Source organism: Budorcas taxicolor, chromosome 20, assembly GCF_023091745.1.
Source record: "Budorcas taxicolor isolate Tak-1 chromosome 20, Takin1.1, whole genome shotgun sequence".
Classification (NCBI taxonomy): domain Eukaryota; kingdom Metazoa; phylum Chordata; class Mammalia; order Artiodactyla; family Bovidae; genus Budorcas; species Budorcas taxicolor.
Genome location: NC_068929.1, coordinates 34,593,996 through 34,727,821, shown reverse-complemented (window position 1 = coordinate 34,727,821; position 133,826 = coordinate 34,593,996). Strand labels below are relative to the sequence as shown.

The following is a 133,826-nucleotide window of genomic DNA, read 5'->3' as shown; positions in this document are numbered from 1 at the left end:
CGCGGGGGAAGGGAGGAGGAACAGAATCGAAATACGCCTCCCACCCCCGCTCCTCTCAGTTCACTGTAGGTGTTTATCACAGTAGGTCACAGTGTGACCAAGCTTTACTCTCGTCTCTGTTTTCTTACCCTCCAGAAATTTTAAGAAAATACACTACCCTTCAATGAAATGCCTCATTTTCATCTTCTGCCAGTGCTGTCTAATCAAAATATGAGAGCCACAAATGCAAGCCACTTACATAATTATAAATTTTTTAGAATGCACCTTACGCGAGTGAAAAAAAACAGGTGAAATTAATTTACATAACATCATTTACTTAAACAAGTAGACCCCAAATGGTATCATTCCAACATGTAATTAATGAAGATATTGAGATTTTTTTGCATACTAATCAAAATCCAATGTGTATTCTAGGCTTCTGGCATATCTCACTTAGGATGAAGCCGTTTGAAGTGCTCAGTAGTCCTCTGAGGCTAGTTGCTACTGCACTGCACAACAAATTTCTATTCATTATTTATGTGTAAATTATTGTTTTTTTAAAACCAGCTTTGATGGTGCTAAAGCCAAATGAGGGGAAAATGTAAGTAATAAAAAGGAGAAAAAAATGATTTTTTCACTATGAAATTGAAACATCTTCACAAATTGATTGTAGCCCTGTATTTTAAGCAAGGCTTAATGTTTTTCAATTTTGTCATTTGAGAATCATTTGTTAGGAAAAAAGAAACCTCCCGTTAACAATTTCTTCGTCTTGCTAACAAAGAAAACAATGACATCTGCACCTAAATGAAGGAGGAAAATAGCTTTGATGAAGGTGTGCATTCTCAGTCCTGTCCACTCTGTGCAACCTCATGGACTATAGCCCGCCAGGCTCCTCTGTCCATGGGATTCTCCAGGGAAGAACACTGGAGTGGGTTGCCATTTCCTCTGCCAGGGGATTTTCCCAACCCAGGGATGACACCCACATCTCCATCTCCTGCATTGGCAGGCGGATTCTTTATCATGGTGCCACCTGTAAAGCCCTAATGAAGGCAATCACGAATAAATGATTAACACTGTTGAGTGTTGGCAAAAATAAGTCAGGGATGGAAGCCAGCAAAAAGTGCGGTTCCTCGGTGCTGAGAAAGAATGTAGGGTTCAAAGTAGGCCAGAAGTTTGGTTTGGATCCTGGTTTAGACCCTTAATGCCTGGGTGGTCTTGGGTAAGTAAGGGATTTAGCGTCTCTGAGCCTCAGTTTCCTCAGCTATGAAATAAAAAGTATCCTGTAGCACTAAGTATATATCACAAAGACAAGATTACAATTTCAAAATTAGATGAGATAATGCCAATAACATAAAAATTCATTCTTTTAGGCTTGCCTGGACTTTTCTATTGTGTAGGAAAGCCCCACAAACTGTATGCTCAACGACAGAGTTATCCTGTATGTTCCTCCAAAGTAGCTGATCCAATCCTGTCCCAGACTTTTGTTTGCATTCACCCCTCTTTTCTCCCCTTAGAACTTGATGGCTAGCTCCTTTTCCGTATCTAAGACTTTCTTATCTGAGAATGAGGCTCTTCTGCACCCGTGGTGAAATCAGGTTATCTTTATAGCCCCTTTTGTTAGATAAGTTAGATAATTTAGATGTTGCTCTTTCAGTTCAGTTTAGTCGCACAGTCATGTCTGACCCTGCAACTCCATGGACTGCAGCACACCACGCCTCCCTGTCCATCACCAACTCCTGGAGCTTGCTCAGACTCACGTCCCTTGAGTTGGTGATGCCATCCAACCATCTTGTCCTCTGTTGTCCCCTTCTCCTCCTGCCTTCAATCTTTCCCAGTATCAGGGTCTTTTTCCAATGAGTCTCTTCTTGGCATCAAGTGGCCAAAGTATTGGAGTTTCAGCTTCAGCATCAGTCCTTCCAATGAATATTCAGGACCGATATTTTTTTAAGATTGACTGGTTTGATCTCCTTGCAGTCCAAGGGACTCTCAAGAATCTTCTCCAATGCCACAGCTCAAAAGCATCAATTCTTCAGTGCTCAGCTTTCTTTATAGTCCAACTCTCACATCTATGCATGACTACTGGAAAAACCATAGCTTTGGCTAGACGGACCTTTGTTGGCAAAGTAATGTCTCTGCTTTTTAATATGCTGTCTAGGTGTGTCACAGCTTTTCTTCCAAGGAGTAAGCATCTTTTAATTTCCTGGCTGCAGTCACCATCTGCAGTGATTTTGGAGCCTAAAAAAATAAAGTCTGTTACTGTCTCCATTGTTTCCCCATCCATTTGCCATGAAGTGATGGGACTGGATGCCTTGATCTTCATTTTCTGAATGGTGAGTTTTAACCCAACTTTTCACTCTCCTCTTTCACTTTCATCAAGAGGCTCTTTAGTTCTTTCTTTCTCTCTGCCATAAGGGTGGTGTCGTCTGCATTTCTGAGGTTATTGATATTTTTCCAGGTAATCTTGATTCCAGCTTGTGCTCCATCCAGCCTGGAGCACATGGAGCATGATGGACTCTGCATATAAGTTAAATAAGCAGGGTGACAACATACAGCCTTGACGTACTCCTTTCCTCATTTGGAACCAGTCTGTTGTTCCATGTCCAGGTCTAACTGTTGCTTCTTGACCTGCATACAGATTTCTCAGCAGACAGGTCAGGTGGTCTGGTATTCCCATCTCTTTAAGAATTTCCCATAGTTTGTTGTGATCCACACAGTCAAAGGGTTTGGCATTGTCTTTTGCCTTCTGCCTATTTACTGTTATGTAACTTTAGCCCTGTTATGGTATAGGAAAAGTGGACCTGGGGACAAACATGAATGAATTTTCTACATAGCTGTTGCTCTGATTCTTAGTCCTTCAGACTTGGGCTGGAATTATACTACTAACTTTCCTTGGTTTCCAGCTTGCGGACAGTAAAACATGAGACTCCTTAGCCTCCATAATCACATAAGCCAATTCACATTATAAATTGTAGCCGTCTCTATATCTATCTTCTGTAGTTATATTTCTCTGAAAAGCCCTGAGACAGAAATTGATGCTGAGAAGTGTGGAGCAGCTGTAACAAATACCAAAAAAATGTGGTAGTGGCTTGTGAACTGGTTAATGGGTAGAGGCTGCTTGTGATTTTTTTTTCTTTTCTTTTTTTTCGCTGCATGAAATGTGTGGGATCTTAGTTCCCAGAACAAGGAACTTGCCCCCTGCAATGGTAGCATGGAGTCTTAATCACTGGACTGCCAGGGAAGTCCCTGGTAGTGATTTTATAAAAGCTAGAAAAAGTCGATATTGCCATGAAGGGACTGTTAAAGGTAATTCTGATGACAGCTCAGAAAGGAAAGAGGAGCACTGTAGAGAAAGCTTCCATCTTCTTAGTGAATACAAATAATCACATACAGAGTGTTGGTAGAAATATGGATACTAAAGATGATTCCAGTGATGTCTCAGAGAGAAGTAAAGATGTCATCGGACAATGGCAGAAAGGCGTTCCGTATTACAAAGTGGCAAAGATCCTCTCCAGCTGTGAACCTGTGAAACCAGCTCAGTGATGTTTCCACCTAGTCTATGGTATTTTGTTAAAGCAGCCCAAATTAAGCCTTTACCCAGAGAAATGAAGATTTATGTCCACACAAAAACAGGTACCCAAGCTTTTATAATAGCTCATAATAGTCCCACACTGGGAATAATATAAATCCTTTAACAGATGAATGGCTGAACTGTGGTATTCATACCATAAAATATTATTCAACAAGAAAAAGGAAAACCCCCTGATAAATAGAACTTTGATGGCTCTTGAGGGATTATGCTGAGTTTAAAAAAGAAAGTAATCTTCAAAGGTTATTGTATGATTCCATTTGTACAACTTCTCGCAGTGAGGCAGCAGTGAGCGGTGACTAGAAGTGAGACCTTAATTCTCTGCCCAGGAACTGAACGTGGGCAACCTGTGTGAAAGCCAGGAATTCTAGCCACCAGATCAGCAAGGGCTAGTGGCTAGAAACTAATTTCCCTGGGATCTTTGTGCCCCAGTGAAAAATGCATTTATCACGGAGGCAGAAAATGTAAATGCAGGTACGAAGCTTATTATTAGAGACATAGCACAGCAACAAGTGGGAGAGCACAGAGAGAAATGGTTTGTTTAATTAAGACAGAAGCAAGGAGAGAGACACACCCGGGGAGAAAGGCTGTGGGTGTCCCCCCTCGTGAGATGGAGCACAGTAAGGAGACAGTTAAATCACTTATATAGGGCAGTTCTTCTGGGTCTTTGTCTTGCTTCAGGTTAATTATCTGGTCTCTTTTTTCATACCTGACCTATCCTAGGACATGCACCTGAGTGCACATGCACCCCTCAGCCAAGGTGGATCTTGAAACGAAGGCTTCTAGAAGGAGCAAGGCTTATTATGGCCTGGCATTATTCCTTGACTTCTGACCCACAAGGGGACTTTCTGCCCATGTGTAGTATCCCTCTTCCCAAAAGAAGGGGGAGCTGAGATCCCTTAATCCTTTACTCAGAAAGAGTTTTGCCCCTCTTTGTCCTTGCCATGACTGTTACCTTGACTATTGCCATGACTATTACCCTAAGGTGTTTATAAGGACGAACACTGACTATTTACCCTCTTTCTGTTGTTACTTCCATTTTGGAGGGCAAACAGGAGGGCGAGTGTAAATGCCTTCACTGGAGGCCACCTGTCTCTTGTCTCAAGAAATGGTAACAGTTATTAAGTACCCAACCTGAAGCCCACTTCTTCATGACCCATGAAATAAAAACAGGAGGCCAGTTGTAAATGTCTAACCTGGAGGCCATCTATCTCCTACATCACAACTCTGAAATGACAATATTATCAAATCTCTTACTATTATATAGTAGAAGTGACAAATAGATTCAAGGGATTAGATCTGATAGAGAGCCTGAAGAGCTATGGAAGGAGGTTCATGACACTGTGCAGGAGGCAGTGACCAAAACCATCCCAGAGAAAAAGGAACGCAAGAAGGCAAACTGGTTGTCTGAGGAGGCCTGACAAATAGCTGAGAAAAGAAGAGAAGCGAAAGGAAAAGGAGAAAAGGAAAGATATGCCTATCTGAATGCAGATTTACAAAGAAGAGCAAAGAGAGATAAGAAAGCCTTCTCAAGTGAATAGTGCAAAGAAATAGAGGAAAATGATAGAATGGGAAAGACTATAGATCTCTTCAAGAAAACTAGAGATACCAAGGGAACTTTTCATGCAAAGGTGGGCACAAGGACAGAAACAGCAAGGACCTAATAGAAGCATAAGAGATTAAGAGGTGGCAAGAATACACAGAAGAACAGTACAAAAAAAGATATTAATGACCCAGATAACCATGATGGTGTAGTCACTCACCTAGAGTCAGACATCCTGGAGTGTGAAGTCAAGTGGCCCTGAGGAAGCATCACTATTAACAAAGCTAGTGGAGGTGATGGACTTCCAGCTGAACTATTTCAAGTCCTAAAAGATGATGCTGTTAAAATGCTGCACTAAATATGCCAGAAATTTGGAAAATTCAGCAATGGCTACAGAGCTGGAAAAGATCAGCTTTCATTCCAATAAAGAAGGGTAGTGCCAAAAATTGTTCAAACTATCGCACAATTGCACTCATCTCACATGCAAGCAAGGTAATGCTCAAAATTCTCCAAGTGAGGCTTCAAAAGTACGTGAACCAAGATCTTCTAGATGTATAAGTTACATTTGGAAAAGGCAGAGGAACTAGAGATCAAATTGCCAAAATCCGCTAGATTATAGAAAAAGCAAGAGAATTCCAGAAAAACATCTGCTTCACTGATTATGCTAAAACCTTTGACTGTATGGATTACAACAAACTGGCAAATTCTTAAAGAGATGGGAATAACAGACTACCTTACCTGCCTCCTGAGAAATCTGTATGCAGGTCAAGAAGCAACAGTTAGAACCGGACATGGAAAAACAGACTGGCTCCAAATTGGGAAAGGAGTACATCAAGGCTGTATACTGTCACCCTTCTTATTTAACTTATATACAAAGTACATCATGCGAAATGCCAGGCTGGATGAAGCACAAGCTGGAATTGATATTGCCGGAAGAAATATCAACAACCTCAGATATGCAGTTCATACCAGTCTAATGGCAGAATGTGAAGATAAAGCCTCTTGATGAGGGTGAAAGAGGAGAGTGAAAAATCTGGCTTAAAATTCAACATTCAAAAAACTAAGAGCATGGCATCCGGGCCCATTACTTCATGGCAGATAGATGGGGAAACAATGAAAACAGTGACAGATTTTATTTTCTTGGACTCCAAAATCACTGCAGATCATGCCTCATGAAATTAAAAGACGCTTGCTCCTTGGAAGAAATGCTATGAACAACCTAGGCAGCATATTAAAAAGCAGAGACATCACTTTGCTGACAAAGTAAAAGCTTTGCCATATAGTCAAAGCTATAGTTTTTCCAGTAGTCAGGTATTGATGTGAGAGCTGGACCACAAAGAAAGCTGAGCACTGAAGAATTGATGCTTTTGAAGTGAGGTGTTGGAGAAAACTCTTGAGAGTCCCTTGGACTGCAAGGAGATCAAACCAGTCCATCCTAAAGGAGACCAACCCTAAATATCCATTGGAAAGACTGATGTTCCAGCTGAAGCTCCAACACTTTGGCCACCTGATGCCAAGAAGAGACTCCTTGGAAAAGACCCTGATTCTGGGAAAGATTGAAGGCAGGAGGAGAGGGGGACGACAGAGGACAAGATGGTTGGATGGCATCACCAACTCAAGGGACATGAGTCTGAGCAAGCTCCAGGAGTTGGTGATAGACAGGGAGGCGTGGTGTGCTGCAGTCCATGGGATCGCAAAGAGTCAGATAGGACTGAGCAACTGAACAACAACAGCAACTATGTTCAGAGGATGACCAAAGTAGAAGTTTAGTGACTGAACAACGACAATAAAGATGGAGAATGGCTCAGTGATTGCCAGGGGTTAAGTGGGGGATGGCATTTGGAGAGAAGTAGGTGTGGTTATTAAAAAGGTGACGCATGTAATTAAATTGCATAAAACATGGACTGTAGCCCACCAGCTTCCTCTGTTCATGGGATTCTCCAGGGAAGAGTACTGAAGTGGTTAGCCATTCCCTTCTGCAGGGAATCTTCCCGAACCAAGGAACAGATCTGGGTCTCTGGCATTGCAGGCAGATTCTTTATTGTCTGAGCCATCAAGGAAGCCCACTTAAGTGTGACAATTAAAAAGGTGACATGTGATTAAATTGCATAGAATTAAATACATGTGCACACACACACACACAGAGATGAATGCATGTAAAACTAAGGTAAGTGGATTATTACAGTTTCATGGATGTGATACTGTATTATTTGTTGTTGTTTTAGTCACCACATTGAGTCCGACTCCTCCTGCAGTCCTTTGCAGCCTCAAGGACTGTAGCCCACCAGGTTCTTCTGTCCATGGGATTCTCCAGGATTCTACTGGAGTGGGTTGCCATTTCCGATCCAGGGATCGAACGTACGTCTCCTGCATTGACAGGTGAATTCTTTACCAACGAGCCACCTGGGAAGCCCTTCATTATTATAGTTCTGCATATTTATGCATGATATCACTATCAGGGGAAATTGAATAAAGGAGAAATAAAATCTCTTATTTCTCACAACTGTATGTATCTACAATTATGTCTAAGTAAAAGGTTTAAAAAACTGAAGACAAATAAATCTTGTTTCATTTTGTTCCATCACTCCCAACTCTTTCCTATCTAATTCTGTTCACTCTTTCCTGCCCAAATCATCATGACAAGTTATATATCATGGCAACATTATAAATTATTGGGGGTCTCATCAACAGAAAGAAGCATTAGCTGATGTGTTGATTCTCTTGGGTCTCATTTCTGTAAATTTTCTTCCTCTCCTAGTCTCTTGCGCCATCTATGAGATGTAGCTCCAGCCAGGCAGCACTCGACTCCAATCTGGATCAGGGCTCCAATCCATCTTCAAGAGTCAGAATGCTGTCTGGAATCTCCCCCAACATTTAGTGTAGTCACTTGTTTAAGTGAAGTGAAGTCGCTCAGTCGTGTCTGACTCTTTGCAACTCCATGGACTGTAGCCTACCAGGCTCCTCTGTCCATGAGATTTTCCAGGCAATAGTACTAGAGTGGATTGCCATTTCCTTCTCCAAGGGATCTTCCCAACCCAGGGATCGAACCTGGGTCTCCTGCATGGTAGACAGATGCTTTACCGTCTGAGCCACCAGGGAAGTCACCAGTCACTTGTTTAATGATGATCTATTAGCTGGACTGTAAATTCCATGAGGATAGGAATTCACTCATTTATTTGTTCATTCATTCAGTAAATATTGCATGTCTACTAAGTGCCAGGTTGTTCTAGGTGCTGAGGGTACTCAGAGGTGTGAGATTAGTGGGTATGATGTGTATGAGACTAGTAGCAGGAAGACCAGTTGGGTGGGAGCAGCAGAAACCCTGGTGAGAAATGATAGTGGCTACTAAGATAGTGGCTGTGGGGTTGAAGAGAGGAGCCAAATGCAAGAGATGCTAGGAAGAAGCTGGCAGGTGCACGTAAGGCATTAAGGAAAAACGAGAGATAAATATGACTCCAGGATTCCAACTTTGGTGCCTTAGTCCCTAAGAGTGAGAATACCAGACAGAAGCAGACTTTCACTGAACAGTGGCCTCTCACTAATTCCATTTTGGAAATTTCATTTGGCACCTGGAGTGTCGAAGTAGAATTGTTAATTCAACAGTTAAGTCATGAACTTGGAGTTCAAAGGAATGTTGCCTAGAGTTATATATCTGATAGCTGAAGTCATAGGAAGAAATGACATTACTTAAGCAAAGTGCTGTTGTGGTTCAGTCACTAAGTTGTGTCTGACTTGTGACTTCATGGGCTGTAACACGCCAGGCTCCTCTGTCCTCCACTCCCAGAGTTTGCTCAAATTCATGTCCTTTGAGTCAATGATGCTACCTAGTGATGGGTAGGTAGCATCACTTAAGGAAAGCATTGAATACATAGAGACAGGAAAGAGAAGCACTAAGTTGAATGGCAAGGTTGAAGAAGAGGATTCTGTTTACTCTATTTGCGTGCATTCTCAAGTCACTTCAGTCGTGTTTGACTCTGTGACTCCATGGATTGTAGCCTGCCAGTTTCCTCCGACCATGGGAATTTCCTGGCAAGGATACTGGAGTGGGTTTCCATGCCCTCCTTCAGGGGATCATCTGGACCCAGGGATCGAACCTGCCTCTCTTAAGTCTCCTGCAACGCAGGTAAATTATTTTCTGTGGAGCCACAAGAGAAGCCTGTTTACTCTGCTTCAGTTCAGTTCAGTTCAGTCGCTCAGTCGTGTCCGACTCTTTGCGACCCCATGAACTGCAGCACGCCAGGCCTCCCTGTCCATCACCAACTCCTGGAGTTCACTCAGATTCACGTCCATCGAGTCAGTGATGCCATCCAGCCATCTCATGCTCGGTCGTCCCCTTCTCTTGCCCCCAGTCCCTCCCAGCATCAGGGTCTTTTCCAATGAGTCAACTCTTCGCATGAGGTGGCCAAAGTACTTGAGTTTCAGCTTTAGCATCATCCTTCCAAAGAAATCCCAGGGCTGATCTCCTTCAGAATGCCTGGTTGGATCTCCTTGCAGTCCAAGGGATTCTCAAGAGTCTTCTCCAACACCACAGTTCAAAAGCATCAATTCTTTGGTGCTCAACCTTCTTCACAGTCCAACTCTCACATCCATACATGACCACTGGAAAAACCATAGCCCTGACTAGACGGAACTTAGTCGGCAAAGTAATGTCTCCACTTTTGAATATACTATCTAGGTTGGTCATAACTTTTCTTCCAAGGAGTAAGCATCTTTTAATTTCATGGCTGCAGTCACCATCTGCAGTGATTTTGGAGCCCCCCAAAATAAAGTCTGACACTGTTTCCACTGTTTCCCCATCTATTTCCCATGAAGTGATGGGACCAGATGCCATGATCTTTGTTTTCTGAATGTTGAGCTTTAAGCCAACTTTTCCACCCTCCTCTTTCACTTTCATCAAGAGGCTTTTTAGTTCCTCTTCACTTTCTGCCATAAGGGTGGTGTCATCTGCATATCTGAGGTTATTGATATTTCTCCCGGCAATCTTGATTCCAGCTTGTTTACTCTGCTGACGTAGAACTAAAACTGAGAATGTCAAATTGTGCCAGAATGTCAAGTAAAAGTAGGATTCCTAAGAATCCAGGAAAGCACACCCATTCCCTGAACTTGCGTACCTCTTCACAGGTGGCTGTGTGCTTATCTGAGGTCATTTACACAGCTGAATGAACAACCGCCTGTGGGAACCATGCCCTTCTTCCCCAAGAGATCTTCTGATTATAATTTGACTTTCTAGCTAAATTTGCATTTGGAGAAGAACAATAGCAACAATAATAACTAATATTTAGCAACTGCTCTGTTCCAGGTAAACACTTTACATGTATTATTCATTTAAATTATTCATCTTCTAAATCCTATGAGGTAGGTACTATGATTGATATTTACCCCACTTTATAGATAAGAACACTAAGATTCAGAGATGTTAATTTGCCTAAGATCACATAGTTAATGAGTAACTCAGTTTTATTAAGTCCAGAGTCCACATACTGAGCCAGTAGGCTATACTTTATCCCCAGAATAAGTGGATGACACTGATGCAAACATTCTGTTTTGCTTGGGTTATATTTCTCACTGTAAATGAACAAATAGACATTCCAGTGATATTCTCCATGGGAATAATAAAGATTTGTGAGTTATTTGGGTGCAAGCAGTTGTCAAGATTAGGAAGTACAGACAGATCTAAACCTGACTATGAAATAAACGAGAGAGATATAGAAAGTTTGCAAGGCAAGTGTATTAAAGACATTTTTGTTGCTTTTATTTTTCTTTTAAAGATGGGAGAAAGATTAGTTTGTTAGCTAAAAATCATGAGGTAAGGGAACACACTAAGGAAAGGGGGAAAATTGAAAGATTAAAGGACCAGAAGAGATAGCAGGTCACAAACTCAAAGTACAGTTCAGTTTAGTCACTCAGCTGTGTCCGGCTCTTTGCGACCCCATGAATCGCAGCATGCCAGGCCTCCCTGTCCATCAGCAACTCCAGGAGTTCACTCAAACTCATGTCCATCGAGTCGGTGATGTCATCCAGCCATCTCATCCTCCGTTGTCCCCTTCTCCTCCTGCCCTCAATCCCTCCCAGCATCAGAGTCTTTTCCAATGAGTCAACTCTTCGCATGAGGTGGCCAAAGTATTGGAGTTTCAGCTTTAGCATCAGTCTTTCCAATGAACACCCAGGACTGACCTCCTTTAGGATGGACTGGTTGGATCTTCTTGCAGTCCAAGGGACTCTCAAGAGTCTTCTCCAACACCACAGTTCAAAAGCATCAATTCTTCGGCACTCAGCTTTCTTCACAGTCCAACTCTCACATCCATACTTGACCACTGGAAAAGCAAGGAGAGATAAGAAAGACTCCTCAGAGATCAATGCAAGGAAATAGAGGAAAACAACAGAATGGGAAAGACTAGAGATCTCTTCAAGAAAATTAGAGATACCAAGGGAACATTTCATGCAAAGATGGGCTCAATAAAGGACAGAAATGGTCTGGACCTAACACAAGCAGAAGATATTAAGAAGAGGTGGCAAGAATACACGGAAGAACTGTACAAAAAAGAGCTTCACAACCTGGATAATCACGATGGTGTGATCACTCACCTAGAGCCAGACATCCTGGAATGGGAAGTCAAGTGGGCCTTAGAAAGCATCACTACGAACAAAGCTATTGGAGGTGATGGAATTCCAGTTGAGCCGTTTCAAATCCTGAAAGATGATGTTGTGAAAGTGCTGCACTCAGTATGCCAACAAATTTGGAAAACTCAGCAGTGGCCACAGGACTGGAAAAGGTCAATTTTCATTCCAATCCCAAAGAAAGGCAATGCCAAAGAATGCTCAAACTACTGCACAACTGCACTCATCTCACATGCTAGTAAAGTAATGCTCAAAATTCTCCAAGCCAGGCTTCAGCAGTACATGAACTGTGAATTGCCAGATGTTCAAGCTGATTTTAGAAAAGGCAGAGGAAGCAGACATCAAATTGCCAACATCAACTGGATCATGGAAAAAGCAAGAGAGTTCCAGAAAAACATCTATTTCTGCTTTATTGACTATGCCAAAGCCTTTGACTGTGTGGATCACAATAAGCTGTGGAAAATTCTGAGAGAGATGGGAATACCAGACCACCTAACCTGCCTCTTGAGAAATCTATATGCAGGTCAGGAAGCAACAGTTAGAACTGGACATGGAACAACAGATTGGTTCCAAATAGGAAAAGGAGTACGTCAAGGCTGTATATTGTCACCCTGCTTATATAACTTCTATGCAGAGTACATCATGAGAAACGCTGGGCTGGAAGAAGCACAAGCTGGAATCAAGATTGCTGGGAGAAATATCAATCACCTTAGATATGCAGATGACACCACCCTTATGGCAGAAAGTGAAGAGGAACTCAAAAGCCTCTTGATGAAAGTGAAAGAGGAGAGTGAAAAAGTTGGCTTAAAGCTCAACATTCAGAAAACGAAGATCACGGCATCCAGTCCCATCACTTCATGGGAAATAGATGGGGAAACAGTGGAAACAATGTCAAACTTTATATTTTGGGGCTCCAAAATCACTGCAGATGGTGATTGCAGTCATGAAATTAAAAGACCCTTACTTCTTGGAAGGAAAGTTATGACCAAAGTACAGACAACAGGAATATTAATAACTTTGGATGGGAGAAAAGCTATGTCAGTAAGAAATGGAACCAGGTGCCGATGAATTACAGAAAAAGGGAGGGTCTGGAAACTTCAAATGATCTCTATGTTCTCAGTAAAAGAGGGGGAAATGTCTTTACTGAGAATGGGAGACTTAAAAGTAGGGCTTAAGAAGGGTGGCGACAGTTGCAAAAGCTGCTGTGGGAGAAGAAGCTGAAGAGGAAGCGGTCATGCTCACAGGAGGGCTGCTGGGTGGTTCAGAAAATCCAGCTGAGATTGAAGACCAGGGACTTGTAAGGACAATACTGAAAAATTTTATAATTTTTCTCGAGCAACTCTTCCTATCCTGATCTGAGATCTGAGAAACCTGTTAGTGGGAGTCTAATTTTGTTAAGGCAGTTAAGGCAGTAGGGTAAAGACAGAAGGGGCTGTTCATGGTTTAAGCTAGCTAGAGGAAGGATTGAAAATAAAAGACAGGTGATAGATGGAAAGGGAAAGGGGGGTCAAAAGAAAGAAATGAGGGGAGTTGGAAAGAAAGAAAGTGGTTGTCCGAGCATGAGATGTGAGAGTTAAAAATTTTAGAGGAAGTTCTGGCAGACAGTTGTAACATACAATATTGTACTAACTGCATGATTCAACTAATTGAACTGAAGTGCTTGCTGGCCAGCAGCAAGGTAATATAATAACTGGAGGTGCTATTTTCAGAATTTAAATTTGGCATTCAAAAGACCGTTTGGAACATCAATTTTTTTTTAAGGAACACCAATGTTTATAAATGTAACATAAGAGGCATGTTCTGCTTCCCTGGTATTCACTGCCCTCTCTGTCGGCATGAGTTCAAAAGCCAGTGTGTTCTTTCTGTTTCAACTCCTAGAGGATGCTAACCCAGTTTTCTTTTTACGTATGGCTGCGTCAAGTCTTAGTTGTAGCAGGCGGGATCTCTGTTGTGGGCAGTTGGGGTCCAGAGTGTGTGGGCTCTGTAGTTGTAACATGTGGACTCAGTAGTTGTGGCGTGCAAACTTAGTTGCCCCGTGGCATATGGGATTAGTTCCCCAATCAGGGATCAAACCCGCATCCCCTGCATTGGGAGGGGGATTCTTAACCACTGGACCACCAGGAAAGTCCCAAGGTTTTCTTTCTTTTGACCAATATTTGTTGCCTGCCTAATAAAGCCAGACAGTCTGTTAGGTGTTGATGACTCATCAACAAGTAAGATGAAATATCCATCCTCAAGAAGTTTAAATGCAGCAATCAATAGGCAAAAATAATGCAGAATGATAAACACTATGATTATGTTAAAAGTTGGGTGTCAATGAGAGGCCACCTAACTCAACCTTGAGTAGTCCAAAGAGGCTTCTGTGAGAAGGTGTCATCTAAAATGAAATAAAGGAGTAGTAGGTATAATCCCAGAGAAGGCCATGACACTCCACTCCAGTACTCTTGCCAGGAAAATCCCATGGATGGAGGAGCCTGGTGGGCTGCAGTCCATGGGGTCTCGAAGAGTTGCACACGACTGAGTGACTTCACTTTCACTTTTCAGTTTCATGCATTGGAGAAGGAAATGGCAACCCACTCCAGTGTTCTTGCCTGGACAATCCCAGGGATGGGGGAGCCTAGTGGGCTGCCGTCTATGGGGTTGCACAGAGTCGGACAGAACTGAAGCGACTTAGCAGCAGCAGCAGCAGCAGCAGCAGCAGCAGCAGCAGGTATAATCCAGGCAGATGAATGGGGAGGGGGAAATAAGAGGGACTCAATGTTCACAGAGACATCTCTGTCTCTGAAGGAGCCTCTGGGTTCCTTGCATCTCTTGGTATCTTCATTCTTACAGGCCAATTATCTTAACATCCCCATACCTAGGGGATACTTCTACTAGGAATCATTGAACCAGAAGATTTATATTTAACTGTCAGTAATATTTCTTATTTATGTGTCTTTAGATATGTCAGCTGATCTCAAGTCAGTTTCTTCATCTTAAAACAGGAATAACAATACCTACTCCAAGAGTCGGGCACGACTGAGCGACTTCACTTTCACTTTCACTTCAGAGTTATTAAGATGATCAAATGAAGTGATACATGTGAAAGCACTATGTAAACTGTTAAATGTTACATAGATCTTAACTGTTCTTAGTGTCCTAAGATGTCATGCCCTATGCTTTTATATTCATTATGGGGATTAAGAAACCAAAAGTCCTGTGTCATTGCTATAGATTTACTGGTTCTTTTGAGGTCTGCCAAGTTTAAGCTCTGAAATAAATTGTTCTCTGAAGCTACTTAAAATGTTTGAGTTAATGCCATAAATTATTATCATTGGTCCTCTACTCAAAAGCCACTGCAGAGAAGATATGGCAGCTAAAGTATCATTTAGCAGTAGAGTGAGCAAGGCCATCCTTAGAGTACATGGGCCGCTCTATGGTAAAAAAGATCAATAGAGAGGAAAATCTGAAAATTAACAGGCCTAATAAATATTGCAGAATAAAGGTGAGATGGTGTGGTGGGAGGATGGAAAAGATCTTTACCTCCAAATTTAGGATGGCCTCTTGAACCATCAACATCTGCGTCACTCTACTTCAGAAAAGCCCCTCTAATGAAAAATCATTTCACAGAATTGGTTTCTTGTTTGGTGGGCAAATTCATTTGACAAACTCATGCCACTGGGGTGGAACAAGTGAATCTCTGCAACTTTTATATTAATTTTTCCCCTAATTTTACTAAGAAAAATTTAAAAAATACATACAGCTAATTTGAGAAAATTTTACATACTCATCTATGTGTGCTGTGTGCTTAGTCACTCAGTTGTGTCTGACTCTTTGCACCCTCATGGGCTGTAGCCCACCAGGTTCCTCTGTTCATGGGATTTTCCAGGCAAGAATATTGGAGTGGGTTGCCATTTCTTACACCAGGGGATCTTCCCAACCCAGGAAGCAAACCCACTTCCCTTGTGTCTCCTGCATTGGTGGGCAGATTCTTTATCATTCTGCCACCTGGGAAGCCCCTACCTGAGTACCTACCACCTATTAATCAATTCTGTCATTAACATTTTAATACACCTGCCAGGATAATTCTTTAGGTTGAATATTTTATTTTGAGATAATTGTTGATGTACATGCAATTGTAAAGAATAATACAAAGAGAATATTTGTTCTTTACCCAGTTTTTCTCAGTGGTAACATCTTGCAAAACTATAGTCCAATGGCACAACCAGGATACTGACGTTGATACAGTCAAGATTCAGAACATTTTCATCATCTTAAGGATTCCTTCCTGTTGCCCTTGTATAGTCACATCCACTCTCACCTCTTCCTTAACTCTAGAAATTACTAATCTGTTCTCCATTTCCATAATTTTGTTATTTCAAGAATGTGTGGCATCATTCAGAATATAATCTTTTGGGACTGGCCTTTTTCTCTCAGCATAATTCTCTGTTGATTCATCCAAGCTGCTGTGTGTATCAATACTTTATTCTTTTTCATTGCTGAAAAGCATTCCACTGTAAGAATGTACAACAGTCTGTTCAACCATTCACCTGTTGAAGAACATCTGGGTTGTTTCCAGTCTTGGATTATTATGAATAAGGCTACTATAAACATTGGTGTACAGGTTTTTATTTTTTATTTTTGCCACACTGTGTGGCTTATGGGATCTTAGGTCCTCAATCAGAGATTGAACCTGGGCCCTTGGCAGTGAGAGCATCAAGTTTGAACCACTGGACCGCCAGGAGATTACCAGTGTACAGGTTTTTGCAGAAACATAAAATTTTATTTCTCTGGGATAGATGTCCAGGACTGTAAACACGGTAGTTACAAGTTTAGTCTTTTAAAAAAATTTTATTTATTTTTAATTGAAGGATAATTGCTTTATAATATTGCTTTGGTTTCTTTCTGGAGGTTTCTGTTGTCGTTTAGAAGTTGCTCTGTAGGAGCTGTTCCATGTTCTAATGAGTTTTTGATGTATTTGTAGGGAGGCAGGTGATCTCCTTGTCTTACTCCTCTGCCATCTTCTTTTGTTCACAAGTTTAGTTTTTAAAGAAATCACCAAACTTTTTCCACTGACGGGTACCATTTTACATCATCATTAGTAATATGTGAGTGATCTAGCCTCTCCCCTTCATTGCCAGCATTGGGTATTGTCACTATTTTTTTATATTAGACATTCATAGAGATGTGTAGTGATGTCTCATTGTGGTTTTAATTTTCATTTCCTTAATGGCTATTGACATTGATTATATTTTCATATGCTTATATTGCTCTTTGGTGAAATATCTTTTTATGCATTTTGCCCATTTTCTATTTGGATTTTTTTAATTGTTGAGTTTTGGAAGTTCTTGTATTTTCTAGATACAAGTCCTTTGTAGAGCAGGAGGGAATTTTCTCAAGTCAAGTTTAAGACATCTGTGGATATCCCAGTGGAAATGGCCAGCTTGCGGTTGGCTGCATGTGTCTGGAGGTTAGGAGAGAGACTGGAGCAGAACATTAAGCTTTGAGAGTTGTGATAGCACAATTGACATTACACTGGAGGGAAGACAACATTAGAGATGAAGGGAAAGACGGTCAAGAGAACATTTGTACATTTAAATGGTGTAAGAACTGAGAACAAATGGTTAAAGAGATAGGAGGAGGTAGGAGAGTGGTGAGATGAAAACCAGAACCTGGTTTTTGCTTTACTGTAATGGGTATCACCTGGAATTAAAAAAAAAAAAATCTACAAAGAGATGATACTCACAAAACTGCTTAAAAAGCAAGCAAACTAGAGTTTTCATCAAATGCAATATTTAAAAGTTAAGTAGAAACATGTTAACTGCTATTATGGAGTTTCGCAATAATGTAGTTGGATAATAGTAGCTATGTAGTATATAGTTATATATATTTTTAATAAAATGAAGGAAAAATTCAATTAGGTTGAGTATTATAAAAGTAAACAAGTGTATGGAAAATTCTTTTAATTATTAATACAAAACAACTTTTACCTGGATTTCCCCCAAATAGTTTGAACTTTCACCTGAAACTCAGGAACTGGTGAATCTACCCATGTTAAAAACAATACGACTTTACTTTGTAGTAGCCTTAAACATACAGACTGTTCCTGTAGTGGGTTGAACAGTGTCTCCCCAAAATTTGTGATCACACTTATTTGATACGGTCTTTGCAGATTTAATTTTAGTTAAGGATCTTGAGATGAATTCAGGATTTAGGGAGGACCTTAAATCTACTGGTTGATGTCTTCATAAGGGAAAGGAGAGGGAGATGTGGGCACAGAGAGACACATAGAAGGGGTAGAAGTGCGAAGAGGAAGCAGAGATTGGAATAATATGTCTACAAGCCAAAGAACACCAGCGACTGCTGACAACTAGAAGTGACTGCCGATAACCAGAAGCTTTCTCTACGTGCTAGGAGAGAGGTATGGGACATATTCTCCCTCAGAGCCCCCAGAGGAATCAACCCTGCTGACACTCTGATTTCAGACTTTTCGCCTCCAGAACTGTGCGTGAGTACATTTCTGTAATTTTAAGCTACCTAGGTTGCAGTAATTTGTTACAGCAGCCTTAGGATACTAATGCAGCTCCTCAGTTCAGTTTAGTCATTCAGTCGTGTCCGACTCTTTGTGACCCCATGGACTGTAGCACTCCAGGCTTCCCTGTCCATCACCAACTCCTGGAGTTTGCTAAAACTCATGTCCATCGAGTCAGTGACAGCATCCAACCATCTCACCCTCTGTCATCCCCTTCTCCTCCTGCCTTCAATTTTTCCCAGCATCAGTGAGTAAGTTTTCCAATGAGTCAGTTCTTCGCATCAGGTGGCCAAAGTATTGGAGCTTCAGCTTCAGCATCAGTCCTTCCGATGAATATTCAGGACTGATTTCCTTTAGAGTTGACTGGTTTGATCTCCTTGTAGTACAACGGACTCTCAAGTCTTCTCCAACACCACAGTTCAAAAGTATCAATTCTTCAGCACTCAACTTTTTTTATGGTCCAGCTCGCACATCCATACATGACTGCTGGAAAAACCATAGCTTTGACTAGACAGACCTTTGTTGGTAAAGTAATGTCTCTGCTTTTTAGTATGCTATCTAGGTTGGTCATAGCTTTTCTTGCAAGGAGCAAGCATCTTTTAATTTTCTGGCTGCAGTCACCATCTGCAGTGATTTTGGAGCCCAGGAAAATAAAGTCTGCCACTGTTTCTATTGTTTCCCCATCTATCTCCCATGAGGTGATGGGGCCAGATGCTATGATTTTCATTTTTCGAATGTTGAGTTTTAAGCCAACTTCTTCACTCTCCTCTTTCACTCTTATCAGCTCCTATCCCTCACCATTTTCTCAGGCCCCCAAAGATACCACTACAGATTTTTTGTTATTCATTAAAAAAAGCATAGATTTCTTTCATTGGCACTTACTGCATAGAGACAACAAAAGTATGCTTAGAGCTGGTGTTTTATTTTATTTATTTTTGACTGTGCTGGGTCTTTGTTGATACGCACAGGCTCCCTCTAGTTGCGGTGAGCATGAGCTACTCTTTGTTGTGGTGCATGGGCTTCTTATTTCAGTGGCCTCTCTTGTTGTGGTGCACAGGTTCTAGGCACATGGGCTTCAGTAGTTGCAGCATGCGGGCTCAGTAGTTGTGGTATGTGTGCTCAGTAGTTGCAACCCCTGGAGTCTAGAGCATGGACTTGGTAATAGTGGCTCATGGGTTTAGTTGCTCTGGGGTACTTGGGATCCTCCTGGACCAGTGATAGAACACATGTCCCCTGTGTTGGCAGACAGATTTTTATCCACTGTGAAGTGAAGTGAAAGTTGCTCAGTTGTGTCCGACTCTTTGCGACTCCATGGACTGCAGAGTCCATGGAATTCTCCAGGCCAAAATACTGGAGTTGGTAGCCTTTCCCTTCTCCAGGGGATTCTCTCAACCCAGGGATCGAACCCAGTAATATAAGGGAAGTCCTAGTTGGTGTTTTTGATGCTTATAAAACTAATGGCCAATTATTTAACTTTGTGCTCTCTGTTTAAAGTCAGCTTGCCTGTATCCTCTTCCAATTAATGCTGATTAGTATAAATTCATTTAGCTGGTTATTATTTGCTTCCTACAATCAAACACACTCTGTTTTTTTTTTGGCTGCTGACGTTAGTTAGTGTGTTAGTTAGTGATGGATGTTAGTTCCCAGAACAGGGATAAACCTGCTCTCCCTGCATTGGAAGCACAGAGTCTTAAACACTGGACTGCCAGGAAGGTCTGCAAACACACTCTTGCTTGGTCTACCTGAGAGAAGAGGGCTGAGACTGAGGTTAGTGACGGTTGCTTTGAAATCTGGTGTCTGCATTATTAAAAATCCCCATAATTGAAGTATATGAGCTCATTGAAGTTATTTACTTTGCTAATAATTATTTACAATAAGGAAGTTTGAAAAAACAAACTACTGACAACTATTTAAGGTAATAACCACAACGAAAACATTAAATTGACCTGTTCTCCGTCCAACACTAGAGGCAGTGTTTTGGTGTCTTCCCAGTTAGCTCAGTGGTAAAGAATCTGCCTGCCAATTCAGGTAGATGCAGGAGATGTGGGTTTGATCCCTGGGTCAGGAAGATCTCCTGGAGTAGGAAATGGCAACTTACTCTAGTATTTTTGCCTGGGAAATCCCATGGACAGAGAAGTCTCATGGGCTACAGCCCATGGAGTCGCAAAGAGTCAGATAGAACTGAGCAACTAACACTTTTCACTTTCAGTCTTAGGACTATTGACATTTGGGGCCAGGCAATTCTTTGCTGTAAGGGGCTACCTAGTGTAATACGGGATGTTTAGCAGCATCCCTGGTCTCTATCCATTAGATGCCTCCCTTTTCCAGTTGTGATGACCAAAGATCTCCAGACATTGTGGGAAAAATTTTCCCCAGCTGGGAACCAACCATTGTTCTAAGTCTTGGGAGAGAAAGAAGCAAACCTCTGCTCCACTCCCCCACCTACACATGTGTTTTAAGCCAACCTTAGGTTTTTCCCCAGTTTTATTGATATGATTGACATATGTGTGCTTAGTTGCTCAGTTGTGTTATATTGATATATAGTACTGCATATGTTTAAGGAGTATAGCATAATAATGTGACTTACATTTGTTGGGAAAGGAGCTTAGTTTTTAATCCTTATCAAATACTCCTACCTCACTGTACTCGCAGTATCTTGAACCTGTTTCTGCTGCTGCTGCTGCTAAGTCGCTTCAGTGTGTCTGACTCTGTGCCACCCCATAGACGGCAGCCCACTAGGCTCCTCTGTCCCTGGAATTCTCCAGGAAAGAATACTGGAGTGGCTTGCCATTTCCTTCTCCAATGCATGAAAGTGAAAAGTGAAAGTGAAGCCGCTCAGTCGTGCGGGACTTTTAGCAACCCCATGGGCTGCAGCTTACCAGGCTCCTCTGTCCATGGGATTTTCCAGGCAAGAGTACTGGAGTGCGGTGCCATTGCCTTCTTCGGAGCTTGTTTCTAGGGTTGCACTTATCATGGTTCATTATTATTTTAAAGCATGGAGCCGTGTCCTTTCCCGTCTGTGAACTCCTCCAGGACAAGAACAGTGATTTTACTTTGCCTGGATGCAGTAGAAGTCCTCAAGTTGAATGACCTTCTGTAGTGCTTAAACACAATAAATGTTCGCAAAGTAAGGGCTTCCCTGTAGTTTATTTCTTTTTAAGGATATGGAATATGTCTTGTGTCACGTCTTTGAGTTTCATAATTTTTAAACTCATTTAAATATTTCAATTAAAGTAAAGAAGCAGTGAGCATCTTGACACTTCATGATGATTCAGCTTTGGATAAGTGGACCAGTGTGTATCTTATTTCTCCCACTTTCAATCAGAAGACACCTGCAGACTAAGTAACAGGAGTCATCGCCTTGCAAAGCCGTTTGGCAGTTTTGCCGAAACCAGCCTAGGCCTGGTCAGGACACTTACCGTCCACCAAGGGCGCTCCGCAGCCCTGGCTATTAATACTCAAAGAAGCACACGGCTTTCCGTGGGCGGGCCGTTGGAAGACCAGTCCGCAGAAGTGTGTTAATTTTCGGGCCTTGACATCGTTTCGGAAGCATTTAACTCCACCTCTCCATCCGGAATTAAAAACATTCCCGCCCGTCACCACCTCCTGGCCTCCTCTCACTTACTTTTTGGTCTTCTGTTTCAGACGTTCTGATTTTTCCTAGAGAGCGAGAGGAAAGTCAGGTACCAAAAGTGGAGTTCTATTACTTTATTTGCTCTGGTGGGACAATGCAGGTAGTCTCACTTTGTTCCTGGCTCTCCAGGAGAGGACAAATGTGGCCGTTGGCAACTTCAGCGCCCGCTCTGGGCTCCAGGTTTGATTGACAAAGACGGGAGGAGGGATCGCACGGAGGCGGGGCCGAGGAGCAGCAGGTCGAGCCCGAGACAAAGAGGGTTTTGGCAGCCCCGGGAGAAGAGGCAAGGGTTCCTTGGGGTAACTGGTCTTTGCGCTGCAAGGGGCATTTCGTGGGGTCGCTTTCTCATTTGAAGAGAGGGCGGGCGGGCGGACGGGCGGGCGGGCTGGGGGAGGGGGCCGGGCGGGAAGAAGGGCCTGGCGGGGAGGCGAAGGGGGGGGACTGGGAACCGGGGTGGGGGCTGCGCCGCGGTCACGTGGTCTCCGCAGCCACGGGGTTGGGGCTGTTCTTCCGGGTTGCTGGAGCCGCGGGGCTGGAGCCCGGGTCTGCCAGCGCGACGTCCGCTCGCGGCCCGCGGACGCCTGGCCTCCCCGCCAAGGTGAGCGTCCATGCAGCCCGGGCACGCGCCTGGGGCGCAGCTGGGGAAGGGGCGTGGGGCTTGTACGGAAGGTCGAGATCCCGGAGCTGGGAAGACCTGTCAAGGAGCCGCTGGGGGCGGGGTCGACAGTGACCGGGGCGCCGGGTGCCCCCGGGAGCCTGAGGCCGTGCCTCGAGGACCCTCTTTCTGGTCTGAAGCTGGGGCGACCTGGAAGCGAGTCGGGGGTGGTGGATTCGAGAACCGGGTTTCCGCCGCAGAAGGCAGGGAACGAGGTGTCAGCTGTGCAGATGCAGATTTTGGAGCTTTGGGGGGATGGGGCTGGAGTTCTACAGGGTCCTTTCAGCTTAAAGGATGGGAGGACATAGGTGACTTTCGATAAGTGGTGCATCCAGAAAGGTGGCACCTGGACGCGCCGAAACTGTGCTTGAACCCGGAGAGATTTGGGGTGGGTGACCGGCTGGAAACACAGGTGGTGCTGTTGAAAGTTTTAAGTGTATGGGGGGTGGGGCAGGCTGGTGTTGGTCTGGGCGAGCCTGTATTGGGCTGAGAGTGGGGTCTGGGCTGGCGCTGGGGGAAAGATCGTGTAGTGGGGCTGAGCTGATTCGAACTCCGGAGGCGGAATGACTATTATGCAGCCAGTCTCCACCAATCGGCTTCCGAGGAAGGTTATAAATAGCGGTCCCTGGCAGATGCTAGCCGGGTGGCAGTTTAGCTGCCGAGGGAGGAGCTTGAACCTGTGGGTTTGAGCGAGGTCACACTGCCTGCTAGTCTAAGCTTTGGTAGGGTATTGTGTCCTTGGTTGGCATGTCTCACTTTTAAAAGCGTGACTTGTTTATTACAGTTGCAGGTGCCCTTTATTCGCCCTCTGGTGCAAGGAAGTCCTTAAGCAATCTGTAAGGAGTCTTGTAGGATAGGATGTATTCGGAACAGTGAGGGTTGTGTGCTTTTATTTAAAATGTTTCCCTCTTCTGCAAACTGTGGCCGTTTAAAAATTTAAAAAAATTGAATTGACAGTTTAGGATTGCTTTCTTATCAGCAAGTGTGCTCAGGCTGCTCACCTCTGCTGATGGAATCACTTTTCCACAAAGCTACATAGCCTTTAATTTTTAAAGGAAATTTCCTGAAACTCCCTGGAGAATATATTCATAGAACTCCTATATTCATAGGCTTCAGGTTATCTAACTCTAGTTACACATTCACTGAATCAAACAATACTTGTTGGTTTCCTCTATTTTGTGCAAGGCACTGGGCCAGAGGTAATACTAAAGTGAATACTGATAGCAGTAAAGATACTGTGTCCTTTTAATCCTCACAGTGACCCTACAAGGTACTGTTATTATTTCCCCCATTTTAAAGGTGATGAAATCCGATAGAGAAGTTCAGTGACTTGCCAAGGTGACACAGCTAATGCGTTGCAGGTGGGGCTTCCAATTAAGAGTTCACACTCTTAGCCTCTGTGTTATCCTCTCTCAGGTTCTTGCCTCCAAACATTTTAATCTATTAGGAGAGATACCAAAATGCCTTACATTTACTGGTGGTGTGAATGCCCCAATTTTCAGTTGTAAAGTTGCTGTGCATTTCTTAATAGCCATAGAAGCACATGGATAATAAAATAGCAGAGAGCTTTCAAGTGAAGTTAGGGGAAGATGTGACAATTAAGATAACGGTTCTTGAATAACGGCTCTTGGTGTCTGCAGTTCCTCCCCATCTGAGGATTTAGCTAACTGCACACTGTGTATATTGTACTATTGATATTTAGTATTGAAAAGTAGCTGCCTAGGAGCAGACCCATGAAGTTCAAACCCTGTTGGTCAAGGGTCACCTCTACTTGTCTTTGCTGTAAACAAGTACTCGGCTGTGATAACATGGTTCAGATATCTCTGAATATCTTTCAGGGTCATTTTAATTTGATTTAGGCTTAGTGACAGTTTCTTGACACTAAACTACTTCCTTATCAACTGTCTTACATGCTCATAACTTGAATCAAGTAGAATTTGGAGGAGCACTTGGTCTCTGAAGGCCTTGGCTATGTTGATGTCTGATGCCAGGGCTTTGTTCAACATCAAATTATACTTTTTTAAGTAGACAGGGCAAATTGTGCAGACTCCAGGCCATGAAACAGGACTTCAGCTTTAGAGCATTGCAAAATCTCCATCTAATGATAAAACGTCTAGAGCCTGATTGTGCCCTTCAAGGGAGCTTTCCTGTACTCCTTTTATAGGAGAGCAGACTGAGGTGCCGAGAAATTCAAGCCAAACAGTGAGTGAGTAGCAGGTTTAGACAATACCCAGGCTGCATTATAACTAGCTTTGTTATTTTGCTGATGAGGTCTGGGTAAGCCTGACCAGTGAGAATGGTGGTTGTTGGGGATATGGGACGATCCAGGAAGAGAAACTAGGGTAAATGAGGAGATTGCGCTAGGACTAGGCCCTTGGTAGTGGTAGGAAAAAATTTCCCTTTCGACCTGAATTATCTTTTGTATATCTTTGGATCTCCCTCAGTTCTTGGCGTAGATTCAGTGAATGTTTTCAGTGGGTGGCTGAATTTTGAACTTGTTTGCTCTCCATTCTCAGCCATGAATAACTCTAGAAGTGACCTCTGAATGAACGAGGAGGGTATTTATTGATTCAGGGATGATTTAGAAAGACTGAGATGAAATGACATATATGGAAATACTCTGAAATTATAAAGTCTTCTGTCAGCATGTAAAGAATTATTCACATTTTTGGTTGCATGCCTGGACACATCTTACATGCTCCCTTTTCCTTAGCTTTGTTCATAGTATTCTCTCCTTCTCAAGTGCCTTTTCCTTCCTTTTCTTAGCCCTGTAGGAGGATATGATCTTCTTTGATGCCTCAAAGAACTTTGGACTTGTGTTACTCTGCTTTCTCTGTTATTGCTTGTTGACTTTTCTTATCTCCAAGTTTGTAACTGATTCCAGTTTAATTCTGCAGATGCTCCTAACAGCTGTGCCTCTGAGACTCAGCCCTCCATGTGTTTATTGAATTAAAGAGCATCAAGAATAAGCACTACCTGGACTGAGCATTTCTGTTCCCAGTGTTGCTTTCTGGTATTTGCACGAAGTGGCTTCAGGGGCTTGTGGCAGTAGTTATGACATGAAAAATGAGTTAGACCCTACTTCCTCTGGAGGCTGGAAGTATGTTTTTGGAGGCTGCTGAGTTTGGGTTCTGGGTCCCAGAAGGGCCTGCACCATGGGGCAGAGCCTAAAGGCATAGTAAGTGGAGTTAGCTGTGGTTGACTGAGAACAGTTCCAGGTCCTCTGCTTCTTCACATTTTTGAAGGAAAGAGAGCATTGGGAATCAGGGGGATAGTGGGAGAGCCTTCTGTGTACTCTCTGGGATCTGCCAGGGAGGTTGGAGAAAATAGCCACTGAAATCTCCAAAACAGCAAAGGTCACAATGCCATTTCACCTAGTTCATTTAGAGCTGGCAGAAACCAGGCCTCGAGTGGTGAGAACCCCTCACAGAATTCCTAGTTACGCCCACATATGCAAGCACAAACCTATGTGGTAAAGTTAACTATGGAAGTTTTTTTTTCTTTTTTTTTAAAAATTGGAGTTGTATTTTGTGCATGTTAAATTTTCTTGAGATGTACACCTGGCAAACATGAATCTCACTCAGTCAAGCTGGGTTTGGGGTGGGGGTGTGTATATCTCTCAGGATGTATAGCCTGCTGCACTGAAAAGGATGGTGGTGTTTCCTGTATTGTATAGTGGCCAAACAAGTACTACTGTACTATTTAGAGAGTCTCAAGCAACCAGTATGAAATCACCACTGAATGAAGGATTGGGAAGAAGTGTACAAATTTGGCTCTTTAAGCTGGCTCTATCACATTGTTAGATAAAATGTACTTGAAAGTTGACTAAAGAGACTTTTAAGTACTGATATTTCTTAATTTATCCTTTCTTATACTGTGGTTCAGAGAAGGCAATGGCAACCCACTCTATTACTCTTGCCTGGGAAATCCCATGGACAGAGCCTGGTAAGCTGCAGTCCATGAGGTCTCTAAGAGTCGGACACAACTGAGCGACTTCACTTTCACTTTTCACTTTCATGCACTGGAGAAGGAAACGGCAACCCACTCCAGGGTTCTTGCCTGGAGAATCCCAGGGACAGGGGAGCCTGGTGATCTGCTGTCTACGGGCTCGTGCAGAGTCGGACACGACTGAAGCGACTTAGCAGCAGCAGCAAGGAAAGTTAAGGGGAATTTTGATTTTGTGCAGTTTTTGCTGAACAAACTGAGATGATAACTTTCATATATGATGTGACTGGACTTTATAGCAACTTTTCTTAACTTTTCAGCTACATTAAAGATCACTTAAACTTAAGTGACCTAGCTTGGAATTGAGTAATGAGTTTATAACTACAGTTTTAAGTGGGAAAACAGATTCCAAATTTTAAATACCTTAATTGGAAACCTTTTGAAGCATCTTCTTTAAGTAAAGGACTTGGCAAATAAATTCTTTGTAGATGCCCACGTTTAACTGTTATTTTCTAACCTCTCTCAATTTGCTTTTTTTTTAAAAAGGTTTTTGATATCCAAAAGGCAAAGTATGTTATTTTCAGCACATACACTTTTGCTTTCTTTCCTTTAGTGATTTACCTTGAAGGAAACTGGGGACCCAGAAAATCGGGAACTTCCTGTGAACATGGCGAACCTACTGAAAACAGTGGTGACTGGCTGCTCATGCCCTTTCCTCAGCAATTTGGGGTCCTGTAAGGTTCTACCAGGGAAGAAGAATATTTTACGAACATTTCATACTCATCGGATTCTGTGGTGTAAAGCCCCTGTAAAACCAGGTAAAGTCTCACTTTGAGTCGTAGAAACAATAGATCTGATGATGATAGAAAAACCACACAGTTTTACAGCCTAGTGCTTATGAGTGGTCATTTTGCGTAAAAAACTGAATGAGTGCTTTCTTATATTTTCCATGTACGGAAGTTCTTGGCTGTCAGTGCTAACAGAGAAGAAAATACAATAGAAAAAGAAAAATGTTAAATAAATTGAGCTTATACCCAGGAAACCATTGCTCATAGTAACCATTTCTCCTAGTAGCTCTTCCTCTTTCCTAGTTGGTATTGGGGAATCATACCATACATGGCTTAACAATGCCTAAGAATTAGGAACTAAGCAGATTGATTGATCTGCGTTAATGTTTCTTGATTTAGTAAGTGGCAGCTTCATCTCAGTTGCTCAGGGCAGAAACCTTAGAGTCATTCCTGATGCTTATGATCGGTATAGATCAGCTCTGCATTGTATCTTGAATCTGTTCTTTTCTTACCATCACCACTTTTATCATCCTGGTCCAAGCCACCATCACCTGTCAGCTGGACTGTTGCATTAGTCTTCTAAGTGGTCTCTGCGCTCTTTACCTCTGTCCCTGCCAACAGTCTGTTCTGTACAAGACAATGAGAATAATCTTTTAAAAATGAAAGATCATGTTACTCTACTTTTCTGTTCGGAATTTGCCACCAGCTTCCTCACTCACACAGAGTAATAGCTGAAGTCTTCCAATGGCCTACAGGCTTTCTCTGCTAGGACTCCCACATGCTTCTGTTCTGTGGTACAAGCCAGAAGGAGGAGAGGCTAAAAGGGGAAGCTTCTAAGCTGTGTCAGATCCCTTTAAGCATCTTGCCCAAAGACCCTTCTAGCGCTCTATCTATACCTCATTGGCCAGAACTCAGGTGGCAATATGTTGCTCTAAGGGAGACTTCAACATTTAGCTTTTTATTCTAGATGGCAACATACTTAAATAAAAATAGTATTCTGTTATTTTTAGGGGAGGAACAGCATGGATATTTGGGAAGAATCAGAAGTCTTTGCCATATAGAATATTCTCTTTTTGTTTGTAGAACTGTTATGTGCATTCAGCATGCCTAAATTGCCAAGTGTTTTCAGTTCTTATGTCTGCTTTTAGTAGATTTCATAGCCTCTTTTATTCTCACGTGACAAGTCACTATTGGCAGGGTACCTGCCTCTGAGAGCCCTCAGCCTTATCTGCAGATTAAGTGTCCTGGAAGGCCAGATTATCCAGTGTGATAAGAATGTGTATAAAGCAAAAGTCAGTAACTACACTGAGTACATGGGAATTGTCCTTGTAAGTGAAAGCCTGTACTTCAAGATCTCTATTATCAATTATGAGTAAGGCTTTTTTTTGTTTGCTTAATTTCTGTTCTTGACTATTTCCTAGATAATTATTTTTTAATCTCTAAAAGATGAGGATTCTGTTTATTCCTTAATATAGCCACAATTTCATTAACACATTGAAAAGCTTGAAAAGTAACTTTAGTCAGTTTTAATATTTTCTCAATTTTTTTTTTAACAGATGCCTTGTTCAAATTATGATCCAAACAGAGTCCATGTGTTGTATTTACTTGGTTGTCTCTTAGGTCTCTTTCAGTCTGTATGTTCCTCTTCTCTCTTTTCTTTTTATTTGTTGAAGCATTTAGTTGTCCTGTAGAATTTCCCACATAATTCCCTTGGTGTTATTTAACTAGGTTTCTTGTATTTTCTGTAATATTTAGCTGGATCTCAAGGCTTGGTCAGACTCAGGTTTGCCTTTTCCAGCTAGTGTACTTCGTAGGTGATGTTGTGCACTGTCTGTTGTATTCCATCAGGAAGATTGATCAGTGAGTTTAGATGTTGTCAGTGTGATCTATTATGAAGTTCCCATTGATTTTTCACTCAGAGGCGCTAGCAGCCTTTTAATTGATTGTTAACTAAATGTGTGATTTTATCAGTAGCTTTAATATCCTGTCATTTTATCTTCATTTATTAGGTAGAATTTTTCTATTAAAAAATTTTTCCTTCTGTGACAGTCATCCTTTGGTATCCATGGGGGATTGGTTCCAGACCTCCCGTGAATACCAGAATCTTTGGATGCTCAAGTTCCTCATATAAAATGGTGTAGTATTTGCATAGAACCTACACAGATCCTCCTGTATACTTTAAATCACCTTTAGGGTTACTTATCTTTAGGTTCAATCATCTTCAGGTTGACTTCCCTGGTGGCTCAGATGGTAAAGTGTCTGCCTACAATGTGGGAGACCCAGGTTCCATCCCTGGGATGGGAAGATCCTCTGGAGAAGGAAATGGCAACCCACTCCAGTACTCTTGCCTGGAAAATACCATGGATGGAGGAGTGATGTAGGCTACAGTCCATGGGGTCGCAAAGAGCTGGACACGACTGAGCGACTTCACTTTCTTTCTTAGGTTACTCATGATGCCTGTGTGTGTTAAGTCACTTCAGTCATGTCTGACTCTGTGTGACCCTATGGACTGTAGCCCGCCAGGCTCCTCTGTGGATACAGAGTGCGTGCATGCTAAGTCACTTCAGTTGTGTCTGACTCTTCTGCATTGGTAGGTGGTTCTTTACCACTAGCACCACCTGGGAAGTCCGTGGATAAAGAGGGCCAACTGTATTTCGTTACTCTGAGGTTGTATGGAAAAGGTGGGTAGATGTTTGATCATTGTTCAGTATATACTAGTTTTGCTCATCAGTTGGTTCTCTTATGTATTCATTTTCTGCTGTATTAGGTGATTGCAAAGTGGCTTCATATGACACATTTATTTTATTATCTTTTACTTCTGGAGGCCAAAGCCTGAGATGGTTCTCACTGGTGTCAGCAGGACGCATTCCTTCCAGAGGCTCTGTCTCCTTGCCTTTTCCAGTTTCTGGAGACTGTCTGTGTTCCTTGGCTCATGGCCTGTTTCTCTGTCTTCAAGGCCAGCAGGATAGCATCTCCAAATTTTTCTTTGACTCTGATTCTTCTGCTCCCTTCTTTCACATTTAAGGATCCATGTGATATATTGAGCCCACCCACATAATTTAGAATATTCTCCCTATTTCAAGGTCAGCTGATTAACAACCCTAATTCCATCTGTTACCATAATTCTCCTTTGCCATGTACTGGAACATATTCACTGATTCTGAGGATTAAGACATGGATATATTTGGGAGACTCTTATTCATCTCACCACACATTACTTTCTCCAAAGTTGAGAAGCTTTTAGCAAATATTTATTTTTTGAATATTTTTGAATTTTGAAATATTTATTATCATGAATTCTTGGATTTTAACATCTTTATATATATTTTATGACATTTGCAATTAATTATTTTTCTTTTTGATGCTCAAATTGTCTCATATGTGGCCAGTGGAAGCCCTTCCAGGTTGGTTCCTAAATCCTTTTGATGTGACTTCATCTGTCTTTGGTAACTTCCTTGGCATATGATATGTAGGACCTAGAGAATTTGAGGTTGTCCAATAAGTCTAGATAAGTTTATATAAGTTTATATAATTAATTTTTCACCTTAGTCCAAAATGTTTGCTATCTTTCAGTTATTTTCCTCTCTTTTAAGTAGAGAAGAAGATTCAGCATGTGTTTGCCTTTGGCTTACTATCAATTACTACTGCTTAAATAGTATGAGATCTAAGACTGCATGTCCAAATGCAGCTATTTTTAGGTTGATTTAGCCTCTGTAAAGTTTCACTTAATAAGTTACTCTGTAGAGATATTTTGATTTACCTTTTTATTATATAAGAGGAGAGTGAAAAAGTTGGCTTAAAGCTCAACATTCAGAAAACCAAGATCATGGCATCTGGTCCCATCACTTCATGGGAAATGAATGGGGAAACAGTTGAAACAGTGTCGGACTTTATTTTTTGGGGCTCCAAAATCACTGCAGATGGTGATTGCAGCCATGAAATTAAAAAAATGCTCACTCCTTGGAAGGAAAGTTATGACCAATCTAGATAGTATATTGAAAAGCAGAGGCATTACTTTGCCAACAAAGGTCCGTCTAGTCAAGGCTATGGTTTTTCCAGTGGTCATGTATGGATGTTGAGAGTTGGACTGTGAAGAAAGCTGAGCGCTGAAGAATTGATGCTTTTGAACTGTGGTGTTGGAGAAGACTCTTGAGAGTCCCTTGGACTGCAAGAAGATCCAACCAGTCCATCCTAAAGGAGATCAGTCCTGGGTGTTCTTTGGAAGGAATGATGCTAAAGCTGAAACTCCAGTACTTTGGCCACCTCATGGGAAGAGTTGACTCATTGGAAAAGACTCTGATGCTGGGAGGGATTAGGGGCAGGAGGGGAAGGGGATGACAGAGGATGAGATGGCTGGATGGCATCACGGACTCAATGGACGTGAGTCTGAGTGAACTCCGGGAGTTAGTGATGGACAGGGAGGCCTGGCGTGCTGCAATTCATGGGGTCACAAAGAGTTGGGCGTGACTGAGCGACTGAACTGTACTGAAAGTTTAGATTGGTAGAGTAAGTTTTCTAAACTTTAATAAGACATATAGAAGCAGATGCTCTTCATTAAAAATAATGTTTATGCCCATATATTGTGTAAAACAACAGAAAAAAAAATAGTGTATTTTAGCTAAGGCTGGTCTGAACTGTATATAAATAATCTGTTGCTGTTCAGTTGCTAAGTTGTATCCGACTCTTTGCAACTACATGGACTGCAGCATGCCAGTTTTCTCTGACCGTGAGATTTTCCAGGCAAGAATACTTCAGTGAGTTGCCATTTTCTTCTTCAGGGATAAATAGTTTAACTGTGTTATATAGGTTCTTCTGTGTTGCAGGGAACAGAATCACAGCAGGTTATATTTTGTGATGAGGTTTTATTTTTATTGTATGGATTTTGGGGAAGTATGGAGCACAGGGAACTGTTCTCCTTCTTGGAGAAGTGGGGTGTTATTCTGGATTTCATTGCTGTCACTCTTCTTTTCCATCTGCATGCCCACTACCAACGTTTCTACTGCTGTGGCTGCTGACCACCTCCCTTCGATTACCTTGTGGCTCTGTTTACAAATAGTTGCTGCATCATTCTACTCTCCTGGTCCTTTTTGGTGGGTCTCACGTCCCAGTTCTCTCTGAGAGACCCTGATTGGGTTGAATAGTCATTGGCCGACATGGAGTATCCACAGGGCAGAGTTCCTCTATAAGTTGTCTCATGCACTACTGGTTTTCCTTCTGTCTGGCCTGTAGACTGTTATCTTTAACCCAGCTGCTGACCCCCTGGTCTAATCAGTTGTGACCAAGAATAGATGATGCACAAAATGGAATCAAGATTGTGGGGAGAAATATTAATAACCTCAGATAGGCAGATGACACCACCCTTATGGCAGAAAGTGAAGAGGAATTAAAGAGCCTCTTAATGAAAATGAGAGAGGAAAGTGAAAAGCTGGCTTAAAACTCAACATTCAGAAAATGAAGATCGTGGCATCCAGTCCCATCACTTCATGGAAAATAGATGGGGAAACAATGGAAACAGTGACAGACTTTATTTTCTTGGGCTCCAAAATCATTGTGGATGGTGACTGCAACCATGAAATTAAAAGACACTTGCTCTTTGGAAGAAAAGCAATGACAAACCTAGATAGTGTATTAAAAAGCAAAGGCATTGCTTTGCTTACAAAGATCCATGTAGTCAAAGCTATGGTTTTTCCAGTAGTCATATATGGATGTGAGAGCTGGACAATAAAAAAGGCTGAGCGCCGAAGAATTGTTGCCTTCGAACTGTAGTGCTGGAGAAGACTCTTGAAAGACTCTTGGATAGTAGGGAGATCAAACCAGTCAATCCTGGAGGAAATCAACCCTGAATATTCATTGGAAGGACTGATACTGAAGCTGAAACTCCAGTACTTTGGCCACCTGATGCAAAGAGCCGACTCATTGGAAAAGACCCTGATTCTGAGAAAGATTGAAGGCAGGACGAGAAGGGGACGACAGAGGATGAGATGGTTGGATGGCATCACTGACTCAATGGATATGAGTTTGAGCAAACTCTGGGAGATGTTGAAGGATAGGGATGCATGGTGTGCTGCAGTCCATGGGGTCACAAAGAGTCAAGACATGACTGAGCGACTGAGTAACAATTACTTCTGTCTTCCTTAAAGATAAGGATCAGGGGACCATAAACCACAGTGGGTTAGTTTGATGAGTGGAGTTAGTGTGTTGAGTGGCCTTTCAACCCATTTTTTCCCTAAGAATAAGCTAAGCTAGTCATATGCCTTGAAGAAAGCCATTTGGTTAAATATTTAGGATTTTCAGGAGAGTAGGTATAAGAATTCCCCATCATCTATCAAAAAAAGTGAAATTATGATTACGAATCAGGAACATCACTTTGAATAGCAGCCTGTACATGTAGTGTATTTTGAACAAATTTCCCATTTCCATTTTCTGAACTGCATTATTAAAACATTGACTTTTGGTGGTGTTTCTTACCAATTTTTTTTTTTTTTGTCTTTGTTGTAGGAATTCCATATAAGCAACTAACTGTTGGGGTCCCCAAAGAGATTTTCCAAAATGAGAAGCGAGTGGCATTGTCTCCTGCAGGTGTTCAGGCCTTGGTCAAGCAGGGGTTTAATGTTGTTGTGGAATCTGGCGCAGGTGAAGCTTCCAAGTTCTCAGATGATCACTACAGAGCAGCAGGTGCCCAGATCCAAGGGGCGAAGGAAGTGCTGGCTTCTGATTTGGTGGTCAAAGTAATTATTCCTTTCCCCCTTCCATTTATGGCTTGCTGACTTTTCTAAATCTTCTTGTAGAAAGATTACTTCTTGTACAAAGATTAAAGTACCTTCTCTTTTGTTATAGTTTTCATACTTTCAAATGATGCTTTTTTCCTCAAGGAAACGATTGCATGTTGTGACTATTCTTCATGTTTCAGTAGAACTTTTATGAAAGTGAAAGTGTTGGTCATTCAGTCATGTCCGACTCTTTGTGACCCATGGACTGTAGCCTATCAGGCCCCTCTGTCCCTGGAATTCTGTAGGCAAGAATACTAGAGTGGGTTGTCATGCCCTCCTCCAGAAGATCTTCCCAACCCAGGGATCAAACCTGGGTCTCCCACATTGCAGGTAGATTCTTTACTGTCTGAGCCACCAGGGAACTCAGAACTTTTATGAGGCAGTGTGAACTATATTACTGTATTTAAGCATGAGAAAAGAAATGATCTTCTTTCTTACATTTGCTATGTGGAATTCCCTTCTTATTGGCTAGGGAACATTTGTACCATATGGTTCCTATATGTCCATAGTACCACTGGGTGAGTATTTAACTCCTACTAGAATGGTAAAGAGGCAAAGAACTCCTTGGACTGAATGCACAGTGATATTCTGATATTTTGAAGGATCTTAGGTCAGTGATTTAACTGACGTAAGTATTATTTCTAGAGGGCAGGACTATTCTGGAAAAAGTAACGTTGGGCTTAGAATAGACTTACCTACTTTAATAAAAGGTCTTAAAGTCATGTGTAATAGAGAGCTGTAAGCTAAAGAATTTTACAAATAAAATCTGAAGTAAAAAATTGTGTAGAGAAAGGGAAACTGTATCAAGAGGATAACATAGGTGAGCTGAATAGTAACTTAAATCTTAAGTCTTCTGTAACCAAGGCAGGTGGGGCTTCCCTGGTGGCTCAGTGATGCAGGTTCAGTCCCTACATCAGGAAGATCCCTTGGAGGAGGGCATGGCAACCCATTCCAATATTCTTGCCTGGAGAATCCTGTGGACAGAGGAGCCTGCTGGGCTATAGTCTATATGGTTGCAAAGAGTCAGACACGACTGAAATGTCTTAACATGCAACCAAGGCAAGTAGTGAGGTATGGATTAAATAAGCATGTTTATCAGGTTAAAATAGTCTCACTTTTCTAGGATGACCAGCTTTATTCCTACGTTAATTTCTAAAGGGGAGTCAATACATAGGCTTTTTCACATATAGTCAACTGAATAACTTGATAGGATCTTACCGAGTATTTTTTGCAGGAGACACAAAACTTTTTCTATAGAAAATTAATAACAAATTTATGATACGGAAATAAATAGTAATTTAAGTGTTTAAACATTTAGGTATACTGATACTTGAGATACAGTATAATAAAGGCCTAGGGGAAAATTATAAAGTAAGTATAATCCATTTTAATGTATGTTTTAGGGATCAAAAACCTTTTGAGATACCCCACTGAAAGGGGTTACTAGGGTGCACATAAGCTTTAGAAATGCTACATGTTTCTTGTAGATTCACAAGGTGTATGAGCCATGTTAAAGACACTGAGGAATCCTATAATATGAAAACTTAAATAATTTTATATTTGTAGTGATAAACTACTTGACCTTAGGTCTCTCTTTTGAGTCAAGCCTGTTAATATTCTGAGGAATTCGTGACCCCAAAAAGCATCTTCAGGGAGACATTCTGTTGGCTTCACTCACTCAGATGTCAACAGTTTCAGCTAAGCATTTGATAGGGGCCAGGAGAATTCAGTTGTCCTCTAATGTTTATTAAATCTATATTATAGATTCTCACTGAGGAAAAAAATAGACCTTGTCAGAGAGTCTTAATTAAAGTCCAGAGCCTAAAATCACACGTGTCACCACAGCAACAACTGAAATGGGAGTGACAGATAAAGGTGTTTCATAGGTAAATTGAGATGAAATGCTGTTAAATGACAGTATTGACCAAGTGTTTGTGTTTCTATTTCCTTTTAAAACAGAAGTCCCAGAGCTGTTATTGTTCTGTGCTTTCTAGCCTAAGAGCACTGCTGCTGCAGATTGGGAGCTAATGAAATGATACAGTTTAATTGAAGGTTGACTTTGAACAAGGATGTAAAACACATTTTAAAACACCTTTTTAAATGGAAGTTTTAAAAATTTAGCTTGAAGAAGTAGACAGTTGAAACTTTCAGGCATGGACAGTGTGTGTTCATTGACTTGATTCAACATAACAGAGTACATTGTAGCTTTTTGCTTAAACCCAACTCAGCAAGGCCACTGGTTTGAGTTGTGTTCATCTGTAGATTTTTCTGGAACTTTAAGGTGACATAAATCTATACACATGACATGGAGATTTTAATTTATGATGTTCTTAAATTCTAACCACTCCAAATGTTTATGCTTACAAATTAACAAGAATTAAATCTTTGAACATTCAACAAAAGCTTACTGTCTGTTTATTCTAATGTTTCTTAATTTTACCAGAGTAGTAGATTTTGGGACAACAGATTTGTTGTAGAACCTGTTTCCCCCCCAAAACAGGTTGTTGTTTTTTTAAATTCCTCTACCTGTCATTGTCAAACCTGTCCTGACACTATTTCCAGGTATGTGTGCTTGTTACTCAAGACTAGGTCATAAGTTCAGTCAGGTAATCAGTGGCATAAATTTATATGTGCTTTATTTTGTTTAGGAATTGAGTAAGAAATTTTTTTGTGAGAGATTATTTCTGGAGTGTTATTTCAATAATGGCATATTATTTTAGTTGTCATGTTTACTTAAAAATAAGATAAAGTTATTTACATTTTTAATTAGTGACTTGACTTTTTTTTTTTCCAGGTGCGAGCCCCTATGCTTAACCCAACATTAGGTATTCATGAAGCTGATCTTTTAAAGACATCGGGTACACTGATCAGTTTTATTTACCCAGCCCAAAATCCAGACTTGCTAAATAAATTGTCCAAAAGGAATACGACAGTTCTGGCAATGGACCAGGTTCCAAGAGTCACAATTGCTCAGGGATACGATGCGCTAAGCTCCATGGCCAACATTGCTGGGTAGGTTGATTGTTTTCCAGTTGAACAAAAGCACAGTGGTGCTACAGAAACATGCTCACTATAGCTCTTCTCTCTTAGAATGATTTTGCTTGTAGTGGCTAGGAGATTGCAGCCTTCCAAGAGTGTACTTCAGTTGTTTTTAAAATTCGTATTGTTTCACAGTCACTGTCAGTAGGAAATGGCTATTCACTTCGCATGCTATTGTATATTACTTTTTAATCTTCATGGGCAGAAGGGAGTCGTATTTCTTTCTACCAAAGGAAATGACTTTTTTTTGAAATGTGTGGTTATTTTTCTTAACATCTGTTTTCATGAAAAACTGCATGGTAAGTAAACCATAGTCTTAGCAATTTATAATTATCCAAGAGCTTTAATGTAGTAAACTCATATTTTACTAAAGTCAATAGCAGGGGTAGTGATAACAATTTAGAACAAATGGTTTAAAATTCACATAAGTCTAGTACTGTTTTTAAAACTATATGGAATGAGAAAGGGTGCAATGTAGAAAGTCTTATTTTAGTTTACTAATTATGAGGCTTCTGAATCTATGCTTAAAAAGTACGTCTGATTTCTCAATACATAATGTTCCAATTTTTTTCCTTTGTAACTTATTTGTACTTTAATGATGATATACTGTATTTCATATGTGTGTATGTGTTTGTGTATCTATGTATGTATTAGTTAAAATTACAGTTTTATTGCAGTATAATTGACATAGAACATTGTTTCCACCTTAAAATTTATGCAATGATTTGCTATATGTATATATTGTGAAATTATTACCAGACTAAGTTTAGTTGACATAAATTACTGTTGTTATAGGGTCAAAAATGGTAGAACATTAGCAGTTTCATATGGTCCTGTCTAATATATACATATTGATAGATTGATCACTTTAATTAGATTTTGCCTAGGGAAATTTATAAATTATTTAATTAATAGGGAAAATGTCTGCACTTGAGGCAGTTTCATCTTAGGTCAAAACCCATGATAACTGAAGGCTAACTATGGCCAAGATGGCAATAAACTTCATTTGCCTGCTGGCCTGAATGCATTCCCCATCTAGTGCCTGGACTGCTGCGTTGAGAAGAATTCTAGGACCCATTCAGCTCAGAGGAGTGTCTCTCTGACTAACAGTCATGTGTGCCTATGCCTGCCACAGAGCAGGGACAGGTATAACTATGTAAGTGCAGTATATTGCTGACTCTGCCTGGAGAGTGAGAAAAATCTGGAAATCAGATGATGTTTATGAAATCAGCTTATCTAAGGAACGAATTGAATTAGATTTTAAGCAGAAAACTATTAATAGTGACAACTTGCTAATATGAGTGAGGCACCAACAAATGAAAAAAATTTTTAAATAAAACGGTGCAGAAAGAAAGATAACCTGAATAAAGACTTTCACAGCTGACCCAGGAGCCGAAAGTTCTTAGGTTTCATATTTTAGATGTAGCATATCACATGTGCCACAGATTCTACTCTGGATTCCAGCTGTTCATTTTTGATGTAAAAGAGAAGTGCTAAACAAAAATGACAAATAGAACACATTTTGTTACCTTATGTAATATGACAAATGGTTTGAAGATTTTTTTGTGATGTGAATTAATGCAGAGAGACGAAGTAAACTTTTGTCACATTTATTTAGTTTCTGAAAGAGTTAGGTTATGCAGTGTGGGACTTAAAATTTTATGTAGGAAAGAAAGTGTCACTCAGTTGTGTCTGAATGGCCTGTAGTCGGCCAGGTTCCTCTGTCCATGGAATTTTCCAGGCAAGAATACTGGAGTGGGCAGATATTCCCTTCTCCCGGGTATCTTCCTGACCCAGGGACTGAACCCCAGTTTCCTGCATTGCAGTCAGATTCTTTCCCATCTGAGCCTTCAGGGAAACCTTTATGTAGGAAATGAACAATGTGAAGTTTTAAGGATGGTGTTCCTTTGCACATGTGAGAAAGGTTATCCCAGTCAGTGGTTTTCAGCTGCAGAATCTTTTGAGCAAATGAAACAGGAGGGAATGTAAACAAATCCAGTAATTCAAGTGGCCTTAGTTGAATTAATGCTTTCTTGGTGGCTCAGACAGTAAAAGAATCTGCCTGCAATGCAGGAGACCTGGGGTTGATCCCTGGGTCAGGAAGATTCCCCTGGAGAGGGAAATGGCAACCCACTCCAGTATTCTTGGCTGGTGAATCCCATGGACAGAGGAGCCTGGAGGGCTATAGTCTATGGGGTCGCAAAGAGTTGGACATGACTGAGCGACTAACACTTCACTTCAGTTGAATTAAGGGACAGAAGGGTGTCCAGAAACACTGTCTCTGTTTTCCTTCCCATCCACGATACTCTAAGAATTGGCTGAAGTGTGAGCTTTTGAAGATCCAGGGACACAGTTTTAAAGAATCACTGTCTTATGTCCTGAGCTGATATATGCAAAAGGCATAGTTAGAGATGAATCATCTAGTATATTTACCCGTACAATATGTGATAAATCATTATCTAACTCACACACATAGGCGTGTTGTTGTGATGACATGCTCCTTCTAGTTCACTGCGTTCATCTGAGCCTTTTTGCTCTCCTCCAAAAAAGGCCCACTTTTATCACTTTTTCCCCACTACCAACGTTTTCTTATACATTTCCTGTGTAATCTATCTCATTTTTGTTTTTTTTTCCCAATACAGCAACTGAGTCTTTTAATCAAAATTAATTTCTTCCAGTGGCCTTTGAGTGTTTATCATCTTTGCTCTCTGAAACTTTTTATCACTTGGATTCAGAACTAACAAGTAATATAATCATTAAAATATTTTTTCTTGCTATAAGTAATAGTAGTAACTATTATATGCTTTTGCATTAATCATTATATAATTTTTTTACAAAAATATAACCAGGTAAAGGTTTTTTTGTCAGCTAGTAGGTGGATACTTGCATTATGATTATGATCTTTGTATTATAATGTTAAGATAGAGTGTTTGTTACTGAGAGTGTAAAAGTACCTTTTAAGTATAAAATAATGTGAAAATGAAATTAATGTAATAGGTAATTTAGTGTAAAATACCCTATGAAAGAAAACTTGGTATAAATTGCTAGTTTTTGATGTATAGAGTGTTTCTTTAGCTAAAAACATACTTGCCAAGCACTTATTGTGATAGGTTTTATGGTAAGGGCTTTACTGAATTATCTTATTCAATCCTTACAACAACTCTTAAGAGACCCTTATTGTCCCCAGTTTAGAGATGAGGAAACCAAGGATTAGAGAATTAAAGAAATTTACCCGGGGTCACAAAACTAGTTAGTGATAGAACTCAGATTTGAATTGAGATCGTGCTGTCTCAAAATAGGACACTTCCAACCATTAGAGATCAGGGGAAGTGTTTTTGGTTATGAGGTTGGAATTTTGTTATGTATGAACAGATAGCCAACCTCATTTTTTAATTTTAAAGATGTTTTCCCCATATTATATAAATACTACACAATCATCAAAGAAAATTTGGATGATAAAGTAAAACAAAGTTTAAAGTACCTAGAGTCCTAGCTGCCAAAGCAAACTGTTGTTAGCATTTTCTTGTCTTCCCTTTACTTCTCTTTTTATCTGAGCTAATTTTCTGTAGCGCTCATCATGAAGTCAGAGAGCATCATGGGTAAGAGTGTGTCTCTGTAGGCAGGATGCTAGGGTCAGACGTCTGGCTCTGCCATTTAATAGCTGAGGGACCTCGGTCAAGTCTCTTTGTCTCTGCATGCCTCAGTTTCCTCCCCTGTAAAATGAAGATTATAGTTATATTTATCCATAGGGTTGTTGTGAAGATTAAAGGAGTAAGTATCTATGCAGTACCTAGAGCTGTTTTTGACAGATAGTACTCACTATATAAATTTTAGTTGTTATTCTCTAATAATTTTGACACATAAGCTTAAGTCCTTTAATTTTATGGAATTATTTATCCACTTATTTGTCTATTTTCCTAAGTTACAAGGCGGTTGTACTAGCAGCAAATCATTTTGGGCGGTTTTTTACTGGTCAGATCACAGCTGCTGGAAAAGTTCCTCCAGCTAAGGTAGGTTAAACTTTTAATGTTTCTTCATACTATGAATTAATTAAAGGCAGGGATATATACAGTTATTTAAAAATTTTTGTTCTCTGTTAATGTCACAGGGATGACTTTTGTGTCACGTGTAATATGTGGTGGCGCCTGAAAGTTGCTCAAGATTACTTGGGAAAAAAAGAATTTTTGACATTTCTGGAAGTTCTAAGGTTTTTTTTTTTTCCCCTTTCTGTTTTTTACTTTCTAACTTGAATTCTTAAAGGGATTTGGGTGACTTATTGCTAGTTTTTTTAAAACTTTGTGCTACCATTTAGCAAACTCTCAACTTCCCAGTGATTGTGACATGTTGGCTTGGGAAAGACTTGGTTTTCGCACTTTTTGCCAAATTTGGGGTCAAGAGGACAGGACTACACAACAGGTAGTATAGTCAGGGTATTTGGCAGGGGGAGAAGCTGCGGTTTCTTTAATCTATATTTAGAGCAGAGAGGAGCAGGAGATAAGAGGTCAGGGTGGCTAAGTGAAAGAATCAATTATGCTGTGACCTTCAAGGCCACATATCCTAAATGACAGTATAAGCACTTTGGCAAAGTATAGGAAACAGGACCTTAAACATTGTCATCTATCTGCAGAGTACACTCTGTGGGGTGTAGGTCTACTTGGTGCTTCCTGCTCTTAAGTACTTTGTAATATCAATCCAGAGCTCTCACACAAAAGAAATACGAAAAAAATGAAAAGAAGACAATAGCAGCTTTGAGAACTCTAGTATTTATGCTCGGAGAAGGCAATAGCAACCCACTCCAGTACTCTTGCCTGGAAAATCCCATGGGGGAAGGAGCCTGGTAGGCTGCAGTCCATGGGGTCTCTAAGAGTCAGACATGACTTCACTTTCACTTTCACTTTTCACTTTCATGCATTGGAGAAGGAAATGGCAACCCATTCCAGTGTTCTTGCCTGGAGAATCCCAGGGATGGTGGAGCCTGGTGGGCTGCCCTCTATGGGGTTGCACAGAGTCGGACACGACTGAAGCGACTTAGCCGCAGCAGCATATGCTAGTGTGTATATAGTCTCTCTATAAATCTATCTAGTATATTATATAAATTATGTACTGGATTATATACTATATAATATATATATACACTATATAGTTATATACTAGGTTTCTAGTATATATACTAGTAGATCTATATATCTAATATATTGCATAGTATACCTAGTATATAGCTTCCCAGGTGGTGCAAGTGGTAAAGAACCCACCTGCCTATGTAGGTTGACTTAAGAGATGCCAGTTCAATCCCTGGGTTGAGAAGATCCTCTGGAGGAGGGCATGGCAACCCACTCTAGTATTCTTGCCTGAAGAATCCCATGGACAGAAGACCCTGGCAGGCTGCAGTCCATAGGGTCACACAGAGTCAGACATGACTGAAGTGACTTAGCATGCACACATGTTTAGTATGTAGCATATATATCTAGTAGATATATGTATATATCTACTAGGATATATACTAGAAATCTAGTATATAACTATGTAGTATATGTATTATATAGTATATAATCTAGTATATAGTATATTACTTTAAAAACAGACCAGGTGGGACTTCCCTGGAGGTCCTGTGGTTAAAGCGTCATGCTTCCACTGCAGGGTTTGATGATTGGTCAGGAACTAAGATCCCTCATGCCTGGTGGTGTGGCCACAAAAATCAACCCCCCTCGCCAAAAAAAATCCCCCAAAACAGACCAGGTGAAGCAGGTGAAGATGATGGCAAGTGGTCCAAGTAGAGGCCAGAATACTTAACAAGAAGGTACAGAGAGACAACACAGAGGTCTAAGTACAGTGATTACATCCGGACTTCTTTCTCAGGATCATAAGTAAAGGTTTAGCCCTCATGGTGGTCAGAAGTTGGCCGCTGTTCTTAAACTGGCTGAATGCTTTGATGCACAATCCACTACTCAGTTTTGGTTAGAACCTTTCTAGAATTATATGAAAGTTGAGAGGAAAGCTGCGATTATAAAAGATTAAAAAGTGAAACAGAAGATGAGGAGTAAAGGAAGGAGAATCAGTCAGCTTTTAAAAGGTGGAAAAGTGACTGTCTTTACTGAGAATTTAAACTGCAGCATAAGAGATTTTAGTTACATGTCACAGACACTTTCCTGGTATCAAAGAATTAGATAATAGATGGCCCTTTCAGGGTACAATGAATATTTTGAGTTTCCTTTAAACATGGAGTATTCTTACTTGTCTAGAATGAGCTAAAATCAATCGGTTGATGGCTATGACATGCCAGGCACTGTTGCAGGAGCTGGGAATATGGCATGAACAAGACAAACAAAATCCCTCCCATATGTAACTTACATTCTAGTAGGGCCCACAGAGAGGAAGTAAATAAACCATCAAACAAATATAGAAGATTTTTTTATATAGAGAGGAAATGAACAGGATGGTATGGTGGGTGGGTAATGGGAGCAGGCTACTGTAGTTAGGGTGATGGGGAAAGTGCCTGTAGCATTTAAGTTGGGACCTCAAGGATGGGAAGAAAGAAAGAGAGGTTCAGGCTTCTGGGCCAAGAGAGCAGTGTGCTCGAGGAGACTGAAGGAGGCCTCTGGTCTTGGGGTATGATGAGTGAGGTGCAGTGTGATCTGAGATGATGCTGGAAAGGTAGGTCAGGGCTGGATGACGTGGGTCCTCTCTTCTTGGTCTTGTTTCAGAATTCAGATTGTCTTGCAGTTGAGGGAAACTAATTTAGGACTGTTTTGGAAAAACTCCACTCTTCCTCATGTTTCTGATACTTCCTGTTACCAAATTTGTGGGGATTTTCCCCACCCTAGGCAATCCTCCGGCACCAACTGGGCACCCTCCGGTGTCACTGAATTCTCACAGTCTTCTTGGGGGTAGCGTCACATCTCACAGGTTAAGAGCTCAGGCCCATAGGACTGCCCTCACCTCTCAGATGCCAGTCACAAGTCTAAGGTGCTACCTACTTCTGACAGATGGGCTGAAAACCAGAGGTTCCCAACCCCTCTCCTTGGGTTTGATTAATTTCTAGAGCTGCTCACAGAACTCAGGAAAACAGTTTACTTCCTGTTAACCAGTTTATTATGAAAGGATATGATAAAGGATGAGATGAAAATCCTGTTGGGAGAGGTGAGCAGGGCAGGTGTGGGGCCTCAGTGCCCTCTTTGGGCCCTGCTCCTGGAAGCTCCCAGAACCCTGTATTTTGGGGATTTTTATGAGGCTTTATAAGTAGGTATTTACTCCATTTCCAGCCCCTGTTCCCTCTCTGGAGAACAGATTCTGCCTTTTAAATTATGGGATCGTTTGTTATTTCTTGATTCAGGATAACTTGGCCTAGTCCTCTTTTTTTTCCTTTTTTCTTTCTTTCTCTCTCTCCCTTCCTTTCTCCTTCCTTCTTTGTTTCTCCTTCCCTTCCTTTCCAGTGATTGGGCTTTGGTGTGTGGAGTGGGATGGTGCCTTGGGGCCCAGTAGCATCTTATTCCCTCTGGTCCTTCTTGGTCTCCCTTCCTGTAAATCCCCTCTGCTCCTTAAACAAAGCATTCCCATGAAGATTGACAAATGAGATCTCTCAAACACTGCCCAGAGGTCACTGGAGCACAGTTCCACTAGCCTAGTCTTCTCAAAGAGGCGCAAGAAGTGGGCATGATGGGTGGGTGGGAATTTATAAACTTCTCTGTATCTGTGGGTGTCTCTCTCTCTCTCTCTCTTTTTTTTTTTTTTTAGCAGGAACAAGGAGTTGCTTTCAATTGACTGAGAAGTATAATAGGGACTTTTCTCTGGAAGGCCCATTCTAGTCTAGAGACAACATTATTCTTAGCTTGTTTCTTAGAATGAGGAGACTCTTTCTGAGGAATTCTTTGATTTACTTGGCTCCAGTCCTGCCTTGGTTAGAGGGATTATTTACGTTGGTTTGGATTTCAGGTACAGATCATTCACAATGGATCAAAGTTAGGCACCTGGTTCCCTCTTTTCCTTGTAGAAGCATTTGAGCTCAAAATAGGATTAGATACTTCACAAAGTTGTACCCATCTCTGAAACTTATCTTGATGTTTTATGAGCATAAAGAAATATTACACTGGGTATTCTATTAGAAGTAGCTGTGATATTGTGGGGAAGAACCTGTCAGTCTTTAACATTCCCAACACTGCTGATGCTGTATATAGCTTTTACAGTGAGATGCTGGGTATCACACTATCTTAGTGAAGTTGTTTTAAACTTTACTTTTTCTTTTTTAAGATTTATTTAATTTTTTATTATTTTTTTAATTTTTATTTTTACTTTATTTTGCTTTACAGTACTGTATTGGTTTTGCCATACATTGACATGAATCAGCCACGGGTGTACATGAGTTCCCAATCCTGAACCCCACTCCCACCTCCCACCCCATATCATCTCTCTGGATCATCCCCGTGCACCAGCCCCAGGCATCCTGTATCCTGTATCGAACATAGACTGGCGATTCGTTTCTTACATGATAGTATACATGTTTCAATGCCATTCTCCCAAATCATCCCACCTCTGCCTCTCCCTCAGAGTCCAAAAGTCTGTTCTATACATCTGTGTCTCTTTTGCTGTCTCGCATACAGGGTTATCATTACCATCTTTCTAAATTCCATATATACGTGTTAGGATACTGTATTGGTGTTTTTTAAGATTTATTTAATTTTGGCTGTATTGAGTCTTCGTTACTCTGCATGGGCTTTCTTTAGTTGTGAGCTGGAGCTGTTTCTCTTTGCGGTGTGTGGGCTTCTCATCGCAGTGGCTTCTCTTGTTGCAGAGCACGGGCTATGGAGCTCGTGGGCTTCAGTGGTTGTGGCTCAAGGGCTTGGTTGTTCCTTGGCACATGGAATCTTCCTGGACTAGGGATCAAACCCATGTCTCCTGCATTGGAAGGTGGATTCTTAACCACTAGACTACCAGGGAAACCCTATTTTAAACTTTTGAAAAACAGTGGTGGTCCAGTTAAAGGATAGTCTATCCACTCAGTACATTTTTTGAGGACTGAATATCATTACCAGCACCACTGGGTGTAATAGTGGATGCTAAGTGTGATACCTGGCCCTGAGAGTTACTGGCTGATGATTTTAGATAATCAGTTGATCATGAACTTTATTTAAAACATGCGGGTTCTATTTTCTCTCCTAGATTCTGATAGTTGGTGGTGGTGTTGCTGGGCTGGCTTCTGCAGGTGCAGCCAAGTCCATGGGTGCCATTGTTAGGGGATTTGATACAAGGTGAGTGCTATACTAGTGATTGCTTTAAGGTAAAAACATTTTGCTTCAGGTGAATATTATGCTTTCCTTAGAATTTATAAACTGAAGTAGTACATTGAAACTGTTGTATGACTTCTTTCCATTTAAAAATATTTCCGCTTTTTCACAGTTTACTCAAAGTGAAAATGTATTACTTAGTGGGAAAAAATTTAAGGACCCAGACCCAGTACAGCAGAGATTATTTAAAAACAAAAAAACTAAAAAACAACTCACACTCAGACTTGTATTTTCACGTAGATTAGCAATGGGACCAGATTAGCAGGGTTTGCTAATCTCTCTCTCCTGACTTTCTAACGTGTTTCTCCACTGTATTTTATTTCTGCTTGAAATGTGTTTAGGCACTAGGTAGTGTTTGAAAAAAGGTGTTGTGAGTTTGAAGAAGGGGAGTAGTATGGGCAACATCTTGGAGAGCAATAGGGGGAGTGAAGGGTGGGGGGTTGAGAGGCATGCTCTGCATTGAAGGATGGAAGCAGGTGAAGTTGATTGGGCAGCAGTAGAGCCCCCAGATGAAAGTACTTGATTATGTCCATTGCATATTTCTTTAAAGCAGACACATCACCATTTTCCTAGGATTTCTTTAAAAGAAGTTTGATTAAAATTGTTCTTCATTTCAGGCTGCTATATAGCACAGAGAGCTCGGCTTGGAGCTCTGTGATGACCTAGAGGGGTGGGATGTGGCGGGAGTAGGGAGGGAGGTCCAACAGGGAAGGAATACATGTATATATATAGCTGGTTTACTTCAGTGTAGAGCAGAAACTGACACAACATTGTAAAGCAATTATACTCCAATAAAAAAATAAATGAAAAAAAAATCTTCATTTCAGAACACACTTTTTTGTTGTTGTTTAGTCACTTAGTCATGTTTGACTCTATTGCAATCCTATGGACTGTAGCCTGCCAGATTCCTTCTGTCCATGGAATTTTCCAGGTAAGAATACTGGAGTGGGTTGCCCTTGCCTCCTCCAGGGGATCTTCTTGAACCAGGGACTGAACCCTCGTTTCCTGCTTGGCAGGTGGATTCTTTACCACTGAGCCACCTGGGAAGCTCTGTCACTTTCTTAAAGTGTAAGAAAATGGATTATTGGGACTTCCCTGTCGTCCAGTGGTTAAGACTCCGCACTTCCACTGCAGGGGGCTTGGGTTTGATCCCTATTGGGGAATTAAGATCCTGCATGCTGCTTGGCCAAAAGTAATTCAAAAGATAATGTATTTTATCTCCGAAGTGAAAGTCTGGGGGAAGGACTCCGTTTTCACACTAGAGGCAGCAGCTTATCACCCATCAGGGCCATCCAGGACCAGGGTCTTTCTGTCTCTCCTCTCTGCCGTTGTCAGCTTTGGCTGAGGTATGAGCGTCTTTGTTCAAGCTGGCAGAAATGGAGAGAAGCTCACGTCCACCCATGCGTTTCCTTTTCTGCCCTGCCTTCTACATCCTACCTTTGTGTCCTCTCCCTGACCATGGTGGTTATCATGCGGCTGAAGGGCTTAGACCGCTACTGTTTCCCAAATTTCCCTGATGATAAGAGTGACCTGCAGCTCTTGCTAAAAATAGAGATTCTGGTACCTCTGCTGGAGATTGTAATTTCAGTGGGTCTGGAGAGGAGCTTGGCAATTTGAATTTTTAACAAGTACTTGGAGTGATTGTTGTCGTTAGGGAGATTGGGATTCACTGTAGTGGACTGGATGTGGTGAGTTAAACACACTAGACCTGAGAGCTTTATTGGCTTTGGTTTTCCAGCTAGTACATAGAACTTGGCTAGTGTTTATTTTTAACCTGAATATATTTTTACATAAGTTAATTGTGTTGGTTCTTCACGTGTTACCATTTATGCCATTTATAGATTGCTTTTCTCAAACACAGTTTAGTGAGGACTAGGGGCAAAAATCACTTTGTAACAATATTTCTAAGTAAAAGAGTCCTTTATGTGGTCAAAGTCCCCATAAGTCGCAATGTTTACAAGTGATTTGACTGATGTCAAATCTGAATGTTGGTCAGATCTCACTTCATCACTGACAGTGGGACCTCTGTTAAGAAACAAAATTGATGACTAGAGTTGGCAGTAGTGAAATTCCTTTTGTGACTTAACTAAGTGATTTAGTTAACTAAGTTAGTAGAATTTCCTATAGTTTTTTTTTTTTTCCCTAGGAAAAAATATCATAAAAGTGTTACCTGTCTTTAGAAAAAAATGGAAACAGTCTGGTCAGAGATCTCAAAAGAAGGGGTGTCCACTTTTGAATTTATAGTTTTCTTAACAATGTGTATATAAATGATCTTTTTTTCTTAACATTTTATTTTGTATTGGAGTATAGTCTGTGAACAATGTGTTAGTATCAGGTGGACAGCAAAGGGACTCAGCCATAGGTATACATGTATTCATTCTCCCCAAACTCCCCTCCCATCCAGGTTGCCACATAACATTGAGCAGAGTTCCCTGTGTTATACAGTAGGACCTTGTTGGTTATCCATCTTAAATATAGCGGTATATACATGTCCATCCCAAACTCCCTAACTACCCCTTCCCCGCTGGCAATCATAAGTTTGTTCTCTTGAGTCTGTGAGTCTGTTTCTGTTTTGTAAATAAGTTCTGTAAATGATGATCTTAATTTCTGTATTAAGGACCTGAAATAACTGCTCCTTCTCCTTCAATAATCACCAGGGCCGCAGCTTTGGAGCAGTTTAAGTCTTTGGGTGCTGAGCCTTTGGAGGTGGATTTGAAGGAATCTGGTGAGGGACAAGGAGGATACGCAAAGGAGATGTCCAAAGAGTTCATTGAGGCCGAAATGAAGCTCTTTGCTCAACAGTGTAAGGAGGTGGACATCCTTATCAGCACAGCGCTTATTCCAGGTGTGTCATTACATCAGGGGTTATTGGTAAAGCACCTTTACGAATGATATTTTAAAATGAGAATGAGTTTAATATCAGGATTCAAATAAACACTGATTTACTTCTAGAAAATAAGAAAGCACATGAAAGGCAGAAAAGGCAAAATCACTGTGGCCCCTGGAGAAAAATGGTCATTCATGATGTGATGTATTTTATATTTTTATCTGTGTTTACAGATTATGTACAATATTAGATTTATAAGCAGTTTCCTCTGCTTACATCCTTGAAAAATTGGTTTTTAATTTACTTCTGTTCTCTTTGTTAAGACACTACATTCCTATTATAGGAAATCCAAACAGTACTAAAAAATATGAAGGAAAAAAGCATAGATTGAAAGTTCTACCAGAGACGACCATTATTAATATCTTGATGATTGTTTTTCTATACATGAGAGAAAAAGAGAGGGGGCTTTGTGTGTATGTATTTATGGAATTTCCAGTATATATTTTTTTACTGAAGGATATGATACTTTGTCATGTTCTAATTACTTCCTTTGAAGTGTTTGGTCTTTGCACCCAAATTGTGAGCTCTTTGATGGAAGGAATCACTTAAGTCCTTTACAGTATCTTCTTCTAAAGAATGTTTTTCACTCAATAGATGATTGATATCAAAGCAGCCAGCATTTATCAGTAGTAAATAGTACACAGTAGCTTGATCTAGCAAGATTTGGGCATGAAGAGACTCCCTCTTTTTTATTGCTACTTGCTCTCCTGTCCTTTCCTTCTTTTATTGAATAATGAATACCAAGCTGACTCTAACTTTTTTCCCTTTCCAAAAGAAAGTGGGCCAGATAATGAGAGCTTACAGGTTCAGGTTACTTGTGTTTGAACCTACTAAAGGAGCTTCACTTGCTCTAGGGGACTGTGGAGGATTAGGGGAAGCTGCTTTGTCATGAGGTTATAGGAAATGAGAAGTTCTCTTCTGACACTCCTCCCTGTGCCCCTGCCAAATCTGGCTAATATACACCTAACAGCAGGAGATTGATTGGGGTCACATCTATGAGCTTGTGGGGGAAATTGTGCCTCCCAGGCTCTCCGTTATGTCCTCTGTTTACCCACGTGGTACCTGATAGGTGAGCCGCTCTCTCCAGGTACCTCCATCCCCCTGGAGCTGGCTAGATGGAGCAGATAGCGGGAAGGTGATCTGGGCTCAGCCCCTAGAGGAATCTGTGTGTGGAAATGAGACTGGGGTTGGTTAGTGGAGATAGGTGCAGACCAGACAAGGCAGGAGCCCCGGCTGCTATTTGTGAAATCTGCTAGCGACAGTAGGACTCGTGGACAGGCCGTGGCAGGAGAGCACTTTAGGGCTCGTCCTCTCCTTTCGTGGCGGCGGCTGCTGGCTCAGCTCTTACACAGTTGGTTTTGAAGGAGGTGAGGTAGCCTTTGCTGTAGCCACCATGTGACCTTTGAAAGGTTAGCAGCCTACTGGCCAGAGGAGTTAGGAGCTGATTAGATATAACAAGTGGCCAGTAGAGGGTGCTAAAGCATTTACTCATGCAGTAAAATGGGGAGGCTTTGAAGCTGGTAGTTTAATGAAGCCATATTCTTTATAAAGAACTGAGGATAATTTGGGCATAGTGTTTAGAATTATCATTATTATTTTTAAAAATTTTTCTTGGAGTATGGTTGCTTTACAATGTTATGTTAGTTTCTACTGCACAGCATAGAATTATTATTGATTGTAAAGCTTTAAGTAAGTGATAGAACTCAAGACTTCTTGTATAAAACACATTTGGACTTTCTGGGCCTACCCCACATAGGGTATTTTTTTTAACCTAAAAAAGGGGATATGAAGAGGTGACTTGACTTTAACCTCTCATTTAAAAAAAAATATCAATAGTTAGTAGTAAGTGTACTTTAGCAACAGGTCAAATTATATGATAGTGTAATATAATATAACTATACTATACAAAAAGAAGTTGTTGAGGAAGTTTTATGAGTCTGTTTTGCTGAGCCTTCCCTGTTTTCAGTCTTTTCTGAAGCAACCTGCTCAGAGCACTTTAAACCTGTACAATGTCCTTGACCAGTGCCACTGACCTGAGCTTGCACTCATAAGACTGATCTGAAAAGGACTTTTCTGTTACTTTTTTTGGTAAGCCCTCCAAAAGAGAAAAGCTGTTCAAATATTATAAGGAAGATGGTCTTCTACAGATCTTTCACATCCCTAGGGGACTGAAACTTGAAAGTATGAGCATTAAAAAAAAAAAAAAAATTGAAGAGGTTATATAAAGGTCCACGTGCCCTGTGAAAAATAGTGTCCTTGGCATTATACCCTTATTGATGTTTGTCCCAAGCTTTTGCATGGGTCACCTGACAGTGTGTGTCTCGTTCCTGAAAGACTGCTGGAGCATAAGTTGTTCTGAAGTTTTCCTTGAGTGGATCCAAAGGGGATTAAGTCAAATGTCAGAGGTTCCCCAAGTAGCAATTCCTTAAACAGAGATCCTCGCTGCTGTGCTGAAGACCTGGCCAGGATAAGAACATTAAGAGAGGAGCATGGGGCAGTTAGCTTGCTTCAGGCAGCAATCATGCCGAGTGGGTAAATTTTCATTCTTCCTAGGCACACATTAGTCAGTGGGCTTGGACACACAATTACATTGTAGTTAGGAGGATCGTAGGTAGAATGAGATGTTTCTATAACTAGCTGCTTATTATGCTGCCTGCTAGCTTTTATTTTTTTTAGTTTATTTTTAATTGAAGGATAATTGCTTTACAATATAGGTTTCATTTCTGGCATACATCAACATGAATTAGCCACAGGTACACATATGTCCCCTCCCTCTTGAATCTTCCTCCCACCCCCGACTCTTTCCCACCCCTCTAGGTTGTTAGAGAGCCTCGGTTTGAGTTCCCTGATTCATACTGCAAGTTTTCATTGGCTATTTTACATATGGTAGTGTATATGCTTCCACGCTACTTTCTCCATTCATCTCATCCTCTCCTTCCTCCCCTCCACCCATGTCCATAGTCTTTTCTCTGTGTCTGCGTCTCCATTGCTGCCCTATGAATAGATTATCAGTCTTTCTAGATTCCATGCTGTGTTGTGCTTAGTTGCTCAGTCGTGTCCGACTCTTTGCGACCCCATGGACTGACTGTATCCTGCCAGGCTCATCTGTCCATGAGGATTCTCCAGGCAAGAATACTGGAGTGGGTTGTGATGCCCTCCTCTAGGTGATCTTCCCAACCCAGGGATTGAACCCAGGTCTCTTGCATTGCAGGTGGATTCTTTACTATCTGAGCCACCAGGGAAGCCCAGGAATACTGGAGTGGGTAGCCTATCCCTTCTCCAGGGGAACTTCCCAACTCAGGAATCAACCTCGGTCTCCTGCATTGCAGGCAGATTCTTTATCAGCTGAGCTTCCAGGGAAACCCCTAGGTTCTATATATATGTGTTAATATACAATATTTGTTTTTCTATTTCTGACTTCACTTTGAAGTTCATCCACCTCATTAGAACTGACTCAAATGCATTCCTTTTTATGGCTAAGTAGCATTCCATTGTATTTATATACCACAGCTTCTTTATCTATTCATCTGTCAATGGACATCTGGTTTATGCTGTCTGGTATCTTATACCATCCTCTAGATCCTCTCAGTTGGGTTGGGCGATGGATGAGGGCTAGCATTTAACTTAATGGCAGGTAACTTCAAGAGAGGGCCTGGTGGAGAGTGTCAGTTTGTGGTTCTGTACCCACCAGGGAGTGCTCCCAACCTTCTTGTGACCTTTAGGGTCATCATTAAAAAGTACCTAGAGAGACTCTTCATAGACTTGGAATGTTTAATCAGGAAGAGACTGAATCAGATGGAAAATCTGATTGGTAAGTTTGGACTTATAGGGGCCAGGTGAGGAGGAATCGCAGTGGTTTAGCACTGACTGTTTAAGCAGATTTTGCCTAAATTCCTGAGACACTTAGGAGTGCCATGGGGCACACAGTAAATCCACCCTGATGGAAATAGCCTTCTCCATTTAGGACCTTTCCTGATGGCCACCTGCTTGCAAAGCATGAGCATCGTAGGGTCACTTGACATTCCTATTCTCCCTTTCCCCACCTCAGGTCCTGTCCTCATTTTGTAATGGCACTGGAAAGACTGGGATTTTGTTTAATAAGGACAGTAACTTGGACTGCTCATGTTAGATAAAGGCATCTAAAGTCATCAGGACTGGAGCACATCCCCTCCCTCCCCACCCCCACCCTTAATTGTGCTCTAAATTTTGCACCCCTTGGTAAAGTGTTTGTTGCCTTTCAGTTTCTAGTCCCGGTTTAGCTTTGGGGCCTCATGTTAAACTAATTTCATGCTCCCTGTGCCTGATTTCAGTCATGCTGGCTGTTGTGATCTGCACCAAGAGGCCAAGGACTTTCAGGCCTTAAACATATTGTTCCTTCTCTTGAGAATGCTGTCCCTGCTCTTCTCTGCCTTTTGAAGTCCTACTGAGCTCAGTAGTTAAACTCCATAGTTTCTGCTGTACCCTACCCTGGAGTAAACACTTTTTTTTTACCCCTGCATTTGTAGCATTTGCCTGTGGCTTGAATGCCAGCAGTGCTCAGCTCACTGCCCTGTCGTTGTCCCATCTACCTGTGCCGCCAGAGTGCCTAGCTTATCTCTGCCGTGGACGGTGCTTACCACAGAGCCTTGTATACAACAGTAGCTCAGCAGATGTTCCTGAGCTAATGTGAGTTCCTTCTTTATTCTCAGTTGGTACAATCCCTTTCATTTTACCAGTGCTATCCAAGGAAAGATAGAATACTCTTGGGTAGGAATACTGCAGAGGCTAGTCTTAAACTAAGAAAGGAAGCTAGCTTTCTTAAATTTTCGAAACTATTACTCTTGCCATATTTGCAATTTGAGGTGATTAGCTAGGCCTCTCAGAAGAAAGACTTAGGAAGTAGTGGGATGGTCTGTTCAGGAGTTAGAAGTACCCTGTCAGCCAGGAGGGAGGCTATTCATTGGTTGATTATAAATTATAATGGCTTAGGCCATATATGCTTGGACCTTTTCAAGGCACAATGAAGATTAGGATAACGGTACTTTTTATTTTGGGGCTTTCCCAGGGGCTCAATGGTAAAGAATCTGCCTGCAAAGGACTTTTGTGGTAGTTTTGCATGACTCTGGGGAATTGGGAGGGGATGTTCTCCCTTGATATGCAAGGGCCTTACACATACGAGACCTAACCTGAGGGCTGTCACAGTCTCCTGGAAAATCAGCACTGGTTCTCCATCAGATCTCCATCTGTCTCTTGGAATCCATCTTTCATATAGAGTAGAAATATAGTACAAAAGAGTAACTTTCCACGGTAATTTTCAAGCTTGTTCTTTTAGGCAGGAGCATAATTGATTCAGCAATATAAGTATCTTCGTTTATGAAATTCCACAAAGATATTATTGTTTAGATAACTACTCAAGGTTATTCTCTTTAGAGAATAGTGAAGCTTTGTTTTTCAGATTTATTCTTTTCATTCTGTAAGCATTGTGATCTAATAGGACAGAACTGTACAGATCAGTGATTTCCAACTTTTTTTGAAGAATGGTTAACTTTGTTTTACTGACTAATCTGACTCATATACCAGCCTCCTCTCCAATAAATGCATTGTATGATTGTATGGAATTTTATAAATATTACTTGTATGAAGTTTCATTTGTTTTGAGAATTTTGAAGGACAGAGAGAAATACTCAAATGTTGCAACATCAAGGGTTGGTAACCACAGGCTGTCTACACACCTCTTTGTAACTTTCAGCAGAGCAGGACAACTTGTCATCAAGAAGAAGGTGCCAAAGTTGTGAAGTTTTCCATCATGTGTCAGTCTTGATTGTTTAGAGTATGTTTGAGCGCATTTAGTGAGAGAATGGGCCGAATTTAACAGATATCCATTAGGAAGATTTATGGCACGGAATCCTCTGGTTTGGTCTGTTGTTTCTCCCAAAGTGTGCTGCAAGATTGGGAAGCATTGTGTTCCCCTCCCTGGCAGTCCTTGAGATGAAAAGAATTGGGAGACTGATGCTGCTCTGGTGAGGAGCACCCAATAGAGTTACAGCTACAGCCAGCACCTTCCATCATGTGCATTTCTGTTCTTCCTTCTTTCCTCTGTCTCAGTATTAGTTAGGGTGGTCTAGCTGCCTAACAAATTCACCCCAGAGCTCAGACATTATAGACATTTATTTCCTGCTCAGTTAACAGTAATAGGATGATTGACATATTGGAGGGCAGCTCTTCTTGCAGTCTTCTGGGATTCAAGTACGACAGTATCACCGTAGTGGTGATAAGGCTCTGAAAGTCACTCAGGATACTGTGTCTGTTCCACTGACTAGCAGCAAAAGGCCATGGAGGAGTGTGCATGGGATGCCCAGAAGTGGCACATACCACCTCTGCTAACATTTCTCTTGCTAAAGACCTAGTCACGTGGTCAGACCTAACTGTGACAGAAGCTGGGAATTGTAGTCTAACAGTGCCCGCAGGAATAAGAGAACACTGTGGTAGTTTGCTAAGGCTGCCATAACAAAATCTCACAGACTGGGGGGGAGGTGTGTGGCGGTGTTGCTTAAATGATAGAAATTTATTTTGTTACTGTCTGGAGCCTAGAAGTCCAAGATCAAGGTGTCAGCAGGTTTGGTTTCTTCTGAGGCTTCTTTCCTGGGCTCGCAGAGAGCCTCTTCTGGTGCATCCTCATATAGTCTGGGTGTCTTTTTTTGTGTGTGCGTGTCTTCATATTCTCTTGTTTTAAGGATACTAGTCATATTGGACTGGAGCCCACCCTGATGGCCTCATTTAATATAATCATCTCTTTAAAGGTTCTACCTCTAAATATAGTCATATTCTGAGTTACTGTGGGTTAGGGCTTCAACATATGAATTTTTCTGGGGACACAATTCAGCCCATAGCAAATGTAGACTTTGGTGAGGAGCTGAAAGCTGCTTTCCTCTTCCCCTGTACTGTGTGTGTGCTCAGTCACTTCAGTTGTGTCTGACTCTTGGCGACCCTATGGACTGTAGCCCGCCTGACTCCTCTGCCCATGGAATTTTCCAGGCAAGAGTACTGAAGTGGGGTGCCATTTCCTTCTTCAGAGGATCTTCCTGACCCAGGGATTGAACCTGCATTTCCTGTATTGTAGGCGGATTCTCTACCACTGAGCCACTGGGGACATCCCTTATAACTGCTTATGTTTAATCCATTCGTTGGCGATCAGATCATGGATTTAGAACCAGACAGAGTAGATTCAAATTCTAGTTCCACTACTTAACAGCTGATGTGTCTCTCTTAACTTCAGATTTCTCATCTCTGCAAAGGAGGTAAACATTTTCATCTTACAGAGCTGTTCTGAGGACTTGTTAAGGGAAAAAGCCCAGCGTAGGGCCTGGCACTTAGAGTATTAGCATAATCTCCTTTCTTCCATTGGTGATGCTTGTCTTGCAGATGGTACCCAGACTGAACAGCTCGTTGAATTTTGCAGTAGAAGGTCTGGACATTCTTGAGCATTTCGTGGTATGTCAGAGATAGTCTCTGAAATCTTCAAGCTTATGGACATAACTCATGAAGTTACAACACCATTGCCATTAGATGGCAATCTAGCATGGATTTCACTGTGGAAAACCGTGACTTAACTTGCTTTTCATCTGACTTTTCTGAAGATACCTGTTTCATTAAGCCTTTTTCGTCCATCTCATTCTAAGTTTTCTGACATGGAAAAGAAAATAAACAGTATTATTTCTATTAAAAAATAACTTCCTAATTGTTTTATAAATTAGTGTATAATAAATATTCATTAATCTTTTTAGGGATTTTGGTAGCTGAGGTACACCTAAATGGGCTTCCCAGGTGGTGCTAGTGGTAAAGAACCTGCCTGCCAGTGCAGAAGACATCCATCCCTGGGTGGGGAAGATCCTCTGGAGAAGGGAATGGCAGCCCACTCCAGTACTCTTGTCTGGAGAATTCCGTGGACAGAGGAGCCGGGCAGGCTACAGTTCATGGGATTGCAAAGAGTCAGACACAACTGTGCTACTAACTATTGCTTAATGTAATATATATTTACATATATGTTATATAATATACGTTTCCTTTTTATGTTACCATTTAAGTTTGGTAGGTTGTTTTCCTTTTTTTGAGAATTCCCATAGATTATGATTCGATGGTAAAGCCTTGACTAATTTTAATTTTTATCTATACAGAATTTTATAGCTATAACAGGTAAATTATTAAGATAATCCTGGGAAAATTTTTATAAATGTGTTCTCTAGTTATTGGGTAAAGGCTTGTTTTTAGGTTTCTTCTTTAAATAAATCTTTAGGGATTTCTCTAATCTGCTAAAACATGCTGTTGACTTACCCTTTTTGCTAAGTATTACATTTAGAAATATCTTGAGGCATCCAGTTTGTAAAAGTCAAATTTTTGCCAGCCTGACTTTCTCTCTGGTTCCTTATACAAATAATTAATTAGGCAGAGAAAATTTTTGTTTAGTTCCAAGAATAGCATTCACATGTAACGTACTCTACTTGACTATTTAAGCTTAGGTCAGGATCATTCCGTACTCCCTGGTGGCTCAGATGGTGAAGACTGCTTGCAATGTGGGAGACTCTGATGGGTCAGGAAGATCCCCTGGAGGAGGGCATGGCAACCCACTCCAGTGTTCTTGCCTGAAGAATCCCATGGTAGAGGAGCCTGGAGGGTTACAGTCCATGGGGTTGCAAAGAGTTGGACACGACTGAGCAAACAGCACTTTTACTCTCAGAATCTCTTTCTGTTCACAAACACAGCTATCTGTAGCCTCTCCAGTGATAACAGAGCTGGAGGGGGTTGGATCTATCTGTTGCTATGTCTACCACACTTGGCAGAATCAGAGACTCATTAGATCAGTGGTTCAAAATGTTCAGCAGTTTTTTTGCCACATCCAATCTATTACATAACCAATGATCTCTTTTTTCCTTATGTATACATATATTTGTATAAAACACCTTTTGTCCGGATCTGTAACATTTTTATCTTTTAAGATTCAATATTTGAACCCTATCTGTGATTTTGAAATTCCAAAAGAGCCTTTGGTGTGTATAAGTTAGAATGCCTTTGGCTGCCAGAAGCAGACGTTCCAGCACAATCTGCCTTAAACCAGAAAGGAGAGTTGTTGGGTCTTGCAACTGAAAAAACTGGGCTTCCTTTGTGGCTCAGCTGGTAAAGAATCTGCCTGCAATGTGGGAGATCTCAGTTTGATTCCTGGGTTGGGAAGATCCCCTGGAGAAGGGAAAGGCTACACACTCCAGTATTCTGGCATGGAGAATTCCATTGACTATAGCCCACTGGGTCACAAAGAGTCAGACATAACTGGGTGACTTTCACTTGTCACTTGTAATGGAAAAAAGTCCAGTTATAACTGGAGACGTGTGCTCTGGGGAACCCTGCTGGGCTCCTTTGTCCTCTCAGCTCGGCCCTCTCTGGTTGGTTTCATCCTCAGGGGTAGAGGCAGAAGTAGCTTCAGGCCTCAGTGTGCGCAGCACATTACACCACCAGAGGACAAGGCAAGCGAGTCTGATGACTCCCTCTTGAAGAGCAAGGAAACTTCTTTTTCAGAAGCCCTTAGCGCACTTTCCCTCATTCTTATTTACTTTGATTGGGTAATGTCTTCACTTTAAAAAAAATTGATTTTTACTTATTTATCTGGGTCTTAGTTGGAGCATGTGGAATCTAGTTCTCTGACCAGGGATTGAACCTGTGCCCCCTGCATTGGGAGCTGAGAGTCTCAGCCACCAAAGAAGTCCCAACATCACCACTTTTGAACCAATCAGTGTAGGCTGGTCCCTCAGCTTACACCTGGATTTCTGAACAGGTCATCAATAAGTTATCCTTGGGCCAGCCAGGCCTGCCTTTGGAGTAGTTTCAGGTCATTTCTCCTTAAAGCTCATGGACTATGTCGAGAAAATGAAAGTCAGAGTAGTGACAAGAGGATGCTGGATAAACACCAGTGCTCAACGTAAAACTGTGTTCTTGAATAATACTCCTTAATGCATAAATACTACAGTTCAGAACATCTTTACATGCTCTGTTTTGCATGTAGTCAGTATAGTAGTTAATATATTAAAATTATCCTTGTGTTCATAGTACTTGTTCACAAGAAACCTATTTTGGTTTGTATAAATATATTTAATAAGTTATATTATTAATCTCTTTGTTACTATATTGTTAAATATACTATGTTCTGGTTAAAGCAGAAAGTTTTTCTTCAGCCTGCTTAATTTGATGCCTTACAGGCCAGGAAGTTAGGAATTTCCCCATCTGATTAAATGCCGTTGAATAATTCCAGTAAGTAATGCTAAATGTTCTTTGGAATTATTATAAAACTTTGTGGTAAACCTTTTTCATCTTGGTGTCTTGTTCTTAATATTTTTAGTGGTTTCCTCTGAATTTTCCTCTTTTTTTTTTGGTGTCATTAAAGTTGTCTGTGAGGGCTTGATTCTTTTTCTGCTAAGACAGAATCTGAAAATTATTTCAGATGATCATGTTAGACCTGAATTACTCAGAGAGGTATAAATAACATTTTGTAGAACTTTCCAGTAAAGCTTTAGCTGTTGGTGTTTAGTTTAAGCTAAATCTATTTGAATTTAGTGTTGTAGAGGCCAGTGGTATATTCTTTTGCCACACAGCAGTAAGTTGTTAAAGCTATTTTTAGAAACCCAGGTGGCGCCAGTGCAGGACACTTAAGAGACATGGGTTTGATCCCTGGGTTAGGAAAATTCCCTAGAGGAGGGCACAGCTACCCACTCCAGTATTCTTGTCTGGAGAATCTATGGACAATGGAGCCTGGAGGGCTATAATCCATAAGGTTGCAAAGAGTCGGACACAAGCGACTTGGCATGCAATCTTTTCTAGAAGTTTTTGTATTTGCCATTTTAACAACTACATCTTAGTATTCATTTAATAAGAAAACACAAGAGTATGAAAGCTACTATTAATTCAGTCACATTTCAGAATAAATATGTGTGACGCACTGCCGTAAAGGCACAGATCAAGAAACAGTGCACATGTGTGAGGCATTTTTTCAGCCTGCACTCAGTTCTGCGTGTACACAAAGATTCAAGAATACCTTATATTAATCTATGGCACCTCTTGTCTGTTGTTACTGTTTAGTCACTAAGTCGTTCTGACTCTTTTGTGACCCCATGGACTGTAGCCCACCAGGCTTCTCTGTCCATGGAATTACCCAGGCAAGAATACTGGAGTGGGTTGTCATTTCCTTCAGGGGATCTTCCTGTTCCAGGGATTGAACTCCTGTCTCCTGCATTGGCAGGCAGGTTCTTTACCACTGAGCTACCAGGGAAGCCCATGGCACCTCTGCTTACCCCAAATAATGGCCATCCAATTGGGAAACTCTATAATTAAAATTTTTAGATGAGTGTTATAAATATCTCAGTTATTCTCCTAATTAAAATGTTCCCTGATCTTTGAATGCAACCTCCTTCAGTCCTAAACTGTTAGACCTCAGAGCTATAAGTACAGCTCTCCTTCCCCATTTAGCCTGTACATGGTAGGCACTGAATGGGTGTCAGTTGCGTCAGTGCATAGATACATACTTGAATGATGACTATGAGTGCATGATGTTCTATGATTGTTTTGGCAAAAGTACGGAAGTAAACTCCCAACTGGGAGGGAGGAATCTTACCAGGAACTTAATGTTCATGAACCAAAAGAAACCAAGAAATAGTTCATGAAGTTGGACATCTTCCCAAACCTTTAACCCACAGTTTGTTTTGTGCCAGGAAATATATTAATATTTTTTTCTCCTTGTTGAGTTTTTTCAATCATAGTGATTCTTTTTTTGAGGGGGGTGGTTTGAAGAGATGTAAGTTTTGATCTTTTTGTGTTTCTCATCTTCTGCAAATAAATGATAAAATCAACAGAAATGAGCAGTCAAAAGGGGAAAACCCAAGCATGCCTCTAACAAAACCCTTGTATCTGCCTCCTTTTATTAATCTTTCTGCCTCCTTATACAATCCTGTCCTGAAACACCCAATATGCTTATTTGATCTTTTATCCATGTGTCTAGGATCTGTACTGGGCTGTCAGTGGGGTATTAGTTCAGTTCAGTTCAGTCGCTCAGTTGTGTCCAACTCTTTGTGACCCCATGAGTCACAGCACGCCAGGCCTCCCTGTCCGTCACCATCTCCTGGAGTTCACTCAAACTCACGTCCATCGAGTCGGTGATGCCATCCAGCCATCTCATCCTCTGTCGTCCCCTTCGCCTCCTGCCCCCAATCCCTCCCAGCATCAGAGTCTTTTCCAATGAGTCAACTCTTTGCATGAGGTGGCCAAAGTACTGGAGTTTCAGCTTTAGCATCAGTCCTTCCAAAGAATACCCAGGGCTGATCTCCTTTAAAATGGGCTTGTCGGCTCTCCTTGCAGTCCGAGAGACTCTCAAGAGTCTTCTCCAACACCACAGTTCAAAAGTAATTCTTTGGCACTCAGCTTTCTTCACAGTCCAACTCTCACATCCATACATAACCACTGGAAAAACCATAGTAACAGGCAAATTTGGCCTTGGAATACGGAATGAAGCAGGGCAGAGGCTAATAGAATTTTGCCAAAAGAACGCACTGGTCATAGCAAACACCCTCTTCCAACAACACAAGAGAAGACTCTACACATGGACGTCACCACATGGTCAACACCGAAATCAGATTGATTATATTCTTTGCAGCCAAAGATGGAGAAGCTCTATACAGTCAGCAAAAACAAGACCGGGAGCTGACTGTGGCTCAGATCATGAGCTCCTTATTGTCAAATTCAGACTTAAATTGAAGAAAGTAGGGAAAACCACTAGACCATTCAGGTATGACCTAAATCAAATCCCTTATGATTATACAGTGGAAGTGAGAAATACATTTAAGGGACTAGATCTGATAGAGTGCCTGATGAACTATGGACTGAGGTTCGTGACATTGTACAGGAGACAGGGATCAAGACCATCCCCATGGAAAAGAAATGCAAAAATGAAAGCAAAATGGCTGTCTGGGGAGGCCTTACAAATAGCTGTGAAAAGAAGAGAAGTGAAAAGCAAAGGAGAAAAGGAAAGATAAAAGCATCTGAATGTAGAGTTCCAAACAATAGCAAGAAGAGATAAGAAAGCCTTCCTCAGTGATCAATGCAAAGAAATAGAGGAAAACAACAGAATGGGAAAGACTAGGGATCTCTTCAAGAAAATTAGAGATACCAAGGGAACATTTCATGCAAAGATGGGCTCAATAAAGGACAGAAATGGTATAGGGTATTATGGGACATCTCCAAAAGTTGGATTTATTCTTTTCTATGTTATATAAAAAAAACTCTTTGTGCATCTTGCTGTTTGCTGTCCATCCTTAGTTATGATTCTGTCTCCCTGTGTAAGGATTTGGGTTCACTCTTTGAAAGGCTTTCCTAACTGTATAGCTTCCTTGGCTGTAGCAGGGAGGGCAGAGGATTTTGAGTGAAGTGTTTTCTGTTGGTAAGTAAACAGACTGGGTAAGGGTTATTTCTTAACTATTTTAATTCTTCTAGTACAACTCTTTAATCTCTGTCCTCTACTTAAAGGGGAAATTGGTTGTGATTATGCTTTGTTTATTTATGTTTTATAAAAATAGTGTGTGGCTTTTGTTGGAAATACAGTAGAGTACAAAGTAGAAAATAAAGATCATTTGTGATCCTTCTACTCAGTGAAGAATACTATTAACATTTTACCATTTCCTCTCAGCCTTTTTCCCATGCATTTTTATCATATTGCTGCTGCTGCTGCTAAGTCGCTTCAGTCTTGTCCGACTCTGTGCGACCCCATAGACGGCAGCCCACCAGGCTCCCCCGTCCCTGGGATTCTCCAGGCAAGAACACTGGAGTGGGTTGCCATTTCCTTCTCCAATGCACGAAAGTGAAAAGTGAAAGGAAAGTCGCTCAGTCGTGTCCCACTCTTAGTGACCCCATGGACTGCAGCCTACTAGGCTCCTCCATCCATGGGATTTTCCAGGCAAGAGTGCTGGAGTGGGGTGCCATTGCCTTCTCCACACATTAGATAAAGATAAAATAGCTTTCTTACCTACCCCACTAATACTCTTTTAAGTTTCCCCCTTAATATAATGAGTCATTAAGAACTCCCTATAAATATATTTTAACGGTTTTGTTAGAATTTTCTTGTTTGAATGTACTGTATTTATTTAACTGTTCTCCCAAAGTTAAGCTTTTTATGTATTTCCAGTTTTTGTCAATTAAAAATGATATACTAACATTTTTTTCTGCTTTATTCCTCTATCTGTATTTTCAGTTATTTCCCCAGGATTAATCAAATCTAGGAAGTAGAATTAGTAGATGAATATTAGTATTTTTGGCAATTTGGTAAACACTTGATAAACCATGCTTTCCTGGAAGATTATGTAGTTTATAATCTCATCAATAGATCATCCAATTAATTGTTTCATTTCATCAGTATTCAAGATTTTGTTGACTATTTCAGTTTGAGGGCAAAAATATATCTCATTTTTTGTACTCACATTTCTTTTTCTTTCTTTTTTTAATATATTATTTTTTAAAATTGGATTATAATTGCTTTACAGTGTTGTGTTAGTTTCTGCTATGCAACAACATAAATCAGTTATATGTGTACATTTATGCCTTCCCTCTTGAGCCTCCCTTCCACCCCAACCCCCATCCTCCCCCTTTAGGTCATCACAGAACACCCAGCTGAGCTCTCTGTGCTATATAGGAGCTTCCAACTAGCTGTCTGTTTTACACATGGTAGTATATATATGTGTGTGCTCTCACATTTCTTTGGTTCTTACTGAGGGTGAACTGTTTTCACTGGGTTGTTACCTTTCTCTCTGAATTAGCCATTTGCATTTGCTGTTCATTTATCTATTAGGATCTTAGTGTACTGTTTTGTTTCTATTTGAATTTCCTGTAAACTTTTTATTGCATTAATTTTTTGTCATGTTTATGTTCTTCTGAGGATAGTAATATATACCTTTTCATATTTAAATTTCTTGATGTTTTCCTTTGTAATTTTTCCCATTGCTGAAATTGAAGAAGTACTTTTCAGTTTAAAGACAAGAGAGAGATTTACCAAGGATATCTTTTCTTCTCTTTGTGCGGTGATTCTTTTATAATTAATTCTAACTTATAGAGTTCAGAGCATTAGGTTTGGGTAGATTTCCCCCCGAAAAGCTAACTCATCATCTTATTATTTTTTTGTTCTTTCCATTTTGTAATGCCACACTTGGCATTTATTACATTTTTGTCACAGTAGGCCATCAGGGTAAGAGAGTATTTTGAAATTTCCTTCTCAGTCTTTCCCTCTCTTGACCTAATCTTTTGAGGATTTGCTCATTTGGAATTTTTATGTACTATTCTGCTCCTCTTTTGGCTCTGTTTTTTCCCTTCTGTTTTTAATTTGCATTTCTGCACTTTTCAGAATTTTCAGAAAATTAGTCCACATGTGAGTTCTTAAAGACAGCTGCACTGTTACATTCATCATTGTATTCCCTGTAGCCCTTATTGAATTTTTAAAGCAATAACATTAAAGCAAGCTCTTCTAGAAAACTTGGGAGATAAGAAAAAGCATAAAGAAGAAAATAAATTAGTCTTACCACTCAAAGATATCCTGATACTGTCAAACATACTCTATAAAATTTTCTAGGAATTATATGCATGTGTACTTAGTTACTCAGTCGTGTCTGACTGTTTATGACCCCTTGGACTACAGCCCGCCAGGCTATTCTGTCCACGGAATTCTCCAGGCAATACTAGAGTGGGTTGCCATGCCCTCCTCCAGGGGATCTTCCCAACCCAAGGATCGAACCCAGGTCTCCCACATTGCAGCCCACATCTGAGCCACCAGGGAAGCCCAAGAATACTGGAGTGGGTAGTCTATCCCTTCTCCAGGGGATCTTCCTAACCCAGGAGTTAAACTGGGGTCTCCTGCATTGCAGGTGAATTCTTTGCCAGCTGAGTTATCAGGGAAGCCCAGGAATTATATAGTATTTGTAGTATTTTTTTTTGTGTGTGTGGGTGTATGCTTGAAACATTCATATATATGTGTATAATTTTATTTTTTACTAAATGGGAGCACCCTATACCTACTGTTTTGTTGTGTACTTTTTACTTGTAATAATTCCATGTTTTTTAAACATTCCTCTATGACTTTAAATATATTTTTTTGACTTATATTCCCATTATTTGGCTATATACTAAATAAAATATTTTATGTGAAAGAAAATGCTATTCTTTCAAAGAGATTGAATTTCAGAGTGCTAATATGGCCAGAACACCTGTTACCTCTGTTGCAGCGGACATATATGTGTGTGTGAGCCACTGTAGAATTGCTTTGTGTAGGTTGAATAAGTAAAATCAAAGAAGAGAAATAAATAGGTGGTTCATTAGATGTATTCTAGGGAGCCTAAATGGTTTTGGCCACTTGACATCTTATAAAGTGGGCAGCATTACAGATCCAGGGTCTGAGCTGTAGCTGTAGTTATCTCAGAAGGTAGAAGGAATTCAGAATTTTGGGGGCAGGAGATGTTAGTTAGATGCCAGATCAAATTTGTGAGGTCAATGGTTGTAAAGTTGGTGCAGTTAGAAGTCAAAGGGGGTAGACCTGTATCTAAATTGGTTATAGTCAAATTGGTTATAGTTTAAGGCATGTCAACCTCAGACCAGAGGGCACAAGACAGGTGGGAGGAAAAACTGTGACAAACGTGAGTCTGGTTAGTAGAGATGAGGTTCTGTTAGATGAGGCTTAGTAGAGATGAGGCACCAGAGGTGGGTAGTGATGACAGTCAAATTTACCCCTTTAAATTTGCTCCCTTATGTGGAAGCAACTCTATCACCCATAGCTTTAAATACCTGCAGAACAGAGCAGCATGACCTTTATTTTGAAGAGTCCTCAGATGTGTGTGGTTTGCATCCCCAAATTCCCATGCTCGAGTAAAGGTTAAAATATTGAAGGTGGCTTTATTGGACTGTAGCGTGGGAGCCTAGAGGAAAGGAATGCAAAATTCCAGAGAATTTTGAGAAGTATGAAGCTACCAGGACTTCTGGGAGTTGTCTTTGGGAAAGTGAAGTGAAACTCACTCAGTCGTGCCCCACTCTTTGCGACCCCCATGGACTTCTCCAGGCCAGAGTACTGGAATGGGTAGCCTTTCTCTTCTCCAGGGGATCTTCCAAACCCAGGGATCGAACCCAGGTCTCCCGCATTGCAGGCAGATTCTTTACCATCTATCTGAGCCACCAGGGAAGCCCAAGAATACTGGAGTGGGTAGCCTATCCCTTCTCTAGGGGATCATCCCAACCCAGGAACCAAACAGGGGTCTCCTGCATTGCAGGTGGATTCTTTACCAACTGAGGTATCAGGGAAGCAAAGACCTCCTCATTCTTGCTCCTTTCCATGGGGACTCAAAAGAGAGCCTCAGATCTTCCCTAACAAACCAGTATGGTTGGAGCAGTAATGAGAAGGAATGCTAGGCAGAGTGCTTCAGCTGGAGGAGAAAGGCCTTCAGTCATAGGAGACTTAGGAGTTGGGCTTGATCTTGGAAGTGTTAAGTTTGCATTGAGAAAGGAGGTTCACCCACTTGTATCTTTATAACTTTTTTTTCACATGTACTTTTTTTTCTTTGTGCTACAAAGAAAGGTTATTTTTCTTTTTCAAATCACATGTATTCCAGTCAAATAGTCTGAAGAACAGATTATTATAATGAAAATTTTACTTTTAGTTGATTTCCATTTATAAAATTGACAGTGTTTTTATTAAAATTCACTCAGAGTTGAAAACTTTCAGAAGAAGAAATAATTAGCCTTTTAGCTCTCTGCTTTCCGATAGTCAATCTCACAAGTTCATGCCCTTTTTCTTTTGGCTTAGATATTTACATTGTTTTGTGAAACTTGAACAAGATATTATACCCACCACGTGAGCCCCTATTGAACATACTGATTGATGTATGTTAGCTTGAAAAATCCTTGTGTTCGGAGCTTTATTCTCTATGTAAGAATTGGTGTATGATTTAAAATGTGAAATATCTTGTGCAGAGTATGCTCCACGAGAACAGGGATCTTTTCTGTTTATCTACCAGTAAATTCCCAGCACCAGTCATGGAACTCGACTCAACAGAGGTACAGAATAAATACTTCTTGAGTGGGAATAAAAATGTATGGGTGATTTCTAAGAGTTTTTTCGAGTTCTGGTATTCTATCATTTCCATATCATGGTACTCCTCTGTTTCTCCTCAAAGTTATCCTGTATTAAATTAAGGTTCCCAAGTGGTGCTAGTAGTAAAGAACTTGTCTGCCAACGCAGGAGACATAAGAGACGTGGGGTTCGATCCTTGGGTTGGGAAGATCACCTGGAGGAGGGCAACCCACTCCAATATACTTGCCTGGAGAAACCCCTTGGACAGAGGAGCCTGGCGGGCTACAGTCCATGGCGTCACAAAGAGTTGGACACGACTGAGATGACTTGGCATGCACAGCACAATATAGTATGTGGGAAAATCTGGTGACATTGGTTCAGATGACTGGAAATACTGTGTTGGAATTCATAGATTACTACTGAATATTCCCGTGACATTTGTGGTGTTTATGAATTGTCCAATTCTCATGCAGACAGTTTTCTTACTAGCTTATTTATTATGCATTTACAAAAAACAGGTAAAATGTTGATTTTTTTTTTTTTTTCACAAGTGGAGCTGGATGTAAACCAGCTGGAAAGAGCAGTGCTAGTTGAGGTTTCTGTGGTTAGCAGATGGCAAGAGTTGTTTGCTAGTTCAGTGGCTCCTTCCTGCCCACTGGCTTTGCGGTTCATGCTCGTCCCGTTTCTTCCTTAGGTGACCAGCCTTACCTTTGTTATGGGCTTTAAGGGGTTTCTTGAAAGGGTTCAGTTTGTGAGTACTCAGAGACTACCATAATAATTAGAATATAGAGTTTTAGAAACTCACCATGTGCTTTATACTGTTTTCCGTTTTCTTTGGTTTCACTAGGTAAAAAAGCTCCCATTTTGTTTAATAAAGAAATGATCGAGTCCATGAAGGAAGGTTCAGTTGTTGTGGATTTAGCTGCTGAGGCTGGCGGAAACTTTGAAACCACCAAGCCAGGAGAACTATATGTTCATAAGGTATAGCTCAGAGCTTCCTCTTGCTATGATCCTGATCCTTCATCTTTAGTGATTTGTGAGAGGGTGTTTGTTGCTTTAAATATTTAGAGAAACTGAGGCCGGTAATTTTCTAAAATTAAAAATAATCACATTTAAAGCTCTTTCTGAACTATGTATTCGTGTGTATATAAAGATGTATAATTTCAAAACTTAGCCTTGGCTGAGAATTATCCTGGAAAGAATGTGAGCATTTAGTAATAGACCTTTCTGACTGTATTTTTATTCATTTAGGGAATTACTCACATAGGCTACACAGACCTTCCCAGCCGAATGGCCACTCAGGCCAGCACCCTGTATTCCAATAACATCACCAAGCTTCTGAAGGCTATCAGCCCGGACAAAGATAATTTTTACTTTGAAGTGAAAGATGATTTTGACTTTGGTACAATGGGTCACGTCATTAGAGGAACTGTAGTGATGAAGGTGAGTAAAGAGATCTATTCCTTCCTGTGTTTTCATTTTGCATTTGTTCTAGGATTTTTGTTTATGGAAAAATCCTATCCTGGAATTGAGATATATTCTAATAAAGTATCAATGTGTTGGGTTTATGCCAATAAAAATTATTTAAAAATCCAGAACAACTTAAAAAAAAATATTGCAGATATACATGTGACTCACCTAAAAAAATAGAAGGTGGCGATGGCAACCCACTCCAGTACTCTTGCCTGGAAAATCCCATGGATGGAGGAGCCTGGTAGGCTGCAGTCCATGGAGTCGCTGAGTCGGACACGACTGAACGACTTCACTTTCACTTTTCACTTTCATGCATTGGAGAAGGAAATGGCAACCCACTCCAGTGTTCTTGCCTGGAGAATCCCAGGGATGGGGGAGCCTGATGGGCTGCCATCTATGGGGTGGCAGAGAGTCAGACACAACTTAAACGACTTAGCAGAAGCAGCAGCAGCAGCGCCTAAAATGTGTATTGCTTTTGAAAAACAGAAAACAAACAAAACCCCCAGAACTGAATAAAGTAAAAATTAAACATTCCCCCACCTCTCTTTTAAGTTCTGTTTTCTTCCTTATGTGTTCTATGCACATACAAATTGTACATCTATGTGTGTTTTCGTGACACAGCCATTATATATTTATGTACATGTATATGGTGCTAATGGTAAAGAACCTACCTGCCAATACAGGAGACATAAGAGAAGTGGGTTCCGTCCCTGGGTCAGGAAGATCCTCTGGAGGAGGGCATGGCAACTCACTTTGCCTGGAGAATCCCACAGACAGGGGATCCTGATGGGCTATAGTCCATAGGGTCATAGAGAGTTGGACACGACTGATGGAAGTGACTTAACATGCATGTACATGTTATGTATTTATATAAAGTGATGTTATAAATTATATGAACTTCTATATTTATTTAAAATTGTTTTTCAAAGAGTTTTTCTGCAACACTGAATTGACTGAATGCTGGATGGTTTAAAAAGTGCTGTTCTTCTAATTTCTGTTAGGATGGCCAAGTGATTTTCCCTGCTCCCACACCGAAAAATATTCCTCAAGGTGCCCCAGTAAAACAGAAGACAGTGGCAGAGCTGGAGGCTGAAAAAGCAGCTACTGTCACGCCCTTCAGGAAGACGATGACATCGGCTTCTGTCTATACAGCAGGTAAGGGTTCCTTCTATGAAGATTTAGGCTTCTTTGAATTATGACTGTATTATGTGAGTAATATATTAACTGTCAAAGTTAGTAAATTAAATGCAGTTGTCATTCATTGGATTCTCAGGACTTGACCTTGTTAGAAGCAGTTTTCACATGTAACATGTCACCTGTCCCACCTCTGTGGACTTGGAGACTGCATTGTCCACTCTCAGAGATGTAGGCACTGGGGTAAATGCTGGAATGAACAAGTAAGAAATAATACATAGGCGGTTAATGCTTTTCTTTTATAAAAAACATTTAAAATATAATTGTTAATGTTTTTATATATGTACACCAAATATAATGAGTAATGATGTATGTCAGATTGTGTTATAAAGTTCATCTAAATGTGGTTATTGATTTATTTTTTGTGGTTTATAAAACATCATTTGTGATTATCTGTATCTCTGGGTAAGATGGGAGGCCAAATATTTGCTTTTAAGAATAAACAGTAAGTTATTCATCTAGTAAAAAAAATTCAGTTTTTAAGTTTTTAATCTCTTTCTTTACAGTTTAACATAGATTCTTCATTTTCCAGTTAATCTTCATGAAGACACTAAAGAATCGTCATGAAATAGTGATAAATATTCATTCTGGCTATGAATTGTTAGAATTTGAAATATGGAGATTTGATTTTAAGTTGGTTTCTATCTCATAGAATGAATTAAAAATGTTTAGATCTGTGAGAGCCAAAATACAAACAAAAGCAAACTATAAAGAATTAAGGACCGGTACCAAGCACACAGAATTCTTGTAGCCTCAGCATTCTTCAAATTCCCATGTGAGGCCAGATGTTTTAAGCTAAATATGTAACTCTCCTTGAATAAAGAGCAAGTCTCAGCAAAATGACTGAAAAAGCCTTTAGTTGTGAACATTGTGAATAGATGGAGCAGTGTCCCTGTTTGCACTTACTTATTAAAAAGAAGGGACCATATTACTGGAGAATATGGTCAGTAGGTTGTAAATTTCCATTTCTCTTTGGGACTCATAAGGAAATGTAGTCAGATATAGCAATGATTTATTTTTCTAGGTTTCTCTTATGTTTATTGAGTCAAAGTTTATTGCGTTTTAATAGATGTGACAGTGGCATATCCCAGTGAATAAAAGGATGGCCTTCTGTTTATTTTTCTGTACCCTGAAAGTTCCTCCTTTATAATAAAGCCAAGTGTTTTTCCGGAACACTTCTACCATATGTTAACTAGCTTTCTTGAAAAAATGTGATTTGCTTTTTTTCCTTTTTTTTTTCCTGTTTTTCTTTTCTTTTTCCTTCATCATAGAGACTAAATGTAGCATATTTGACATTAATGAATGTCAAATGAAAAGACTTTAGTTTATTAAATAGTTAATAAGAAACCTTCAGCTGAGGAGTTTCTATCTTAGATGGCCAATACAACTAATTGCAGGTGATGATAACTTACTGCTTCATAACTAATGTGGGCATTTAGTGAGTGCTAGGCATCATGCTAAACACGTCACATGCCTTAGCTCATTTATTCCTTATAAGAACTCAATGAGTTGGGCATATTATTATTTTCTTTTTCCAAATGAAGACAGAAAGGATTAATAATGTTACAGAGACTACTGGAGCACAGAGAGGTTAAGTAAGTTGCCTGGGATCACGCAGCTAGCAAGCAGTAGAGCCAGAATTTGAACCAGGCAGCCTGGCTTAAGAAAACATATCCTTAAATATAACCCTGCACAGATTCTCTGATGCTTAACTGAAGCTCAAAACAATATTTTGTCTAACTCTCCCTCCAGATGGTTAACAGGCCATTCACGGGAGCCCTGGAAGTCTTATATGTGGGTAGGGAAATAAAACTGCATAAACTTCCCTAGTGGTCCAGTGGTTAAGACTCCACACTTCTACTGAAGGGAACACTGGTTCAGTCCCTGATTGGGGAGCTAAGATCATGGGAACTATGCCATGTGGGGTGTCTAGTAAACAAAATAAAAACTTTTAAAACTACAGTTTTACTGAATAGTTTAAAGTAACTTGTCAGTTGCTAATGTTTCAGCTATGCCACTTGTAAAGAAATAATCCATATCAAGGGGAAGAAGTACCTTATTCAAGGACGTTAAATTCCAGCATCCTGGTCATCCATTATGATTTGGTTTTCACTGACCGCTAGGTAACCCTCTCTTCTGTTGCAGAACAGCCATCCACATGTTTGCTGTTAGGAAAGGTGATAATTAAAGATGTATGTTGAGAGCTGAGTGTTTGTATTCTGCACATTCTTAATTTAATTTGTATTTTTTTCCCTTTTTCTTTGTAAAATCCTGTTTGCTGACTTGGTATTGAGGCTGGAGCTGACTGCCCCGGCCAGCAGTCCAGTCCAGATTCAGGAGCAATTGCAAAACTTCTGTCCCGGGTGGGTGGAAGCCATATGTTTTGGGGAGGTGCTGGAGTGAATGAAACCCTTCCTACTCTTTTAAAATCCCTCTTCCCAGCTAAATCTGAGAGTGACATGAAATAGGCCTCCCTAAAGTCTGTCTTATAAAGGTTGTGTCTTGCCCAAGTAGGAAATGCTTTGGTAGATCCTTTATAGGCCTATAATTCTGGAATAGAAACACTTGTATAAACACATGTGGCATCGTCAATGAAAGTTAGAGCAGAGAAGAGGACAAGTTATGCAGAGGAAAATGTGCAAATTATTATTAAGGTGACTCATAAATTTTACTAGATGTTTACAATTTATTTTAGGGGATGGTGGTCAGGAAGTTAAGTTTTGCTCACAATACCTTTAACTCACTTTCACCTCCCTTCCCAATAATGAAATGTCTTTAAAAAAAAACAGCTCATTATTTGCAAGGGTGTGAAATTTTAAAGCCTTGACTATGCCACATGTTTGTTTGTGTGTGGGTGTGCGTGTGCTTTTAATCCTCTTGAGATAATTGGATGTGAGCTCACATTCTTTCCTGTTTCTCCAGGTCTCACTGGGATACTAGGTTTGGGCATTGCGGCTCCCAATTTAGCCTTTTCCCAGATGGTGACCACTTTCGGCTTGGCTGGCATCGTGGGCTATCATACTGTCTGGGGGGTGACTCCTGCTCTCCACTCACCGCTGATGTCTGTGACTAATGCAATCTCAGGTTTGTTCCCCTCTTGTTTTCCCTTATCTTAGGTTTTCAAGGGCTTGTTCAACTCACAGAGTGCTTTCCATGAGGTTGATAAAGTCTGTGTTTCCAAATTGTAGGGCTTGGCATCGTGGTGGTGGTTGTGGTGACTTGGGCTCCCAGAGGTGGAGGGGTGGGGCTGGAAGTAAGAAGCCAGGGAAGTGTGTCAAGCCTTTGGGTTGCCCCCATTTCAAGCAGGGCAGAGCCACTGTTTCTTCTTTCAGTTATGATTTCCTTTGAAGAAACGATTCCTCCAAAGAAATTTGGAAGCAATGTTTCCCAGAAGCATGATGGTTCATGCAGTAGTGCACATGGCTCTTCCCAAGACTGTTCTCTGTTGTCCCTAGCAATGGCTCAGATCTGAGGAATGAGACCCACATTGGACAGATATGGGAGCCGCTGGCTCGGAAACCTCATGGCCCTGGTGAGCATCTCTTGCCACAGGCATAGCTTTCAGGATCTCCACCAGTGAGGTGAAAGTTGCTCAGATGTGTCCGACTCTTTGCAACCCCATGGACTGTAGCCCGCCAGGCTCCTCTGTCCATGGAATTCTCCAGGCAAGAGTACTGGAGTGGGTTGTCATTCCCTTCTCCAGCAGATCTTCCCAACCTGGGGATCGAACCCAGGTCTCCCACACTGCAGGAGGATTCTTTACCGTCTGAGCCACCAGGAAATCTCCACCGGGAACAAATCCAATCCCAAGAAGTACTCTGCTCAGGAAAGCTCAAAGCTGTGGCTCTCTCCATCATATATTTTTAGTTCATGTGTAGCATTTTCCAGTTCGGATGCTTCGTATCCAGCAGAGGTCCCTTTTCTCCACAAGCGATGTCATCTAATAACATTATTGCTTTATATCTTTATCAGGGGAACAGAGCTAGAAAGTTCAAGGTTAAAATTCTTATGCAGTTCAAGGTTAAAATTCTTACGCAAAAAGAGAAAATGTTTTGTTAACTCTTTGCCCATGAAAGTACTTCATTGAGAGTGTATGTGAGCTTTCTCCTTTATGGTGCGTGTGCTTGTGAGGTTTTTCACTGATGACATTTGCTTCGGCAGTGTGATTGTTTCTGTTTACCACATCCGTGCTTTCTTCCCAGGGTTGACTGCAGTCGGTGGGTTGGTGCTGATGGGAGGACACTTGTATCCTTCCACAACTTCTCAGGGCCTTGCTGCTCTTGCTACGTTCATATCCTCAGTCAACATTGCAGGTACGAGGATGGGGAAAGAACCCAGAGTGCTGTTTTTGGTGGAGACATGAGAAGCAAATATAAAATGATATACATTTGTTAAAATATGTATATTAAATATATAAAATAAGCATTCTGATTTTAAGAATTTAATCATGCCTTTTAAAAAATGTTTCACTCAGATTATAAATGCTCTGTGTGAATGGGAATTGGTTATTTTTGCCCATTGGTAATTTTTAGAAACTATTTGATAAAAGAACATCCCTACCCCTGAGTGCCCCAAAACAAATAAAATGATGTCTTGCTTCAGGTTAACTGGAAGGTTATTGCATGCATAGTTTTGAATTAAGCTGACTTAGATCTATCACCATAGCATCTTTAACTAAGTATACTTTTAGGTAAAACTTTAGGTTTTTGCCTTATCCTGTCCCATGTTCCTGAAAACTGAAAGCCTAGCACATGGCTTGTGTATGAAACCCATTTGATGCTATTTTGTACCTAAAAATTCTTTAATGTGTCCAGCAGACCTAGTACCTGCTGATATGGTATTTTTAAAAATCACTTATTCTAGGGTTTAACAAATAGAATAACCTATAAGAAAAAAATACTGGCCTTTTGATCTTTCACTTTCCTGAGCTATTTGAATAGCTTGTTTATTTTTAGTCATGCAGAAATAGCTGGTTCTGTGCTCTGATAGCAGATTTTCTTCTGAATGTCTCTAGGGTTCCCCCTTCAATGTAACTGGCTTGAATGATACAATAACTTCTAATTTTGAGGTTTTAAAATATTAACTTAAAATGGTAGTTATTCCTAGATGATAAAGGTATGCTCAACATAGAAAAATTTTAGCTCTTTAAAAATTATGTTGCTTAAGATACCTCTGTTTGTTTTATGTTTACTTTGATAAGGTGGCTTTCTGGTGACTCAGAGAATGCTGGACATGTTCAAGCGTCCCACTGACCCTCCGGAGTATAATTACCTGTATCTGCTCCCTGCTGGTACCTTTGTTGGAGGATATTTAGCCTCCCTCTACAGTGGTTATAACATTGAACAGGTGAGAATCTCTTTTGAAAGCTTTTTTTTGGTACTGTGTCTTTGTCCCAGTGAGATTACCATTACCAAAATTCTAATTCCACTAATCAAATACAACAGTAACTCTTGAAGCATCTTGATCAAATAGAACATTCTCATCCTCTTAAGAATCAGGACCCTGGTTTCTAGAGGCAGCTTTGCCCGCTAACTCTGCAAATACGGCTTTACCTGTTTGTCCCTACATTTTTTCACATGTAAAAAGAGTCAAGAAGGTTATAAGTGTCCTTTTTATGTACGTAGCTGGATTGTTGTGGGGATACAATGAAATAATAAGTTAAGAATTTGGAAATTTTTTATTAAAATACCGTCAGTCCTTTTCCTATTTATTTATTTCCTCTATGGATCTGGCAGGTGTTATGCCGGTGCATTTAAAAAAGAAAAGTTTAAAATGAATGCTGAGTAGGAAAACAGAAATAATCAAGTTGACCTTTGGAAAGTTCCATATCTAAATATAATTTATAATAGAGATTCAGCTTTGTTCTGAACTCAGTCATACCTTTGTTTTCAATGACTATTGTAGATTTCAGCCTCTCTGACAGGTGAAAAATCATGTCTCCCTTAGTTTCTGCTGTTTCTAACACGTATTTGTTGAATGAACACAGTCTCTGAGAAGAGTTAGAGTAGTGAGTCAGGGAGATTTATGTCAGCATCCCAGATTTGCTATTTAATGATCATTTGCCCTTAGAAAAATTATGCAGCCTCTTTATGCATTGATTTTCTTTTATAAAATGAGGATGATGATTCTCTCCTCCTGTGAATCTCATGATACGGGTTATAACTTGCAACGTATATAGTATGGTCTCTGGCACTTACAACCTCACGGGGTTGGCTCCCTTATAACATTGGGTCAGGTCTAGATCCCATAACTCCATTTAAATTTAGGTACTTTTATATGCATTTGTATGCTGTCAAGTCCAGAAGAAATCAGTGTATGTAAATGGTTTAATTGCAAGTACAATTTAAAGTATTTAGTATGTTAATATCCCCAATGGATAGGAATATATATTGCAATATTAAAAGAAGAGATCATATTGACTCTTTTAACTTTAAAATTGTCTGACTTTAAAATTGTCCTTAGAAATGTCTTTAGAGAATCATGTTTCCTCAAAGGAAGTTCTCTTTAAGCTGATGGACTAAAAGCTTTCAATAACTTCTCTCTCTGTTTCTTCCTTTTCTTTTGAAAAGATTATGTACCTGGGCTCTGGCCTTTGCTGTGTTGGTGCCCTGGCCGGGCTTTCCACCCAGGGGACTGCACGTCTTGGCAATGCTCTGGGCATGATTGGGGTGGCTGGAGGCCTGGCAGCCACCCTCGGAGGCCTAAAACCGTGTCCAGAATTGTTAGCTCAGATGTCTGGAGCAATGGCTTTGGGCGGTACCATTGGTAAGCACTTGTGGGTTCTGCCTTTATATAAACCCATGCCCTTTGAACACCTGAAGGCAGTTAGGCTCAGAGATTTAGGAATACGTTGTTAAGAGTAAGAACTTTTACTTGCACTTCAGTTTCTGAATATATATGTATCTGTTTGAAGCCCATATTGATAAAGGAATTAAGTTGCCTACTATGGAAGTTGCTTCAGTAAATATTTTGGCAAAAGTCATCATAGTTGGTATTGTAATTGTCATTCAGAAATAAACACTTGAAAACACTGAGTAATATGAACTGTGTCAGAAAAGTGGGCTAAGAAGTGCCTTTACTCAGTTCTTGTTTTCCTTTAGTGACTGTTCCTTTAGCTGATAATAGAACAGGAGATTAGAATACTTGTATGTATGTACTGTCTGGAGGCTCGTGTTTTATTCTGTTGGGTTTAAATAACAGCAGATGATCCGGCTTCAGACTTGTTAAAAACACGAAAACATGTGCCAGCAGAAAAACCACTGTTTTAATTTTATTCAGTAGTGTGTTGGGGTTGATTGTTAAATTTTCAGGAGTCTTTTGAACTGGTTGTTAACACAGCCATTATAAAAATTTAAATTATATAAACTTAAAACTAAATGAATTAGAAACAAAGGTAATAATTCTGAACACTCATGACTTTCCAATGAATTAACTAGCTTTTATTATCTCCACTTTTGAGATTATCCATGTGTCTTATGTCTGTGTGGTAGAAATGCTATGTAATTATGGGCTTCTGTGCATCTCTTCCTGAATCCATATTTAATGCCATCACATTGTAGCTTCAGATCAGCCATGGCAGTTGTATTTATACCATATAGGTCAACAAATGTTACAAATCTGGGATTCATTTACTGTTTTGTTGATTGTCCAGCCCTAAAAAAGTGATGGAGAAAATGTTAATGCAGTTTAAACTTAAATGTGTTTTGTCTGTAGCCATTATATTGTGAATTGCACAAAAAATGGAATATTCTTCTAGTATTTGGAAACTATTTTCAGATTCAGCAGAATTCCCACTCACATGGTTGACAATGAGTGAAGTTCTTATATATGCCTTGTTGTTTCACTGTCATTTTATTTGTTAAAGTAAACAATAATCTCAACCAGCATTCATGTGGGAACTATACTCATTTATCAGTTGCAAATGCTAGGTTGGCTACCAGAGTTTAGCAAAAAATCAACAAATGCATTCTGTGAAAGTCAATTGGCTAGATGAAGCTTACAATATAGAATATTGTATATATTTTTATTTTTTGAAACTTGTGTTCTAGATACCTTTTTATAAGTAAAAACTGTATTTACACACACACACTTTTTAAAAAAACTTAAAGTTGGTTTATTTAAGTATAAAATCAACAATATTCTAAGATTTGGAAGAGTAATACAAATATATGTATAACTATACATATATAATTGTCTATATCATTTCAGTGGATAAGAAAGTAATGACTTAGACCTACAGCTATTAAAAAGGTAATAAAAAGATAATAAACTATATTAAAGGTAGTAAAATAGTGTTATGCATAATTTTATAACTATATATTCCCAAGAATGATATAGGCTGAGATTTAAAAATTCATAGTAAAGATTTACATCTATTGAAATTGAAACAAAAAAGCATGCTTTCAGAAAAGTTAAGTTCATATAGTTTTACTAGTGAATTTTTCTAAATAGTTAAGGGAAAAATGAAACACCACTTTTACATGAATCTCTTTTGAGAATAGGAAAAAGGAGCATTCTCTAACCTATTCATTTTTTTACTTTTTTTGTATTGTAGTATAGCCGATTAACAATGTTGTGATAGTTTTAGGTGAACAGTGAAGGGACTTGGCCATACATACACATGTTTCTGTTTTCCTCCAAACTCCCCTCCCATCCAGGCACACACACCTGTTTTTATCCTGGGAGTCTGGTGGTTAAATACTTACCAGCACAGCTTTAGCTTACGTCTCGTATTTTATTTATCTGGGAAAGCGGTGCATACTTTCTTACAGTCCCTGGAAAGGCACGTGGAGGAAAATGCTTGTGCTGTAGTTTCATGGCAGGAAAACCTTTAGATGTGGTCTTTGCAAATATTATGAGCCCCAGTCCTGTGTATCATCTACCTGTAGCCAGGTAACTCCTTCAGAGTCTCCTGGTTTGGTTGTTTTCTATCCAGATTTTTGCATTTCATTACCTGTGGACTTGGCTTCCTTCTGCCCACCTGAAAACCTAGGCTGCCTTCATTCCAGCTGTTTCTTGTGTGCTGAGGGGCAAGTGATGCCTAATAGGGAAGGGAGCCTGGGCTGTTCATGCAGTCGGGAGAATTTAAGGGGTTTAGTTGGAACTTTAACTAATCTGAAGATGCATTAGTCCAGGGGAATGTTCAGAGTTTGTAAGGAAAAGTTGATGCTATGTGTTTGGGTTCTTTGGAGTTGGCATTGATTGATGAGGTGGTTGAAAGAACCTGCTATATGAAAGGGTATTTAAGCCAATGTTCTTGCCTGGATAGTCCTGTAAGAGAGTATTTTGCTAGGAAGTGGATAAATAGTTATTAATGACAGTGATGGATAACCTTAGTATTGTCTTTTTTTAAAATTGAGGAATAATTGACATATAATATTATACTGGTTTCAGATATGCAACATAATGAGTTGATATATACATATATATATTGCAAAATGATCGCTACAAAAAGTCTATTTAACATTTGTCACCATACATAAATTATTTTTTCTTTGATGAGGACTTTTAAGATCTACTCTTTTAGCACCTTTCAAATCTGCAATATAGCTTTATTATTAACTATAGTCACCATGCTGTACATTCCATCCCCAAGACTTACTCGTTTTATGATGGAAAGTTTGTACCTTTTGATCCCATTCACCCATTCTGCCCACCCCTTACCTCCTGCCTCTGGCAGTCACCAATTTGTTCTCTGTATCTATGAGTTTCTTTCTTTGTTTAGATTCCGCATATAAGTGAGATCATATGGTATTTGTCTTTCTCTGTCTGGCTTATTTCACTTAACATAATGCCCTAAAGGTCCATTCATGTTGTTCCAGTGACAAGATTTCCTTCTTTCATGTAGCCGAGTAATATTTAATTGTGGACCTTATTGGATTATTTCTCAAAGGTCTGTTATGCTTTAATTTTTCTTTGACTTTCATTTCCTGACAGGATTGACAATTGCGAAACGCATCCAGATTTCTGATTTACCTCAGTTAGTTGCTGCTTTCCACAGTTTAGTGGGATTGGCAGCTGTGCTTACGTGCATAGCTGAGTACATCATAGAATATCCACATTTCGCTACGGATGCGGCAGCCAATCTTACCAAGATCGTGGCCTACCTCGGTACTTACATCGGTGGGGTCACCTTCAGTGGGTCTTTGGTTGCCTATGGAAAATTGCAGGGTAAGTGATTCAATGTAACATGGAGGTGAATACTGTTTAGGGTGTTCAGGGGTCCATTTCAATATCAGAAAATGGCTTAGTAGTAGAATCTATTAGGCAAAGAGTATTTGTGTGACTCTGGGAAACACTATGAAAGTTTTTTTCTCAAACAAGATGGCTTCTCTTATTGGTCTTTACAAATCTCAGAAAGCTTTGAAGCCAAGGCTTCTGCAGACAGCTCATGGAGGAAACTAGTGCACAGAAATTTGCCTACAGGGACTAGTTGACATTTGATGATACATATGAACAAAATGACATCTTTGTAATTTTTGGTTAGAGATGCCTGTATAGCATTCACAGGAAAGAACTTTATACATTTCCCAGAATAGAGAGAGGCTTATTGAATAATGTGTGATTAGTATACAGTACTTACTTAAAGATAAATACACCTTTTTTGAGGTCTAGTGTGGCGGCTTTGGCAACCATTAAAGCCAGTCGTGAAAACAGAAGTGGAGGGGAAAAAAAAAACTCTCATAGCTGCTTTCAGTGTTTTCATGAAAACACGAGTCTCTGGAAAAACAAGTTTGTGATTTAAAAACCTGGTCTTGCTTCTCAGTAATCAGTCATTAGAATTAAGTGGGGAACATCGTGAAACTTAAAAATCACAGAAGAGCTTAATGCCTATGATATGTTCTGTCTTTAAAAGAAGCAAACAAGGACCCTTCTCCCTTGGGCTCAGTTGATAGAATCAGAAAAACGAATGGTCTAAGACTCAATTTTGAAGTTGTAAATAAATAAGACCACACTTAATTTCTGTATTGGTCATATGGGGAAGAAAAATCACTTTTCATGATTCCGTGACAAAGAGTAATGAACTTGTGTGATCAAAGGACAGTTAAGCTGAGCCATCCTTTTCCCACTTTCATTAATGTGTATCTGTAAGAACTCTAATGTATGCTTTCATGTTTCAGTAGCTGGTGATAAAAAGTACTATTTTAAGTAGCATGTTTTTTTCCTAATATTACATTTGGTAGCTTATGATTAAATGACTGAGAGTGTTTGAGGGGATTTCTTGGGACACGTCTTGGGTACTGATGGTCCCATCCTCCACCCTAGGAATCCTGAAGTCCGCCCCTCTCCTGCTCCCTGGGAGGCACCTCCTCAACGCAGGCCTGCTGGCTGCCAGCGTGGGCGGGATCATCCCCTTCATGATGGACCCCAGCTTCACCACTGGCATCACCTGTTTGGGCTCTGTGTCAGCCCTCTCTGCTGTCATGGTAAGAGGTCAGAGATGGAAAGCATGTTCTTAGTGAGGAACTAAGTATTTTATTAGGTTATAGTCTATTATTTCTGTCTCATCAAGACCCCTGATGGAATAAAAATGTTTTAATATGCTGTTATGTGTTCATCTTCGTAGAGTCTGAACAATATAGAAAAGTGTAAGAATAAAGTCCCCCTTCTCTTCACTTACTCACTCCTGTCCAGACTGTCACATGTGACACCTTTATTGCTCTGGGGTCTTTTTACTGGATTAGTGTGTCGGTCAATAGGAATTTAAAGAGCCAAGAGTTTCAGTTCTGTTCATCAGGTGCCTGCTGTGTGACAAGCCCTCAAACAGGTGTCAGAGAGACCCTGCCCATTGGTTGCTCTCACATTTGCTGGAAGCTCTGATATCAAGCCAAATAGTCATATAAAATGAAATGCATTTATTAAACCCTGTGTGTTCAGTAGGGGTGTTCAGAGAAACCTCCTAGGATAGGTTGTTCTTCCTCTTCCTCTCTGTTTATTGCATTTAGTATGTGGGTACATAACAGTATTCTGTGTGTCTGTATGTCACACTTTAGCATTCTATTAGAGCAATGTATGGCGCTGCTGTACTAGCTGTGTGTCGTTCACGGATTACTTCATGTTTGTCTAGTATACTCTTAGTGTATACTTCATTGTCGAAATGAAGTTAAAAATTTAAAAAATCATCTATGATGTTTAGCACAAAGTTAGACATATAGTAATTGCTTCAGTTTAGTTCAATCACTCAGTTGTGTCTGACTCTTTGCAACCCCATGAACTGCAGCATGCCAGGCTTCCCTGTCCATCATCAACTCCCAGAGCTTGCTTAAACTCATGTCCGTCGAGTTGGTGATGCCATCCAACCGTCTCATCTTCTGTTGTCCCTTCATTTTATGATTATTTGGCTTGATATCGGGGCTTCCATCAAATGTGAGAGCAACTAATGGGCAAGGTCTCTTTGACACTTGTTTTATTTTAGAGGGCTTATCACACAGTAGGCACCAATGAACAGAACTGAAACCCTTGTCTCTTTAGATTCCTATTGACCGAAACATTGATCCAATGAGAAGACCCCAGAGTAATAAAGGTGTCACATGACAGTTTGGACAGGAGTGAGTAATTGCTTAGTCACCCAAAGCTCTACCCTCAGATTTTCAAACCAATAAGACTGGGCTTGTATTTGAGTTTTAGCTGCTTCACTTGGCACCAACAGGACCCTCCCTGCTCATCAGCTAAAGTCATAAAAATTGTAACATCAACTCAGTGCTATTACTTTTTTCCAAGTGTAGACCCCTCTCCAATTTCTGCCTGCTCATGGTTAGTGCCTCTCAGGGATTTGGGGATTTTTTTTTTTTTTGCAGGTGGAAAATATGATTCAGTGTTTTCACTTGTTATATCTGTAGGAGAGTTGGTCTGATAGGGGTCATTCCCAGGCATGGAATTTACATGTAAATATATTAATTGGAAAACTGGAATGATTATGAACCACAGTGCTCGGTGTCAGAGGTTCCTTTCCAATGCGTGAATTTTGAATTCCACTCTGGTTTTTGTCCTAGGGTGTGACTTTGACGGCTGCCATTGGGGGTGCTGACATGCCTGTGGTCATCACTGTGCTGAACAGCTACTCAGGCTGGGCCCTGTGTGCAGAGGGCTTCCTGCTCAACAACAATCTGCTGACCATTGTGGGCGCGCTTATTGGCTCCTCGGGCGCGATCCTGTCCTACATCATGTGTGTGGTAAGGAAGCAGCCAGTGAAGGAGAAGGAAATACTGTTCTGAAAATCAGGACCTGTCTGTTATTTCTTTTATTTGTAGTAAAAATGACCATGTCAGTTCTTTTTCTCTCTCGCAGAAATATTGGAGTGTTTCATTTGAATGAATTTGCCAGACTGCTTGTAAAGTACCTGAGTGTAGATAATTTATAAAATTAAATATCAAGACAAAAATCTTCTAACTTCATCTGGTGATTAAAACACTTAAGATTTTATTTTTTATTTTTTTCTATGTGTATTCCAGATCTCTGTGTTTACTTGTCTGATCATATTGTATATTGTACGTTAGTTGCTCAGTTGTGTCTGACTCTTTGCGACCTCATGGGCTGTAGCCCCCCAGGCTCCTCTGTCCATAGGATTTATATTTAATTTTTTTAACCTTCCGAGTGATAGTCTTGATGCTTATATTAAAAATGCTGTTTAAGTAGTGCTTTTAGGGTTTCATACTAATCTATCATATGGATATTCAAGATTTAATTCTTCCCCAATGCTTTACCTTTAATGTTGTTTGATTTTTCTTTCTTGTGCATAAGTACGTTTGGCATTTCTGATTTTTGTCTTAGGATGATTCCTAGAAGTAAAGGGTGTGTTCATTTTTGGGGCTTTGTCTTCTTTTTGTCATGTGGTTTCCAGAAAGCTTGCTGCAATTTACAGTCTTATCTTGAAGTTTTGTGGTCAGCATGGTTTGAAAAAAAAATTAACAAGGCAAATACTTCCTAGCTTCTTTTTTGTTTCTAATTCTTTTTTTAATGGCAAGAAGATAACCTGCAAATAGTTTTGACTAAAGCACTTTTTTCAAATGATAGCTATTATTCTCTAAATAATGGTTTTGAATGGCTGTGAAAGGGCAAGCATGAAACTGGGTAAAGTCAGAACTGCTTTTATACTGATTGATCATTCAGGCAGAAAAATGACTCCACCTTCATTCTTTTATTAGAAGTTTAAAAGCCCTTATTTTATAACTCAGAATTTCTCTTATGTTTTAATTTAAAATTGAATGCTAAAATTATCTTTTCATAATGAAAAATTAGTTTTCTTTGGACATACTGTAAGTACAAAAAATTGAAAGCCTCAGTTCAAAACCAGCTGAGAGGTTTCACATAAAATCCTTCAAGTTGTTCAAGGAGTTTGGAAAGGTGTTTCTTATTGGAAGAGTGTCAGGCTTTGGAGTATTTTTTTTAAAGCAAATGTTTATAAAGAAGAAAAATTTATTCAGTTGTATTAGAAATAGTTTTCTTGCTTCATTTGGTAAATTTGAATGACCAGTGGGGGGCAGCAGATTGTCACTAATACTTTTTTTTAATTTTTATTTTTACTTTATTTTACTTTACAATACTGTATTGGTTTTGCCATACATTGACATGAATCCACCACGGTACTTAAAACTTACTGTGTGTGTGCTCAGTTGAGTCCTCTGTGCAGCCCATAGACTCTAGCACACCAGGCTTCTCTGTCTATGGATTTTTCCAGGCAAGAATACTGAAGTGATTGCCACTTCCTACTACAGGGGATCTTCCTGACTCAGGGATTGAACCCACATTTCTTGCATCTCCTGCATTGGCAGGGAAGCACCTAGCACCTCCTGGGAAGTCCCACTTAAACTTATGGTTGATGTCAAATACTAATTTTAAAATTAAATGGGAGGATTTGAATTTTTACAAGGCCAGTGGGGAGAGGAAGGGGGGGACTTGTATATAGTTCTTGAAAAGTCAACATGGGTACTTTCTAATCTTTATTCTTTTTTTTTCTCTCTCTTTTTTTAAAATTCTTTTTCTCTTAAATGGTTTTCCTTGTTGTTGTTCACTTGCCCAGTCGTCTCCAACTCTTTGTGACTCCATGGACAGCAGCACACCAGGCCTCTCTTTCCCTCACCATGTCTTGAAGTTTGCCCAAGTTCATGTCCATTGCATCGGTGATGCCATCCAGCCATCTCATCCTTTGACGCCCCTTTCTCCTATCCTCAATCTTTCCCAGCATCAGGGACTTTTCCAATGAATCGGCTGTTCGCATCAGATGACCAAAATACTGGAGCTTCAGCTTCAGCATCAGTGCTTCCAATGACTATTCAGGGTTAATTTCCCTTAAGATTGACTGGTTTTAATCTCCTTGCTGTCCAGGGGACTTTCAGGAGTCTTCTCCAGCACCACAGTTGGGTTCTTAAATTTATCCACAGTGTTCCCCAACCTTCTGTGTCTTTTATTTCCTCTCTTTCCCCCTGTTCACTTAGTTTCTTCTGTTGTTATAGTAACTATAATAACTTTTGAAATAGCATTTCTATAGCTTTAACTAGAATAAGGTATAAAAGGCACTTGTTGAAAGTACTCTTCTACATGTGTTTCTGCAATCATATCGTCTTTCTCTTTGTTTTCAGTCGCGTCAGGTGGCCAAAGTATTGGAGCTTCAGATTCAGCGTCAGTCCTTCCAATGTACTTTTGCAGTTATGTTATCTTTCTCTAAATTTTTATCTGTTCTTTCGTATTTATTGACCCATTTTTGCTGTTCTTTTCTATTTTCACTGCCTCAGGCATGTCATTTACTGTCAGCATACCTCAGATATTTCTTAATACCTGTATCGTATATAAGGCTAACAAGGTCTCATAGCTGTCTGTGACTGTAGAAATCACACTCGGTCAGATTGCTACTCTATAATAGCAAATTGTAGTAATTTGGAATCAAGAACAATTGAAGCTTTAATTTTTAAAAAATATTATTTGATTACAAAAATAAATGATACTTAATGAAACATCTTTCATTAAGAAAATAGAAAAGGATAAATAAGTATATATAAAATTATTTACAATCCCATTATCACTTAACTGTTAACATTAGTCTTAATTCTTATCTTTTTTCATATGTATATGTTTAAATACATTCTATGTTAACATTTAGTTTTCTTACCAATAAAGTTTAGTGTCTACATATTATATCACAAAGATATATCATAATTTATTTATCCAAGTCTATGACAGTAGTTGTTTTTAACTTTTTTTTTTTGCTGCACTGTTCCTCCTTAGGCATCATGGATTATTTTCTTAGATCAAATTTCTGTGAGTACAATTACTTGACCAAAGGGATTAAGATTGTTTTCTTCGCTGTCGATATTGATAAGTTGATCTTCAAAGGACAGTCCAGTCAAAGCTCCCACCAGTGATGTGTGGGGTGCTTGTGTTACTGCTCACTGTCCATTCCTATGACTTCTTGCAAAACAAACAAGACAACAAAAACACGCCTGCCACGTTTTATATTTCAAAAGTACAAATTTCCTTTCCTTTTCAATTTTCCTGCTCTCTGACTTTTCACATTAATCTTCATTGATTCTTAGCTTTATTATAGGAAATTGCTTATTTCTTATAATAAGCAATTAATTATAAGCAATTGTTTCTCCATGGCTTGTGCTTAGCAGCTTAGAGTGGTTCATAATAATAATAAAAGTGAAATAGCTGCTCGTAATTGGATGTAGTATACTATGCTGGGTGCTTTACAAATGTTGACTTCTAATTCTCAAACTAATTCTGGAGGTAGGAAATATTCTCATTTTACAAGGAAGCTATTTTAAGACACCATTTATTATTTGCCTTTGTGTTTGTGGAGCCTGCCCTCACACCTGGCACATTCAAGTGAATATAGCAATTTTAAAATGAATGTTTTATTAGCTCATTTCCCATTTTGGAATCCTCTTCGGGAAGTTATGGTAGCAGAAATACTACTTCTTATCAATAGCTGTTAATATTACTAGTACGTTTACCTTCATAATTTTATCATTTATTGAAGGAAAAATCCAAACCAGAGCGGAGTGGTGGAGTGGTTTTATTATGTGAGAGGCGATGGAATGGACCCTAAGTGTAACCATCATCCTGAAAATTGAATATTTGTTCTGACAAAGAAGTCTTTAGGGTATCCTCTGAGCGTAATGCTTGGTTACATGACACCCAATATTATAAAAACTAGAAAATGTCAAAAGTGTGCAAATAGCCAGCTCAAATGAATGATTTGCTTTATATCCAGAGGTCATAGAGACAGACGTTGACCTCTTTATGATTTTATAGTTCATTTACTTGAGATAGTGTCCAAATTAGGGTTTGGGATATAGAGGGCTTTCAAAAATGCAACATCATTCTCAGACTAAATTCTCTGATTTGTGTACTTTGCTGCTTGTTTCCAAATGAAAATAAAGCAGAATGAAGTAAATGAAAGCCAAACCCCAAATAATTTTTTTTGCCTTGTGATGAACTAATTAGCACCTACAAAGCATTGAAACGAGGGGATGCTAGTCAATGGTATACATGTTATTTTTGCTTTGGTTTTGTTTATTTTATGATCTTCCTTTGTTTTCATATTTATTTCTTAATTTGCTTGGAATTATGTGAATTAAGGATCTCTTTAATGTAGCATACAATTTTCATTACGGGGCTTAATAACTTAAAAGGAACAGTCCTGGACAGTGTTGCAAATGCTTTGTCTTGGAACTTGGGAACTCTTCAGGCTGTGGATCAGTGGTCACAGGGTAGTCTCATCAAGTCTTAAGCATGCCAAAAAAATAAAATAAAAAAAGGAAACAAAACAAAGCCCTAAACCCTAAACGTTTATTGGAAATATGATGTTGCAATGGTAAATTCAGAGATGAAGTTTGATTTAGTTTTTAAGAGACCATGTGGAATTGGTGTAATGGTGATATAATTGAGGATATGTGTTTAACAAGTTGACTTTGATTGTTAAATTACTGTGTGGTTCCCTATTTTTTCTTGTAAGATACCATCAGAAGTGGGTACACACTAATTAAATATTCTCAGAAATTCTTTCCTTCTCCTCCATTCAGCTTTATGGGAAGAAAAGAAGGGTTCCTTTTAAGCCAAGTGAGAGAAAATTGGTCGTATTCTTCTACGTCCTATTCCTCTGTCATCTGTCTGTCTATAGGGCTGTGTGATGCAGGTGATAGAGCCTTTTTGTACGTTTCACTGAAAGAAAATTATAGCAGAAATATTTTAGTGTTTGAAATTGTTCTTTGAAACCATTTTAAGGGCAAAAATTGATAGAACACATATTTTTAGTAATTTAGTTTCAAAATCCTGTGATTCAAAACTGGAAAGGATTTATAAGAATCAGCAGATGTTGAATGTTTGGGAAGTCTCAGATATGGCTGTTTGGATTTTCATTCAACCTTGGATTTAAGTAGAGGAGGTTGTGTTAAGAATTTGAAACTTCATGTTGGATTAGGATGAAGAACTTAAAAGCATCACTTTAATTTTTCTCTGATCCTCTTATCTGTTAGTAATATGCATAAGGATATTCTGAGCTTTATTTTATATGTAATAATCTTAGGCAAATTTACCAGACTCTGGGCTCTGTAAATGTGAATGTCTGATAAATGAGGTTAGGTCAAAGGAACAACTTAAAAATTCTGACTTTTTGATCCACATCTTTGAAACATAAGTGAGGCTCTCCTCTTCTCTTCTCTTTTCCTGCCTTCGCTCTGTCCTACTTCAGCAGTTTATGTAAATCTCTCTGCTAAGGTGGTAGCAGGCTGGCCTATCTTTGGATGAGTATTTTTTTTTTCCCCTCTGATGTATTACTTGTCACTGAAAGTCTCCAGATGCTTTTTGCTCTTTAATAATAAAGGGTTGTCTTTTTTAAAAAAGTTTAGTTTGACACTTGTATAGCTTTAAAATAGTATAAATGATGGATCAATGATATGTTTATTCAAACCCTTAAAATAAGGTTTAATTGTTTGGAATTTTTTTATGAAATGATATCAGTTATGATCAGTTAGGATGACTACTTTGATCATGTATAGTGTTCTGAAAATGCTTTTGGTTACTAAAAACATCCAGCGTCTGATCTTTTATTTTTGTCATTTTATTTATTTATTTTTTTACCACCACACCTCTCAAGATCTGCAGACAGTTTTCAAATCCGTTATTGTCACATGGTCCAGGTGTGTTTGTATGGTACATTCTTTAGTTCACTTGCTCAGTTGTGTCCGACTCTTTGCGATCCCATGAACCACAGCACTCCAGGTTGGATGATTGTAAATGAGCATCCAATAAATGCCTCCCACTTACTTTTTCATTGGATGGTTTTACTAGTTAAAAGGTGGGTGTAAATTTTAGTGAAGCAGGGTATAAACTTACTCATTTACCTTTTGGAAGTGAACTATTTAAAAAGGCTAATGATGAATCCAGTCACTTCTGTTCTTGCTTCTTGGAGCTGTAGGTGCTTTGAAGTGTCAACTCCTTCACTTTTTTTTCTTGACGGCAGAGGGCAGCAGACTTCTAAATGATAGGGGTCTCTATCCTTTGATTCTTCCCTGTTGCCTCTTGACAGCTTGAACTTGTAGCAGAATTCACGTGAGATATCGGTAGGTAGAGGCACCTTGTAAAATTTCTATAGCCTTCATTCTCTTTTACTCAGGTGAAATACATGCCAATATGGAGATAGAACGTGCTTAGTCAGTAGGCAGATAAGAATGACTAGATCAGAGTTTTTAGGCCTTCTCTGGTGGCTCAGATGGTAAAGAATCTGCCTACAATGATGGAGACCCAGGTTTGATACCTGGGTCAGGAAGATGCCATGGAGAAGGGAATGGCTACCCACTCCAGTATTCTTATCTGAAGAATTCCATGGGCAGAGGAGCCTGATGGGCTACAGTTCATGTGGTTGCTAAGAGTTGGACATGACTGAACAACTAGTACTTTTTAAATATATATGTTAAAATCACTGGTAATTTTCCATTAAATGCCTTTCTAAAATTTATTTTGATGGAAAATATATCAGTGTGAAGTTGATTTTGTAGAAAACAATGATGTGATTTCCCAGATGTCTTTTTATCATTTAAATTTTTGAAATAATTTTCAGACACTCGATCAAATTTATTTGGTTAAAATGTTTTAGGTGATCAAGTAAATGTCTTTAATTGACTCTGACTATCATATGCACAGAAAATTTATGTGGATTAAATTTTCACAGCTGATAATTTTTCTTTCCAGGCAATGAATCGCTCCCTGGCTAATGTGATTCTTGGAGGCTATGGTACCACTTCAACAGCTGGTGGAAAACCCATGGAAATTTCTGGCACACATACAGAAATCAACCTTGACAATGCAATTGACATGATTCGAGAAGCTAATAGCATTATTATTACTCCAGGTAAAAAACCAAAACCCAAAAGGAAATAACCTATAATCACTTAAAGTAATTTCTTGTAATAGGAAAAATCAAATTGGAATTTACTCATTTTTGAAAGTATAATGGAAATTTAGAAACAACTCTGTGATTACTAAGTGAATAGTTCTGGAATTCTTGGCTTAGGTTAATAGTTTGGGAATCATATAGAGATTTTATAAGTTGAGGTAATAGATTCTACCTGTGTTTTTCTGTGATTCAGTACAAAATGTTTAAATCATCTTTGAGTCTTGGTTAATTTTTTTTTTCTCATTGATAAATTTTGGGCCTATGTCAGAATTAGATAGTATATTAAAGTGTTCAACTCACTCGTTAGACTTACTCAGTAAAGGTTGGTAAATGTTAATGTCTTTCTTTCTAAAAGTAAATATTTTTAAAAAAAATCTTTGAAAATCATGTGATTTCCAACAAGATGAGGTAACAAGTCCAGTAGAAAGGACTTGGTCTAGAAGTCATAACACCTTACTTCTGTTTTTCATTTTGCCTCTAATAATTGACATGTGGCCCACTTGGTGGGCCTGTTTCAATTTCCCAATTTCCTGAGGCTTAGCCCAGTACTTCTTTACTCATCAAAGAATGTCATTGCATTTGATTTCAGATTAGAATTTTAACTCTATCATGCTATCATAGAAGTTTTCTGTAAAGGAAATCAATTGATTTTGTCATGTGGGTAGTTTGTTGGTTGACTATGTGAAAGTGAAAGTAAGTGAAGTCGCTCAGTCGTGTCTGACTCTGCGACCCCGTGGACTGTAGCCTACCAGACTTCTCCGTCTGTGGGATTCTCCAGGCAAGAATACTGGAGTGGGTTACCATTTCCTTCTCCAGGGGATCTTCCCGACCCAGGGGTTGAACCCGGGTCTCCCGCACTGGAGGCAGATGCTGTAAACAACAAACATTAGCAGAATTGAAACTTCAGGTGACAGTCTTCTCAAGTGGGGACAGCTTTATTTTTCTCAGGGTATTTGAAACACATGGATTTGGGGATTTGGCTTCTCAAAGATGGAGCTGCTACTGTCAGCTAGCGTGTGTGTGAGCAGGTAAACCAAATATGCTATAAGCCTCGGACCTTCCTGCAGCATGGGTTGTCCCAGCCAGAGTGCATTGGTGTTACCTGTTGAGAAACATTGTCCTGGGGTGTGAAAGTGGAGAGTAAATGCCCTTTAGGCATTTTCCATATAGTGGAGAAGTCAGATCAGTAAATAATGCAAGATGGGTTATGATGAGAGCTGCATTGGACAATGTAGGCATGTTTTCTATCACGGGGAATCTAAGGATTGTTGGGAAGTCTGGATTTGTGTTGGACCCCTGAGGGTGGATGGTATTGGGGTGGGGGAGGTAGGGGGGATACCTTGAGCAGAGATCGGTCTTTGAAAAAATGAGGGTAGGAAAGGGGGGATAGATAGGAGATTCACTGGAAAGGGTGGAGGGACAGAACACAGGGGTTGAAGGAGAAGGGAAATGATTGATGTTTTTGGTCATACTTGAAAGAACATCAGAACTATGGAGCACTGTTTTTTTTGGCAGAGGGGGAAAATCTTAAGTTCTTATTTGGAAACATTAAATTTGCAGTGTAGCTGGGACAGTGGACAGGCTGAACTGGAGCTCAGTGTTAGGTGGAGCCTGGAGGCAGATTGGGAGCCGTCAGGCAGTTGTTGGGGCTTCCCTGGTGTCTCAGATGGTAAAGAATCTGCCTGCAATGCAGGAGACCCGGGTTCGATCCCTGGGTCTAGAAGATCCCTTGGAGAAGGGCGTGGCAATCTGCTCCAGTATTCTTGGCTGGAGAATTCCATGGTCAGAGGAACCTGGCGGGCTACAGTCCATGGGGTTGCAAACAGTTGGACATGACTGAGTGACTAATACTTTTTTATTTTCAGGAGGTTGTTGAAGCTGTGGGATGGGCTGAGGTTTTCCAGGGAGAGAGTGAGGTGCAAAGTTAAAGCCCTGGGGAGACTCAGGATTTAAGAGCGGGAATACAGAAGGAAAAGATCTGTTCAAGGAAATTGAGGAAGAATAGTGGTGAAGTTAGGAGGGTTACTAAGGAACAGCAGTAATCTCAAAGCCAAGTAGGGTGACAGTTTGAAAACATTTATGTGAGAGCGTATACACCGTGTGTGTGTGTGTGATGTGGGAGGGAGTGCCCAGCACTGTTAGACACTGTAGGGGACTGAGGAGGGACCATGAGATTTTAATTTGAAATTTAGGCCAATATTTTTAAAGTCCATATTGTCAGTTTTTTGTTTTCACTTCTAGTCCTGTTAACTGATTGCCCTTTTTGGCATAAAGAAATTGTTGTTCATACAATTTGAAATAAAACCGCATTCTTCTGTGTTCTCAATGCTCCTGTAGGCTACGGCCTCTGTGCAGCCAAAGCTCAGTACCCCATTGCTGATTTGGTGAAGATGCTCTCTGAACAAGGCAAAAAAGTCAGGTAAGTGCTTGCCATGCATATGTGAAAGGAAAGGAAGAGAGATGACTTCTTTGAGGTGACTGTTTCTTCAAGTGGGGTTTTACCTGTGATACTAAGTAGAGAAAGTTGTGAAAGACCCTGTTCTAGGCTAGGTCTTACTTCCTAGTTTTCATGCTGTCTCTAATAGCATCCAACTTCAATATAGTCTCATTTTAGAAAAGGAAATTCTTACGGTACTACATTCCAGGATATTTATCAATAGGGAAAAATGGAAACCTGGTTTCTCTGTGGTTTGCTTGGGGAAGGAGGTCATCAAGGCATCTGAGTCCCATCAAGCTGTGTCTTTTGGGTTTCTGTTGTTCACACAGAAGGAAAACATCTCAAGACTAGTTGATGGATTTAGCTCTCACACTCGGGCTAGAAAAGACTGCAGAAAACGTTCTTTTTCTGTGTATAAGATAGATAATAAAGCCATACACTTTTTGGACTGTGAATTAGAACAGCTCCTGTTGCTGCTATGTGCTACTTGGGCCCTGGATTCTGCTCTTGGGTGGATGGTTATTAAGCAGAATGTGAAGTCAAGGACTCTGCATTTCTAGATTATTCCCCCTGACCTTGGATAAAGGGTTTGTGGTATGTGAAAATGGGGTCAGGGTGATGAGCCCTTGCAGTGCTTTATGTCTGTCCTGTGTACCTTTGGGTCCGCCTTCTGGAACTCTGCTGCTGGGAGGCAGTGAAGGGGCTGGCTGGAGTTGTCCATGGGAGCATAGCTGCTGCATGTTGTATGGGGAGACTGGTTCACTAGCAGTTTCACTGACATGGAAGTCAGAGCAACAGGGTAACTCTATTGTTAAATAAGATTGGTTCATTTACCAAGATGTCATTGCATATTGACAAAACTATTTATGTCTGTTAATAAAATTCCTTTGAGGTGTCAATCTTACACTTTTGCCTGGAGGAAAATGATAAGAAAATTAGCCAAACAGAGGGCCTAGAATTAATCAGACTATCTGTGCAGACTAGATGCAGAGTCTGAATCTTTAGCTCGAATGTCGCCGCTTTTAACAGCAGTAGAAGAGTCTTAGGTGATTAAATCCAAGGGTTATCTAAAAAGTTTTAACGTCAGCTGCATTTTCTTTCTTTCTTTCCACCCTTTTTTCCTTTTGTCAATCTTTTTCTCATTCTCCACCTTCCTGTGATCTATAGTGAGTCTGTGCTTTTTAAATACACAGAATCAAAATACTATTTTATGATAGGTCCAGCATTTCTGTCATGTAGATGGCTTCCACATTTAGTAAAGTCTAAGATGAATTGGTAGAAGATGAGAAAAGGCATCGTCTTTGTTTTCTAATTTTCACATGAGAGGTCTCATTTTGGTAGCTTATTCTTTTTATAGAGGGTATAAATGGGGCTTCCCTTTTAGTTGTAGTCTTTGCCACTTAAAGCATTTGGAGACCTACAAGTGGAAAGGATGTGTTACAGAATCTTTTATGATTTTCCTAAAAAGAAATTTTTTTCTCTTTATTTGATCCACATGTAAAAAAGTATAATGTATTAACGATGCCTTCTGTCACCACATGTTTAGGAGATGAGTGGCAATCATAATCAAACAGAAAGATGGCTTTCATGTTTTAATTATTCTTAGGGAAAGGCATGATTAATTTGATATAACCTCTCTTGTTACCCACTGGTCAGCCCAGGTTGTGGGTGCAAGGATGGGAAGCTTGACAGAAGGCAGGATGTGAAAGGGAAGGAGTTAAGAGAGTTAGGAAAGAAAATCAGGGATAAAGAAAAGGGATAAGACAATGGAAATTTTAGCTTCTGACCTCATTTAAATTTTGAATTTCATCCATGAAGGCATAATATAAAGTGCTGTTTTAGAAGGATTTCTGTCACACTGCATTGAAAAGGTAGCTATTTGACTTAAGATTTCTGGCAGGTATTTAATTAAACATGTATGAATAGTTTCTCAGTCATAATTTTTTTTTATTGAAATAATTTTGGGACTTGCCTGGCAGTCCAGTGATTAGGAATCTGCATTTCCACTACAGGGGACCCGAATTAGATCCTTGGTTGGGGAGCTAATCCTGCAAGCCACATGGCACAGCCCCGCCCCCCGCCCCCACCAAGAAAAAGTAATTTTGTGACCAGAACATCAGGCTTTCATGAGAGCTTTTAATCATTTTGCATAATCATCAGTTTTTAAAATCATTTGTTAATAGTAAATGCTAATAATTTATTATGTGAATGATATTACTTGTCAGCCTAATTTCTACTTGTGAGTTAGGAAGAGTTAGCCACTTACATTGATTACTCTATTTCATATTAAAGATGAATTTATATATTAATATGTTCAAATTTTTTCTTTTTTTACTATAATGAATTTTAAACATGGGCTTTGTAGTAAGTTATGTAAGTCTCATATTTGTATTAAATGAAAGAGAGCTATTCTTGCTAACATGACAGTAGATGATCATATTTTTCCTTTCTAGCTTCCATGAGTGTTTTTTTTTTTTTTAATTTAAAGGGAATCATAGCAACTTTGTTGATTCTGCTTTATGTGCATCATCATCTTTCTGTAGCAGAAATGCAGGTTTTCTTTACGAAGTTAGGTGTTGGCTTTTTCTTAAGAGGCACATGTCTGTTTGAACAAGAGAGGGCTGCAGTGGTTACCTCGTATTTTAATGAAATAAATCTGTATTTACAGTTTGCGGTAATTTAGTCCTTTCATCACTCTGTGGAGCTCCCACGGTGTTCATTGAGCACAGCTGCTGGGCCTTTGCTGTTAGTAGATCTTTGTGCCTCAGGACCCCGGCATGCCTCACATCCAGATGTGGTGACGTATTCTCACACATTCCCCGTGGAAATGTGCCAGTGTGGACATACGATTGTCATCAATCAGTTATGCCCAAGTGGTGCCAAGAAAAATTGCCTCTGTCATACAGTCTGTCTGGCTTCATGGCCCATGATTGATTTAGAGACATTCCTGTTTCCCTTTACTTTGGCCATAGTCATAACATGCTCACAGAGACCTGAGGTTATATAATGAAGCACATGACATTTCATGAAAAGAGCTCATTTCAGAATGTCCTGGAAGTTCACTGACTTAGCCATCTTTACTGGATATTGTTTACCAGGATATTGTTGCTTCCTGGGCACCCAGAATACCTAACTTATGCTTGATCTCTGAAAGCATTTGATTATAAAAATCTTACGATACAAGAGCACAGACATTTTTTTCTCTTTGTTTCCCAATCTTTGGGTCAATACAAGCTTTTCATTATAAAGCTGAGGTAGTGTTTCCAACAAATAATCCTTAGAAAGACATATTTTTTTTTCTTTTTGCAATTAATGACTGCTTGATTTTCTTTGTATAAAGCATTATTGCTTTAAAATTTGTCAACTTCTTTGATTGGCTAACTGATGTTACATATGGCTTTCCTATTAATGTCCAACTCTGTCTTTCTATTAATAATTTGCTGATAGAAATTTATTTCTAGGTGCTGAGAATACAAGGATGCAGAAGCTCATTTCCCACTCTCAAAAGTTTATAGATAGAGAACAAATCGATCAACAAATGAACGAGTGAATGAATTCCATTTAATGTACCAATATGCTAAGAAGAGTGGAGTAGAAGGAGGGTAGGAAGGCAAAGGACAAGAGTAGATAGCTGTCAAGGGAATATTTTAAACTTTTTATTCTACTCATAACATGAAACTTTTTTGCAGGTTTTAAAAAATAAATATTTATTTTTTTCATCTTCTATCTAAACATATCTAGCTGCCAGTGGTATTTGCAGTTTAATAGTGTTTTACGGTCTTGTGTGACATGACTATAAGTTTAAATGTATGTTATTTTTGCTAGGAAATCTATTCTCTGAAGATACTGGAAGATGAAATATTTTGTTGATCTAACTGGATTTTCCCGTTTTTCATGGATTAAATGCAGTCCAAATAAACAGAGTTCAGCTATCTTGGATTTGTTATATTTTGGGGTGCAGGAAAATCTAGCACATGCAGATTTGTTGAGTAATAAAGATATGTGCTTCTGAAGAGAATAGAGGGTTAGGCCAGATAAAAAGATCCAGTGTAGCAGTTGAGAAAGGAAATAGATATTTTTTATGAGTTTCTTGCCAGCTTTGCATTACTTTCTTATTAGCCATGACTATTCATGTCAGTGACCATTTCACTGTATGAATAATTACATAGTACTTGGTGCCAGGCAGTGTTGTAAGTTCTGAGAATACATCAGCGAATACAAAGATCAAAATTCCTGACCCATGTGGAGCTGACATTTAAGGAGAACTTAGTTAATAGGTGTTAAGATATTCTGAATTGACACTTATAACCCTATTGTGTTTTCAGTTCAGTCACTAGTTGAAATGATGAAGAACAGCAGGGGCATTGATCACTGTATCAGAGTTTCCACTGGCACTCTTTGGTGATGAACTAGCCAGTGCTTCTGGTGTTCTGAAAGAACATGCTGTGTTTCTTTGCACTGAGCCTGCCTTCTTATAAAACATGGTTACAGGAGGATGGATGATGGGAATTATTTGTGTAATTAGTCAAATGAGTGAAACTTTTGGTAGAAGAGAGGAAAACCAGTGTGTGCATTCACTTATATCTCTGGTCAACCTGTTGTATAAAATTTCCAGGAATCCCTCAGATCAAAGGTGTCTGTTTTACTAGAAAAGGGCCGTCATCCTTCCAGACTCTTGACTGTTGATCAGATTGCCTCTGACTGCGTGCTGCCCACAACATATTGATATAGTGGAAGGAAGAGAAGACTATGTTAAAGGCTGTGATTTAGGTGCTTTATAAAGCCTCTCCCAGCCATGCTGTTCTAGGACTCATTCCTTGGAAATGATGATCACAGGCATTCCAGTGGTCAAGGGGAGAAACTCACCATTGATGGAAACCAGTGCCTCTGACCATCAGAGTGATGTTTGGCTTCTAGGTCTACTATTAATTACTATAGACTCTTTGAGCTGATTTTTGTCAATGAGGTTCATGTAAACATGGCAGAGGAGAAGTAAATAGAAGCCCTCTTGTCATTTCATGTTCAAATTCTTCAGTATCTTGTTAATAATTTCCATTTCATGCTATTTACTAGCCATTGCATTTCAAGAGTCATTCAGCATCATTAAAATTATTCAGTCAGAAATAAGAAATTATGTATAATTTTCACTACATCTCTCCATTGTGCAAGCATATGTATTCTAGAACTTTATCTGCAAATAGAATTTTAGTTTTCCCCCTGATATCATTCTTCATAGTCTTAGTAGTTATTTTGAAATAAAAACCATGTCAGTAGTCATACAGCTGCTGTTCTTGACTGCACTGGATTTGGTTCAGTGAAGGAAAAAGCAGATTTGGGCACAAGTTATAATAATCTCCTTGGAGTGGAAAAGGAAGTGTTGGGACAGGGTTCTGCACTGACATTCGCACCAGTCATCTGACCTGGTCCTGTTTAGATGACTTCTTGTTTTTTGGGGGTGGCCCCAGTGTCAACGGGCCACCTGTACACATTGGAACATGTGACCATAGCGTCCTGTCAAACATTTCTTCACTCATACTCGTAGAACAGGTTGTTCTGTATTAGAAAAACTGCCCCTGAGACATTCTTGTAAGCCCTTTAACATTCATTATTCTTTCCTGAAGAAGGGGAGGTTGTGGATGAATACCAGATTCAGATCAGAGTTCAGCCTTTATTCACCTTCAAAAAAAAGAGAAAAGTACTTAGTGTTCTCCAATTCTGGCAGTTGGAAAGTTAGAGGAAATTAGAATTTTCTTTTTCATTCAGAATTGTATGAGTAGGTTTATCTGAACCATTGCTTCTGAAAAGGACTCACAGTTTTCAAAAGTTGGGTTTCTATACTTTTGCCTAAGAAGACTTGCCAAAACATTGACTCCACAACCTTTCTCATTAATCAGTTTTTGTGGATGACAGCTGCATTGCTGGGCAGATTTTTTTTTCCACTTTGTTTCCATGCTTCTCTTCTGATGGATAGACTAACCCCACGCAGCTGGTCCCAGCCTTTTCACCGGGAAGGATACTGTTTAGTTAGTCTGCTTCATATTTTATAAGATTTTACTTCAAAATGCATTTACTAAAATTATTTCTCTTAAATAAGTTTTCCTTGTGCTTTTAATAGGTGACCTATAGCTGTCAATCAGAAGTTCTGGTCAGAATGTGATAAACCAAAGAACCCTGTCTTTCCAGATGCTGTCATATTTTTCAAAGGTTAAAATTAATTAAAATATTAATTAAATAAAATAAACAAACATTTAATTAAAAAATATTGAAAATAGTAACAAATCTTTTTATTACCTCCATGAACCTTCCTTAGAATGGAGCATTGCTACATGCAAACATCAAATACAATGGTTCTTCGGGCGTACCTCCTAGCAGGGATTCTATTACATCTGTAGTGAAATTCCCAGGACAGAACGCAGTGTACATGTTATTGTTGTTACTCTAAACAAAAGTGTCCTGCCTTAGGAAGCATTGTATTAGAGAGACCTTAAAGTCTATTTTAACTTTTAAAGTTTTCTTGATTTATAGATATTTATGGTTAAAAACAGGAAGAATAAGTAAGCTTTTTATTTTCCCTTTGTTATATCTTTCCCTGAGTTAATTTGTCAGCCACCTAGGAGCTGAGAATGATATATTTAGGAAAATTGTGCAGTGATGTTATTGGGAAGGCAGAATTTCAAAATGCTATCAGCATACATTGTTCTGTGTAAAGTTCAGTTTTAAAATATGAAACAGTAAAAGAAAGGATGTTAACCCTTTGAATATCTTGGGTATGAGAATAAATTTTGCATCAGTCAGTTCAGTTCAGTCGCTCAGTCGTGTCCGACTCTTTACGACCCCGTGAATCGCAGCATGCCAGGCCTCCCTGTCCATCGCCAGCTCCCGGAGTTTACTCAAACTCATGTCCATCAAGTCGGTGATGCCATCCAGCCATCTCATCCTCTGTCATCCCCCTCTCCTCCTGCCCCCAGTCCCTCCCAGCTTCAGGGTTTTTTCCAATGAGTCAACTCTTCGCATGAGGTGGCCAAAGTATTGGAGTTTCAGCTTCAGCATCAGTCCTTCCAATGAACACCCAGGACTGATCTCCTTTAGGATGGACTGGTTGGCTCTCCTTGCAGTCCAAGGGATTCTCAAGAGTCTTCTCCAACACCACAGTTCAAAACATCAATTCTTTGGTGCTCAGCTTTCTTCACAGTCCAACTCTCACATCCATACATGACCAGAGGAAAAACCATAGCTTTGACTAGACGGACCTTAGTTGACAAGGTAATAGCTTTTGAATATGCTATCTAGGTTGGTCATAACTTTCCTTCCAAGGAGTAAGCATCTTTTAATTTTATAGTGTCTCATAAAACATATAACCAAATAGTTGAAGGTTGTAAAAAGATTTTTTTTAAATCTGGAGATCCTTTTCACTATTTGTAATAAGAGGCTTCAAAATGGAGAAAACACACTAAATACTTTAGAATGGGGCCCAGTTGTCTCCGTAGTTTCTTTGTCTTAGTACTGAATTGGGATACTTGGCTCTTCATCATGTTTTATTGCTAAACTAAATCTGGATATTTCCATAATGCAAGCAGGGAAATGTAGTTTATTTGAACGTTGTGGTAGGATCCATGTAGTGAATGGTTTCTACTCTGTAAAAGTCAACAACTATTGTGATACTCTGTGGTCAGGACATATTGTCCCCATGGCCCTTGTTCATGGGAACTCATGTTGTTCCTTTTAGCACATGTGATGTCTGAAATCTAATTTGAAGTTGCAGAAAAACTCTAAGAATGGGACTTACATCATCGTGTGTTACTTTGGCCATCTGATGCAGAGAGCTCACTCTTTGGAAAAGACTCTGATGCTTGGAAAGATTGAAGATGGAAGGAGAAGGGGCCTGCAAAGGATGAAATGGTTAGATAGCATCACTGACTCAACGGAGAAGAATTTGAGCAAACTCTGGGAGATAGTGAAGGACAGGAAAGCCTGGTGACTGAACAATAGCAACAATTATAAAAGAGGCTTAAAATTCATAGTTTTTTAAAATTGCTCTTTTACTAAATTTACCCATTTTACATGGAATTTATGAATAGCTTCTATATGCACTTTTATTTTTTTTCATTCTTTCTTGGTTGATTAAAAGGCTCTGAAGATCACTGTTTCATGTGAGTATATTGTGCCACCTTTTTGGAACTGTGCCTGGTTCTGTTTTTAACTGGTGATGGGGGCCTTAGTTTTTATTATATAATGTTACACAAAAGACTTTATTGTTTTTATGCTTGAGAGAGGAAAATAGAAAAACATGTTTAACTTTTTCTTAAATTATCTTCAAGATAATTGAGAAGATTACCTTGACTTGTCAGTGACATTTGTTGTATCTTTAGGTTCAGGAAACAGTACTTTTTTGCCTTAATAGTATCTATAGAAGAGTTAAATGTGGCCTTTTGAAATTTGACACTATTACAATAATTTGAATATTAGCTATGTCCAATTGATCAACAAGTCCAGTGGTCTTGACTATATAATTTCTCTAGCTTTTGCATGTAGTTGCAAGTACAAAGAATTTCTGGCTTTTATTGGACCATATTGATATTTATTGGGATTTCAGGGTAAAAATTAGAAAACCAGTTTAGAAAATGCTGACAAATCAACATTTGTTTTAATGTGAAAATTTGCCTTTTAATATAAATGATCATTAAAAATGTGCATTTATTTGAACAATACAGATGAGCATTTATATCACAAAATATGTTTCAATGGGATATTATAATTGCAGTTTACATTCATTAAGGACTCATGTGTGCCAGGCATTGGTCTAAAATACTTCGTATAAAATGCTCTTTATGTGAATTATCTTCCTTAAATGTCACAGTAATCCTCTGAAAAGGCTTTATTATCACTCCTATTGTACATAGGAGGAAAGGGAGGCACACAGAGGTAAATTGTCTGAATGTTTTGAACCCAGGCAGTGGCACCCTAGAGCTTTTAGCTGCTACTCTTTACTACTTCTCTGAAATCTTTTTTCCAAAAGAGATATAGCGAGTTTTCACTTTATTGAATCGGTGCACTTTATTGGGCACACTATGTTCCTTAAAACCCTTTCCCCCACTCCCTACATCCCTCCCGTCCTTACTTCCCTCTCTTTATTTGAGTTGCTCTACTAGAGTGCCAGGTACTTTGGGAACTGATAAATAGGACACAGTCCCTGTTCTCAAGTTGCTCCCAGTTTGGAAAGCACAGTCATCAGCCAGTTCCTATAATGCAGAAGGAGCGTGAAGAGTGAGTTCTAGGAGCCTGGACAATTTTCCTGTGGTCTCATTTTAGTAGTTATTTGCTCTTCTGTAAAGTTAGGTTGTGGACAGGGACAGCTGATCCTGTTCTGTTAATAAGCAAGTGTACAATCAAGATAATTTTTGCGGTTTAAAGAGGAGAACCAAAAGGCTGGTAGGCTTTGCATTTCTGAATTCTGGATGTTCTTCATGTGATGATGGAACATTGATGAACTTTAGCCATCAGTTCCTGGAAATTGCTGGTCATGGGCAACCAATGTCTGATATAATTAGCTTTAATCCATACTTTGAAGATTAGCCAGTTGCATGGGCCAGAATTATTATAAATTCACATTGACTCATCAATGTGCTCATATATATTCCTACAAATTTAGTGTGTTCTGTCATTTCTCTCAAAACATTGGCATTCTCTTATAATAGCCTTTGTGTGTTTCTCTCCAACTTTAGAGTCTTAAAATTTAGTATAATAAATTGTTATACAAACAGATATGAAGTGAGCTGTCCTTTGGGATATTCAGCATAACATGCTGGTTAGCTATTTACCCCTCACAACTAGCTCAGCAGAAATGTTGTCTTTATGCAGTCTGCAGATAATCAAATATTATGATAATAACAAATACATTTGGAGGTCTTTAACTTCTAATTTGGTCCAAGACACCTCAGTTAAAACTTGAAGATGATAGCCAGATGGATTAAAGATAAGCAAAGGCAGTAAAATTTTACAAAATCACTGGAATCAGGGAGGGATGCAGAAGTAAATTACAAAGTAAATTACAAAAGTAAATCACGAAGTGTATATTGACTTCTTCAGCTAAAACGGAATCCCTGGTTCATGGAATTTTAGGACTGGAAAGGGAGTTTGGGGTTAGCTGATTAATGACCCCCGAAGAAACCCAACTCTGAATACCCCACACTTGTGAATATGTTACCTTATATGGCAAAAGGAACTTTGTAGATTCAGTGATGATTTTGAGATGCAGAGATGATTCTGAGTTATTTGATTGGGTCCATGTAGTCACTAGGGTCCTTATGAAAGAGAGGAAGAGGGTCAGTGTCAGAAGAAGGGATGTGACAATGGAAGTAGAAGTCAGTGATGCAGCCTCAAGCCAGGGAGAGGGGGCAGCCTCCAGAAGCCGGGAGAAAGGCAAGGGATGGGTGGATTTTCTCCTCAAGGTTCTAAGAGAAGTACAGTCCTGCTGACACCTTGGTTTTAGCACATGGGTGCTGATTTTGGATGTCAGGCCGCTGTCATCGATGCATGTTGTTTTAAGCTACTAAATTTGTGGTAATTTGTTATATCACTAATAGGACACTAATACAGACCTTATATGTCCTATAGTGACTCAGTCTTTCTTGAGCCTCCCCCTGGGCTTCCCTGCTAGCTCAGTTGGTAAAGAGTCTGCCTGCAATGCAGGAGACCTCAGTTTGATTCCTGAGTTGGGAAGAGTCCCTGGAGGAGGGCATGGCTACCCATTCCAGCATTCTTACCTGGAGAATCTCCATGGACAGAGGAGCCTGGCAGGCCGCAGTCCATGGGGTCACAAAGAGTTGGACATGACTAAGCACAAGCCTCACCAATCGGGTTTTTTTGGGGAGAGGAATGGACTGGGGTGCAACAGGAAGCACTTGTTGATGCTCAGAAGGATTGTGAGATTAGGAGAAATTTTTGGTGTCCAAAATTTGCCATGAGGATCTCAAAAGAGCACAAATTCGTTGCAGTTAGTGGTATAGGATGGAGGTAGAGCAGTGTCTTGCGGTTGTTCTGGGAATCCTAAGTTTTACCAGAGCTGTTGTTCTCTCTTCCTAGTGGTTTTGACAACCGCCCCCGCCCCCCACCATTAAATAAAGAGCTGTCTCAGCTGCCATAACTGCCTTGACTATGTTCACTGCTGGCCAACCATCCTTAGCGTTTGTTTGTGAAATCCTTTTGAATCCATTTTGTACTAAATTGGTGGTTTGAACATCAGCTCAGATGAATGAAACCATCTCTTCCTGATCCACAGAAAAGAGGCCTGAAACTTCCCCTAACGAGGGAGTTTGTTCTCTTGTGGCTTAGCTGGTAAAGAATCCTCCTGCAATGCGGGAGACCTGGGTTTGATCCCTGGGTTGGGAAGATCCCCTGGAGAAGGGAAAGGCTACCCACTCCAGTATTCTGGCCTAGAGAATTCCATGGACAGTCCATGGAGTCACAAAGAGTCAGATACAACTGAGTGACTTTCACTTCCTAAGTTTTTGACAGAAAGGTATTTTTAAAAAAATTTAATTCCAGTTCTTTCATTTGCATTTGAAGACCATTTTCTTTCTTTCTATTAAATGAAAATGGGGACTATTTGGTCAACTTCTGTTTTATTTGGTCTGCTTGAAAATCAGTTTTGCCTTTTTTTCTAGCCAGTTGATCTTTTTTCACTTAGTGTGGGTTATTTTCTAAGTTGTTAGGTATTTTATGTTTCTCTTGAACCTTATCCAAGTGCCCTGTGATCCTTTTAAGCTGAAACTCCCTAACTAAATCTAGTTATTTAGTTATATTATGGGATCTAGTCAGTGGTGGGAGATAGAGTGCCTTTTACTGATATTTGAAAACAACCCTGCATTAATTTTGAATGTTGATTTGAAATCACCACAGTTGAAATACAAATTGGCATCGACTTTGAATAAAAGTCAGCTTATTAACAATATATATTAACAATATAATTTGATATGTCAGCTGTATTACTAAGAACCTCTGTGAAGTGAAATGACCTTTCCAAACTAAAATTTTTGAGTTTAGGATGTGTTCTTTTGGAAATATTTTGTTCTATCATTATTCAAAAATAATGACATGTTAGGGTCCCCAAATTTAATTACAGAATCCCTGCCTTGGTGGGCACATTCTTTGTGCTTTTTAGTTCTTCCACATGCTGTTTGGGCTTCCCTGGTAGTTCAGCTGGTAAAGAATCCGCCTGCAATTCAGGAGACCCCAGTTCAATTCCTGGGTCAGGAAGATCCCCTAGGGAAGGGATAGGCTACCCACTCCAGTATTCTTGGCCTTCCCTGGTGGCTCAGTTGGTAAAGAATCCATCTGCTACGCAGGAGACCTGAGTTCAATCCCTGGGTTGGGAAGATCCCCTGGAGAAGGAAATGGCTATTCACTCCAGTATTCCAGCTTGGAGAATTCCATGTATTATATAGTCCATGGGGTCATAAAGAGTCAGACACGACTGAGAGACTTTCACTTTTATATGATATTTAGAAGAACATCAAGTTGCAATATTCTATCAGTATCTGTGCATATCAAACAGTGCATTAAAATCATAATAAGCTATAATTTCAATTTAAGTTCTTCTTGGCTGAGATTTGGCTGTATAATCTTGGTAACATATATATTTTAGCTATTATAAGGAACTGTTAGCTGGGAGAAAAGGAAACATGGACTGTGCCCACTTAACCAGATGCCCATTCGGCAGAGGATCCAGGTGTTCTGTGTCTAAGAACTAGTTATTACTGATCGATTTCAATGAAGTAGCTCTCAGAGAACATGCTGAAAGTCTTTACTGATTTTTTTTTTCTGTTGAGCTCTCGCTCTCTTTAAGACGTAGCAAAATCCTGTTTCTCATTCTAGCTTTACTCCTTAGATTGAGTGTGTGCTGCTGATTTTTTGTCTGAACCAATCTTGATGCAAAATGGTGGTTTTATAATCCACTACATTTATCAGTTGGTATTCTACCATTATCAGTTCAGTTCAGTTGCTCAGTCGTGTCCAACTCTTTGTGACCTCATGAATCACAGCACGCCAGGCCTCCCTGTCCATCACCAACTCCCGGAGTTTACTCAACTCATGTCCATCGAGTCGGTGATGCCATCCAGCCATCTCATCCTGTCGTCCCCTTCTTCTCCTGCCCCCAATCCCTCCCAGCATCAGGGTCTTTTCCAGTGAGTAAACTCTTTGCATGATGTGGCCAAAGTATTGGAGTTTCAGCTTCAACATCAATCCTTCCAGTGAACACCCAGGACTGATCTCCTTTAGGATGGACTGGTTGGATCTCCTTGCAGTCCAAGGGATTCTCAAGAGTCTTCTCCACCACCACAGTTCAAAAGTATCAATTCTTCGGCACTCAGCGTTCTTCACAGTCCAACTCTCACATCCATACATGACCACTGGAAAAACTGTAGCCTTGACTAGACAGACCTTTGTTGGCAAAGGTCTGCTTTTGAATATGCTATCTAGGTTGGTCATAACTTTCCTTCCAAGGAGTAAGCATCTTTTAATTTCATGGCTGCAGTCACCATCTGCAGTGATTTTGGAACCCCCCAAAATAAAGTCTGACACTGTTTCCACTGTTTCCCTATCTATTTCTTATGAATTGATGGGACCAGATGCCATGATCTTAGTTTTCTGAATGTTGAGCTTTAAGCCATTATGAAGCTCGCTCAGTTGTGTCCGACTCTTTGCGACCCCATGGACTGTAGCCTACCATGCTCCTCCGTCCGTGGGATTCTCCAGGCAAGAATACTGGAGTGGAAGGCCATTTCCTTCTCCAGGAGCTCTTCCCAACCCAGGGATCGAACCCAGGTCTCCCATATTGCAGGCAGACACTTTACCATCTGAGCCAGGGAAGCTCATTATAGGGGAGAGTAAGCCATTTAAGCCATTATAGGGGAGAGTATTCCCTCCTTCCATTTCTTTAGTGACCTAATCTGTTATCAGTCTTTTTTTAAAAATAAGTTTCTAATAGCTTTATTTTATGATTTTTTAGCCATGCTGAGTGAGAGGCACGTGCGATCTTGGCTCCCAACCAGGGATTGAACCCGTGCCTTCTGCAGTGGAAGTGCAGAGTCTTGACCACTGGACCACCAGGGAGATCCTGGTTATCAGTCTTGACTCCTGAGTTGCCTTTTCCCCCAGAGGGTTATAGTCCATTACTAACCTTATTTATTTTGATGTTCAAATTACTTTCTTATTTTTATACACCTTAATGTCATGCATGACACATCCATGTCCCTCTCTTATGTGCATTTATTTTGCTTTGTGCTCTGCCTTCTTTCTCAGTTTTTGTGAGGATTAAACAAATTGAATCTTTCCTCTTTTATGAAATTTAAATTCTTTATTCCACATAAGTGAGCTTTACCTTTTCTGAGTCTGTTGTTATCTTTTTTTCTTTCTGCTTCTGTTATTACTTGTGAACCTAAGGGATTATTCATCCCTTTCCATCATTGAAGAAAGGTTTAGAAGTCCTGACTTGAAGACTGTGATGCTTGTTTACAAAATCAGTCACCTCTGAAACTTCATTCATATGTCTTTTCTTTTCCTACATTCATGCAATCAGAAGGCGTAGGAATATATTTTGGTTGTTCCAATATACTACATTTTCTCCCATTTTTTATATTAATGCTTAGAATATTATTGTTAGAGTATTAAAGCGACATTTATCTTCAGATTTGAGGGTTTGTAATATAATTCCCATTTAATGAACATATACTATGGTGCCTGGAGATATTTTTTTCAAATGTCTTATCCTACTGCCGTTGTGAAAACGTTAAAATTGTAGAGTATACATCTCAATCCAAGAGTCTGTGTGATATTTTGGAAGTGCCAAATATAGTTTGTATTATTACATGAAGAATGTGAACATGAATTGTCGGTATTTTGCCTCATTTCTTTTGTTTTCAGGGTGATTAAAAACTCTCATTTGAAAGAGACAGTGATACTAGGATAGTAGTATCTAGCCAAAAAAAAAAAAAAGGGAGCAGTCTTAACAATCTTGTTTTTAGAGAACATTTAAAAATTTTACTCAAGTATTGAACATTTACATTTCTAAAAATGATAGAATTTGTGATTAAAGAATTTAAGCTTTATGAGATGGTGAGGTTCGGTGACCACAGTCTGGAGTAAACTAATGACTGCCTTAATTTTATTCTCACTAAAATAAAACTCACTGAGGAAAGAGATGATAAATGCCTTTTAACAGAGTCTTCAATATACACACTATTGTATATAAAATATTATCATATAAAATAGATAACTAATAAGGACTTACTTTATAGTATAGGGAACTCTACTGAATACTCTGTAATGGTCAATATGGGAAAAGAATCTGAAAAAGATGAATACATATATAACTGATTCACTTTGCTAACACAGATAGTAAATCAACTATACACCAGTAAACATTTTAAAAAACCAAGTCTTGGATTATTTTTTCTATAGATTTAATTTATAAGCACTTATCTTTAAGTCAATTAAATATAGTTCAGCCAGTCAAAGTAAGTACCATCACACATACATACAAATGATAAAACATTGTCCCACAAACAGAAGGTCAAAAGTATAGCCCAAAGATTCCACTTCTACTCCCAGAGAGAGGCTTCCATGTAGATTGAGAGCAGATGCAGGGCTGGCACTCAGGGAACCCAGAGTGGCTCAGTTCCCCCAAGGGAGTAAGCCCAGAGTGGAGTGGAGAGAATTTCCAATCTTTTCATTCCTGTGACAAAAACAGTTATAGCTGAAGAGTTGTATATGCCACCATACAAAGTTCCAAAGTCCCAAAACGGCCTCAACACAGTTCGGTCGTTCCTGAAGTTACCGGCTGCTGACCTTTCTCGAGTCTTAGGTTAGTAATAGTCCATTCTATGCAGTTCATTCGACCTCCCACCCCTAGTAGTTTTTCAGAACCTACTTCCCAGCTGTAGAGGTGCTGGTAAATGTTTTGCACTATTGCAGGTACGTTCTGTACGGAAACTTTTTTTTTTCCTATGTCCATGCAAACATTTAAAAATTAAAAAAAAATATTATTTGAAACTTCATGTGTTCTCAATTTTTGTTAGAGAATACTGTAATTTGGATTCTTAGAATTCCTTATTTCACCCATTTAAGCACAGATAAATAGGTATTTCTCAAACCTTTTCTGCAGGGTTTTATATAACCCTTGGCATGAGGTGGGCTTGTAATAACAGCTGGTTAGTACTCTATGGGAAAATTGAGAGAGCTGATTAGTAACTTACCAAACATTATATAACTGGTTATCTTGAGCTAATAACAAAAATACCTCTTAAATTGCCTGACCATACTGACTGTGTTGTATAGTAGTGAAAAGTACAGACTTTTGAAGGAGACCTGAATTTGAATCTGTTCCCTGTTCACTAAAAAAGTTGTCAGGTTGCATGGCACATCTTGAAGAGTCAGCATTAGCCATTATGTGAAAATATATGCAAGGAACCCCTGTTATTTACATTTTTGCTCTTTCGCTCTTTTTTTAGATATAAGAATGTAGCTCTATAGCTCAGTTTATTTAACTAAGTCCTAAATTTGAATCAGGTGCTCTGAATTCTAATTTTTGATGGAGATTATTAAAGATGACTTTGGGATAGAATGAAATAATATATAAGAAATTTATAAATTATATCACAGTATAAGAACATGAAGTGTTAATTTATCTTAAATGAAGTTAATTTTTTTCCACTGTAAAGCTGTTATTCTCATAGAAAATGTGGATAACATAGTTGGATAACTTTCTCTTTGAAAGTAGGCCTATAACCTACGTGCACGACAGTGTTTTTCATGGCAAATGTTTAATTCTAGGCTGACTTCAGAAAGATTAAAAAAATATCAGAAAATATCATGAGAGAACATACTTACTGAATGTAAGGTGGTATTATTTATTAATGTTGTTGGGAGTTCATTGGACTTAAAACATATATGGAAGAGTCAGGTTCCAAAGCTACACTTATTTTTTTGAGAGCAGTTATAGTTTGTATATACGGAGATCCTTAATCTCCAGCCTTACTCTTTGTAGACTACTGGTATATCTGGACTGATTCTATTCCTTCTTGCAGAGATCAGATAGTACCAGGAGAAGCAGAGGTGCCAAGAACAGAGTGTGCAGGTCTGGAGGTAATCCTGGGGTCCCTGTACATTTTGGCCCATCAAATAAGGCCAGCTGTTCATTTGTTTCCTGTCTAGGTTTGGAATTCACCCAGTTGCAGGCCGGATGCCTGGTCAGCTTAATGTGCTGCTGGCTGAGGCTGGGGTGCCATATGATATTGTGTTGGAAATGGATGAGATCAATCATGATTTCCCAGGTAAGTGATGGAGTACTAGTGAAATTCAAGTGTTCTTAATATGAATATAGCAATGCCAGTCTGAGGATATAAATTGTGGGATTACTGCAGACTTGCTCCCAGAGGAAGAGTAACCTGCTCCTAGTAAGTAAGCAGTTGAAATTAAATCAACGAAAGATGATACTGAAAAATAGTGAGACAGGATCTGGGAGCACCATGAGTAATTTCGCTGCAGGGAGATCTGAAGGATGGTGGAAATCTTGGGGGACAATGCGGTGGAGTGGAGTGCCTTGCAGAGGCTTTAGGGACAGACATGGGTTTGGAATCCAGATCCTGACTCTGGTTTGCTCGTGCCCTTGAACTTGGTGTTCAACTTCAGGCTTCTTATTTATAAAATTGCTTCCATTGATGACTTAGGATCTGATTCTTGCCAGCGTCTTGAGATTTTACTGGTTTTCAGTTGCACCAATTCATGGTCAGTCAGTACTTTCCTGTTTTCTTTGAAGTACTGGGACTTCACAAATAAGGGGCTGGACTTGGTGGTTTTCACTGGCTAGATGTGGAATGCTAATGACATTTGACCCAAAATCATGTTTGTTAAAATTAAACCAGTTCCCTCTGGCAAGTATCCACTGTAAACTTAAAAAAAATATTGTTTATTAGAGAAAAATAAAGAAATTATGTGTATGTCTAGATTCACATGGCATTTTTGGCAAAGTTCTAAGGTAATTTAAATTACGGTTCTTAAAGAGAGAATTTAGGCCATTTAATTTTATGTCCCCTTTTTAGATTTCACTGTTGCTAAATTATGTGTGAAACTTGGCAGTTCCAAGAATTATGGACACAGCTTTAATATAGTACAGACTCTCAGACCATATTCTTTTAGATGTCAGATTGCATATTAAGTGGTCATTTTGAAAGTTGAAAATGGAATGCATATCTTTAATGTTACTGGCAAGATCATTTTGAGATAATAGCTGTAAAGTCAGATTGGGCTTTCCTGGTGGCTCAGTGGTAAAGAGTCCAACTGCATTGCATGAGATGCAGGTTCGATTCCTGTGTTAGGAAGATGCCGTGGAGAAGGAAGTGGCATCTCGCTCCAGTATTCTTGCCTGGAAAACCCATGGACAGAGGAACCTGGTGGGCTACAGTCTGTGGGGTCGCAGAGTCGGGCACAACTTAGCAACTGAACAAAAGCAACAACAAAAGTCAGATTGGATAGATCCATGGAGGGGAGGGAAAGCATAATAATACAAGCTGCAGTCAGGGTGCTCAGGTTCAGATTCAGGACCTATTGCTTTTAAGCTGTGTGATGCTGGCTAAGTTACTGAACCTCTCTGATAAAGCTCTTTGTACAGTGCCTGGCACAAGTGTTCATCCTATAGCTATTAGCTTATTATAACAACTATTATATTGTTTTTAAAAAGTCAGATCACCTTCATTTGCCTGAAGTGACCACTGTGATATTTTTATTTTCTGTTGTAGACACTGATTTGGTCCTTGTAATTGGAGCTAATGACACTGTTAATTCAGCGGCTCAAGAAGACCCCAACTCCATTATTGCAGGCATGCCAGTCCTTGAAGTCTGGAAATCAAAGCAGGTAAAGTTTCAGACTTGCATTTCATTCTAAGGATTAAAGGTCTCTTAAGATATGCACACAGAACTTTTCGTGGGTCACTTGATGAGAAATGATGATGCCTTTTAGGAGGCTCAGGAGTTAAGAGGAGATTTAGGGTCCAACTCTCTAGATCCAGCTTCTGTCTGTTCTGTGGTCACCAGAGAAACTGAGTGAATGCCCTGAAGGCCTCCTCAATTACAACTGCTGCTGCTGCTGCTGCTGCTAAGTTGCTTCAGTTGTGTCCGACTCCGTGTGACCCCATAGACGGCAGCCCACCAGGGTCCTCCATCCATGGGATTTTCCAGACAAGAGTACTGGAGTGGGGTGCCATTGCCTTCTCCGCAATTAGAACTAAAGGGGATTATATGGGTGGATTAACGCAATCTGTAACCACAACTGAAAAAGGATCTGTGAGCTTTGGGGATGAGGCTGGCTGAATTCCACGCCGAGTCCAGTGAAGCAGATGGCTTCCCTCTGGGACAGTGAGTTAATAACATCACCTTCACATATGAAGATGAGCACATATTTTCATTTAATTTTTTTTGAAAGGGTTGGGCTTCCCTTGTCACTCAGCTGGTAAAGAATCTGCCTGTAATATGGGAGACCTGGGTTCGATCCCTGGGTTGGGAATATCCCCAGGAGGAGGGAAAGGCTACCCACTCCAGAATTCTGGCCTGGAGAATTCCATGGACTGTATAGTCCACGGGGTTACAAAGAGTCGGACATGACTGAGTGACTTTCACTTCACTTGTACATTATGGAGTGTCCAGAAGAAAGGTGATTTAGAAATCCAAACAGTAACATGGCATAGGGAAGCAAGCCCTGCTCACAGCACATTACTTCTGAAAAGGCTAACTGCTAGATTGTAGGGAAATCTAGCCCTTATAATTTTGCTCTGTTCCAACTGTGGGCAACTCTTTTCACCACTCTCAACTCATATCTGGATTTTAAGAATCATTATAACAGATATATTTCCTTTTAATTTGTCTCTCTTTATTGTAAAAATGTGGAGTTGTAAACATAGTATCTGTGGTGGGTGAGTAGATGGGACATGCACTTGTTCATATGTATTTAAACAATTACTGCATCAATCATCAGTACTTTGAGAGTTTGCACAGTACCTTACTGTATTAATGGTATAGGGGACATGAATACATTTGTTCTGCTTCCGTTTTTGAGTAGCCTCTGTGTCCTAGAAGAACGTAGAAAGGCATTTTATTTCTTGAAGAATTAACTTGGTGTTCAACAGGATAGTGATATCTATAATCTGTGTAATTGTAAATGTCTAGAACACATCTTTGGCACCCCACTTCAGTACTCTTGCCTGAAAAATCCCATGGACGGAGGAGCCTGGTGGGCTGCAGTCCATGGGGTCGCTAAGGGTTGGACACGACTGAGCGACTTCACTTTCACTTTTCACTTTCATGCATTGGAGAAGGAAATGGCAACCCACTCCAGTGCTCTTGCCTGGAGAATCCCAGGGACGGGAGAGCCTGGTGGGCTGCCGTCTCTGGGGTCGCACAGAGTCGGACACGACTGAAGTGACTTAGCAGTAGCAGCAGCAGAACACATCAGTGTTAGAGAGACTTACCTCTTCATTTTTCTTTGTGGAAGCATTCTGTTAGTCATTAGCTCTGTTCTGGGGCACACTGGATTACTCTTTGGGCTCTTGTCTTACATCTTTCTTGTCCAATATTCTTTACTTTAAATCAATGGGCTAAGAATCATACCATTTTCCCACTCAACTACTTTTATCTTAGGATTGGTAGTAGAAATTTATGCACTAAATTTGTTGTCTTTAGCCCATTCAGAGAAAGATGGTTATTATTATTATTATTTTTATTGGAAAATGTTATACATTGTCTTTATAGACAAAGACACTGGGGGGAAAAATCACTTATCACTCAGAGATACACTGTTGTTAACAGGACCTTTTCTCTAGTGGATGTAAGAGTATGGGCATATTTGAAGAATTCAAGTTAATACAAGGTAAACATGCAGGTTCAGGATGGGGAACACGTGTATACCTGTGGCGGATTCATGTTGATGTATGGCAAAACCAATACAATATTGTAGAGTAATTTACCTCCAATTAAAATAAATAAATTTATGTTTAAAAAAATAAAAATACTCCTTGTGTATTTTAAAAGTCTTTGTAGTAAAGAATCAGTAGTGGTACATGCTTTGTTCAAAGTTAGGGCAGGACAAAGTTTGTGTGTCTGACACGTCCTGGCCAGGTCTGTTAAATATACTCTCTCACCTAATCTTTGGTTCTTAGGTCATTGTTATGAAGAGGTCCCTAGGTGTTGGCTATGCTGCAGTGGACAATCCAATCTTCTACAAACCTAACACAGCCATGCTTCTAGGCGATGCCAAGAAGACGTGTGATGCTCTGCAGGCGAAAGTTAGAGAATCCTACCAGAAGTAAAATATAAAGATCAAACCACCTCTTCACTTGTGGGAACAGGCAAATAAATTATTAACATATACAGCTGATACACATCTGTAGCAAAACTCTTGGAAGAAAAGGAAGACTCTGAAGAAACAAAGCAAATAAACGGAAAATTTTCAAGAGCTGCAATCCATCAATTTTAAAAAAGGATTGATAATTCTAAATGTCTTTCTGTGCGTATTTTTTGTTATGAATTCCAAAAGTATTTTACAAAAGGAGAAAAAAAGTCTCATTTTAGGTATAATCCATTCAGATTTTCCTCAATAGTCAGCAATATTTTAAGAAATTAAGTCTATGATTTTGGGGACTTACATTATACATGGATTTGAAAAAAATCTGACACAGTGTAAACATTACAGCCACCTGCATTTATTTTTTTTTCACCAAATGTGACTAATTTGAAACTTTTATCAACTCTTGAGCTATCTTCTTAACCATTTAACCATAATCTGAATTAAGCATATCAAATTGGTTTCAGTTTTTCAAACTGTATTTTAAAGTCTGTATTCAAGGGTATATTTTCTCACTTCTATTTTAATACATTAAAGGACTAGATAATCTTTCAGAGATGCTGGAAGCAAATCATTTGCTTTGTATGTTTCATTAGAACACCAATGAAACATGTAACTTGAAATCAGTATTAGCTGTATTTTTTAAACCCATTTCCAATTGGAGATCTCTTTTAATTTCAGTTTATATGTGTAGTACTGTATTAAGTGCACTTGAATGAAATTCTACTATTTGCCTAATAAAATGAGTTCATCATGTTTGCATAGTGATGTAGCAGTTGTCTCTGGTGACTAAAGGCTAAAATCAAATAATTCTGCCTGTTGTTAACATCTGAGGAAGGAATTGCTATCATGAAATAGATGAGATTAACTTGTTTTACCTGTTTGGAAGAATGACTTTTTTCCTAAATCATTGTGTATTTGAAGGTGTTATGTAAATGATAACGTTTGAGAGAAATGGTGGCATTTTTCTAGCTACCTCTTTGTTTAAGCACCAGTAAAGATTCTGCCTTTTTAGCACCAGTAAAGATTGTCCTTTTGCAGTAAACGTGTAATTTTCTTTGTGTCTTTGCTAGTGTGCTAAAAGTTCTATACAGGTTGAATGTGTGGTGAATATTCAGAATACCTATTTCTCTGTGTAATTAACTTGGCATCAAGTTTCTTTCTGCTTGTTTTTGGCTGTGCTGGGTCTTCACTGCTGCGTGGGCTTTACGCTAGTTGTGGAGGGTGCTGGCCGCTCTCCAGTTGTGGTGTGCAGCCTTCCCATTGTGGTGGCTTCTCTTGTTGCGTTGACCGTGGGCTCTAGGAGACCCAGGCTTCAGCAGGCTTCTGTATCATGTGGGCCCAGTAATTGCAGCTCCCGGGCTCTGGAGCACAGGCTCAACAGTTGTACCACATGGGCTTAGTTACTCCACAGCATGTGGGATCTTCCCGGACCAGGGATCAAACCCGTGTCTCCTGTATTTTTACCACTGAGCCACTAGGGAAGTCCCAGCATTGTTTCTTGAGACAGTTATTAACATGTAAACACTATCTGTAAATCGTAAAAAGAAATAACTGGTGTGAAATTTTTTACTATAATGGTCTTGTTTATTGAATTTACAACTCGTATTAATTGTTGGTTTGGTCATCAGTTTCTGTTTTGCTGTGCCTGAGATTAAGATCTGCATGTGTGTGCATGTGTTTAAATCAGGAAAGACTCCTTTTTAATTTTTAAATGGTAAATGCAATTTGTTAATGGATCTCAGATCATTTGTAACTTCATGAGTGATTTATACCAAGAAAGTTCTATTTGAAGAAAGTAAACAGTATCTTGATTCATTCCATTTCCTTTTCTCAAAGTAGTTGTAGGTATATCTGGGGTTTTTTTTGGGGGGGGGAATAATTTCTTCATTCTATTTAAACTAAAATAATTATACTTGGATTTATTATTTCCATCATTTATAGCAAATATTTTTCTATATTTTTAAGATTTAGGATGATCTCATTTCTTTGATACTTGCTAATCATTCAGTTGTGTTAATTGAAAATTCATGTTCTGGTTGATTTTATTTTACTTTATTGTTTAAGGGATTTTTGAATATATATATATATATAATTCCTTAAAGTAATACTCTAAAAGATTATTGATCCTGGATCATTATTATAGTGAGGTCTAAGATCAACAAAATAATTTTCATTCCTCTTATTTTACTATTCCTCCCTTTCTGATAAGTCATACAACTGGTAAATATGACTTATTTTTTTCTGTATTGATCTATTGTTCAGTATGTCTTTTTGATATTCAACTAGAAATAATTTTTAAAAATCCATTATATCCTACAATCTGTTACCAAAGAAAAAAAAGAAGCAGTGAAGTGGTAATGTTGACTTGTGTTTTTAGTCTTATTAACCATCCTTTAGTTTTCTTAGGTTTGTCTCAATTTGGGAGTTTGTGTTAAAGTTACTAATCTAGCTAAAGCATGTTATATAAGTAAATGTATACATTTTTTAATATATTCTATCTGTATATCTATTTATCTAACTTTGAACGGTTTTCTAGTACATAAATCTTTTTATCATTTTATATACTCTTCTTTCTATGGTTGGAATAGAGAGATTAAGAGAGGGGACTGATCTCTGCGGGAGGCTTTCAGTTTTTCTGAGCCAGTGGATATCAGTTAAGTATTTGGTAATGGATCTGGAAGCTGGGGCTTGGTCTTTCTGAGTCCTTTTAAGTCATGACCCTGATTTTTAGATTTTACTCTTTTCTTATCCAACACAAATATGGAATATATTATGTTATTATGTATCAGTCAGCTTTAGGGTTTAGTTCAATTTATCTGGTCCCAAAGCCTTATTTTGTATAATAACTTGTAACCCATATGTTTATATGACTTAGAGGCAAATTTTCTAGTCCCCAAAGGCATAAGTCTTGTGAATTAAAGCATTTTAGCCCTGGAAAGTTGGACAGCTCTTTTGTGTAGATAGGGGAGAATAGTTCAGATGGCTAATTTATAGCTCTTGCCAGTTTTTGAAAGTCTATGCCAACAAATAGTACTGGGGCAGAATGGTTAAAAAGGAAAAAACCCAAACTCCAAACTTCAATCCAGTGGCAGTAACTTGAATAACCGGGTTGCTTTTTAGCTTCTCAAGGGAAAGAAGAATTAGGTTAATTAACAAAGAGAAAAAAAGAAAAATCTTTTCTAAGTGAAACTTTTAAAATGTTGATTTACTAAGGCAGCAGAAATAGTAACATTTAAATTTCAAAACACTCAAGATTGCTGTTCTTAAACTCTTATCTCTTAGACATTTATGTAGTGGGCTGAGGAATTGAACTGTTTTCTCTACTATAATACTTAAGTAATTACAGATATTTAACATGGTATATACTGTAATTGTGGATGGAAATCTTTTGGATGCTGGTAAAATAGTGATATAGATGATACAGTAATTAGAATGACCAATATTTGAAGCTCTTACATATAATAAGATAGTGGTAGAAAAAAAAAGTTAGATCATAGTAGATAATTCATTTGGGGAAAAAGTGGAAAACCATATTGGATAGATAAAGGTCAGTTTATGAAGAACTTTAAAAGTGAGGTATACTACATCTCAGTCATGTTGATTGTCAAAGCATAAGACTGCCTTATTCAATATGAATTATTTGTACTTCATATTTTTGCCAACCTTGAACTCTGCTTTTCAGTTCTTTCCAAAAGCCTATTTGTGAAAATTAATACCAATGGAAAGATTGCTTAAAGGATATGGAGTCCAGTTTGCCCCTTGATATTTCAAATTTCAAAGACCAACCAGACCTTCTGAGAACTGGGTGCTTGGGCTGCATTGTCTGGGTTATTGTGAGTAACAAAATCATGAAGATGCTGGAATGGAGAGGGTGCCCATGAGATGGGGTGATGTGTGTGGGAGAATCCATGTGGCAGCAATGGAATGGCAGGGGCTAGAAGTGGTTGTCATGGATTTTGAGAAGGATTGAGAAGGGGATGTGGTTTTGGGGTATGCAGGTAACACCTGGAGTGATGGTGGCTAGTTCTTTCCCACCACAATGGAGAGAAGGGAAAAAGGAAGTGAGAACTCAGCCAAGGGATCAAGTTCAGTTCAGTTCAGTTGCTCAGTCATGTCCGACTCTTTGCGACCCCATGGACTGCAGCATGCCAGGCCTCCCTGTCCATTACCAACTCCTGGAGTTTACTCAAACTCCTATCTATCGAGTTGGTGATGCCGTCCAACCATCTCATCCTCTGTCATCCCCCTGCCTTTAATCTTTCCCAGCACCAGGGTCTTTTCAAATGAGTCAGATCTTCGCATCAGGTGGCCAAAGTATTGGAGTTTCAGCTTCAAATCAGTCCTGCCAGTGAACATTCAGGACTGACCTCCTTCAGGATGGACTGGTTGGATCTCCTTGCAGTCCAAGGGACTCTCAAGATTCTTCTCCAACACCATAGTTCAAAAGCCTCAATTCTTTGGTGCTCAGCTTTCTTTATAGTTCACTCACATCCATACATGACTATTCGAAAAACCGTAGCCTTGACTAGACAGACCTTTGTTGGCAAAGTAATGTCTCTGCTTTTTAATATGCTATCTAGGTTGCTCATAACTTTCCTTCCAAGGAGTAAGTGTCTTTTAATTTCATGGCTGAAGTCACCATCTGCAGTGATTTTGGAGGCCCCCAAAATAAAGTCTGCCACTATTTCCACTGTTTCCCCATCTATCTGCATGAAGTGATGGGGCTGGATGCCATGATCCGTGGCATCTGAATGTTGAGCTTTAAGCCAACTTTTTCACTCTCCTCTTTCACTTTCATCAAGAGGCTCTTTAGTTTTTCTTAACTTTCTGCCATAAGGGTGGTGTCATCTGCGTATCTAAGGTTATTGATATTTCTCCTAGCAATCTTGATTTCAGCTTGTGCTTCATCCAGCCCAGCATTTCTCATGATGTACTCTGCATAGAAGTTAAATAAGCAGGGTGACAATATGACATACTCCTTTTCCTACTTGGAACCAGTCTCTTGTTCCAAGTCTAGTTCTAACTGTTGCTTCCTGACCTGCATGCAAGTTTCTCAAGAGCTAGGTCAGGTGGTCTGGTAGTCCCACCTCTGAGAATTTTCCACAGTTTTTGTGATCCACACAGTCAGAGACTTTGGCATAGTCAATAAAGCAGAATCAGATGTTTTTCTGGAACTCTCTTGCTTTTTCGATGATTCAGCGGATGTTGGTAATTTGATCTCTGGTTCCTCTGCCTTTTCTCAAACCAGCTTGAACATCTGGAAGTTCATGGTTCACATACTGCTGAAGCCTGGCTTGGAGAATTTTGAGTATTACTTTACTAGCATGTGAGATGAGTGCAATTGTGTGGTAGTTTGAGCATTCTTTGGCATTGCCCTTCTTTGGGATTGGAATGAAAACTGACCTTTTCCAGTCCTTTGGCCACTGCTGAGTTTTCCAAATTTGCTGGCATATTGAGTGCAGCACTTTCACAGCATCATCTTTTAGGATTTGAAATAGCTCAACTGGAATTCCATCACCTCCAACAGCTTTGTTTGTAGTGATGCTTCCTAAGGCCCACTTGACTTCCCATTCCAGGATGTCTGGCTCTAGGTGAGTGATCATACCATCATGATTATCTGGGTCGTGAAGATCTTTTTTGTATAGTTCTTCTGTGTATTCTTGCCACCTCTTCTTAATATCTTCTGCTTCTGTTAGGTCCAGACCATTTCTGTCCTTTATTGAGCCCATCTTTGCATGAAACGTTCCCTTGGTATCTCTAATTTTCTTGAGCTCTCTAGTCTTTCCCATTCTATTGTTTTCCTCTTATATCTTTGCACTGACCACTGAGGAAGACTTTCTAATCTCTCCTTGCTATTCTTTGGAACTCTGCATTCAAGTGGGTTTATCTTTCCTTTTCTCGTTTGCCTTTTGCTTCTCTTTTCACAGCTATTTGTAAGGCCTCCTCAGACAGCCATTTTGCTTTTTTGCATTTCTTTTCTTCAGGATGGTCTTAATCCCTGTCTCCTGTACAATGTCACAAACCTCTGTCCATAGTTCATCAGGCACTTGGTCTGCAAATCTAGTCCCTTAAATCTATTTTCTTACTTCCACTGTATAATCGTAAGGGATTTGATTTAGGTCCTACCTAGTGGTCTAGTGGTCTAGTGGTTTTCCCTACTTTCTCAATTTAAGTCTGAACTTGGCAATAAAGAGTTCATGATCTGAGCCACAGTCAGCTCCTGGTCTTGTTTTTGCTGACTGTATAGAGCTTTTTCATCTTTGGCTGCAAAGAATGTAATCAATCTGATTTTGGTGTTCACCATTGTTGACCAAGGGATCAAGAGTGCTCCTATTTCCTCTGGTGTAAAGATGGAATAGGAGGATCTCATAACTTTTTCTCATTCTCCTTCCTGTGGCATTTGGGAAAATGAAAAACAGCAGCCATGTGATCTGATGTAGGGGTTAGTAAAAACCCATGGAATGAATCATTTATGAATTGAAATAAGGCCAATTTTCCCCACCCTACTACTTTGTTTTTGGTTTACAATAGAAAAAGCAGCACTGGGAAACTTCTACAACAAGGTGTAGGACTAGATTTAGCCTGTGGATTTTGATTTAAACCAGTCCTTTCCTGGAACTGATTTTCCAAATGCCAGTGGGTTGCTATCAGTCAGCCTTGGTTTTTTTCTTCCTTCTTTCCCCCAGTTAGGGAGTGCACTTTCTGAAGAAGTACAATACAGTGGCTAAACCCGTGTCTTGCGCTGGTTAATTCTATTCAGACCATGCGATTCCGGTCTTCGCTGCACACACACGGTTAGAACTGAAAGGTTACATCTAAATCTCTCCAGAGAAATGCAAGAAAGTGTGACTAAATAAATAACTCCTTTGTATTATGTCTGCCGGAGAGATGGTTTTTTTCCCCAGAGAGATGAGACAGTGTCATGACTTTAGAATGTTTTGTCACCACTCTCCCAAGTTTACTGGAACATTATGCTTCAGAAGTCACGCCTTCTAGAAGGCCTTTTAAAACTTTCAGGGCTTTACTGATTCATGGAAAATTTTGTTCTTGAAAATTATGGTTAGCTCTGTGGTTTTGTCCCACTGGGATATATATGGGCATGACGACTTAGGCATACTTCAGGTCCACACCCTTGTGTCTGACTGGGGCTAACTGCTTCATTAGTGTTGGGTGTAATTCTAGTAACTTGGAAACATGGTCTCATAAAGATTGGAATCATTATTGTAAATGAGAGCATAGCAAAAAATCTTATGAGCTTACTGTATGCATAAGAATTTGAGTACCTATACTGGCTCTGATCTTTGCTGTTGTGCCGCTCGGGCTTCCCAGGTGGTGCTAGTGGTAAAGAAACCTCCTGCCGATGCGGGAGATGCAAGAGACACGGATTCGATCCGTGGATTGGGAAGATTCCCTAGAGCTGGAAATGGCAACCCGCTCCAGTATTCTCGCCTGGAAAATTCTATTGACATAGGAACCTGGAGTGCTATAGTCCATGGGGTCGCAAAGAGGTGGGCATGACCAAGCACATGCACACCCGCAACCATAAACACGGACACACAGAGTGCATCTCACCCCAAATACTGTGTGTGTAAGTGGCGCCAAAGGTGGATTTTAATGATGAACCCGGTTAAACAGTTTTTAGTGGTGTGACTATAAAAGATGTTACTGTTTTCTACATAATAAATCACTTTGGTCATGCCTCATTTTTGGAGCGTATCGCTTTTCAGTACATTAAGCACAAAGCCATTTTAATAAATATTTTACCGGGCAGGACAGAAGGAGGGCAGTTTATCTTATACACTATTTAATTATTAAAGATAGAGTTAAAATCTCAGCCAGAAGAAGCCAACTTCTTACAGGGAGAAATGTGAAACAACTGCCTGCTGTCTTTATATGGCATTGCAGAAGTTGCTGGTTATCCAGTCAGGGTTTGTCTTGCCGCTCATTCTCTCTCTTTGCCTCATACACAAACACCTAAGTCCTGAGGATGCTTCCTACTCAGGAGCAGGAGAAAGGAACTTTTGGAGCAGGTGCTTTAGTTTTCCAGGCTTTGCTTTCCAGGATCACACCTGCTGAAACTCCTTGCCTGCTTTGGCCTCTGACACATTTCCACCTGACAACGAGTCAGGCCAAAGCTTTTTGCTGTGAATTTTTGTCTCCTAGGTAAAAAACTTGAGATGTGCCAAAATATGACTATTTTTCCATGAATGAACTGAATTCCTCAGACCTCCCACTTTTGCTGGAATTGGAAACGACCCTTAATTCAGGGCATTTCCGTCTCCTACCCCTGGGGGCACTGCTTCCTTCTGAAGCAAGGTGGGTTGGAGGCAAGGTGAATTATGTAACCTCAAAGATTGAGAGGGATGAGTCAGATCCTTGGTGTCCATCTGTCCAGTCTGGAATGCTCTGAAATACACATTGTTCTACCAAGTCCTGGTTTCTAACATCTTTGCTGATTGGCATCGTGTACTAAATGAAATAAAAGAAGTTACAAGATCATTTAAAGCAATATGGAATGGGGAGGAAGAAACACACAAGTGAAAGATAATATATCTTGGCAAATTTCTGCTATTCCTACAATTTATATTTGGGGTGAACCTCTGAAAACAAAATACAATTTATATTTGGGGATAAACTTTTTTCTCCTTTGTGTGAAAATGGAATATTAGTGTTATTCCTACAAAGAATGTAGTAGGTGCCCTGTTGTTTAAATAATTTGAAATGGAATTGATCCAAATGCTTCTAGCAAAAGAGTTTTAAGGAGTCATTTAATTTTTCTCCTGTGAATATCTGAATTGCTTCAGAAATATGTATTATTAAAAATTTAAAGACATGGAATTGTTTTGGGGAAGGTTTTTTTCCTCCCCTATGTGGAATATAAAGTGCATTATCTCTAATTTCTGTTAGTTTATTAACAGTGCTTTGGTGTTAAATCTATAGTCAAAAGTTTTAATAGAAAGATTCATTCATAGTTGGAGCACCTCTCAAACAAAGCAAGGTCAAATCACACCTTTGATAATTATTATCTTTTTTAAGGACACAAATTAGTGTTTCTAGCCCAACTAATTTTTTTGTACCAATGAAATTTTTTTTAATAGTAATTTCTGTGTATGTTGTTAACTGTAATTTTCAGCTGGAGAAATTGGAGAATGGGGCATCACAATCTTCCCATAATTACCCTGCGGCAGATGGAACAGCAAGAACTTTATCTTCTGCCATTTAGCTGTATTTTTTCTTAAATCATGAGTGCCTGGTTGTTTGAATAAATGTCATGGTTCCTATTTTATGCATAAGCTTTTTGCTCCTCTGGAATAATAGTCCCCCCCGCCCCCCCCCCCCCCCCCCCCCCCGCCATGGAATTGTAGGAAATTGAGCAAAACAAAGAAGACATTAAATCATAAGATATTAAATCATGGCTATTTAAAACTGCCTTGATTTAGTATTTTCATGCTACCACTTGCAATAGACTACAAGATAGAACATGGGGCAATAGGGAAGTGCTTAGCATAAAAGATGTTCCTGAAGTACCTGGGATGAGAGGAGCTTGCCAAAGTGGAACAGAGGCTGAGAAGAGTACAGTGGCCACTGCTGAGCATAGGAGACCACTCACTCACACGATAGGGGGAGGAAACCCCCCTGTGAATAGAGAGAGACCCAAGGAGCATTTCATGAGATGAGAGAAAGTCAACTAACAGTGGTTCTTGTTGATTCTGAATATGGAGGCAGGGGATGTCAAAGGAGAGAAGAATCAGAGCTCATTGGCATGAGGTTTTTGGAAGGGATGGTGGAGTAAGAAGTTGCAATTCGAAGCAAAAGAAACCATAAAATGGACTAATGATAGGAGTAATGACATTTTCTAGATTATAAGATGATGTGAGAAATTGCTTATATTTGAAATGTCCTGAATTCTGTTTCCTCTAGCATTGACTTAGTTTGGTCTCTTTCGTTCATAAAATAGGTACTCATGTGGCAATTGTGCACTTTGTGCTGTGCCAGGTAACAGATACACATGACATGATCCCTTGCCGTGAAGTATGAGATGCATAGAGGAGCACAGTTTGGTGTAAATGTAAAATTGAAAGGATTTGCAAGTTATGGAGGGAGCTTAGAGAAGAGAAGGACTATTGTTGCCTGAGGAAGAGTGGGAAGTTCTGGGGAGCATTTGCAGAGAAGTATTCTGGAAGATAAATCAGAGATGACTAGGCACACAGGAAGGAGCAGGTATTTAAAATGGAGGAGAAAGTATATGAACATTAACTGGATCAAGAGAATTCAAAGGAAGTAATTCTCTTCAAATGTGGAACACAATATAGCTTTTTAATTAATAGCTATCAGTGTTTTATATAAAACTTGTGCTAGAGGACTGTTATCTTCCAGGTTACCGTGAAGAAGAGACTTCAGGTCATAATTTGAAACAGTCACTTTTTTTTTTTTACTCCTTTTCAGTAGTCATTTGTCAATTTTGATACTGACTTGTCTCCCCTTCCTTATGCTGCTGTCAAGCAAAAGTAAAATAAAAATAATATTCCTAAGATTTTTCATAATATGTTCCTTACATAAATCATTGAAGGTATGATGATCAAAACATCTCATTTAATGACTGCGACCATTTCTCCTAACATATTGAAATTAGGTGATACATTTCACCACCTTTTACAAACAGAGTGAGTGATAGGGTCAGTGATTCTTCTAATAAATGATTCCTTTTTCTAGAGGACATGATACACCACCAAGGGAGATTTAAAACACTTGTAACATCTATCTTCTTTGTGTCAGAGTGCAGATGTGTGGGGATGATGTTTGAACGTTTGAAGAAAATTATTTTTTAGTGATGCTTTGGTGATAGTATATGCTCATATCCAGAGAAACACTGACTCCACTTTTAGAAATTCAAAGAGCACTCATTTTTGCATGTGGAGATCAATCCTTTGGCTCTTTGACTCCACTTTGGGCAGTGGGCATTAACAAGTGACATGCAGACAGTCTTGATAAATGCCTGTGCACTAGGGTTTCATCTTTTGGAAAGTTCCTACTTGGGAGCCTGTTGCCATGTTATAAAGAAGCTGGGCTGAGTCATGAGGGGCAGCTTGAGAGATGGACCTTGCCAGCATGCCTAACAAACAGATTTCTGTGAAATAACAGATTGTTGTTTGGGGTGGTTGTTATACAGCAATGGATGACTGAAACAAGCTATGACAAAGCATTAATAGCAAACTTGACTTCTTTCTCCCCCCTTAAACTATGGATTAACTTAGTTCTATTATTTTTTAATCCCTTCCTTAGATTCCTCCTTTTTTTTCTTTCATGTCTTTTTTATATGAATATGCTTTGTTGCAGGAAACACCAGTGCCTTCTAAGGCACCAATGCCTTCTAAGTTTGCTTGGGGTGCCATAACAAAGTATCACAGAGTAGACGACTTAAGTCATAGAAATCTATTTACTCAAAATTCTAAAGACTAGAAGTCCAAGATCAAGCAAGGTGTTAGAAATGTTGTTTCCTTCACAGGCCTCCCTCCTTGGCATGTATATGATTGTCTTTCCCTATTTCTTCACATAGTTTTCCGTCTGTCCATTTTTAGATTCCTTCTTATTTCTTCCTGCTATCTCCACTTCCCCTTTTCCTGTGGAAGCACGGATGATCATTTTTCTAGGCAGTGAGAGCTGGGAAACACTTGGAACCCCTGCTCACCCTGGGATATCTTCCTTATCAGTCTGTCCTGGTACTTGAATCTTTAACATTATTTAAATAATGATTTTTTCCCTTAAGCTAAGAATTTCCATCTCCAATGATGAACATGCAGGTATCCCTGGACACACAGCATTTATTCTCTGTCATTCACCATTGAGTCAGGATTAGTTTGTTAGTTTGTTCTCCAAGGAAATGGCTGAGAGGGACTGCTTACTGGCCCTGGCTTGCCAGAGGACCTTGCCCACATGCTTACTTTTGCTTACTCTTGTTTTGCTCCTCCCCTGTTTTGCCATCTAGTTAACTATGACTCTTCCACCGGCTCTTGAATCCATTAATTCTTTTTTTTTTTGGAAAGCTCTTTTATTTTTTTAAATATAAATTTATTTATTTTCATTGGAGGCTAATTACTTTACAGTACTGTATTGGTTTTGCCATAAATCGACATGAATCCGCCACGAGTGTACACGTGTTCCCCATCCTGAACCCCCCTCCCACCTCCCTCCCCATACTTAGGGAAGTGTCCCTGAACCCCTAATTGTAGGAACAGCCAAGAGAAGCTACCCCACATCCAAGGTAAAGAGCAGTGGCTGGGCTTTTCTGGAGCAGCTGTGAAGAGATACCCCACGTCCAGGTAAGAGAAACCCAAGTAAGATGGTGGGTGCTGAGAAGGGGCATCAGAGGGCAGACAGACTGAAACCACAATCACAGACAACTAGCCTATCTGATCACATGGACCACAGCCTTGTCTAACTCATGAAATTAAGCCATGCCTGCGGGGTCATCCAAGATGGATGGGTCATGGTGGAGAGGTCTGACAGAATGTGGTCCACTGGAGAAGGGAATGGCAAACCACTTCAGTATTCTTTCCTTGAGAACTCCATGAACAGAATGAAAAGGCAAAAAGATAGGACACTGAAAGATGAACTCCCCAGGTTGGTAAGTGCCCAATATGCTATTGGAGATCAGTGGAGAAATAACTCGAGAGAGAATGAAGGGATAGAGTCAAAGCAAAAACAACACCCAGGTGTGGATGTGACTGGTGATAGAATCAGGGTCCGATGCTGTAAAGAGCAATATTGCATAGAAACCTGGAATGTTAGATCCATGAATCAAGGAAAATTGGAAGTGCCCAAACAGGAGATGGCAAAAGTGAACATTGACATTTTAGGAATCAGTGAACTGAAATGGATGGAATCGGTGAATTTAACTCAGATGACCATTATATCTACTACTGTGGGCAAAAATCCCTTAGAAGAAATGGAGTAGCCATCATGGTCAACAAAAGATTCCAAAATGCAGTACTTGGATGCAATCTCAAAAACAACAGAATGATCTCTGTTCATTTCCAAGGCAAACCATTTAGTATCACAGTAATCCAAGTCTATGCCCCAACCAGTAACGCTGAAGAAGCTGAAGTTGAAAGATTCTATGAAGACCTACCTACAGGACCTTTTAGAACTAACACCCAAAAAAGACATCCTTTTCATTATACGAGACTGGAATGCAAATGTAGGAAGTCAAGAAACACGTGGAGTAACAGGCAAATTTGGCCTTGGAATGTGGAATGAAGCAGAGCAAAGGCTAACAGAGTTTTGCCAAGAGAATGCACTGGTCATAGCAAACACCCTCTTCCAACAACACAAGAGAAGACTCTACACATGGACATCACCAGCTGGTCAACACTGAAATTAGATTGATTATATTCTTTGCAGCCAAAGATGGAGAAGCTCTATACAGTCAGCAAAAACAAGACCAGGAGCTGACTGTGGCTCAGAAAATGAACTCCTTATTGCCAAGTTCAGACTGAAATTGAAGAAAGTAGGGAAAACCACTAGACCATTCAGGTAGGACCTAAATCAAATCCCTTATGATTATACAGTGGAAGTGAGAAATAGATTTAAGGAACTAGATTTGATAGACCAAGTGCCTGATGATCTATGGATGGAGGTTCATGACATTGTACAGGAGACAGGGATCAAAATCATCCCCATGGAAAAGAAATGCAAAAAAGCAAAATGGCTGTCTGAGGAGGCCTTACAAATAGCTGTGAAAAGAAGAGAAATGAAAAGCAAAGGAGAAAAAGAAAGATATACCCACTTGAATGCAGAGTTCCAAAGAATAGCAAGGAGAGATAAGAAAGCCTTCCTCAGCGATCAGTGCAAAGAAATAGAGGAAAACAATAGTATGAGAAAGACTATAGAGCTCTTTAAAAAATTAGAAATACCAAGGGAACATTTCATGCAAAGATGGGCTCGATAAAGGACAGAAATGGTCTGGACCTAACAGAAGCAGAAGATATTAAGAAGAGGTGGCAAAAATACACAGAAGAACTGTATAAAAATGATCTTCATGACCTGGGTAATCATGATGGTGTGACCACTCACCTAGAGCCAGACATCCTGGAATAGGAAGTCAAGTGGATCTTAGGAAGCATCACTACAAACAAAGCTAGTGGAGGTGATGGAATTCCAGTTGAGCTGTTTCAAATCTTGAAGGATGATGCTGTGAAAGTGCTGCACTCAATATGCCAGCAAATTTGGAAAACTCAGCAGTGGCCACAGGACTGGAAAAGGTCAGTTTTCTTTCCAATCCCAAAGAAAGGCAATGCCAAAGAATGCTCAAACTACCGCAGAACTGCACTCATCTCACATGCTAGTAAAGTAATGCTCAAAATTCTCCAAGCCAGGCTTCAGCAATACGTGAACTGTGAACTTCCAGATGTTCAAGCTGGTTTTAGAAAAGGCAGAGGAACCAGAGATCAAATTGCCAACATCCGCTGGATCATGGAAAAAGCAAGAGAGTTTCAGAAAAACATCTATTTCTGCTTTATTGACTATGCCAAAGCCTTTGACTATGTGGATCACAATAAACTGGGCAATTCTGAAAGAGATGGGAATACCAGACCACCTGACCTGCCTCTTGAGAAACTTGTATGCAGGTCAGGAAGCAACAGTTGGAACTGGACATGGAACAACAGACTGGTTCCAAATAGGAAAAGGAGTATGTCAAGGCTGTATATTGTCACCCTGCTTATTTAACTTATATGCAGGCACCCCACTCCAGTATTCCTGCCTGGAAAATCCCATGGGCAGAGGAGCCTTGTGGGCTGCAGTCCATAGTGTCGCATAGAGTTGGACACGACTGAGCGACTTCACTTTCACTTTTCACTTTCATGCATTGGAGAAGGAAATGGCAACCTGCTCCAGCGTTCTTGCCTGGAGAATCCCAGGGACGAGGGATCCTGGTAGGCTGCCATCTCTGCGGTCGCACAGATTCGGACACAACTGAAGTGACTTAGAAGCAGCAGCAGCAGCAGGGTACACCATGAGAAATGCTGGGCTGGATGAAGCACAAGCTTGAATCAAGATTGCCGGGAGAAATATCAATAACCTCAGATATGCAGATGACACCACCTTTATGGCAGAAAGTGAAGAGGAACTAAAAAGCCTCTTGAGGAAAGTGAAATAGGAGAGTGAAAAAATTGGCTTCAAGCTCAACATTTAGAAACTAAGATCATGGCACCTGGTCCTGTCACTTCATGCAAATAGATGGGGAAACAGTGGAAATAGTGGCAGACTTTAGTTTTTTTGGGGGGCTCCAAAATCACTGCAGATGGTGACTGCAGCCATGAAATTAAAAGATGCTTACTCCTTGGAAGGAAAGTTATGACCAACCTAGACAGCATATTAAATAGCAGAGACATTACTTTGCCAACAAAGGTCTGTCTAGTCAAGCCTATGGTTTTTCCAGTAGTCATGTATGGATATGAGAGTTGGACTATAAAGAAAGCTGAGCGCCGCAGTATTGATGCTTTTGAACTGTGGTGTTGGAGAAGAGTTTTGAGAGTCCCTTGGACTGCAAGGAGATCCAACCAGTCCATCCTAAAGCAGATCAGTCCTGGGTGTTCATTGGAAGGACTGATGTTGAAGCTGAAACTCCAATACTTTGGCCACCTCATGTGAAGAGTTGACTCATTTGAAAAGACCCTGATCCTGGGAAAGATTGAAGGCAGGAGGAGAAGGGGACGACAGAGGATGAGATGGCTGGATGGCATCACTGACTCAATGGACATGAGTTTGGGTAAAGGAGAGGGACAGGGAGGCCTGGCGTGCTGCGGTTCTTGGGATTGCAAAGAGTTGGACATGACAGCAACTGAACTAAACTAAACTGAATAGAACCAAACATCTCAGCTCCAGAGAAATTTCAATTCAACTTTCTTATATGTAATTATGTTTATATTGCCTAGAATTGTAAGCTCCAAAAGAAGAAATTTTGTCTCTTTTTGCCCACAATATTTAGCGTATATTCTGGCTTCTGGAACATACTCAAAACATATTTCTTAAATGAATGAATGAATGAACTGAGAGATTCTGAACAATGCAATTTTCTCTTACTTTTGTACTTTTTAAACTTTTGTGCCTGGACTGGGTGTTGTATTACTATTGTACATAAGGGGACAGCGCAGGCACATGGCATTCTCAAAGTTCCATGAGATGTTTCAAGAAGGGAAATAAAAGCTAAGAGTGCAGTGTGGAAACTAAGACCCAGAGCAATGCGGGCTCCCTTACTCAAATTCTAATTCATGGATAAAAACATTCTCAGAAGCAAGAAAACTAATAGCTAGCATGAGTACTAGCATGCATTGTAAAAACATCACTAGGCTGCCTTAAAAATTACTCCTATTTTCCCATGCAATAGTAGTTAAAAGCTTTCTTTGCTTTTATAATTAAATGGTTTTGGATTTATGAAGGAAGAACTCTAAAGCTTTTTTAAAATTGAGCTATAATTTCCATATAACATTGTATTATTTTCAGGTGTATCACATAATGGTTCTATATTTGTATGTACTGTGAAATGATCACGACAGTGTCAGAACTATAATGCTTTAATACACTTTGCAGTTCACAGATTTATCTTCCTTAAGATCTGTAAGAATTAAGCAGAAAGAATGCTTAATGTGGGTTTACTAATATTAGAAGAAAAAGGAAGTGTTGGAGCGCTATATTTTATTTTAACTTGGCTTTTGTGACTTTGAATGGGTTGAGCAAGAGTCACAATCATGATTTAGCCAATATTCCACTTATGAATAGCATTTTTATAATTTTCTGAGAGTTGTGAATCACAAACCTCCAGTTTTATTTCCTTAAGAGTAACTGTTCTTTGTTCTTCAGTTTAGGTTATTTGGGAAGTAATTGACCTGGAAAAACATTTCCCAAAATGTGATGGTAATGACAGGTAAGAGAAAAACAGGTTCTGTGGTTATAAAAGTTTAGGAAATGCTGGATTAAACAAAATTCAATAATATTTTTCTCTTTTTAGTCACAGGGCTAATATTAGTAACATGCACTGTAAATCTCCAAGAAGGAGGTATATAATATACAGTATTTCCCATTATCATCTGATCACTGAATTTTTAAATTTAATTAAGCACTTTATTTTTGTGTTGCATGTTCTTTGGAATTTAAATGTGTTCTCCTAAACACTTTGGGCTTCCCTGGTTGCTCAGATGGTAAAGAATCTGCCTGCAATGCGGGAGCCCTGGATTCGATCCCTGGGTTGGGAAGATTCCCTGGAGGAGGGCATGGCAACCCACTCTAGTATTCTTGCCTGGAGAATCCCACGGACAGAGGAGCCTGGCGGGCTACAGTCCATGGGGTTGCAAAGATCAGACATGACTGAGCGACCAAGCACACCAACACTTTGGGAGATGTAGCCCAGAGAGAAATATCCTCTTACATATAGGTATAGGAGAGGTATTGGCATTTACCAAATCCCTGGTGACGTATTTCTCTCCTGTCCTTTCCCTTAACCACAGCCCTATGAGCCTCCTGTTCTAGGAACTAAATAACTCTGTTCCTGTTCCTAAAACTGTGCTAATTATAATAATAGCTTGCTGCTGCTGCTGCCAGTAAGTCGCTTCAGTCGTGTCCAACCCTGTGCGACCCCATAGACGGCAGCCCACCAGTCTCCTCTGTCCCTGGGATTCTCCAGGCAAGAATACTTATATTCATTGAATACTGACTATGTGCCAGACATAATTCTAAAGCTTTTCAATGTAATAATTCATTAATCACAACAGAGCAATCCTTTCAGTAGGCATCCCATTGTACAGATATGGGAGCTCAGAGTCCAATTAATTAAATGGAGTCAGGATTTGAACCTGAGCCATCTGGCTTCACTCTGAACCACAGTACTATGCTGTCATAGCACTGACTTGCCAACTAACTTTTAGAAAACAACTTCTTGGTAAGTTGGGAACTACTTGTAATTTGTGAACTCCTTGGGATGCTAAACAAAGAAGCAAGAAGTACAGTTTAATGTACCAGTTTGACATTTGCTTAACTTCATGCATGTGTTTGGCAGAGTCAATTTTTCCAAAAGATTTCTTCACCTTTTAGAAATACAGAATCTGTCATTTTGATGTGGTGCCATGAGAAGGATCATGTGCTTCACTCCTACAGTATGAACTTGCTTGTTTTTAAGTGCAGGCTGCTCTTGGGTTTTCCCTTTCTTTCTTTTTATATAGTATAGCTATAGATCTTACTGTGTACTTAAGCATACATATCCATACAACAGGTCACAAATAATTTGATTACCAAAGCACATCATGATTCCAGTGTTAACTACCATACCTTCTTTACTGGAAAGTTATGAAGCCTGTAATCCAGTTTGGTTGGGGGCAGATTCTCTGTCCTTTCTTTCTGGTCCTCCTTTTGTTATTATCTGGGTTTTCCATCATCTTTTGACCTTCTTTATCCCATTCTGGGGCTTTCCTGGTGGCTCAGTTGGTAAAGAATCTGCCTGCAGTGCAGGAGACATGGGTTCAACCCCTGTGTCAGAAAGATCTCCTGGAGAAGGGAAAGGCAACCAATTCCAGTGTTCTTGCCTGGAGAATAGTCCGGATTCCCTGCAGAGGTGATTCTGTACAGTAGAGCTGATCAAATTTTTCAAAAAAATTGTTTAAACTTCTTTCTTTATACTAGCCCATAAATCTGCTAAACTATATTCTAGTTTTTTATATTACTTCAGAGCTAGTCTTTTTGATATGCTTGTTCATATACTAGTTGTCAGAGCATGCTGCTGCTGCTAAGTCACTTCAGTCGTGTCTGACTCTGTGCGACCCCAGAGAGCAGCTTACTAGGCTCTTCTGTCCCTGGGATTCTCCAGGCAAGAACACCGGAGTGGGTTGCCATTTCTTTCTCCAGTGCATGGGAGTGAAAAGTGAAAGTGAAGTTGCTCAGTTGTGTCCACCTTCGTGATCCCATGGACTGCAGCCCACCAGGCTCCTCCATCCATGGGATTTTCCAAGCAAGAAAACTGGAGTGGGGTGCCATTGCCTTCTCTGTGTCAGAGCATAACTGAAGTTATATAATAATCTAAGGACACTAATCATATTGCTTCTTAGTTTTAATTATAGTTTTGGCTTTTGCTTGAAATTGCATAGAACTAACAAAGTTCTCTAAAGCAAGAGAGATTAATCCAATACTAGTTTATCTGCTGATTTAAATGCTATTTTCTTTCCTTTACTGATCAGGCTCTCCAGTGGATAGTTTATTTTAGCTCATACTCTCTTCAGGCCTCAAAAAGTTTTGCTGTTGGTTCCCATCCTAACTGATGGAAGAGCCTGGTGGGCTCCTGTCTGTGGGGCTGCAAAAGAGTCAGACATGTCTTAGCGACTAGGCAACAGTGACAGTCTTATCTCGAAAGTCAACAATGAGTCCTTATCATCAAACATAAATCTGAGAATTCATTTTCTTGGACATCTCTAACATTTGACACCATTGATCAATCACTCATTTTTAGAGTGCTTGCATGTTAAGTCACTTCAGTCATGTGGTGGCTCAGTGGTAAAGAATCTGCCTGCAATGTAGGAGATGCAAGAGACGTGAGTTCAGTCCCCTG

The 133,826-nt window shown here is 39.8% G+C and overlaps 1 protein-coding gene and 1 non-coding gene across 4 annotated transcripts; one reads left to right on the top strand and one right to left on the bottom strand.

Moving 5' to 3' along the window:
- Window positions 1-8,135: 8,135 nt before the first annotated feature.
- TRNAG-ACC (transfer RNA glycine (anticodon ACC)) lies at window positions 8,136-8,207 on the bottom strand. Its single transcript has one exon. It is a non-coding gene; the product is annotated as a tRNA-Gly (tRNA).
- Window positions 8,208-21,817: 13,610 nt separating this feature from the next.
- On the top strand, window positions 21,818-115,277 carry NNT (nicotinamide nucleotide transhydrogenase). 3 transcript variants are annotated; one of them, XM_052659016.1, is made up of 23 exons: window positions 21,860-21,920; window positions 22,001-22,170; window positions 27,085-27,289; window positions 33,758-33,987; window positions 36,824-37,041; window positions 40,991-41,078; window positions 46,222-46,310; window positions 49,004-49,191; window positions 68,190-68,323; window positions 68,594-68,785; window positions 69,817-69,970; window positions 72,932-73,093; window positions 74,212-74,322; window positions 75,210-75,355; window positions 76,579-76,774; window positions 79,946-80,179; window positions 81,275-81,435; window positions 83,002-83,181; window positions 90,200-90,359; window positions 92,742-92,823; window positions 110,053-110,171; window positions 111,636-111,751; window positions 114,048-115,277. In XM_052659016.1, exons 3-23 carry the CDS (start codon window positions 27,139-27,141, stop codon window positions 114,195-114,197), a joined length of 3,261 nt encoding a protein of 1,086 aa, XP_052514976.1. In that variant the 5' UTR covers window positions 21,860-21,920; window positions 22,001-22,170; window positions 27,085-27,138; the 3' UTR covers window positions 114,198-115,277. The 3 variants fall into 3 exon arrangements, with proteins under 3 accessions (XP_052514975.1, XP_052514976.1, XP_052514974.1); XM_052659015.1 differs by lacking the exon at window positions 22,001-22,170 and having other exon boundaries at window positions 21,818-21,920; XM_052659014.1 differs by lacking the exons at window positions 21,860-21,920; window positions 22,001-22,170 and adding an exon at window positions 22,373-22,469.
- Window positions 115,278-133,826: the final 18,549 nt, after the last annotated feature.

Bases quoted from the DNA above. Each gene is read 5' to 3' on its own strand.
- NNT (XM_052659015.1), top strand. From the start codon at position 27,139: ATGGCGAACCTACTGAAAACAGTGGTGACTGGCTGCTCATGCCCTTTC. The intron at 37,042-40,990 runs GTAGGTTGATTG...TATTTTCCTAAG, and splicing joins TCCATGGCCAACATTGCTGG to TTACAAGGCGGTTGTACTAG. The intron at 41,079-46,221 runs GTAGGTTAAACT...TTTCTCTCCTAG, and splicing joins GAAAAGTTCCTCCAGCTAAG to ATTCTGATAGTTGGTGGTGG.